The 109,084-nt window shown below is 35.1% G+C and overlaps 2 protein-coding genes and 1 long non-coding RNA gene across 4 annotated transcripts; 2 read left to right on the forward strand and 1 right to left on the reverse strand.

The window, feature by feature from the left end:
- The first annotated feature begins 7,497 nt into the window (after window positions 1–7,497).
- Window positions 7,498–28,114, forward strand: LOC126968948 (thiamin pyrophosphokinase 1). Of its 2 annotated transcripts, none has more exons than XM_050814197.1 (7): window positions 7,498–7,714; window positions 7,829–7,988; window positions 14,685–14,851; window positions 17,259–17,345; window positions 18,227–18,503; window positions 21,372–21,494; window positions 23,285–28,114. In XM_050814197.1, the coding sequence occupies exons 1-7, from the start codon at window positions 7,706–7,708 to the stop codon at window positions 23,287–23,289; spliced, it is 828 nt and encodes a 275-aa protein (XP_050670154.1). In that variant the 5' UTR covers window positions 7,498–7,705; the 3' UTR covers window positions 23,290–28,114. The 2 variants fall into 2 exon arrangements, with proteins under 2 accessions (XP_050670154.1, XP_050670146.1); XM_050814189.1 differs by having other exon boundaries at window positions 7,500–7,714; window positions 7,826–7,988.
- A 6,674-nt stretch (window positions 28,115–34,788) lies between these two features.
- LOC126969098 (uncharacterized) lies at window positions 34,789–42,320 on the reverse strand. Its single transcript, XR_007730344.1, has 4 exons — window positions 42,201–42,320; window positions 41,583–41,623; window positions 36,151–36,312; window positions 34,789–34,995 (listed from the first exon to the last, which is right to left on the reverse strand). It is a non-coding gene; the product is annotated as an uncharacterized LOC126969098 (long non-coding RNA).
- An 11,616-nt stretch (window positions 42,321–53,936) lies between these two features.
- LOC126968628 (V-type proton ATPase 116 kDa subunit a 1) lies at window positions 53,937–108,857 on the forward strand. Its single transcript, XM_050813648.1, has 15 exons — window positions 53,937–54,093; window positions 81,480–81,629; window positions 88,219–88,395; window positions 90,935–91,095; window positions 94,138–94,318; window positions 94,896–95,072; window positions 96,094–96,306; window positions 98,111–98,261; window positions 99,054–99,427; window positions 100,259–100,368; window positions 101,778–101,905; window positions 103,360–103,583; window positions 105,082–105,307; window positions 106,403–106,574; window positions 108,692–108,857. The coding sequence occupies exons 2-15, from the start codon at window positions 81,513–81,515 to the stop codon at window positions 108,783–108,785; spliced, it is 2,505 nt and encodes an 834-aa protein (XP_050669605.1). The 5' UTR covers window positions 53,937–54,093; window positions 81,480–81,512; the 3' UTR covers window positions 108,786–108,857.
- Window positions 108,858–109,084: the final 227 nt, after the last annotated feature.

The raw sequence follows: 109,084 nt of genomic DNA on the forward strand, positions 1-109,084 counted from the left end.
GACCTGTTATCTATATATATAAAAATTAATTGCTGTTCGTTAGTCTCGCTAAAACTCGAGAACGGCTGGACCTATTTGGCTAATTTTGGCCTTGAATTATTTGTGGAAGTCCAGAGAACGTTTAAAAGGTGAATAAATAGGAAAATGCTGCTAAATTAAATAAAAACAACAAATTTGTTTTTCTTTTGATGTGTCCATACATAATTTCTATGAGAGAATTTATTGACGCACGGTTTGACAGTTCTGCTGTGAAACAAATTCATTACGACAGCAGGGTGCATATTTTACAAAGTAATTACTGATGTTATGATATATTATTGATGAATTCATATAAAAACATTTTTTATTTATTATATACAGAACAACGTCTGTCGGGTCAGCTAGTAGTTAATAAATCATTGAACTTGTTGAATGCAATTACTAATTGTGACAGTAACCACGACCATTATATTCACTAAGCATCCTTACACAAACAATGAATTCAAGCTCTAAATGTTGATGGATTCAGTATACGATAATAATTTATATAATTTAAACATGATTCATATATTGGATGGAAGAAATAAAAAAGAAAACAATATATTTCCTTATCATTATTAGAGTTCTGTCTGTAGTTTTCACATAATATTCTAATAGGCAAGCATGATTCATATGATATTACATTTGTAATATTACTTACTTATCTTTTGTTATGCTACGGTTCTTTAATAATTAATAGGGGTTGAAGTATAAAATTGCCGTTTTTGTTGTAATAGGTAGATACTTCAAATTGGCAAAGAATCTTCATGGCCTAAGATTTTTGAGTGAAACTTTTTTCACATGGTACCTATGTACGTAGTTGATCTTTAAAAAAATTAGCAAAAACCGCGTAATTCATTTACATTCCTAATACCGTACTAATTTAATAGGGGTAATTTTAGTCTTAATAATAATATGACAACACATAAGACTACTGTCAAAACTATTGTTATCCAAAAGGGGAACGCGGGGACTACTTTCTATAGTGTCAATATTATAAGTCTCCTGGTGCCTATATAGTAATACGTCGTGCGCATGATGTCAGAATATATAAAGGTATACTAGCGTTATATATAAGATAACCTCTTCATCATCTTCGATCTTGGTACCAAAACACTGTATAATGCTTCCTATCTCATTTTCTCCCACGTTAAATCTTATGAATTTATGTGTTCTGTCTCATTCTTTCGCCGGCTGAATCTTATATACATTTACCTGTATGTGTCTCTATCGTCTTGCTTTTTCATTTCATCGAGTTTCATATCACAACGATTCTAAAGAAGTTTCACTTCAATAATTTAGTCAATGACGTTTCATTACATAGGTATTCATACAATGGGCGAGTGCGGGTACGGTAAGACAAGTGAGGAAAAATAGACTATATAGGCCAAAGACACAGATGTATTTTATATGTGTTGTGTTTATATTTTTACTCTAGTCAGTACCACAGATCAGTACTATAATACTCGTTAGAATAATAATGTTCTGTGGTAAAATTAATATTCTATGACTAGACTAGAAGAGGGCCTACTCTTTCACCACCTTCAAGAAAACTATCAAGTAAGCTAATCACTGAGTAAAGTCAATAGTAACATAACATGCGAATTTCACGACCCTAAAGTAACACTAATCTTAAGATTAACTGTCCCGTAAATAACTTGCCACATCTTCTGCCAATTAGCACGGTTACTTGACAGTTGCATGATATTATGTGCCTACTATTATTATCATTTGTTGTTTTGTGCATCTTTTCAGAGGTAGCATGAAAATAAATTATTAGATATGGATTTATTCGATTTGACTGATCATCAATTGGACGGGTTAAGATTATTCTTCCATGAAACAAATACCAAGTATGCGTATATTTAAATTCCAAGATACCATATTTCTATTTAATAATAACAAAATATCCCTTTCGTGTAATATGTATATGCACTTCTCTCTCTTTTAATTTTATCCATAAAAATAATATTCACACAAGTGGCTAAATGACAAAAACTGTATTATACTATTTCCAGATGCTTTCTGGTTTCAAAGGTAAACAAACAGCGGGCGCTAAACAGTGAAATGAACGCTCAACTATTTTATTCTATTCTATTCTTTCTAGTGGCTTCTGTGGAAGGGGCACCACAACTCGCCAATGTCACGTTTCAGTAGACCAACAAGCTTAGAGTGTGTCATTTGATCGGTATAAGCGAATTTATAAGTGATTATAGTAATGACCGGTGCCCAGAATCAAAACATATTTATTTTCTTATTATACCTGAAACAAATATACATGCTGTTAGATTATAATGGACAAACACTGATAATATTATTTATATAAAACATTTATTGTGTTAGTTATAACTTAATATTATTCTGTTTAATATATTTACATAAAGTATTTACAAAAGGAGTGAAAACAAAGGTGAGGAGGCATTTCATGGAGGTGGGGCGGGGGATTTCAGGAGGTAATAAGTTGTACAAGGAAGACTTCATTAAAGGGCAATTAAAGAATAAATGGTCTACATTTCCCTCATCAAGTCCACAGTCACAGAGAATGGTCTCTAATTCTTAATTTGGCTAGGAATACTGGAGTGTAAGAGTGGTTTAAGCGTAACCGGCAAACTGTTGATATTATTGATTTATTGGGGAATCTAAATTTCGAGAACCACGGTTTTAAAGGGATTACAGGTTGTATATCACCATAAAAGACGCCTTTAGCAGTTTTGGAAACCTGCCAGATGTTTGACCACCTCTCAAATATATTTATTTTCAAAGTGGAGCACAAGTCATGAGAGAAGATTTAAGAATGTTGTTGGGAACCTGTATGAGCAGCTGACCTGGCACAAGCATCAGCATTTTCATTACCGATTATACCTGCATGGCCTGGTATCCATGCTAGAACTATGTTGATGTTGAGATCATAGCACTCTTTCAAGTTTTCTCTTATCTTAAGTATAATTGGAAACCTACTTTTTGAGCGAAATGGATTTGAGAGGATGGATTGAAGGCAGCTTTTGGAGTCTGATAATATAATAGAATTGTTTAGGCCATGGGACTTAATAAATAAAATAGCTTCAAGTATAGCAATCGCTTCCCCTGTGAATACCGAAGTGACAGTTGGGCAGCTATAACTTAATACAATTCTTGTGGAGGGGATCCATACTGCAACACCGACTGGGCTCATGTGTATTTTAGAAGCATCAGTGAAAATCTTATGCCAATTTTGGAAATCTGAATGCATAACATGAGAAAATGTTTTGTTAGCTTCTATGGTGAACTTATTAATGCCCAGATCTAAAATTATTAAGGGTTGGAAGGTGAGTGCATTGAAAGGCATTGAGAATAGGGGTAATTTCGAAAGTTGAAAAAAGGGGTTAGGGAGTTGAGAGTACAATAGGTAACTATGGGCAAGATATGATCTCTTATCTTGAGAAATTTGGTTATTGTTGTATAGGCCAACTAATTGATCTAATTTATGCAGCAAAGGGTGATCCCGGAATTCCGCTAATTTAAAAAACAGTTTATTAGCGAGGAACTGTCGACGAAGCGAGAGGGGAGGTTCTACACACTCGACCTGCATAGCATTAATAGGACTAGATTTCATAGCTCCTAATATAATGCGCAAACATTTTGCCTGTAATTTGTCTAACTTATCTAAACCTGCCTTATTGCCTGGAATCAAAAGTAACGTGTCATAATCCATGTGGCTACGAATTATGGCATTGTAAAGCAATCTTTGGGTGAAGGGGTGAGCCCCCCACCAAACGCCAGATAATGAGCGAAGGATATTAATACTTTTTTCACACTTTTGGGAGATGTAGTTAAAGTGCTTTACACCTGTCAATTTTTGATCCAACCATACACCCAAGAACTTAACATTATCGACAAAAGGAACTTCAATATTGTAAATTTTGACTTTGATTACAGGGAGACGTCTTTTGTTGGTGAATAAAGTACCCTACTTTTGGAAGGTGATAGTGTTAGCCCATGTTGCAAGAGGTATGATGAGAGATATTCTAGAGCATGACTCAAACGATTAGAAGAAGCCTGTATAGACTTATCAGAAGTATATAGAACAATATCATCTGCATATTGCAAGATTTGGCAAAAGGGGGTAACTGTGCTAGAAATATCAGAGGTATACAGGTTGTATAGTAAAGGACTGAGAACAGAACCTTGAGGTAAACCTTTCCAAACTGTTTTAGGAGGTAGGTATGAGGATGGGCCTTTAATGGTAATTGTTCGCTCCATTAGCATATTGCATATGAATCGAGTTAACTTCGCTGGAATACTCAGCTGAATGAGTTTGCTCCTGAGCAGAGGAAGAGACACGTTATCACATGCGGATTCTATATCTAGAAAGACTGCCAAAAGAGGTTCTTTTTGGAAAAGGGCTAATCTTATATCAGTGGTAAGGCTACCCAAGCTATCTAATGAGCTCTTCCCCTTTCTGAATCCATACTGGGAATCGGAAATGAGGTTATTGTATTCAACAAACAAGTCTCAAGTCGATGTTTGATAATTTGTTCACATATTTTTGCAAGAGCAGATGATAGGGCAATAGGTCTATAACTGGTGGCTTTAGATGGACTCTGACCTGGTTTGAGTATAGGAATGATCACTTGATTTTTCCAAGATGGAGGTATGGCACCGACATCAAATAGGTTATTGATAATTTTGAGATAGTATTCTTGGGATCTGATTGAAGATTGTTTAAGGAAAGAATAGGGGATGCCATCGGCCCCGGGAGAAGTGTCAACTAAGCCATCCAATGCCAGAAGAAGTTCTGAAAAAAAGAAAGGGGAGTCTAAATTATGAGTTGATGAGAGAGGGATTGGAGGTGAAGGGAGATAGTCTTCATTAGGAACTGAAGGGGGTGACAACCTATCTGCAAAGGATTCAAGCCATACAGATGGATCTACACTTGAGTCATGCTCCGAAGGATTGTAAGAACTCCTAAATTTTTTAAGTTGTTTCCATACAATTGTAGATGGAGTACAGGGAGATAAGCTCTGGCAAAAATTGATCCAACCTTGTTTTTTCTTTTTGGCAAATAAATAAGTGGCCTTGGCAGCAGCTTTGTTATAATTAATGAAGTTGGTCAAAGTCATGCTCCTATTATATGTTTTTTCGGCTAATTTTCTATCCTTAGCAGCCTTGGTGCAATCTGAATCCCACCAAGGAGTTGAAATTTTACTATTGGATGGTTTTTTTATGGGAAAATTTTGGTCAGCACTAAATATCATGGCCTCTGCTAATTTATTATAATTTTCAACAGCATTTGAATGGTTAGGATTGGGAAAGCTTAAAATTTTTTCATCAAGGCAAGTGGAAAATTGCTGCCAATTAGCATTTGTTAATCTGTACTTGAGAGAAGGGGAAAAATTTTGAGCAGGGATTACTTTATCAGGTAATGAAATGATAATAGGATAGTGATCACTGCCATTGGAATTTTGTAGGATGTTCCAAGAAATAAGAGAAGCAAGACAAGGAGAACATAGGGTCAGGTCAACTGCACTTTTTGGATTTTGAGAAGGAGCAACCCTGCGGGTTGGAGAGCCATCATTTATTATGCAGAGATTACATTCATCAAAAATATCAAGAAGGGAAAGAGAAAAATAATCAGTAGTGCTAGAGCCCCAAGACATGTGACGTGCATTAAAATCTCCCATTAGAATCATAGGAGAGGGAATAGACGAAATTAAATGGAGGATCATAGTTGAATGAGGTTGAGGGATGTATATAGAGACCATGGAGATGTTCAAAACTTTTGCAGCAACAATATTTATACCAGAATGTTGGTTTGGAAGGATTATTGGGGAAAAGGGAAGGGTGCGTCTTATAAATAAGGCACAGCCTGCACCAACACCATCTGCTCGATCATCCCTGAGGCATGCATAGCCCGGGACCCTGAAGTGTGATCCAGGGGCCAGCCATGTCTCAGATATGGCGATGGCAGAGGGAAGGTATTTATTTATAAGATGAATAAGGCTTGGTTTCCTAGGACGTAGGCTTCTGGTGTTCCATTGAAGGATGGTCACTGGGGCCATGATTGTTACAAAGGGATAAGATGTGAGATAGTTTATGGGCAACGTTGGACCGGTATGTTAAGAGTGTTACTTGATATGAGACTTAGAATGAGTGAAAGGAGAACCTCCAGGAGGTTTTCATTCTGTACTGTAGAGGAGGGAATAGACTGATGCATTAATGCTGAGCCATTGGGGAACACTGAAGGTACCTCAGCAATAATGGCCTGATGAGCAGCTTTATCATAGGACTTGCTTAATGGGGCTCTAGAGTGTGGAAGAGAAGTAACAGTTTTCCTATATGAGGTAGTTGGAGCAGAAGGAATACTAGTCTGGCTCATGTGGGTTGTAGGGGCATTATGGGATGAGGAAGGATTACTGAGAATTTCTGTGAATGGTCTTGTAGATTTTGGGCAACGCTTTGCTGCCTCTACATAAGAGATGTTCTCTTGCGACATTATTATTTTAATTGTTCTTTGCCTACCATGTTCAGGACAACTTTTATTGGTGGAAAAATGTTGTCCAGAACAATTAATACAATTTGCATCTTTTTCTAGTATATTACATGAGTCACCAGAGTGGGATTGGGCACATTTATAACACCTTGAGTTGGATCTGCATGTAGTTTTAATGTGTCCAAATCTGCAGCAGTTCTGACATTGAATGGTGGGGAAAAGGTAAGTTTCTACTGGAAGGGAGTTATGAAATAGGAATATTCTGGTAGGGAGTGATTGTCCTTGGAAAGTAAAAACTATAGTTTGGGTTGGGATCCAAGAAACTTTATTATCCTCAATAACTTTTCTATTGAGTCTGCGAGCTTTTAAAATCTTTCCACAACCTGTGGGAAGATCAACTCATGACTCGACAAACTTATTCATGGATAAGTCCACCGGAACCTGGCGGACAATACCCATCTTTGTAATATTATAATTAGGTATATTTGCTTCATATTTGTTTGCAGTTAAAAGTGGGTTATCTAAAAATTTGTTGGCATCTGAAGCTGATTTGAAGATTACTGCTATTTTATTCCTACCAACTTTTTGAATACCATCCGGGCATATATTGGCAACTTTATGTCTGTGTAAAAGTTGACCAAATTTTATAGGTCTTATTGTTAAACCTGAAGAGGGATCTTCTTCAGTGCGGGAAACATGAATAATAAATGGACCTTTATCTAATGAGGTGTATTCTTTAATCCCCACAACTAAAGTTGGGTGATTATATATATTCTGTATGGATGCAGAAGCCATATCGGTATCAATAATTGTAGTTACTCAAGACATAATTTTCGTTTGTGAAATTGGCAAAAGATACTCATAACATGTAGCTTCCAATTAACGTTAATTGATAAGTTACTAATCACAGCTTTACTTGGACATGATGAACGAGCCCCTAATATGTGTATGTATGTAGTACCTGAACGTAGTGTTTAAATTCTCTTTGGTAGTACCGGCTTCCGTACTCGAGTAAAAATGTTCTGTGGCCTGTGCTACCGTACCTAACAGGTATCTACATAAATAATAGGTGTAGAACTTAGAAGAGAATTAAAGATGGGCGTTTACTTCGTGAATGAATAATAATTAATATTATAACAGTTAATCAACACGAAAATAGTACTGGGAAATTTATTACACCCAAATTATTGTGAAATAATATAGTAAAATTCCTCTAACATGAGACAGGTATCTATAATAAAATATTTACAATAAATATTATTATTATGCTCTGCTTTTATGTTTATTAAATTTAATTAACAGTTACTAAAATATATTGATGATATTGTGCAATACCAGCAGATTATTTACAAATTTAGCCGCCCTGTTATCAAGTGCTGGCAATGGGATATAACGACCATATGTGATAGTGAAAAAAGGTCTCGCTACAAGTTTGCTATTGTAATTTTGAACCGGCCAATTTCGCAGAAGAAAGATTTTGTGAAGAGCTTATGGAATGATGGTAAGTTCTCATATGATATTTGGTGTTTGGAAAAAAAATAGTGGCTATTGTGTTTGAAAAAATACCTATGAACATACTGTATTCATAACTTAGATTCAGGTAGCAGATATCACAATTCTAAAACCAAAGAAAAACTCATATGGCTTGACAGATATTTAGGGCTTGCAATTAAGTAAGTATACGTAGGAAATGTAAAAAAAATTGCACATTCTTACTAATATTGGGTGTTTCTACAAAAACTAAACTTTCAGAACCAATTTGTCTTTATTTTCAATAAGTATAAATTTAATATTACTGAATGAATAGGTCTGAAGTACAATTTACACTTTACAGTTTCACTACATCCTTATTTATAATAATTATATACAAATTTAATAACATAATATTATAATTCTCTCTTTATTAAAAACATAATTTTTTTTTAAATTTTCTTTTTGACCTTTGACATTCAAACTGAGTTTGGCAGTTTTAAATCCAACAAAATAACAAATGAACAAAATGCAGCATATTGGTATTCTTTTTCTTTGAACATAATATCATTACTAATATTTATAGTAAAATAAAAATCACTACATACATAGGTCATACTATATTTATCTCACATGGATCTAAATCCTTACTTGTGTCTGCTTGAGTTACTGTTTTGCTTTTAAGGCGCGGAGTGACTTGGATTGTAAACTCTACAACCAATGGTACAATATTTGTGTTGATCATGAGGCTAAGCTGCAAATGGGCATTTATTGTACTGGTTTTCTTTTGTTTATTCAAAATACAGTCAAAACCGTTTATGGCGACATCATTTAGAACCACATACCGGTTAAATTTACCAAAATCAAAGGTCCTGGCTGAATGTTATATGATAGCCTTATCTAAAACATTGGTTTTTACGACATTGTTTACTACGACATACCGCATTAAGTGACCACATTTGGTTAATTTTTTCGGAGAATTATATCTGTAGAACGACCGGCTCAGCTGTATTGTAAACAATTTGAATAGGTAACTGTATCCACATCTGGCACAGTATAATAGTCAATGGCTATTATCATAAAAGTAAACAAAGTTTAGGGTCTTTTTAGGTTTTATGGTTTAGGTAACAAAGCACATGCATGTCGTAGCCTCAAGGCCCGCTTCGTCATATCTCTTAAGTCAGTTTGTTACTTATCTTTACACAAGACGCACCAAAACATTATTGTTGAGTTAACTGTGAAAATTGTAACATGTCGCAAAAAAGAAAACAAATCAGTATCGAAGAAAAATCGCATATTATTTCAAAGCTAGAGAAAGGAATTCCAAACAAAGACCTGGCAAAAGAATATGGTGTATCTCACTCGACAATTTCAACCATTTGGAAAGAAAGGAGAAAATTCAAATCCTTTACGACAATAATTTTTTGAAAATGAAACGAGCCAGAACAACGCGGCATACGAAGATTGAGGAAGCTTTGTTAAAGTGGTTTAAATATCAAAGGACAAATAATGTGCCAATAAATGGACCAATTCTTCAACAAAAAGCAAACGATTTTGCTCAACGTTTTGGTGAAGATTTTGTTTGCTCTTCTAGTTGAATTCAACGTTTCCGGGCTCGACATGGCATTGTCGGCGGGAAAATGAGTGGTGAAGCTGCCAGTGTGGATAAAGATGCTGTAGACGAATGGATTACGCAAAAGTGGCCTACATTATGCGAAGGCTACAGTCCAGAAGACATTTATAACGCAGACGAAACCGGACTTTTTTACAATATGACACCAGACAGGACTTTAAAATTTAAAGGCAAAAAAAGAAAATACGTATCGCGCACTACGTCCATTTTATCGTCGACAAAATCGTCCATCAGAGCAGTTAATTCGATTAACCATGGAACGTTTTCGCACCACGTTTAACTTGCATTCCCAGAGACGCCGTACGGTGCGTACAGAAGAAGCTATTGCTACTGTAGAGCCTAGCATTGAGGAAGACCCGAATGAGTCCATCCGCCATCGAGCACAGTAATTGGATCTGTGTCCACTTTATGGAAGATTTTGCGGAAGGATCTTGGTTTGCGTGCTTACAAAATCTAACTCGTGCAAGAATTGAAGCCAAACGATCATCAAGCAAGGCGTAGATTCGTCGAATGGGCCCAAAACGAGATTGCTGTTGTTCCCGAATTTTATTACGCTACGTCAACAAACAAAACTGTCGCATTTGGAGTGAAGCTAATCCTCAAGTGTATGTCGAAACACCGTTACATCCAGAAAAACTAACTGTTTGGTGCGCTTTATGGGATGGTGGAATCATTGGTCCGTACTTCTTCAAAAACGATGATGGCCAGAACGTTACAGTCAATGGTGATCGGTATAAAGCCATGATTACTAACTTTTTCATTCCTGAATTGAACAACCATGATCTCCAGGAGCTGTGGTTCCAACAAGACGGCGCAACATGTCACACAGCTCGTGCCACAATCGATTTATTGAAAGACACGTTTGGTGACCGCCTAATTTCACGTTTTGGACCTGTGAATTGGCCTCTTGTGATTTAACACCGCTAGACTACTTTCTGTGGGGCTATGTAAAGTCATTGGTCTATGCGGATAAGCCACAAACGCTTGACCATTTGGAAGACAACATTCGCCGTGTTATTGCCGATATACGGCCACAAATGTTGGAAAACGTCATCGAAAATTGGACGTCCAGATTGGACTGCATCCGAGCCAGCCGTGGGGGTCATACGCCAGAAATCATATTTATAATGTAATGCCACAAGATTATCTTGCGGAAAAATAAAATTCATGTTAATCGAATAATCCATCGTTGTTTTATTGCAATTTTAAGTTCTATACCTACATCTAAAAAAAAACACCCTTTATATGTTTTAGTTTTAGTAGAAAAGTCTCATGGTGGATGCAGTCAAATGCTTTAAACAAATCACAAAAAAATCCCAATGCATCCTGTGACTTTTTGACGTGTCAAAGATGTGATCAATGAGTCTAGTACCCGCATTAATTGTTGACAAGCTCCTAGTGAAACCAAATTGATTATTGTTCAATAATTTACAAAAATGCATTTGTATATACTAGCTACAAAATCTGAAGCAAAATATTTTCAAAAAATTTACTAAAAACTGTCTGTCTGAATTCACGGAACAATGAATATATAGAGCGAGTAGATGGATTCAACACTGCGAAAACATAAAATATCATAGCGAGAATATTTTCTCCATTAAAATTCGTTGCATTGCCGCCACCCAATTTTTAAACGGATGCCTAAAATGTAACCTACTCCTAGTGTACTTAATTTTCAAATACCGTAATTGTTTTTCTTTATTGTACATATTATTATAATTTTTTGTTATCTGTTGCAAGGACATTAAATTATATATTTATAATATAGTATAAGTGATTCGTTAAACAGTTCGCACCGAAAAGAGAGCCGCCATGATCGTTACGTCATAATCTAATAATAACATAAACAAAGAAACTCAATGTCAATGAGTAGTGCAATCGTTATTGATTTTTCTAAAAATAAAATTACCTTCATATATATTCATATACCTACACATACAGGTGTCCCAAAGTTATGGGACATGAATGGAAAGTACCTTAAATATCGAAGATAGGCTATTTTACTGAAAGAAGACTTTATGTTATTTTTAAAAGTTAGTAATTCTGCATTCAAAGATTTTCTAAAAATTACTTGCCTCGTCTGGGAATCGAACCGACTTAAATGTAAAAAAAAACACCCCTACTGTTATGATGCCAATCGAAAGAATGGCCAAAATCTAATAACTCTTCTTAAGTAACATAGTATTTTAAAAGAAAGTAGTCAATTAAGTGGGTATTTTTTTATAAACTAATTAATTAAATGCTCAAGATGTGATCCCTCTAGTCTTACGCAAATCGCCAATCTTTTAATGAGTCCGCTGCCTGTTGATTTTCTTATCATTTTATGGTGAATACTCGATATGATATGGCACAATTCTGTTTGTAACTCGCCCACGTTCTCGTATCGTTTTTTGTATAGCATATCTTTCACGTATCCCCAAAAGAAGAAATCTAGTGGTGTAAGGTCCGGGGATCTGGCCGGCCATCTAATCGGGTCCATTCGTACCAATCCAAGTAGGAAAACATTCATTTTACGTTGTTCCTTTCTTTTAAAATACTATGTTACTTAAGAAGAGTTATTAGTTTTTGGCCTTTCTTTCGATTGGCATTATAAAAGTAGGGGTGTTTTTTTTTACATTTCAGTCGTTACGATTCTCAGACGAGGCAAGTAATTTTTAGAAAATCTTTGAATGCAGAAGTACTAACTTTTAAAAATAACATATAGTCTGCTTTCAGTAAAATAGCCTATCTTCGATATTTAAGGTACTTTCCCTTCATGTCCCATAACTTTGGGACATCCTGTATATTCATAGTCCGTATCGTTGGTGTGTTGCTACAAAGAAATTGTTTCTGCTATAGTGACTTCACTTAACGGTAGTTGGCGTTTTCGATCACATATATAGATACTAAAACTATGATAAAATCATAGTTTTACTTTTATAATGCCAATCGAAAGAAAGGCCAAAAACTAATAACTCTTAACTTAAAAATATAAATAATTGATGTTTTTTTATCAAATTAGTATTGAAATCGTATTTGTTATGGTAAAAACTCTATAAAAACATACTTTCATAATTTAATTTTGATAGTTTAAACTAAAAAAGAACTACGTTTATAAACACCGACTTCAAAAACTGAAAACATCAAATAACTAAAAATTTAATTTAATACACCTCTTATGCAAACCTTAACCTTTAATATTAATTAAATACTATTATTTATTTGTGCTACCTATTGATAGGTTTTAAGTGCGTGCCACTAACTACGAATTACGTAAATCGGATCACAATTCTCAGAGTAATTGGTGTACATACATAAAAAAATACCGATCGATATGAGAACCTCCTCCTTTTTGAAGTCGGTTAAAAATGGATTGTCTATTTTGGACAACCTCTTTTCAACAACGTTTAAGCCGGTTGCAGCCCGAAAACTGAGCTATGCCAAGGCTAAACTAAGCTATGCCAAGCAAGCTAGGCTAAGCTAAGCTAGAAATAAATAGCGTGCACACGAACAGCTAAGCCAAAGCTCAGTCAGTGTTGCAAAGAACACTGGACAGCACGGGTGAAGGATGTGCAAAGGGTGTGCGGGGTAGCGGGAGGGGCTTAGCTTAGCTCGCGTAGCTGCGCATCGGCATACACAACTAACTTAGCTTCGCATATTTTAGTTAGCTCACATAGCTTAGTTCGCATAGTTTGTGGTCTGCACACAAGTATGGAAAACTGTGTCAGCTATGCGAGCTAACCTAAACTAACTTAGCTTAGCTCGCATAGCAACCCGTATTAAAACTGCAGAAGAAACAGGTAGCTCGGTGCTTTGTCCGGGGATTAGCTGTAATTTGTATCTATTATTATAATATTGTTATTATTAATTAAACCTGTGAAAGCTAAAAACAGTAAAAATACTATGTCTGCATCTAGCGTAATAATAGAAGCCTGTACGTTGTCCAGGCCTCTTGTTAATCAAGTTGAATTAAATCAACTCACTACTAAGAAAATTTTAATGGTTCTGGACGGGACACACTCTTCGGGGTAAAGACAAATGGAGCAAATGTATCACAGACTGGTATCCCAGAAACTTAAAAAGGAAACCAGGGGGACAACACAGGAGATGGTCAGACGAACTTAGGACGATAGCAGGCAAGACATGGTATAGGTTAGCTATAGATAGAAAAGAGTGGAAGAAGTTGGAAGAGGCCTTTGTCAATTGACAACCAGATAGTGATAGATACTTAGTTAAGGATAGTTTGTAAGTATATATGTAAATAATACTATCTGAATAAAGGCTTATATTATTATTATTATAAGTCTACTCAGACGCTTTTGCGTTTCTCCCGCACACAGACAAAAACAGAAAAAAACTAATTCAAGTACTTTCTTTTTACGATTTTTTAATGTATAGAATATACATTGTGTTGAAATATTCCTGTACTATATTTGACATGGATATGCAGTAATATGAGTAAAAATGTGTGTGCGTGTAATCTTTACGCGCGATTGAAGTAAAACTTAATTTTTTTTCTTTATAATGAAATTATTTTAACAAGTGAGATTTTATTTTATATTTTACTTAAAAATGGTGAAAGAAAATTAGTTTAACAATAAAAATGTTCGAAACGTAACTCCATCGTTCGCCCCGCCCGATTACACTTTTCGTAACGCTCTCGTCACGCTTTCACCAGCTTACTCCCCAAGTCAAAAATGTGTAAAGAAATTTAATTTGAAAAAAATGCATACCCCTTAAATTGAATTGAAATTAACCCCCGTAAATTAAGTATTTTAACAATAAATGAACTAAATAACATAATACATCTTCAAAACATCTATTTAGTATCAGACCTTAATAAACAACGGTTTTATGTTTACAAATTGCTACTTCTATTTAAATCTGATATATTTGAAAGAAAGAAAGAAAAACATTTATTTCAACACACACAAATAACAAAATGAAGCCACTTAAAAATATAAAAACGTAAATATCAATATTTGCCAACTATTGACGGTGGGTGGCGATTTGCGCTCATATATACCTATATACGTATACACTCTCCGACGAGTATGAAGTATTTTCAAACCTAAAATCCAAAAAATAATAATATCAGTACACATATGATTTCAGCTTTGGTGAAGATGACGGTGAACGGAGGAACAGGGCATTTTGACAGGTTTCTAAATAGTCTTCCAGCTGAAGAGAGGAACGACATAAGTCCTCCGGACTTAATAACAGGAGATTTTGACTCCATCGCTAAAGAATTATTGGACGAGTACAAAAATAAAGGTTGCAAGGTGATTTTGGATTTGAACTAGTTTAACATATTGTGTGGGTAACTGAGTAGAATATCTTTGTTTTATATAATTTTTAATAGATAACCTATCAAAAAGGTCATAGGTTGTTCGGATTGATACCAGCGGCCGAATTCCATCACCGGATATTACGTCAAAATGCTAAATACCACCCGCATTACATTGACGTCTGGCATTCCACTACTGCGCGTTTTGCAAGAAATTTCTTGCCTCGCGCAGCCACTTTGTAGAATCAATTACCGGCTGCTGTTTTCACGAACCGATATGACTTAGACTAGGGTTACTATGGATGCAAGTTCTGACGAGTACGTCAGAACTTGCATCCATAGTAACCAAGAACAAGGCGTTTACACTGTGCGCGTTTTCTGTTATTCTGATAGTCAGTTCGTTTCTGCCGTCCAGCGAAGATGGACGAATTTGATTTGACATCGATAAAGAAGGTCTTACTTCCGTTGATATTCCCGAGGTGGACTTGAGTCCCTACACAATGTGCCAGTTTCACGGAGATATAATCACTACGGAAGAAGCGCGAATGAGACTAGAGAAACCTTGAAAAATTATTTTGTTAGTCCAGCAGGTGAAATTCCGTTTCAATACAACCTACTGTAATAATGCTCTACAAGTCATGTTCTTGATAGATAAAATGTAAACATTAATTCTAATTGCTCATGTACCTAATTAATGTAAACCCCATATCAAAAAAAAAATTGTACTTCTTGCTAGTGTTGAGTTCTGTAGCAACTTTCTCCCACTTTTGCCGAGAAATATCTCTTTGGTGATAATTTTTGTTTCTCATATCCCACAAACACCTGTTCTCGTACACGAGACTGAGAAATTCGCAGACGCAGGTCGTGCGAAAAAATCAAACTCGTTTGAACGCTCGATTGGTTCTGACGACGTCGTGCATGTTCTGACGCGTTCGTCATTGCCAGTGTAAACACTGTCATTGGATACCAGGCGTTTGTTTCTTCTGACGAATCCGTCAGAACTCCTCAGAACTCGCATCCATAGTAACCCTAGCCTAAGGGACCTTCAAGAAAAGAGCGTACTTCCACCATAAAAGCCGGCAACGCATCTTTTGACCCCTGGTGTTGCGGATGTGCGGTTGCCTCAAAACTCCCTATCATGTGAGCCTCTTTGCCCCCTCTTTTATACAAAAAGATCTCTGCCGCTTTGAACGACCTTGTGGATCCGGACGGTAATTCACATGACGATTGTAAGAGTCCTGGTGTTATCACGGCGAATACCTTGGTTCGTGGAATTTTGGTATTGGATGCATAGACACGTTAGCGCCCTTTCATCTTGACACATGATGTCGGCGGTACTTGAAGCTGAAATATTCAGAGGAATTTTTATTTACAATTTACATCCACCATTGATTGACATATTGCTTCCCTTTGGGATAGAGCATAATGGTTTCGAGCAATCCGTCAGCTCTCACGAACATTTAGGAGTTGTCCTTGTAAAGACAGATGAGGATGATGGCAATTCAAGGAGTTGCCAGTCGCCACTTTTTGTGCACCTCAATTATAATTATGTTATTTTGTATTATTAGGTAATTGGTTTATAATTTATTTTAGTTTAAATTTTTGTTCATTTTGTGTTATTTTATCCATTGTTTTAGTTCATCCTCGTAAATAAATATGTAAGAGTATCTGATGTTGTGATATAATTAGGTAATGTAGAGAAAATTTGTAATGAAAGTCACATAGATATTACCAGAAGACATTTGTTTCCAATGTTTGTGTACAGGTACGTATAAATTGCAGGTTATAGTAAGCATATACTAACCTGAATTTAACTCGTCTTGATAAAGTAATCTTAACCCTTAAGTTCTAAATTTGAATATTATCTATCTATTATCATCCCCACCATCTGGATGTGTGGCGGTCCTCCACAGTGCGGTTTTCGAGGAGCTTTCTTCCACGTACTACAAAGCTGTGGAATGAGCTTCCTTGTGCGGTGTTTCAGGGACGATACGAGATGGGTACCTTCAAAAAAAGCGCGTACACCTTCCTTAAAGGCCGGCAACGCTCTTGTGATTCCTCTGGTGTTGCAAGAGAATGTGGACGGTGGTGATCACTTAACACCAGGTGACCCGTACGCTGGTTTGTCCTCCTATTCCATAAAAAAAAATCTACAACAACTACTATGATAATTTGTACAAATTCCTGTATGCGCTTATCAATTACATCATAAAGATTATACTTTTATTAAAATTGATTATGAATCATCTGTTACTATCAAAGGAGTAAGTCTTGTATATTAAATGTATAGAAATTTATTTCGTATCGTCTCGTTAAAAGGTCCTATCACAGAATATATCCCGCAAGTGACTTTTCATTCTCTTTTCGTATAGGTACTCAAATTAATTATCATTTGTTTGCAGGTAATACACACACCTGACCAGGATGACACAGACTTTACAAAAGCCATGATTGAATTAGATAAACACTGTCAAGAACACGAAATAAAGGTAATAATAATAATTTGAGTCATTTGAGTCTTTAAACAATTTGATATTTTTTATATAGAGTTTTGTAACCAATATTTATGAACGATGCGGGACTTGAACCAGCAACCCCTCGGGTTCTGTGCGAGTGCTCATACAAACTGGACACTATCATGGAGCCACAACCTGAGAGTTGAACAAGAAATACGAAGATTTACAAACCATGCGTCGCTCGAACGGTCGGCTCAGTTTCTAAGAGCGCTCGGACGGAATCCGAGAGGTCGCAGGTGCGAGTCCCGCATCGTTCATAAATTTTTGTTACATATTTAATTTGTTTCATTTCTATAAATCAAACCCTTCAAGCTTTAATGTTTATAACCTCAAAGGTTAAACATTAAAGCTTCATTAAGGCGAGTTTAACTTTACGAGGGTAACGCCAATTTAAACCTCCGCAAGTGTAAATGTCTTCCTCAGTCGAAAACTTTATAACACATTTTTTTTTGTAACCTTATAGCTCCAGATTACAGAATAATTTAAATAACCCTTAATTCCACCTTCGCACGACACGCCACAAGTTAGGATATCATCCTCACCATCTGGATGTGTGGCGCTCCTCCACAGTGCGGTTTTCAAGGAGCTTTCTTCCACGTACTACGAAGCTGTGAAATGAGCTTCCTTGTGCGGTGTTTGAGGGACGATACGACATGGATACCTTCAAAAAAAGCGCGTACACCTTCCTTAAAGGCCGGCAACGCTCCTGTGATTCCTCTGGTGTTGCAAGAGATTGTGGGCGGCGGTGATCACTTAACAACAGGTGACCCGTACGCTCGTTTATCCTCCTATTCCATAAAAAAAAACCAAACACACACACAGATTTCCTCATAATTTATCTCATTATTTCACAGTTGGATTATGTAGTCGCACTGTGCCAGAACTCGGGTAGAGTAGACCAGATATTAGGCAACATTCAAACCCTGTTTCTAGTGCAGAAACGTAAAATGTTAACCAACACAAACTTATACTTGATGTCCGATAATGCCATCTCCTTCTTGCTGTCACCCGGGGATCACGTCATACAAATCCCCGAAGAAACACGGGCTCATCCGAAGGCCTGGTGCTGCTTGATTCCTGTGGGAGAACCATGCCACACTGTTTCTACTAGCGGACTGAAGTGGAATTTGTGTAAGTACATATAGATTTTTCATTCGAGGACAAATAATGGGTGCTTAATGGAAGAAAAACTATCCATGTTGAATCTGTCTAGAGATATAACTTCTAGAACAATATTTTTATTTTATTTATTTATACATAATCCACAGCTCTTAAAAATATTTAATTAATACACATAAATGTGATCTGACAGCCACAATGGATTAACATTTTAAAGGCCTTAATTTTAAGCAATCGACACAGTAAAACACCATGAATGTATTCGGATATTTGCTAGTCAGTATACAATCTATACTAATATTATAAAGCTGCAGTGTTTGTTTGTTTGAACGCGCTAATCTCTGGTACTACTGGTCCGATTTGAATGATTCTTTCAGTGTTGACATGAGGAAGGCTTTAGGCTATGTCTTTTTTTCGAAATTAGGGATCCGTAATAAAATTACTTTTTTGTAACACAAGGTGTAAAATCGAAAACCTATTTTTGCGTGCGCTGCAAAAACTATTGACAATAGAACAAAATGATGTACAGGCAATATTTTATTACTTATAAAACTATCGCGTGAATTATACTTTATATGGCAAAACAACGTTTGCCGGGTCAGCTAGTTATATATACATGTGCGCATGTGTGTGGGTGTATGTGTGTGTGTGTTATTTTGTGTTCTTAATATCTCATTTTTGAATTTGAGTTTACTGAGGTGGAAAATATCAACCGAACTAAACTTATTATTATAGATAATGTAGATGGCAAGTAAAACTTGTGGCGAAAACATGCAGCTGCTGTATTGATAAATACGGAAGAAGAGGTTAAACCCATCATAGAATGTAGTTTTCAGCAGTTCCAATTATTTTACCTTGAATCGTATTTTATCAAAATTTTAAGCTGATATTGGGGTTTATTTATATTTGGTAGACCTTCGGATCTTTTCAATCCTGTCCTGTAATCCTGTTTTCTTTTGTGTTAATTCCGCCAATATTTGTTTTTAAAACAATTCGACACGTGTTTCGCCTCTACACGAGGCATCCTCAGGACATGTTGTCTCGCCAAAATCTGGCACGAGACTCAAGAGTCTGAAGAGAAATATTGGCGGAATTAACACTAAAGAAAACTTAAATCATTTGTATAATTATGGGTTTCCGCAAAGTAACGCCTAATTCAATAATTTTTTTTTTACATATTATCTTTTTTCTACTCCTCTACTTTTTATCTGTCAATTATACAGCCAAGATAAGTAATGTAAGTACATACTTTATTGAGTCTTTAAAAAAGTCTATACTCTATGGCCTAAAAAGTTGATTACCGTACTATAACGTCGCCATAAAAGCACAGTTGTTTTGGTAACAGAGACAACTAAATCATTAGACTAAACATTTTAATGTCAACTTATCAATAAACTTGATAATATAATTTGCCATGGTGCTGCTAGGTATATTTTGTAATTTTCAATTTCCCCGCGTTGGCTGTATGGGTGTGCCTTTGCCATTCCTTGAAGGAAAAATGAAAACACTCCTCAGAGATAAGTATGTACAGAATATATTTCCCGCCCATTTAAGCGGCAACTCGAAAACTTGTGATAGATGTTTGTTTAATTTTTGCTTTATTTAAAATTACCTAGTTGTAGAAATAAATTGTATACGACACGATGTATAACTGGTCAAAAAACGTCGGCGTGCAATTTCAACCCACGCCACTCTTATTTTTTGACCCTCATTATAAAACTGTGGCATAAAATACTATTAAAGTTTATTTAGTTTGTCAACCATAATTTTAAAAGAGACAAGGGTGAACACTGCCACCTACTTGGAAACCCGTGTTGACTATTTAAATTAATAAAGTTAACAATATCTGCCGAAAGTATTAATAATTTTATAAATGTATTAGCCCACGGAAACTCTTGTAAAGCTTTGTGTGAGAATATTGTTATTTTTAACCGATTTCTTAAAAGGAGGACGTTCTCAATTCGACTGCATTTTTTTTATGTTACCTCAGAACTTTGGACTGGATTAACCGATTTTGTTGATTCTTTTTTTATTTGAAAGCTGGTGCTTCCCGTGTGGTCCAATTTTTTGGAGTCGGTGTCAACCAAGGTAGGGCTTGTTACATAAGTAGTTATGAGAAAATTTATTGAAGAAGGCGTTACTTTGCGGAAATCCATAATTATATAAATGATTTGAGTTTTCTTTAGTGTTATATTTGCGGAATTAACACTAAAGAAAACTCAAATCATTTATATACATAGTTATAGGTGAGATGTGCTTGTGGCGCACGCGCTATGTGACGAGGCGAGAGCGGAGCCACGGCGGGAGGATACCGATTCCAAATTTGTCAATAATAATATTTTTTTTATAATAAATAAATATTGACATACTCTTACACAAATTATCTTGCCCCAAACTAGGCATAGCCCGTACTATGGGTACAAGACAACGACATATTTAATACAATATACTTACTTAAACATACATGAGTACATATAAACATCGATGACTCGGAAACAAACATCCATATTCATCATAATATAAATGATTGCACATACCGGGATTCAAACCCGATATATTTAATACAGTATACTTACTTAAACATACATGAGTACATATAAACATCGATGACTCAGAAATAAACATCCATATTCATCATAATATAAATGATTGCACCTACCGGGATTCAAACCCGGGACCTCTAGCTTAGTAGTCAGGGTCACTAACCATTCGGCTATATCGGTCGTCAATATTTGTAATTAATCTACATTATGTTGATTATTAAGTTGTAGAAGAATATGCAATTATTTTTTTACTTCTTGATGCATATTATATTTTTTTGGAATAGTATTTTTCGAGGTCGGTATGTATGAAAATAACTGTCATATTATTTTGTTACAGCGCGCCGCCCTTTAAAATTCGGCGATTTGGTGAGCACTTCAAACAGCTTCGATGGCTCTAAGATTGTGAAAATAAAATGCAGTCACTCATTGCTGTGGTCTATGATGATTCCTAGCTTAACACGTAAGTGTTTTATTTGTCATTTTTAAACAGTTTGTTATTAAACGACTTAAAAAAAGGAGGAGGTTCTCAATTGTTATTTTTGAAGTCGGTGTCAGCCAAGGTAGGTTTGTCACCTACAACTATAAACTATATACATAGTTGTTGGTGAGATGCGCTTGTGTCGCACGCCCAACGTGACAAGGCGAGCCGAAGAGGGAGGGAGGGAGGATTCCAAAAATATCAATAATTGTAACTAGTATTAGGATAATTAATAAGTTTAATTCGATTGTATAAAAATACGCAATTTTGTTTTTTACTTTAGTGCATATTATTATTTTATTATTGCTTTGAAACAGTTTTTTTTGAAGTCGGTAGTTTTTTCGTCATTCGTCGTTAGTTTAGTTGTCGGTAATTTTTAACTTCACGCTAGAAAATTTAAAAAAATCGGGAAGTTATTGGTTTGGCTCTTGAAGAAAGAAAAATTTACTTATAGGTATCTTGTGCATTGTATCTAGGTTTCTATCGAAGCAGAAAATACAAATTTCAAGAAACAACTTCAGCATAACTTTCCAAATATCTGTTTTTTTTTTTTTCAATTTTACCTGAACTTTGGCCGTTCATAAAGTACCCAAAAATTGTAAAAAAAATGCGAATGGAACTTTGCTCATGTAATGGACATTCTATATGATAAATATGTATTTCAGAAATTTGTAAGGATTACTCAAAAACACGTATTTCCTGGTAGAAGTTTTATGTAATTTCTGCAGACTATTTTCGTTCAATGTTATCGCTTTCCCTTGCTTGTTAATTTTTGAAGAAGAAAATTTTCGAGAACCAGATTTTTAACTATTTAACGCACGATTTTTAATTCGGAGTTGCAGTTGTCTTCATCACAATGATGATCGTCTTACCCGAGGTATCGCGACTGTATGTTGTTTTAGGCTTCGGACATTGTTTTATTTAGGAAAAGGCGGACAATTGAGCTGATACTGGGGTGCGCCAGACTAGGGATGACGGCAATACTCCATGTGTGGCCGGACCTGCGCTTTGTAGAGCGCTAGAATGTGGGCCGGCTTGAAGTATTGCCGTGTTTTATTTATGTCGCCCACCTTCTTCGAGGCCAGTTTGGCTTTGCGCTCCAGATGACCACGGAATTGGCCATCGCTCGAGATTTCGAGACCCAGTTATGTTTCCTTTGAAGTTTTCCAGCTGAACTAATAAAACACGCCACTTAAAGCTCCAGACGTTATTTAAAATCACCCTGTTATAGTCCACAGCCATCCAGGAATTAGAATTTATAATAATTCTATCTTTGATAATTAATAGGTCTAGAATCTAGGAGAGCATTTTGCTGAGAATGAATGAAGGCAGACCAGGTTTATTACTTTAGTGTGCATGACTAGCTACGTGCTACACTCGCACGTATACGTATGTCACTTTGTTTAAGTGTGCGTGCGTGGCTGAAAATAGAGGCAAAACGCTGCCGCTATTTTTTCGACGTGTTCACAGCTATGACAGTCTATCTGGACTTCTAGAAGATTTCTGTTACCGTCTTATTTAAGATTTCTATGGTTATTATTATTATTATTATTTGGGGATTTCAACGCACTTAAATCTTAGGATCTATAGAGCCCCCTTCTTAAAAGTTAAGGGGGAGAATCGAGGCTACTAACTGGAATACGTGTTACTGTGCCGACATTTAAATTATATCCTCGAGACCTATCACTTTTCTATGGTTGTTTTGCCGCTAATAAAGATTTTGATATTCTGTGTAAATTTATAATCTATACTGTAATTACTCTTTGTTTCAGATTGAACATTTGAGATTGAGATATTTTCCTCAGTTGGAAGTGGACGAGTGTATCTAATCAATGTCTTTTCAATACATTTGCCCGTAATGTGGACCTTATTGCATCGCTTTCACCACAATACAGTAATAGAACAGTACCTTAACTTCATATCAGAGCGCCCGATCGACGCACGCACACATAAACACGATTTACACAGACGCTAAGCAATCTTGGGAAGAAAAAACTATTGAGTGACACGCCGTTCGTCGCTAAGAATGGTCGCTGTCCGAGTTAAATTAGCTGCGATGCGCCGTCCGCGTCATCAATCTTTTTGTAGTGTGACGTAGTTCCTGAACGTTCCAAGCCACAAAAATCACATTTTAAGGAACTCGTGTTTAAAGTTTAATAAATGTTAGTGTAATCCCATCATCTGGATGTGTGGCGGTCCTCCACAGTGCGGTTTTCAAGGAGCTTTCTTCTTCGTACTATGATGCTGTGGAATGAGCTTCCTTGTGCGGTGTTTCCGGGACGATACGACATGGGTACCTTCAAGAAAAGCGCGTACACCTTCCTTAAAGGCCGGCAACGCTCTTGTGATTCCTCTGGTGTTGCAAGAGAGTGTGGGCGGCGGTGATCACTTAACACCAGGTGACCCGTACGCTCGTTTGTCCTCCTATTCCATAAAAAAAAAATCCGTAGATGTGGGTTGGGCTACTAAGTCATGATGTCATTTAAAGAAAAAGAAAGGCTGCCATTTTCTGTCAGTTAATATGAATCACGTGGCCAGTTTTGTGTTCTTAACTCAATTTCGATATGATTGTGGCTTGGAACGTGTTTCTGGAATTACGTCCAATTCAAGATATTATGATGTGTGTGCCCCATTATCACACATGAAATCGTAAAATAAAATAATTCTTTATTCTATATATTTTATTCAATTATAAATTGTGTATCGCTTATAATAAATATTAATTTATTATATTTAATTTTATACCGAAGGCCGAAAGTTCTCGTTTCATTTCAAGATCTGCCTTTTAAAGTCCTCGAAGTTTTTTAAATTAAATTATGTTCTACCAGTCCGGCCAAGTGTGTAATAACCACTCTAGGGCAGTAGTAAGTGTTTTATAATTATCCCAGTTGAGTTTTTGTTTTACTGCAAGTTATATTATTCTTAATTTTAAAATTGACAATTATTATAAAGTCTTATTCTCCAAAATGTGTTAGTTATAAGTATATTTATGTCTTCAGATACTTTTAATTTATTAGACAAACCTTAATTTTGTCAAGTATAACCTAAATATTTGATATTTACAGTTTTTTGCTGACAAATTATTTTTTATGAATTAATTAAATTTCATAAGAAATGTTTGTGGCTAGCGTGCGTAATAACTTCTCGTGCGTTATGACTTAATACATTATAGTGCGCGCATTATTAACTGAGTCGTCTCAGGACCATAAATCATTTTAATCAGTCTATCCCGCTCGCACACGTGATCTGATCTCGCCTATGGAGCATCATAGTGTTGTGCGTAACAGCAGGTAGTCGATAGAAAATATTTTATAAATGGATTAAGGTTTTGTAATGAAAAAAGTCTGTTCAACATCAACGTGACACACAGTCCATTGTGCAGGGGCCATCTGAACGCGGGAAAAATGCAGCTCTCATAGTCCTAGAATGTGAGAGTAGCTAATGACCAATGCGCAAAAATCGTCGGTAGGCCAAAGTTGCTCCTGGAAGTTGCTGGGATGGCTGGTCTAGCCAACGACCCACCTCATGTATTAACAAGTCGCTTATAAGTTGCAGAAAAGGCAGCCCGCTGCCAGTTTTCGATAAGATTTGATATAATGAAATTGTAAAATAACGTAATAAAATAAATTAATTTAAATTTTTATAATATTTAATTATATTACAAATTTTTTATTCATCTGAATCATCTGTATCTTCTTTCTGTAATCGGCCGCCTCGATAACGCGGGCTTAGATAGCGAGTGGTAATTATCGATAAAATGAAAACCGTTGCACATACCTATTGTTATTGACATTTTATGGCTCGAAGACTCGGTTGATAGCGCGGGCACTATATTTTCATAATGTACTATTATATGTACTTAGAAAAGATAGTATTTGTAAACATAATACTTATCAATTAGTAGATGTAATGTTTAAGATTTATTCATAATAAGTACTTACCTACTTAATGTCTATACTATAAATGACTCTTAATCCACCATTGACTTACTATAAACAACTTGTCTCACAATAGCTTAATGTGTCCGAGTACGTATTAACTTATAACATTATCAGATATACCTACAGAGAACATTAAAACATTCATTTAAATTAACACCTTATAACGTGGGAGTAATGTTGAAAGTCCATTGTATACGCCCATAAGAAGTTCATTGCTGGTGGAAAGAGATGGACGTCTATTTCGCACTTCTCGCAAAAACGCAAGCTAGTTTGATTTTTGTTAATTTAAATGGACACCTAACTGAAATATGACACTCCATAATTTTTAATTTTCGAAAGGCTGTTATTTGGACGGTTTTTTACTGCATTGAAACACGTTAGCATTGCGTGGCGTTGTATTCAAAGCGCGGTCACAACTACTCTGCCTAATAGATGCGCAGGCCGAGTTTTGCTGCAGACAATTTGAGTATGATTGTGAGTGTAGTTCTTTATTGTACGTCTATGTAATCTACATAGTATATGTACATTCGGTACTTAATGACATAATATACTATTTATTTCTTGTACGTAGTTATTATCTTTCTATTAATTGCTACAAAAGGTCTGAAAAATGACAGTAAAATTAAACTAAGTAATTAAAACCAATGTATACCTTTAACAGTAATGTAACTATTATGGTACCCATTAGATTTATTATTGTTTAATTATTATCTGTATGGGATCATCGGCTACTTCTCCACCAAGTCAACTAGGTACTCGGGTGGAAATCAGCTTCCCGCCTGCACCTCGCTTCAGGTACCGCGTCCGTTCTTCGTAATTTCTATCAGCCTAGCGAAACTCAAATAAAAAAGCGATCTTGTAAAAAACGGAGATAGCCAAAATCCACTACGTTTTAAGCAACTGTTCGCTTTCAAACGTAGCCGGATACACTTAGCCTAACAATTTTTAGTACTAACGAACGTTGATAATACTTAATTTTTTTTTTGTTATTCGTACCGGAAGCGTGCGTGAATCTACTCATTTGACAGGTGCGTTGGTGGCTTGGTGGATTAGTAGTACATTCATCGAAATGGTGGCCTGATGGCAACATAACATTAAAAACGATATTTATTCATTATAATAATAATAATATGTCCTTGTCCCTGTGATACTAATGCCACAGTTACACAACTTTATCCGTCTACCGTCCTGTTACCGCAACCATTGTGGCATCCCTTTAAATGTCCTCTGGATGTGATGTGGTTACATTAAGGGTTCTTTGATACCCGCTGTCGGAGCTATTACTCGCCGCAACATGCCATGGTGATTGGCTTTGCTAAATGACTGCTACGGTACGTGGCTACTTCCTAATGAGTAATTAGGTAGAGAGAATAAGCGTCTTAAGAGCGGGCAAAAATTGTTACCTATTTTCTTAGAGTTGTCACAAAAGTTGAGATAAATAAAACAAAACATTTTTATCGGGTTTGAGAGAAGTTTAAATAATTTAAATAATCTTCCCATTAACAAAAGTATAATATAAATATATAATTATCAATTTTTTGCTTACCTAATGTCATATTTTAACTGTCCTTCGGACAGTTAAACTAAAATATACATTTTTATTTTTTCCCATTTTATTGATATATATAGTACAGTAAAGAACTATATTAATAATAAAACATCACTTGGTATGTAAAAATATTCAAGCTTGTAATTAATAAAACAATTCGTCTTTCCCGCTAACCTTGCTATTGTCAACTGGCTGTGCGATCGTCAATCTGTTATTTCCGGTTGACGCCGCGTACGCGACAAGCGGCCAGTGGACACTCACACATGCCCCGGATCATTGCAGTAGTACAACCATTTCGCGTGGCTGTATGAAGCTTACTCTCTGTAATTTACTCATGTGCCCTTATGTAAGCAGAACTCCCAACTCATGTCGACGAACAAATCTTCAATTGATCTTTTTTGTTCACTTTTCACTTACATCACTAGGTTCGTAAACTTCTGTGATTTTCTTATACTTTTCTATTATAAAGTCCAACTTATCTGTATAAGGGAAAATAATAAACAACTACTCTAGTTTATTAGTTCGATGGGCGTGCGCTTATCTTTATAATAAGTTTTTTATAAATGTAATAGATGTTTTCATCATCATAATATAATATATCTAATATGATCTTGATGTGTAGTAAAACTCAATTAGTGTGAGTTATTTATGTATGTATAACGTGCCAATTATATACCTATTAACCTAGTCTGTACTGTGATGTTTCATATAGTGCACATAATTTATAAAAAATAATAAAAATTGTGGATTTATACACATATTTTTTTTTTGTTACTAACAGTGGACTTTTTGTGAATTTTTCCAGATGGTGGGATATCATTTCGAAACAAGGCCATAAACGATTAAATGACTAATTAATGAAGATTGAATTTACGCACAAATAAATATCAGTGAATAATAAATAAAGTAGGATACAGCTTTTTGTGCCATGTTTTATTCTCAGAATTATAAAAAAAACTATCAAATGATGCCTGTTTTTCACTGAAATTGATGTGTGTACTTTATGAAAAATCACACTGATTATTCAATACTTTATGTCTATAAGTGGGTTCACACTCCAAACCAGTATGTAATAATTATAAAAATAAAAAATAAAATAATCCAATCATGTCTATCAATGTTTTATTTATACTTCAAGTTCACTACTACTTCATTCTAGTGCTCCACAAGGCGCTAGCACCCCAGTATCAGCTCAAACTAAGGCTCAGCAGCACTGTACAGTATAGATTTAGCAGTGCAGGGCAGAGGAGACAGAGATTGGCCACAAGAGTATGGTGGGACGCAGGAAGACACTTTTGGCGTTGTCGTTTAAAAAAATATTTGAACAGGTACTTAAGAGGCAGTTTATTGGCAAGCGAAGGCGGTTGCAAGAATTTGATTCTATGTTTTGTTCAACATACATAATATGAAATCTTTTAATTTCTCGGCAATAATTACCCATTATAACACTTAAAATGTATTTTTTGAATAGTCTGGATGATAAGTATCATACAAACAAGGTTTACAACGCACTAATTCAATTAAATGGTCTGTCATTGCAACAAAATTAAGAGTTAGCTGGAAAAACGTGTACAAAGTTGAATTAGCGCCGAAATCTGTGCCGGCGCTACAACGAGACGCAGAGCAGGAGACGTATGTAGTATTTAGGTACATAATATAAAATAATTTTCATATCTGTATTAGCTCTTTTAAAAATTAGGGAACTTTCGGTCTAGATTTAATATCCTGTTTATGTAATCAATTTATCAATGTGACTGTTTCTATTGAATAAATATTAAAAATTATAGGATTACAAAATCTGCGCTGCGTGGCCCTGCGTCTCAGCATACGCTTAGCTTAATTGTCGGAGATACAGTAGATACCTACTTCGTGAACAGCTTGCTCACTTGACGGAGAGACATCGCTTCATTGTGTGTCCCCTGAGGTGCAAAGCTGCCACAAAGCGCGTGGCGCTCATGCCCGTCTTAAACTCTTAAGCCGCCGCGCGTTACCGATGCCAATTTCAACGGGCTCGTGTTACAATAAAATTTATTGCTTTTGAAGTGTTTCGGCTTGTTTATAAAGACGAACGTAAATGCTTTTGTTATTAAACAAGCTAACGCTTTGTTAGATGGCATAAACAATAGATACTGCGTAATTTAAACAAATTTTGTTTAAAGTAGGGCTGTCATGCATTTTTTAGGATTTTTTTAGATTTACCTACAAATACATTTCGATTATAATAATTTTATAACTAAAACATACTTCAAAGTAACTAATTAGTCATAGAATAGTTACTAAAATATCATAGATAATACAAAAAAGAATTTTTAAATCGACTGCTACAGATATTTTTTACGGCTGACCGCATTTTGACGGCTTCTCGTATTTTACACAGATAAAGTTTTTTTTTTTATATATGAGAGGGGGCAAACGGGCAAGAGGCTCACGGGATGGGGAGAGGTGAGGCAACCGCCCATGGACATCCGCAACAACAGGTGTGTCAAGAAATGCGTTGCCGGCCTTTAAGGTGGGAGTATGCTTTTTTCTTGAAGGTCCTTAAGTCGTATCTGTTCGGGAAGACCGCTGCCGGTAGTTGATTCCACAAAGTGGCTGTGCGAGGCAAGAAATTTCGAAGAAAACGCGCGGTTGTGGAATGCCAGACGTCTACCGAGAACCCACATCTCTACGCAATGCTAGAGAATCAAGCCGATCGGAGATGACTTGATCATCGATGATTCGAGCCGCTCTTCGTTGTATGCGGTCAAATGGAAGAAGCTGGTACTGGGGAGCACCCGCCCAGAGGTGAGAACAGTACTCCATGTGAGGCCGAATTTGCGCCTTATAAAATTGCAGGCGGTGGCTTTTAGTGAAGTACTATCTCGCCTTACTGAGTACACCAAGCTTTTTAGAGGCCATTTTGGCCTTCTCTTCCAAGTGACCACGGAACTGAACGTCGCTCGATATATCGACGCCAAGTATGCCAATACAGACTGTGGCAGTTAGAGGAGTGATCTCGAATCGAGGGGATACGACAAAGGGAGACTTTTTAGTGGTGAACGCACAAACTTGGGGTTGAATTGGACTAAATTTTGTCGGCCCCATTCCGAGACTTTGCAAAGCATAGTCTCGATTTCAGACACAAGTTTGTTCCGGTTCTCGTCGACGCTATCCCGGGACATGTTGGCACGGCCGGTGTAGGAAGCCCCGTGCTGTCGTCTGCATAGCAATGAATATTGCTGATTTGCAGCATATCATTGATATGCAGAAGAAATAGCGTGGGGGATAGCACACAGCCTTGCGGGACACCAGAGTTTATGGGTTTTAAGTCGGAGCATGCACCGTTGATAACAACCTTGATGCTCCGATCAGCCAAAAAGCTAGTGACCCATTTGCACAACTTCTCGGGAAGCCCATAGGATGGCAGTTTCGCTATAAGCGCTTTATGCCACACCCGATCAAAGGCCTTCGCTATGTCCAAACTCACCGCCAACGCCTCTCCCTTCGACTCAACCGCTTGCGCCCATGAGGTGAGGTACGCAAGAAGATCACCAGCTGAGCGACCCTGACGGAAACCGTACTTGCAGTCGCTGATCAGCTGGTCCCCTCTAGGTATCCCAAGAGCTGGCGGTTGATGATCGACTCCATTACTTTGGAGAAAATGGAGGTAATGGCAATGGGGCGGTAGTTGGACGGATCTGAGCGTACACCTTTCTTAGGGATCGGGTGCACTAAAATTAAATATTTTTACTTTTAAGTCTGTTAAATTACCTTTCTTGTGGTATATCGTGTAGCTTGTTTTACTCTGTGTATTTAACAATAAAATATCTCTGCGCGCCCCCCGCGAGCAGACATAATATTATGTCTGCTAGGCACTCAACGGTAGGTTTTTTTAACAGACATAATTTGTCTGATTGGCACCTTGGGGGTACACCACTGACCTCCACTATATACCAAATACCACTGGACTGGGGGCTGTCAAAGTGCTTTTGTGCCTGTTTGATATTCGCCATTTTTGCGCTGTTGGCCATGTAGCGAGTAGTCTGCGTTACTAAAACTAGTGATGACAACCTCAGCAAACATCGATAGATGGTGGGAAGCTATGTACAAAAAGAAATTGTGTACTTTTATTACGTTGGTTCTTGAAGTATAAATAAAGCGGAAAACGAATGAAATTAATTCAAAATGCAAAAATACTTATTTATTAGAGTATTTTACGTTCCTGTTTTGTATTCTCTGGACGCCCGCGAGTGGCACTTCAAATAGGCACAAATTAGCTGTTATACATATGGAACAGCCTGTCCAGTGGTATTTATACAGGTCAGTGGTCTTATACCACACTTATCACGGGGAGGGTTCCGAAGAATGTTTTATCTTTTATTTTTAAATTGATAATAAGTATTTTATTTATTTAATGGCTAGCATGTAGGTACCTTTACTTATTTACAGTGTATGCGAATGGATACATCTATGTCACTCGTTATTTTGAGTTTTTTTTATTTTATGATTAATCACTTCTTTTTCTATTTTCAACTTACTTGAATAAGTAAAACGTTGAGTAATTTTGGTGTACTTTACATACATTGCATAAAATATAATGTGCCGTGTGTGATTTTCTAGGACGATTACGACCTTCAACAAAGGGGTTTAATGAAAGTGTGGCAATGTGGTATGTTTACTGTGGTGTTGCAGAAAACCGTGAGTGGCCCTTAACTTCAGGTGATACCCTATACTCGTATGTCAATCTCTCAAGTCAAGTCATCATCAAAGAAAATCAAAATAGGTCTTGGGTAATTAACGAAAAACGACGCGACCTATAGTTTTAAATCCTAATTTGTTAAGCTTAATACATCTAGCTCAAATGCAGTGAAAGCATTGAAAAATATATAATAGCGGCTAACTGTTACCCTCTATTAAAGACACACGTACACTGAAACAAATAGACGTATCACGAGTGTAAAGGAATTTACTTTCTCAAAATTGATTCCTTTAGAATTCTTTTTGATGTCATTTCTAATAACTACTAGATACTACTACCGCTTCGGAAACAAATGGCGCTCTGAGAGAGAAGAAGCGGCGCAAGAAACTCTCCCAGCATTCTTTTTTTGCATTCTTTTTCAATAAAAATATACAATATTGTACAGTCATTTCTATCGCTATAAAATAATCACAATGTACGACAGTCCCAGGCTGTCCGATCATTTCGATATTCAGCAGTGGAGTAATAGGATTTACAACAGAGCCATTTTTTTTATAAAACATTTAAATTTATTTATTGATAATGCCTGAACAGTGTCTCGGACTTTATTATAGAAGTGTATACATTTACCCTTAAAGCTATTATGTATCTTATGAAGCCTACTAGAATTAGTTACAAGCAATCCCTTACCTCTAGTGTTATAATAATGAAAGTCACTATTAAGAGCAAAAAGGTGACGATTTTTGTGAATGTATATTAAATTTTCATAAATGTACTGACAATGAACAGTCATAATATTTATTTCTTTAAATTTTCCTTTGAGAGACTGTCTATAACCAAGCTCGTATATAGCACGAACAGCTCTCTTTTGCAGAGCAAACACTATATAAATGTCAGCAGCATGACCCCATAGTAAAATACCGTACGTCATGATGCTGTGAAAATAACTGAAGTACACTAATCTAGCGGTCGCAACATTCGTGTACTCTCTAATCTTTCTAACTGCATATGCCGCAGAGCTGAGTCTATCTGCTAGATGGGCAATATGTGGACCCCACTGAAGCTTTTTATCTAACGTGATACCCAAGAAGACCGTAGTGTCCACAAGTTCCAATCTCTGGTCATTTATAAGTACGTTGGTTTGTACCTCCGCTGTGTTTGTTGTAATTAACCGTAAACACTTTGTTTTTTTTTTACTGTTTAAGTGCAGATTATTCGTCTCAAACCAACGTACTATCTTTGAGAGTGCATTGTTTCTCTCGTCATCAATATCAGCACGTCGCTTCACTTTAAAAATAAGTGAACATCAGCAAATAATACAATCTCATGGCTATCATCTACCGTTTGTGGTAGATGATAGCCATGAGATTGTATTGTTTGTATGTATGACGTTCCTGTTATGCACACGATAGTAATAAACATGGCCGTTTGTCATGCGTTGCCTAAGAGCTAAGGCATATATCTAGATGCACGAAATTAATTATCTAAGGTTCCATTCCAAATCGAATGAGCTATCACTCATGTTTTCAGGATCTTGATCAATTGATCAACTCGTTTTTGACCAGTCCGAATGTAATAAAGCTGCTTACTCATTCTGTAAGACTTTAGCTTTAATATAAATACCGCCGAACCGAAATTAAGACAGTAATTTGACCTAGTTCGGACTCGCCAAGCATATTATGGGAGTAATCCACTTTTTATTGTAGGCACAATATGATAGGCACAACTTCATAATATAACAAACCCTACATACATACCGCCTACATAATACCATCGTTGTGCTGCACAAGAGGGCAATTCGCGCTATTTATAACCTAGATCCTGTTGGCCTAAAGGTCTAGATACCAGGCCATAAACTCCAAAAAAAAAACCTAGATCCTAAAGAATCGTTGAGAGCATTATTTAAATAAATAAACATCTTAACTGTTGCCTGTCAATATATTCTTGATAATGTTATGTATGTACATAGGTACATAAGTGAATTTGCTAGAAATGCCTACGTCTTTTACTAAGTCTTTTTTGGGGTGATATGATATGCTATTACAAGATCCCAGAAAATGTTCAAAACAAATTTATTACGAAATTCAAAAGAATTGTTAAAATACGTTAGTGTGGTAAAGGTTACTATAACATAAATGGCTTTCATAATGATACAACAGAATAGGAATGGAGCGACCGCCATCAGACTGTTAAATAATAAATTTTGTTGTACGATATAATATAACCATATTTTTTATGAAAATTAAATCCGCTGAGTTTTTTGAGCCCGTTTTTCTCAGCTCTGAGGCATACTATTTCAAATGAGTGGTAGTTTATGACTTTCATTAAGAATTGAATAAAAATATTTGAATTTACATTAATAAAGTAACTATTGCTTATCATTATTTGTTCATCTGACTGTGGCGTTTGTGTGATACTCACACTGATAACAAAATCAGTCTTACACAAAACGGTAACAATACCAGTGCCATCAGTCTGATAGGTACCTTTATGTTAAAGTCAAGAGCTAGACTAATTATTATTATACTATGTCGCTATATATATAAAATTCTTGTGTTCAAATTCAAACATTTTTATTCAAAATAGGATGTGACATCACTTATTTATAGTCAAAAAACTACCACCCATTCCAAAATCCTCAATCCTACCACTCACTCCAATTTCCTCAGGCCTGAGAAGAATGGGCGCAACAAACTCAGCGGGCTCATTCATCAGAAATATGTTTTACAATAATTAAAGTAACATTTACAAACTTATTATTTAATAGCCTGAGGGCTCCATTCCCAATCAAGATGTTAATTTCTTTGAATTTTGCTCTCAATAATTCCTTAGGGCCTAGGTTATAAATAGCGCGAATAGCCCTCTTCTGCAGCACAAATATTGTATTAATAATAGTTACAATGTTAGATACCATACTCCACCGAAACCGGTTGATAGATTTTTATGAAATTTTATATGTATACCATATGTATTTGTATATATATATTTGGCAGGTTCTAATTAATTTTTTATACCCCAATTTTTTTTAATACAATTTATTCATGGCGATACAACGTTTGCCGGGTCAGCTAGTAGTTATACATAATATTTTGAAATGAAAGACAGAAGTCTAGACTAAACCGTTTATATTAAGTATATGCATGCAGAATCAACCTTAAAACTAATACATTATAATATAAGATATCCCCTTTTTGGAGGAGGTGACAGGTATTGGGCGTATTAAATCTTAAAGTATCTTATTCTATCCATTTATGAACTAAAAGCAGGGTCGCTTGGGCTTGGGAGTACACGTACGTAGTCATTGTCGAGTTATATCTGAAAAAAAATAAAGTAATTTATCTATGTACTTAATAATTGTAACATAATGTGTATTTTACGGATAAGTATCTATTATTATTTTTAATTTATTTAGTGGCATACGGATAAATATATTTTTTAATTTATTTTGTGGTACGAGATGCTAGTCCATACGGATAAGTAACACGCTCAGTGTTACCATCAGGTAACCTACAGTACCAATTACCATCGCCATTACTTGGGTTGCAAACATTTTCTGATAGTAGCAGAACGACAAATTATTTCAAAGAGATATTAAATATTAGATAAAAGATTACAGATTGATTAAAATTGAGTAAGTAAAGAGAAGATAGCACTTATTATTTGAAAGAATTCTCCAAAAACGTGTCACATTGAAACTTAGATGATTGCTGATTGTGGCAGTGTTCAAATTCAAATATTTTTTATTCAAAAGTGGATATAATATTTATTAAACATATTGAAAGTCAAAACCTACCACCCATTCCAGAAGGTATGCCTCAGACCTGAGACGAACGAGCGCAACAGATTCAGCGGGCTTCTTTTTTTTTTATAAAATATGGTTACAGTGTAATATCGTACAATACAATTTATTATTTAATAGCCTGTGGGCGGTCGCTGTCTGAATCTGTGGTATCATTAAGAACGTCATTTATGTTATAGTAGCGACCTTTACCATACAAACTTTTTTAAATTTCTTTTGAATTTCGTAATACATTTGTTCTGAACATTTTCTGGGATCTTGTTGTAAAAGCATATACAACGGCCCACAAAAGACTTACTAACGTACAACGTCTGTTTTGCCAACAACAATAATTCATCGATTGAATTTGAAGACGCCAAATAAGACAAATATTAATTAAATAGTAATCATCTGTGTTATTAATAAACGCGCAAACAAATATTCCAATATTAAAACATTAATTGATTATTTATATTTAAACTTTTTGTCTCTGCATCTTACTTATGTCACTACAGACTTACATGAAAGGTTGGACAGGAATAATTAATTTTAAACATACTCCATGTTTCCAACTTTACACTGCGCTTATTAATATGGCAGCATAGGTTTTTTAAGGACTCCTTTTTAATTCAAAAATACTAAAATTTGTAAATTGTAACAATATTATATAGTTATGACTTAGTTTGCCATACCTACATAATATGGTCCCACTTATTCTGTTTGCACTCTACCGGAGTGGAGGCAGAAGAAGAAGGAGTTCCAGTGCCGCGGTCGTGGAACGTGAATGATGCAGCAGACACGACGTCAGGACCGCAGGGCATGGGACGCCGAGGCCTGCCACCGGGTAGCTGCATCTGTAGATCATAGACATCTAAATAAGAAGTTGATAGAAGTAGAGCACTAATTCCTTGCGAGACAACTCCTGTAACCTTTAATAGTTATTTTTGCAACTGTTGTGAAATAAGGGGTATTTAAACAGGTATGTGTGATAATATTATCACATGAGTGTTTTAATACTTAATTATCAACAGTTGCATACAAGACTTTATCTACACCCATAATAGGAATCCCCTATAAAAGATTCTGAAACAAGCTTACGTCTAACATTAAAAAAGCCAGTCCTAGTAACTATAACATCATCCAAACGAGTGTTGTAATGTTGTACTGAATGTCATTACAACACTCGTTTAGATGATGTAATGGTTATTAGGACATCTGTTTTAAAATCTTTAATAGAAGATTTAAGGCGTGGGTGTAGATAAAAACATACAATGCACGGGTGGTTGACCATATTTTTATCTTAGATAATTTATTTCGTCTAGAAAAGAGACTTGCTGATAGACAACGTGTGACAGCAGGTCTATTACAGATAACGCGCGAGTTGAATGTAGAGTACAGGAATGCGATAGTGCTATGACCTTACTATACTTGATGACCATAATCTTGTGATGATAAATTTAAACAATGCTTCTATTTTGCCATTTTCACTTAATATTTTAATCACAAATTTTTGTTCTGCCTCTCGAATAAATACTTTTTTTTTGGAACCTGATGGACTCGGATCAGTCATTATTAAAATAAAAGAAAAACGGCATCGCAACTTTAGTATAAAATCGATAACACGGTAACCGACGACTACGGCACAGCACTACACTGTAGGCGCGCGAGGCGAGGCATGCGGACAGCGGGGGGAGATGCTCCTGCTCTTTGCCTCAGGCCCCGCGCGTTAAATGTACTTTAGTATACATGACAGCTACGTCTTAACACTCCGCGATACGTCGGTCACTTGTGTTGTTTTAGTGTGCGCGAGTTTGCTGAAAATAGAGGTTAACTATTCGCCGCTATTATTTTCGACGTGTTTATAGCTATCACAGTCTATCTTGACGTATAATTAATTATTTAAGGTATTTGATATATATATATGTACATATGTACCAGTCAGGGGCGTAGCTAACGCTGTATCTGCCGTATCGATTATACGGGGCCCCCGACGTGCGTAAGCAAAATTTAATAAAAACTTCCCAAATTTTTCATTATTTCAGAAATGACAAAAGTCAAAAAAAGTTAAAATAAAACTAAAGTCATCAGCAATAAGTGATTTAATAAATCAGTTTGCCGAAAAAAAAGTCAAGGAGAGTAAGAAGTAAGTAAGTAAGAGTCAATATTTAATTTGAATTGCTTGAAAAAAGTTTGTGACAGATAGATAATTAAGATGAATAAATATTTCTTTTAAATTTATGCAAATCCCTTCATAAGGGCCCCCAAACTAATTTATATACGGGGCCCCACCAAGGCACGCTACGCCACTGGTCCCAGTATCAATACAGTAGGAGGAATATGTATCTCCTTCAAAAAAAACCTCAATGGCAGCGTACAAGGTCACAGAGATGGCGCCAGAGTCTCACGTTAGAACTTCAAACCCCCTTCATATGGAAGGTGAATCCAAGGACGACGTTAGAGATTGCTTACGAAGTTGCTCCTTAACTAACAGACGGTGTCTCGTGATAACAGGGTCTTTATTTGCACGTATAGTGTATGTGCATACTATAACTTCATTTCTCGTGGTCACACCGGTGTGACTACGAGCAATTTTTTCCTCGTCGTCACGCCAAGGGTTTTACCTGTTGGTAATTGATATAAGACATAAGTGATGTGTCAATTTCTATTCTCATGATCTCGACATTCTCGATACTTAAGATAACGAATGATGATGGACGGAAAATTTCTTTTCCTAAGCTTCACACCACGGGTTTTACTACACCTTTTATATCTTAACGTTAGTGGTGTCATAAGTACAATCTGTCAGCAAGATAAATAACTTTTGTACATAGGTACCTATATTAATTAAGGTAGTATTTCCATAAAATGGCCTAAATATATATAATTATTAATAAGTTTTGTTTGCGAATTAATAACCAACTTATCTTTTTCAATTTGTCTCTTATTCCTTGGGCTCTTTTGAATGTCTATTTCCATGTCCTCTTTTAAGACAGTTAAAAGTTTATTAACTGTGACATAATTTTTGTTACTTATTTTGTTTAGTGAAGAGTGCCAACTTTCGCATACCATCTACTATCAATGTATAAACTAAGCATAAGACTCACCTATTAAAAGGTCATCAAAAAATGTCCTAGCGGCGTTGTACACAGTAGAGTACCGATTATCTGGATCAAATAAAACCAGGGGTATTCCGTTTAATCGAAAATCCGGATAACCAATTTCAAAGCAAAAAAATGTGTATTTTTCATTATTTAATGGGTTTTACTTAGATAATATGATATATTATAAAAACAGGCTATAACGATAGAATATAATGAATAACATAATAACTATGCAATTTAAAATAAGTTTTTATTGATCTTTGACGTAATGAATCACATCTTCTCATTGCAGCCAAGTTCCTGATGCGCTTCAGTTGTAACAACTGTATGGGATCCGATTCGTCCTGTCTTTCAAACCACTTAAAAGCAACATCTAGAGCTTCAACAGCTTCTGCATGAGATGGTACTTGACATACATCCCTAGTTACAGTCTCATCTTCGTCCTTTCTCTTATAACTGTTCAAATCCTCAATGATTTCTTCATCAGTTAATATTTGGAATCCAGGGTCTTCACTATCTCAGTTAAGCCACTCCTTAATATTCTCTTCGCGCACCCTTCACCAATGCTAAGAGTTTTCATTGCTTCTGACCATATATTATATTTATATATACTTATATCTTTACGAGTCGGGATTAAACTTCTCGGAACATGTCGCGCTGTGCCGTCAAAAATATTTTTAAATTGATAGTTAAAGCCGAGACGAATAAGTCCGGATAATCGATGGTCGGATAATCGGGATTCTACCATTAATTTATATGGATGACATTAAGACATTCAAATTAACACTTCGTAGCAGTAATGTCTTCATTCTCTTGTTCATTCATGTCTTCGCCTTCAGTCTATTGTATATGTCTATTTATAGAAGCTTGGACGCACGAACACGAGGCAAGAACATTTTGTTTTAGCAATTGAAATGTAATTATACAGCAAAATGATTAATAACGAAGTTAGTTACATCATTTTGTTAATTTAAAGGGGCACTTACTGACTGAACTGCGATACTCCATCCTTTTTAAGTTTGGATATGCTTTTATTTGGACAGATTTTCACTAAACACTGCTTTGCGTGGCGTTGTATTCAAAGCGCGGGCGAAACTCGAAACACAACTGAACGAAAACTCTGCTTAATAGACGCGCAGGCAAAGTTTTGATTCAGACAATTTTTGAGCGTCTTACAATCGAGTCTAGTTGGACGCACGTCAATGGTAGTCCTGTACAAGTTCCCCAAATAGTGTTGCAAACGTACACATGCAGGCGCGAATGTTGGACTGTATTGGCTGGTTAATTAAACGTAAAGTAAGTACATAATGCGAATTACATTGTGGAAGGAAGGCAACGTACCTTATTTCGTGAGCTCAATCTCGCTAGCTGACCTCCAATGAGACTTTTGACGCGCACACAGTTTAACTTAATAATTAATTATTAGAGATGGGCCGAATATTCGTTTTATATTCGGTATTCGGCAGCTTTACCGAATATTCATATTCGCCGAATATTCGGCAGAATCATCTAATATTCGGCAAAGTGATACTCAAAGTTTTTACTGTCATTGACCCGTGTATTATCATGATTTGAGTGTACAGTGTAATGAGGTAAGTATTTTAGAGTATAGCTTTCTGTTTTTGTCGTCACTGAAGCTTTATTTTCAATTAAAGTAGGTTGGTAAAAAGATAATAACTTAGTGCAAAATATAGGTATCTACTATCTAGCTGTTTTGGGATTAGGCTGCTGTGTAAACTCTTTAGAATAATATATTATAATCAGGTCTTAATTGAAGGAAAATAAATGTACCGAATATTCGGTTCGGTAAAAGTTTTACCGAATATTCGGCCGAATGTTCGTATTCGGTGAAACCCATGTTCGGCCCATCACTATTAATTACAAGTTCATGCGGTGATTGCGCGAACATCAATAACATACAAATATGCATTGGCGTTGTCGCTTAATCACAAGTCATAATATTTCTCAATTTCTCACCGACAACCTAAATTACATACTAACCCGGTTACATTTTCTCTGGACATGACGTCGATGACGTCAAATCGTCGCTTCGTTACGATGCAAAACAAGCTGCTTGAATATTATTATTAATAAACGAACTACCTACCTACGATTTATACGATTTTCAGTATTATAGGTTGATGCAATTGTATTGTGACGCAAATTATTATTATTATAATGATGAAAAATCAATAAAAGAATCTAGGTTAAGTAAAAACAGTATTTATTTTTCTGGCTGCACTATTATACCGACACAACAACAGAAATATTATCAACATAAGTCAAACCGTAACAATGAAAATTCCAAAAAACAAAACAGTGATAGCACGAAAATATTACCTAAATACCTAGTACCATAGTAATTATTTGCAAACCGTAGGTACTGAGTACTGACCCAACAGGACGAGCGCGAGGGGGTGGAAGCTGTAAAACACGAAGTCGAAAAATACCTACTAGGTATTTCTGCATCTAGCATGGTAATATTATGTCTATAGGTACCTATATTATTATGTTGTGCCGACCTCTCATTCATGTAAAATTAGAATAGAATCTAATCTTATAGGTTTGCGTTTTGCCGGGACATACAGACAAAAAATTTATAAAGTTTGTTTTGAATTCGTTATTGTTTGTTGAACACACAGAAAGTAGACAGGTACCTAGTACCTACCTAATTGCTCTTTTAAAATATTCAATGTAAGTAGGTATTTACAGTTTTTTGTTTGTTACGATTTTATTATTTTTCAAGATAGGTACCTACCTATCTTGTGTATGTACCTACATACCTACCTAGTCGTCTTTTAACATAAAAAAATATTTTGGAATATCTTTTTTCTAAACTTAAAATTTCTTCGTTTGCACACCTATAAATTCACATGAATTATATAAATTCATGTACTGCATACATATGCAGTACATGAATTTATAGGTGTGCAAATTAAGAGGAACCTTGGAAATTAAGAGAATTGAAAGATATGAGCAAAATAACAGAACTAATAAAAAGTAACCTAACATGAACAACTTACCACCCGACAGCAGGCCACATGCATACAGAGGACTTGGGTCACTGAAAAAAAAAAATCGCTTTAACAAAAACTCAAATCACAACAAGCCGTATTTCATAACAATATTCAGTAATCAAATATTACTAGTAGAAAGACGATTCGATAAAAAGAGACGGCAATTTGCATGTCTTATCTAGGCACCTATTACAAAAAGGAATAAATTATGGCCAAACAAAATGGCTATTTAAAACGTGGTGAGTATTTACATAAATAGCGGTGTTACGATTTTCCTTAAATAAATAACAATTATACGATCTGAACTGAAAACACAAGCAATAATAATTAATGTAGGTAGGTATTGTAGCTAACTTTTTCATTTACACGAGATTAAGCTCAAGTTTTATGTTTTTCACAAAATGTACTCTAAATATTACTAAAATGGATGCGAGTCGCCATTAATTTGTTCGAGAAACACATCATACCACACTCATAAATAATATCTGTTATTAAAGTTAACATTTTTAAGCAGAAACTAAATTAAAGTAGATGAAAAATAGTATTATAAAAGTAAAACCTTTCAAAATAGGTATAAGTATTTTACACAAAGACTATAATAATAACAAAATTACTTGTACTTACGTCCACTGACGGCTTCCAAATGCAACGTGAACATGATCAGCCCGATCAATAAGGGGCATGGACGGGTATATGCAAACGGTGAGACATGACGAAAATTACAGCATAATATTGCTTATTAAAATACTGAACACAATATTAACATAGTATATTAATATGATCACGTTAATATATTAGGTATTACGTTGTTACTTATGAATAGAAATATAATTCACATATTTTGAGTAGATTATATTCACAAGCTAAGTTACTTATTAAAAAAATATTCGTGAAACAAAACAATTCTAATTTCAAGTGAACATCATAATAGTCACAGTCTAACAAACTATTCATATTGTAATTGTGGTGTTTTGTAATGTTGTTTGTAATGCTTTGGATTATAGTAATGGTTATTCGAACACTGAGTGTTACTTACATTCTTCGGGACATTAAAATAACCTCTAATAGGTACTAGGTTATAAAAATGTGACTAATGCAGCTATTCTGGCAATATCGCAAAATTTGATGGACAATAACTTAAAGAGCTGCTGAATTTGCAACTATCTTCATTCTTATCAGCTCACTCATTCAAAATTATTAAGTTCAACTAGTAAATAAGTGTAAGAAACCTCAATAATCACGAAAAAAGAAAATAAATACTCTTTTCACTAACTTAAAGCTGCAAAGTGTCCTTGTTTAATCTTACTTTTACTTATTTAAATTGTTAAGCCATCGGTACTATATTTACGTAGTGTCATCTAGAGCCTACTCTAGACAAGACCTATCTTGTGTTAAAAATGACGATGACGAGTTTTCAGTTCTTATAAAGTCCGGAACGATGATTACCAGTCATGCTTGGGTAGTTGAAGAGTCAGACTGGAAATTCCAAGATATATTTGTAAAAAGCGTAATGCTTTTTTGTGTGGTTTAACAACACGATCTAAGACACTGTTTTGAAATAGTTTGACTTAAGTCTTCACTCCAATAAAGCTTTGTGACTGCTTAATAACATGACCCCTAGGATGATGACCACTTTGTTCTTTTCCGTCCACTTGTGAAGCTTCTATGGAGCTATGAGTCTAGGCTGTGTCATTTTGTTTGTTGTAGTGGAGACAGCAAGCATTTTGAACGAGCTAATCTCTTTAACTACTTTAGGGATTGGTTTAGGGAATGTCCGGTATATCGATGGTAAGCACAAAGCTTCGGCTCTTATTTGATAATACAAAAATAGTCCTAGTGGGAATCTTAATTATATGCGATATTTTTTGTGTCCTTATAGGATTTCTGCGAAGTCTAGCTTTAACAGCGTTAACCACATTTTAGTTCTAGCAGCATAGGGCCGTCCGGATCTTTTATGGTCTTCGACAAGAGATATGTTGGTATATCGAGAGTACATCATACGACTGATTCTGAGATTTAGAAGCGAAAATAATCAACGATTTCATACCCAATTTATGCAAGTCAATCACTGTATCTCTGTTATCTTTAACCTTGAAAACATTTCTTACGTTATAAACGCGTTGAAAATTTTAATTAAAAATGAAAATAAGATCCATTTTAGTTTTTAAGCTGTTATAATACTTATGGCCAGATAATACATATGTACATCACTTACAATCATTGTTATAAACAAAATGTAGGTAAATAGTTACATATACTAAACATACAAACAAGATAGAAATCAAACCAAAACATGATATTTGAAACCATTTTATAGCTTTACTTTTTTGTCATCACAAGTGATATACTTACCACTAAAAGGTTTGGGACATTGGCCATTTGGGTCTACCCTTCACTTCAGTTTGACAAAATAATACTTTCTGAATAAAAAACATTGTATACCTACCCTACCAACAAAAATTTTAAGAGTTCCTTAAATTGCATAGAGCTTACTAACAGATGTTTTTTTCTGGGGCTATAACCTTTCATCCCAAAAAAAATATTGGTTCCATAAACGGAATCGCCGGAGATATGAGGAAACAAATATAAAAAAAAACTCTCAATTGAATAATGTTAAACCTTCATTTTTTAACTTGGAAACATATTTTTCCATTACAGTACTTAAAAATGGTTAAGTGTTCCGCAATACTTAAATTAAAACAATTAATGTATCATTCAAATTCAATTAATGTTTTCAATACTAAAAAAGGTATAACCATTTTGTAATTGAACAAGTCGACTTTTTGTCGCTCAATATAATAATGTCTTTTGTCTCTATAATATATTTGCTATAAAGTCTGTCCTTTTTTATTTCTGTTAACTATACTGAAAGGAATCTTTTATCATAATTTTCTTGGGAATCTCTACATCTCTATAAGAAAAACAATAACCCGTTTCTAACTTCATTATTTATCTTCACTTTTTAACATATTTTTAGTGGCTGGTTATGTATGGGAATCTTTGAACGTAAAAAAATTCACTTTTTCAAAAAACGTCAAATGAAAAAATGCAATAATCTAAATAGTCTGTCGTTTATTAGCTTGGTATGTATGTCTGTAATGTAAATCTGTGATCGTAATTTTCGAACCCTTCACAATGTTGAAATAATTTTTAACTTTGCGCGCTATCAAGGACCGATCCCAATCAAACAATTTATATAATGTCTCCCGTTTTATACCAGGATCATCAGGATTAGATTTTTTTATGTCTTGTCTTTGTTCTTTTATCTATTATAGTAATGTCTTTGCGCCAAAAAGTTGATTATTCGTCACTACTATATTAACAGTTTTAAAAATAATAAATAATAACGGTAAAAAAATATCATGCTACCTATTTAGTTTTTGCAACTATGATTTTATGCATGATTCATCCCATACAGATTGCGCGCGCATATAGCCTAGACGGACGTATTGATTTTGTCTGGTACGTCCGCCGGGCGGGGCCCGGATCATCGGACGCTCCTGGGGCTGGCACCGATAGGTCCGACGTCGTACTCGGTACGGTCCGGACGGTTATTACCGTATAGCCTAAACATATAGTCGGATTTGGTACGGCCGGACCATCGGACGGTCCGGTTGGCGCCTCGCACCAATTGGTCCGCTGTCGTACTCGGTACGGTCCGGTTCCGATGGTTCGGCCGTACCAAATTCGATCATGTGTTTGGCTATTATACCTACCTACACGTCCACATTCCTGAAGGTACCTACTTAACTCTGTCTGTGCTTTTCTGTTCTGTAATTTGTACCTATATCCTATATTTACCTCTTACCTACCCGTCGACTTAAAATATCAAATCCATAACCCTATCTATAGAATTATATAATATACTCGAAATCAGTGAATTACCTCCACAGTTCATCTCTTTGTAAATGGAAATCAAGTTTATATAAATTCCTTAATTAGTTTAAATTTAAAAAAATCTTAATATTACTACCATAACAATTATTCACTTCTATTTGTCCAAATATATATTTTCTCTGTCTTTTTCTTTTATAATACTACATTACCTACAGCTAGTTTTAAGATCGCTATTATTGTTGTATTTTCATAGTAATTATTAATTTATGCTAAACATGCTGAGTACACACCCTCGTGGAGTTGCAGCCTATCTTGTATTTAGCTGATAGTTTTTTTTTGTTTATTATGTATTTGTTGTAATTCTGTTGTGTGTACTTTTTAAATAAATAAATGTAATAGTACAAGTTATACTATTATTGTGTTTGCTGCCTACTTACTTATAAGAAGACAAAGCTTGTTGTGAGTACCACAGTGTGTACCTACCTAACTGATAAAACCTAACCTACGGTCACGTTTGTAACGTTTTGTGGGCAAGTCAGAGGATAAAGCATATTCAAATTCAAATTCAAATATTCTTATTCAAAATAGGATGTGACATCACTTATTGAAAGGCAAATAAAACTACCACCCATTCCAAAATGAATGCCTCAGGACTGAGGAGAATGGGCGCAACAAACTCAGCGGCTTTTTTTTTCATCAAAATTATGTTTAACAATTAAAGTAACATTTACAAAGTAACATTGTAAAATTAAACTTATTATTTAATAGCCTGAGGGCGGTCGCTCCATTCCCAATCTGTGGTATCATTAACAAAGTCATTTATGTTATAGTAACCTTTGCCACACAAACGTTTTTTAACAATTCTTTTGAATAACGTAATACTTTTGTTATGAATATTTTCTGGGATCCTGTTGTAAAAGCATATACATCGCCCCACAAAAGACTTGCTAACTCGACTGTCTGTTCCTGGTGTTAACGTTATGGTCATGACAGTTTCTGGCAAATTCACTTATGTGCCTATGAACAAACATTACATTATCAAGAATATATTGAGAAGCAACAGTCAAGATGTTAATTTCTTTGAATGAAATACCACCTAGTTACATGTATTTAATTATGTCACTAGAATTGAGGCATGTAAAATGTACATATTATAATATTCTTGTGCTATAAGTCCAATATCTGTGACTTATGATGAACAGAAGGAAATAGAAACACCTAGAGATTATATTTTAGAAAATCACAATTATCGTTCTCCACAATTGGATTGAGAATTTTGCGACTGCGACGTAGTTACCTAGTACCTACCTAAACAGGGAAATATATGCCAAACATCGAAAACTTCGAGATGATGCATAACAATATTGTTGGGTCCAAATTGTATTACTATAAAGTATTAGGCGTCCGCGTCGGTTCAAACGTTGACTCTCACCGAACTTGAACACGACTCATACATTGGATGCAGCACCTTACAAACTAATTTGTTAATTAGATATATTACAGCCATTGTAAAATACTCTATTTGATTGAAAAGCGTGGCCGTTGTGTTTCTTGCATGTTCTTCTCACGAGCTCAACTTTTTACGAACATAATATTATGGTAAGTTCAGAGGCACATTAGCAAATTTTCCAGAAACTGTGATACTTAACCATTATGAGAAAAACAGAAGAAAACATGAAATTGTTATATCTAATAAGTACTCGATTAAAACGAGTAGTGTTGGACGATATAAGTATGTATTTTAATTAGGTATAGATATTTTAAAATAACGTATAGCTTAGTAACAAACTAAGAAATATAATTATCCCAACATACGTTAGTTGTTAATAAAACCTATAAATACGTAGGTCACACGTTTTGGGTAACTTAAAAAACAACATAATATTGTTATAACCAAAATATAATGTTTATTGCTTTTCAAAATAGTCCCCTTTACATTTTAAAAATTTAACAACGACAACTAAGTGTCCGGACTATCAATTCTTCGTGTAAAATTTTCCTAATTTGGCTTATATACCAATAGTCTTCGAATTGTCTCATAGGTAATCCGCGGGTTTTTTTTTTAATTAGCCGCTTAACAGTAGCCACATTATTTTCGTTGACGCCAGTTGAAGGTCGCCCTTCACGAAATTCGTCATGTAAAGAAACCCGACCTCTCTGAAATTCAGCAAACCATCGCCTCACGGTGCTAAAGCAAGGTGCTTCTCTCGCAAACGCATTTTAAAGACGAGCGGCACAGTCTTGCGGAGAGAGAGAAGTTTTAAAATCATAAAAAATCATCGCTCTATAATCTTTTCGACAATTCCATTTTCGTTGCGTACTTAAAATTTTGAAGTGTGATAAAAAACAATTGAAAAATGATTTCCCGCCAATTATTGTTATTTATTACTAAGAAGGTTGCAACGTTTTAAAAAAATATAACATTCGAAAATCAAATAGTTCCGATTAGCTAGAAATGCAAAACTTTTAGTGTGCCCTATGTATAGAAAGTAGATGGCGCTTATCACCTTAATAATATGTATTAAAAATAATTTTTATATTCGCGAGTCTAAGTGTCGCGAAACTAATTATGTCCCGAATCGTTCATATATTATGTTTATAAATTTAATTTGTTTAATCCTAGTGATTCTTGTTTTGCACATCGTAACAAAGCGACGATGTGATGTCATCGGCGTCAGGTCCAGAGATAATGTAACTGGGTAATAATAATAAAGCCATTTATTCCATATTTCTAAAATAAAGTGTACATTTGAAATATTATTAGTTTTTTTTGTTAGTAATATTTGCTTAATCTAGGTTTATTTTAGTATAATTGTTATTTAGTTACATTTTTAGATATGGATCCCAGATTGGGTAAAGGCCTCCTCCAACTTCATCCACAACTTTCTGTCAAGTGCTTTCTGCATCCATTCTTTTCCTGCTGATTGTGCTATGTCATCAGCCCATCGTTTTATTGGTCTTCCTACGTTTCGTTTTCCTGATATTGGACCCTCCCAACGTGTAATTTCTCTAGTCCACCTCCTGTCGGTATACCGTGCAATATGTCCAGCCCATTTCCATTTAAGTGCCAGTGCATGTGTGAGTGCATCGGTGATCTTGGTTTTCTGTCTTATCCTGGCGCTTCTTACTTTGTCTATCTTCCTTATTTTTAATAAGCTTCTTTCCATTGCTATTTGATTACTCGTAATCATCTGCTTGACTTTTTCTGTAAAGGTCCACGTTTGACAGCTGTACAATAAGCATGGTAGGACACTAGTACCCATTACTACTTTTTTCATGTGAAGATTGTAGTTGCCTTTTAAGATTTCTTTTAATGACCAGAATCTATTCCACGCTTTTGATACTCTTCTTGCTACTTCATCTTCGTTGTTAGAGTGATGGAAAGATACTCGTTTTCCTAAGTAAATATAGTTATCGACATAGTTTATAATATTGTCTCTTACATTTATTGGCTTCCTGTGACTGTTAGTCATTATCTTAGTCTTATTTGCATTTATTTCTAAACCGATTTTTATACTTTGTTGGTCAAGTGTCTGTATCATATCTTCTAAGTCTCTAGGTGTTTCAGCTATGATAGCGATATCATCGGCAAACCTTAGATGGCTTAGATAGCGATCGCCTATTTTGATCCCTTTTTGTGACCAGTCTACGTTTCGAAATATGCTCTCGAGCACGGCAATGAATAATCGGTGATAAGGAATCACCTTGTCTTGCACCTCTTTCTATCTTAATAGGTTTTCCCCTAGTTTCAAGTTTCACGCAACTTTGACTATTTTTGTAAATATATGTTAAAATATTGATATATGTTTGGTCGATTCCGGTAGCTTTCAATGCCTTCCAAATTGAATAGTGACTTATACTATCAAAAGCTTTACTATAGTCTATAAAAGCCACATATAATGGTCTTTTAAACTCACGTTATTTCTCTATAATTTGCTCTAAAGCCTGGATGTGGTCGGTAGTGTAGAAACCCTGGCGGAAGCCTGCTTATATAAGTAATATTATCAGTGTTTGTCCATTATAATCTAACAGCATGTATATTTGTTTCAGGTATAATAAGAAAATAAATCTGTTTTGATTCTGGGCACCGGTCATTACTATAATCACTTGTAAATTCGTTTACACCGATCAAATGACACACTCTAAGCTTGTTGGTCTACTGAAACGTGACATTGGCGAGTTGTGGTGCCCCTTCCACAGAAGCCACTAGAAAGAATAGAATAGAATAGAATATTCACTTTGTTTGCTACCAATGAAACCGAGCCATCTGAAGATGTAAAGTTACCTCGGCTTCGATGTTTTTTTTTTTGAGAAACGATGAATAAAGAAATAAATACATTACACTCCAATATAAATTAACGCCTGCTACAAAATTTTAGGCAAATACTTCTAAGTATACGCTGTTTATTTTCATATCATATCAAATCAAATCAAAATCAGTTTATTCACGTAGGTCACGGAAATGACACATAAATGTCAAAAAAAATTTTTTTTCTTATTGAATCTACCGCTACTTCACCTTACTTTTGATCACAAGAGTAGAGAAATAATTGCATAATTACTACTAACAGTACATTATGTACTGAAAGAAAAAAAATTAACTCAGATTTTGAATACTTACCTCATTGCCCGAAAAGTTCATAAAAATGAGTTCTTATGGATGATTTTGGAAGAGGAGGACAAATTGGCTAATATACGGGTCACCTAATCATCTGTGTTCGCCGCGGCGCACCGCGCGGTGAAATCAAAAAAGCATTGCCGACCTTAAAATGCTTCCAATAATATATGAATTCGAAAACACGTTGGTACGTGGCGAGTGAGGATCGAACCAGGGGATCCATGGTGAGGGTGAACGGTTCAACCTATTGCGCCAAAGTTAAAGTAACTTATTTCGGAGTTTAGCCAGAGCAAACTGACACCCATATTCTAAGACGTAAACTCGAAAGTCCCTCGACTCGAACTCAGTCGAGGAGGCCTCAAGGAATGACTTGAAAGGACCTCAAGTTTGGTATTCATATTTGTCAGTTTGAGGAATTCATTAGGATCCTCGAATGAGTGTGAGTCGAGGTTAAACTCAGGAATTACGTCATCGTTTTGGAGGAATGCTAACCTCATTATTGACGATTTTTTATCTGTGGCTTTCAACTTCTTGTGTCAAGTGATTAGTGAAGTGTCAAATGAAAGCGAACACACAAATAAACAAATTTTGACGCAGCGTAATTCGAATTCCTTAAAAGCACTTGAAAAGAAAACCCATGTTTTGCGCAAAAAATACTGTGATATTTGTGAAGTGGGTAGCTTGGAGAAGATTATGAGGCAGTAAGGAAAAAAAAATTTAAAACTCGTTGCTCTTTACAATGTCCGTGTTCTTCACAATATATTGATTCCATTCTCGCCTCGTGGTCACACCAGTGCGACTACAAGTATTTTTTTTCCTCGTCGTCACACCACGGGTTTTATTATAGTTTAGATAATGAATGATTGTGGAAGGTGTTGTGGCTCCCCCTACTAGGGCTAAGATCAGAGGGCTCAGGTCTTTTAGTGTGTTTGTCTCCTTACTAGTCTCCCACACAAGTGATAGTCTGTTGTTTTAACACAACAAACATTTATTTAAATTTTATGTTCTTATAAGTATAAATAACATTGTGTAATTATAAATAAGCATAGCATGAAACATTTCCCGGCACCGTAAAAAGCCAAAATAAACCCAAGAATGCTCCCCAATTTTTTTTTTAATGAAAATAAGGGATGAAACGAGCAGGACGTTCAGCTGATGGTAATTAATACGCCTTGCCCATTACAATGCAGTGCCGCTCAGGATTCTTAAAAAACCCCAAATATTCCGAGCGGCACTACAAATGCGCTCGTCTCCTTGAGAGTCTCATTTGTTTAACTTCACTAGCTACGGCGCCCATCAGACCGAAACACAGTAATGCTTACACACTGCTTCACGGCAGAAATAGGCGCCGTTGTGGTACCCATAATCTAGCCGGCATCCTGTGCAAAGGAGCCTCACACTGGTAAATAAAATTGTCGCCAATAAAAGTGAAACATCATGTCTCCGACGAATATGCATACATTCACCTATTTAACAAGCTTGTTTACCTTTAACGAGTTGCGGAGGGAAGCTGCGTAAGTATCAGTGCTGGCAACATGGCGACAGAATCACGAGATAGCACTCATCTAACACTATCAGCTGATAGTGAGCACATAGGCGAAGCACGATTGTTGCGACCTTAAACAATCCTTGAGTTATTTAAGTACATTTTAAAACGTTCAACAGTCTATGTTTTTTATAAATCAGAGTAATATTATTGATACTTTTCATAGTTATTTATGCAACTGTTGTGTAATAAGGGGTATTAAAACACGAATGTGGGTTTATCTCACGAGGCGAAGCCGAGTGTGATAATAGTATCACATGAGTGTTTTAATACCTGATTATCAACAGTTGCATACAAGACTTTATCTACACCCAGAATATGAATCCTCTAAAAGATTCTGAAACAGATAGCTTACTGCTAACATTAAAACAGCCAGTCCTAGTAGTTACCTAATATCATCCATTACTACAAATAAACTAAGTACTTATTAATGAAAGAATTATTTATCTTAGTAGTACTTAATTTACATTTTGTATATTGCAATAATTAAAATTCACTTGAATATTATGTTCTTTTGCAGCGTTTAAAATCGCTCATTTTTTGTGAACAAAACAATAAAAATATCGAAGAAAAATGGCGGGGATTCGAATAACCTACTTTTTTTTACAGCGCGCGACGTTCTGGTAGTGTGGAACGCGCGTAAACGAAAATGTTCTTTTTTTGAAAATCATACAGATACCACGCATCGAGCAATAAGAATGTGGCTGTATGTTAAAACTCTTTAAGCATGAAGGGATTGAAAAAAAAAGGAGTGTTGTTATGAAATTCAGTACAACATTACAACACTCGTTGATGTTGAAGATGTAATGGTTATTAGAACATAGGGTGTTTTAATGTTAGCAATAAGCTAACTGTTTCAGAATCTTTAATAGAGGATTTAAAGCATGGGTGTAGATAAAATTACTAACGGTTTATCGTCAGCTAGTTTGGTAGACTTGAAGGTACTGTATTACACTAAAAGTGTACAAGGAAATGGGTTTTTACTCAATTGAATTATATATTACCTATCACAAAAGTACAAAAAAATATTATACTCCGCACATACTATACCTTCTTCTTGATGAAATATGTGTGCCTCTAGAATATTTAATACTCTTTATATTTTTTAATGGAAGTTAAATTTATTTATTTCAATAAAAACAAACATAAACAATACTAGTTATGTCTCCTTTTAAGAATGAAATACCTGTAGAAGGAGGCCCCGCTTCGTTATTCCACTAATTTCATTAGCCACTGCGTCCTTCAAACCAAAATACAAATACTGCCAATAATTTTGTTGATCTCCTATGCAAAGGCCGAATAAGTATCTGTTTGTTTAATATTCTGTAGACATGTATACAATATCGTCACCTTTTAGTTCTTAATTTTCATTATTATAACACTAGAAATAAGGGATTACTTGTAACTAATTCTAGTAGGCTTCAAAAGATACATAATAGCTTTAAGGGTAAATGTATATACTTCTATAATAAAGTCCCAGCCACTGTTCAGGCATTATCTATAAATAAATTTAAATATTTTATAAAAAAAATGGCTCCGTCTTAAATCCTATTACTCCCCTGCTGAATATCTAAATGACCGCACAGCCTGGGACTAGATTGTGATTCTTTTATAGAGATAGAAATGACTGTACAATATTGTATATTTTTATTGAAAAGAGCACAAAAAAGGAATTCTGGGAGAGTTTCTTGCGCCGCTTCTTCTCTCTCAGAGCGCCATTTGTATTTAATAATTATTAGAAATGACATCAAAAAGAATTCTAAAGGAATCAATTTTGAGAAAATAAATGCCTTTTCATGATACAGATAGTCGTACGCATGCATGTTATACTATATAAAGAAGATTCTTTTATCGGAGTTACTATTCAAATATTGAAATCATGAAATATTTATCTAAACAATCGAAAGTCTTATCCATACTATCGTATGGCTTTCGCAATGGCTGACGAGCTATATTTCAGGATATTTTAGTCGGTATACCTGGCACTTGCGCAGCGCATCGCTCATTACTCTACTATGTATGATTACTCTAGTGTTGCAAGAGAGTGTAATTATTAAGTATGTGAGAGAGAATGAGAGACTATTTATTACTCTTGCCTTAGTTATATCTGTATCCCAAATTAAAAAAAAATTGTTGCAGGTTGAAATATAAAAGGAACGTGTTTCCGTTAAAAAGAAAAGAATAAAAAAAGAAAGGTACAAATTTAAAAAAATTGGGCTGTGATTAACTGAACAAGTCAATTGTATGTCAATTGAAGCCATAAGGTCCAAAAAGCAGCAATACACGTAATGTTACCGACTAAATAAATAAATTAAGAATATAATGATCACATCACGATTTATCAAGTACATGAGTGATGAGATAACTTGCGCGTCACTTCTCGCGAGTCTGTACTCTGTACTGGGTCACATGTCAAGAGCTACCAACATTGCCGTGTTGAAGCATTCAGTTCGCTTATGCGCGTGCGCCGCGCAAAACGTCGTGTTCGTTCATACAGAAACAAACAACGGTCACTGGTGCGTAATTATTCAATTTTACATTTATAAATTTATACCTATAATGTATAAAAAGTTTTTATTCATATTTTGTGTGTGTCTACAGCTTATGTACTTAATAATTAGGATTGGAATTAGTTTTGTACGCCCGTCGACCGGTATGCAATCGAAGCGACATTGTAATGTACAGAAAAATGCTATAGAATTAATAAATTATTTTACTTTACTACGTACTTTTGTAATTATGCGATGCATTAACTTATGCAGCTATAATTTGGATGCAAATTACAATCATTATAATAGAATAACTACGACTCCATATTTTAAGTTAAGTATTCGAAAATTTTATGTTGTACCTAGAAAGGAATGCACAATATTTTCTTTGAAGCCTGAGCTAAAACGAGCCCCTATCGTGATGTGTGTAACATAATATTGCTGCTATTTGAATTTACAATTATTCTCCTTTCTGTCTTTAATTAACAGTATTCATCCATTAATTTATCATCATAATTTAAATTACGGATTTTGCGCTGAGAATGAAGTGTATTTAACGTACGTACGTTACTCCATGTAACATTGGAATGAATTGTTTTTTTAAAAGGAAAAAAAAAACGCCTAATAGGGGACACGCTGTGCAACGAGCACACTGTAAGGCACGCAAAGCTTTGGGAAAAATATAAAATAGGTAGGTACCTAACGTAAATTTTTCAAAATAATCATAAAATGAAATAGGAAGTACAGATTACTTGAGTTCTAATTTTTTTTTAATTTTATGACCTGGTAACTACGACAAAGGAATAAAAGTATTTTATTTTGATTTTAGAAGTTAATATATTAAAACACAAAAGTTGAAAAATACTGGCGTTTTACTAATGTTTAAGTAGGAATATTTAAAATCTCATTTATTACTAGAGTTTTGTCTTTGATTTTAGATCTTGTGACTTCAAAAACAATTCATCTCATTATGTTGTACAATTTAAGTGATTTGACAACTAAATTAATTAATTATAGGCTGAAGAAACGATATACTAATGTTCAAGTCGTTATTAATTAATTAAAATAGTTTTTAATGATGACTACAGATAAAATATGTGGGTTAATTAATTATAAGCTTATAGCTATGTATGTACATATATTACGTGCAGAGGGTAACCAAGGTTTTTTTTAAATATACATACCTAATTATATTGGATCCAGTATTGAAATTATACAAATACCAGGAGGACTATCTGTTATTAGAAAAAACGGATAATAAAGAATTGCATACTTGAATTAGGCAGAAAGGGACAAAACTCGTATGTAGGAGATTAAGGCGAAGAGAAAGCGAAAACACGCAAACAAGGTGTTTTTCGACAAGTTTTGTGGTGAAAATATAGCATTTGGAGCTATGAACACTACTTTATCCTGTTACACATACCATTAAGTCTTACTTGTAGGTTGCTAATGCTTGCTGTTAGTTAAACTTAACACTCCAGAGCTATTATGAATTACCAGTTTTGTTTGCAGTTAAACAAGTTTTTTCTCGGCATGATGCATTTGTTTAGTATACTGCTCTCATAAAAGTCGTTCTTATAGCTTTTACTTTTTTGTGTTGGTACATTTATTAAGATTAGTAATCAATAATGAGGATTGCAAGCAATTAAACTGTTTGCGCCTGTTAAAATGTTAAATTTACGACGCAAGAATTTTGAAAATATTGGCTTTGTTACATAGGAGGCGTGAACTCATATCGCTCAAGGTCGCCGGCATTTAGTGTCGCCTTAAACTTATTAGACCCTGAAATGGGGCCTATTTATCGGCCCCCTACTAACTAAAAACCTCTATGCTGTCAGCTCTAAAGGACAGCATAGTGGACAGCGACATAGGACGTGGGCCGTGAGGCCGGAAATAATAAGCAACAACAGAACCTCGGATCTTCTGCGTGCTTGTGGGTTGTAGAGAAGATCACTTACGATCTAATATGATCTGATAGTCCGTTGGCTTTTGATAAAAGAGATAGCACACCCGCCGGCGATTACGGCGATTTATATTGTAATGTATATAAGTGTGTATGTTATTAAGTGTATATATTTATCTGTATGTATGTTTGAATAATTATATTTCCTTATAAACAGAAGATAAATCATACAGCAACAGCTTATAAGTAAATACCATTTATTTTTAACAAAAGACACAATGTTTGCTTACTGGTGTTATTCACCTGTGAATATATTATTATTAATTATCAATATTACATTTCAAAAACTATCAACGATACTATGGTGATATATATATATATAAATATTAAATTAACGAAATCGGAACGCACCCCTACTTATGAAATTATTTATTTATTTATTATTTTTAATCGTGTACTTACCGCTATTACAAACAGTATTACATAACACAAATAGGTTAAAAAAGTATACCTACATCTATTTACCATTGAAAGTTTTCGCATATAAGAAACTGTGTTACAAATAATGAACAAAAAACAAAAAAGAAGAAGAAGTAATACATTAAAAGTATGGAAAAGACAAAATGGATGCCAATTATAGTAGTATTTAGGTAAACGACGGGTTTCTCAAATGATTAGTGCAAACATTAACGCGTTAGTTAAAATATGATAATGTGATCGCGCATTCAGAGCATATCGAACCTTGCCTAATATCTGATATCCTGTACTCGGCTATAGCTCATACAATACTATCCATTTCATCTCTATAACATAGTTCGTCGAAAATGATGTTAGAAACTCAAAAAATGGTACAAAATATCCGACTTTTATTCGGATACAGTAATAATAATTTTGCAATGCACAAATTATTCTTTTTATTATATCGAAAGGTTATACGTATATTGTTCAAAAGGTTTTTTTAATGACAATAAGGGACGAGACGAGCAGGACGTTCAGATGATGGTAATTTATACGCCCTGCCTATTAAAATGTATTGCCGCTCAGGATTCTTGTAAAAACAAAAAATTCTGATCGACACTACAATTGCGCTCGTCACCTTGAGAGATAAGATGTTAAGTCTTATTTGCCCAGTAATTTCACTAGCTACGGCGTCCTTCAGACCGAAACACAGTAAAGCTTACACATTACTGCTTCACGGCTGAAATAGGCGCCGTTGTGGTACCTATAATCTAGCCGGCATCCTGTGCAAAGGAGCCTCCCATTGGTGAAATTGATACGCCCTGTCCATTACAATGTACCGCCGCTCAGGATTCTGGAAAAAACAAAAAATTCTGAGCGAAACTACAATTGCGCTCGTCACCTTGAGAGTGGTTTATTATATTAGATGTTAAGTCTCATTTGCCCAGAAATTTCACTAGCTACGACGCATCTTACGAAACCCGAAGACCCTATACTTTTTAAGTCCCGGAGGAGCACAGGAAAAAAAAAAGCTGCTGTATTGGAAATATTGTACATACATACTTTACTATACTAACATGCTTTCCTTGGTGAATACACCAACATACAGCGACGCTCAATACAACCAAGTAGTAGAAGTATAGGCGAGTAGGGTTGTCAACCGTAATCTAAAATAGATTATTGTACATGTATTTCATCTAGGTAACTCCATAATCTATAGCACTGAGAGTACGCTCGAACACACTTTTACATTTTTTAGCATATGCCTATTCACATAACAATAATACTTTCTATTTACTGAACTTTCACCTAGTACAGGTCAGTTAAGGATTTTACGAAATTCCACCCGCAAGAGTTTTTTTTTATGAACATAACGTAGTGCCGACAACAATTATTGTAGTGCCGCTTAGAATTGTTGGGTTATTCAAGAATCCTGAGCGGCACTGCATTGTAATGGCAAGGGCGTATCAATTACCATAAGCTGAACGTCCTGCTCGTCTTGTCGTGAAAAAAAAATCTGTTGGGGCAGCTAGTTCTAAAATATATAATGTTGTTAGCGGTCTAAGAGCTTTTAAATAGTCTACTGTATATTAAAATAATTGCTATAAATAAGGTGTTATTTTATATTGTTCGTTTAAGTATTTTGCTGGATAATTTAAGTATTCATTATTTCGGTAGTTAAAGCATAGACTAACCCCGTTATTCATAATGGTCCGCTAACTTAAAACAGCCGCTAAGGAGTGTTTTTTCTCATTCTGACTTAGGTCAATAGAAGAAGACAGATTGAGAATTAGCAATGCTTTAAGTTAGCAGACCATTATGAATAAGGGGGTTACAATAAACTAGTGTATGACCAACAAAGTGTACAAGCAAAGAACATCTATAATAACCTAAACACATGATCGGATTAGTTCGGCCAAACCATCGGACGCGGTCAAGTAGCGGATAGCATTGTCTATCGCACACAATTATTATTATTATCGTCCGGGCCGTACGAGTACGACGCCGGATCATTTGGTGCCCGCCAAAACGTCCGATGGTCCGCCGTACACAAATCCGACCATGTGTTTAGGTTATAACGGAGATACAGCAAGATAGAAAAGTAAAGCTCTAAAATCAATTGTTACTTTAACCGATTTTGAGTGACATGTTGTTTACAGTCAGAGAAATTACCCCTGTTTACCATTGTGGTCGGAACCCCTATCTTAGCCAAGTTGCCTGACCACTGGGCTAAAAGGTCGTCAGGTATGAACGGCTGTTGTTAAGGTTGTATAGTCTAATTTATAATGATATCAATCCTGTATCTGGGCTAAGGTCAACGACAGTTAATTAAGTCACTTGTTCGCGATTTAAATACAATATTTATTTCTAAGCGTAATATAATTCATGAACAATATAGCCCAGTGCTTATGATTATTATTGTTGGGGATATGAGCACTTGAATGTATTGTGCTCCCTATATGACCACACACGCCCTAGCGATGACTATGCTCACTGTGTTTTTTTTTATTAAAATATGGGATGAGACGAGCAGGATGATCTGGTGATGGTAATTGATATGCCCTGCCCATAATGATGCAGTGCCGCTCAGGACTCTTGAAAAACCCAAAAAAATCTGAGCGGCAATACAATTGCCATGACCTTGACACATAAGATGTTAAGTCTCATATAACACAGTAATTATGAGTCAGTATTAAAAATACATACAACTTCAAATTTTCACCCATCTACGATCAACAGTTACTTTTGTATCGCGATTTTAATATCGGCAATACAACGTTTGCTGGGTCAGCTAGTTTATTTATAATAATATGTATTTTTCCATTACAACATGGCTTGAAATTCATGTGCAATTTGGTATACAAATATTGTAGCTATTTAACAAATTTAATTTATGTGCCAAAGTTTATAAACGATTCGGGACTCAAACGGCGCTTCTCAGGGAATGATGCATGATTCTTTAATCTTGGTATGTCTGTTCTGGGACAATGGGTCCTTGGGGGTCGTGGAGGTCTTTGGCGTAGGCCTTAGTCCAGCAGTGGACGTCTTCCAGCTGATATAATGGTGATGATAATGAAAGAAGCGTATTTTGTCAAGTGATCCGAAAATCATATAAACATTAGTCTCAGTTTTTCCACCTTTTATCTGTGAAAAATGTGATGTGGCCTTCTGTTTATGTATCGCGAATAGATAACATTATTAGAATTCATTAGAGTCATGAGAAACATTTATATATATATATACATATTATATATTTATACTAGCGGACTCGACAGTCGTTGTTATGTATATAATAAATAAAAGAATGTTTTTATATGAATTTGTCAATAATATATCATAACATCAAAAATTACTTCGTATAATATGCACCCTGCTGTCGTAACGAAATTGTTTCACAGCAGAACTGTCAAACCGTGCGTCAATAAATTCTCTCATAGAAATTATGTATGGACACATCAAAGGAAAAACAAATTTGTTGTTTTTATTTAATTTAGCAGCATTTTCCTATTTATTCACCTTTTAAACCTTCTCTGGACTTCCACAAATAATTCAAGACCTAAATTTGTCAAATCGGTCCAGCCGTTCTCGAGTTTTAGCGAGACTAACGAACATCAATTCATTTTTATATGTATATAGATAGCCTATATGTTATTCTGGTGTGTAAGCTATATTATTGCAAAGTTTCATCAAAATCCATTCAGTAGTGTTTGCGTTAAAGAAGTTCAAACATACATCCAGACATACAAACTTTCACATTTATAATATTAATAGGACTAGCTGCCGGACAGACTTCGATCTGTCCAAACTTAATAGTAAAATTTAAATAAATATACGTTATATCTCAACAATAAAGGACGAAAGCATACAAAATAAGTTTTCTATTTCCTTTACTGAATTATACTTTATAAATCTGATGATACTCATTCCAATGCTTTCCCGGCCGGTACCGCCGCAACCGCTATGTCCCTGCATTTTAAAACTGTAATCTCATCGAAAATATTCATTAAATACATTTCTAGTAAAGAGTAAATGGTAAAAAATGGTACTTGTGGGCTATGCCTTAGTTCTAGATTATTAGATAGATAGATTTTTCTTACTTTTTAAGGTGTACAATACTGTCAGTAGGTACATTGTTTTGATCTATCTGGTAGAATTCAGCCAGCGTTTGCAATGTAAGCGCAAAAAAATTGTTTCATTACGACATCACATTAGAAACCATTAAAACTATCAGTATTTCTTTACTATGTTATGCATATAAACCTTCCTCTTGAATCGCTCTATGTTTTAAAAAAAACCGCATCAAAATCCATTGTTTGAAACAGAGAGTATGAATTAGATCTTTCATTTTCTAACTACTTTCTCATCTGGTAGTAATTAAAAATACTAGTCAACTGCGAGTCGAATCACACACGAAAAAGACCGATTTATTGTTGGTTGGCTGGTTATCATGAGGAATTGCCAATTTCGTTCACTTTACGCTTTTACGTAAATCGCTAGTGCGTCGCCCCGCCCTATTCACTCTCCGCCATTTGCATCGGTAGGATTCGTACATTGATACACTTACATTAGCAAGGTATGTCCATAATTCTAGCGGATTTTTGAAAAGTTTAATATTAATTGATTAATTCTGTTGTTTCCAGTACCACTCACTGTTTAATTAAGATCGCTATAGTATTCCACTAGTTTTTTTTGGAAAATTAAAACTAGTTATTTATAACAAAAGTTTATAGTATTTATTGTGAGTTAATGCAACATTTTCAAATCTTGGTCTCTGTATGTTGTAATAAATACAATAGTAATAGGCACTGTCAAATTACAGTTTTCTAGCTGTACAGATTGTTCGTATATGATTATATAGAAGACTAAAGTGACTAAAGGCCTTACAAATAAACTTGGTATAAAGTTATACCTCAGAATAAACCAAGCATATGCAAAATGTTTAAAAATAGACGTTTTGCTTGTGATTGGTTTATTCGGACGTATCACGTTTCCCGAATTTATTTGCGAGGCTGGTTGACATTCGGAAAACTTCAGACTTATCATTGTATTGACAGTATTATCAGCGATATAGTCAACATTCTACATATTCTTGGTTTATTGTAACGTATAAATCTATACCAAGTTTTATTTTAAGGCCGTAAAAATATAATTTAATCTATTGCCAATCGATGTCAGAATTTGAGATAGCTTGATGAATTACTTGTCGACGATAAGTATGTGTAGATAGTGCGTGATGTGTCGTTTATGTAAGATAGCAGAAAAGTGATATTTCCATGTTTTATCACAAACAGCAATGTCACTGATAAATGAGTTGACGGGGTGTTTGACGATAGCATTGAATTTGTTTATATACCTCGTCGAGGAAATCTTTTAATATCTGAACCCATAGAAATACGATTAATACTATTTTCTCCCTTTTTTAGTATTTTTCTCAAATATTTAGTATTTATCTGTTTGTTTTTTTACTATTTTTATCTCTCTCTTTTCCAACGTTTCTCTCGTGGCTATATCTGTTTTGTGTTTAGTAGCTTGGTTGTAAGATTTTTTTATTGTTTTGCCCATTAATATATATAATATAAAATTTAGAACGAATTTAAATAATGTGTTACGAAAGAATTGCTAAAAAACGTTTGTATGGTAAACACATACAACATAAATGACTTCCTTAATGATAGAACAGATTGGGAATTGAACATCGCCAGTCGTGGAAATGTTCAACTGGATATTTGAAGTTCGTTTACTTATTTTGTTATAATGAATATCGATTAATTTCCATTGCTTAGTTAGGGTTTTTCAAATTTGGTTAAATAAACACTTTAACTAATGATTGGTGATTTAATCATTTGCTAAGCTATTAATTAGTGTGATATATTATTAGACCTAACAAAAAATCCGTTAATAAATGGTGACGTATCTAGATGATATTATTATAGTTATGTGAGTTTTCATCCAACATTCTGCCACCGTCGCGGAAGGTATTTTCTTTATGACAATAAGGGACAAGACGAGCAGGTCGTTCAGCTGATGGTAGCTGTAACGCCATACCCATTACAATGCAGTGCTGCTCAGCATTCTTGAAAAACCCAAAAATTCTGAGGGCCTCTACAACTGCGCTGGTCGACAGTAATTATTATGTTGTGGTTTATTGATAGCGTTGATTTCGTCAAATTATATTATATTACCTTTTTTGACCAGTGAGAGGCTCCTTTGTACAGGATGCCGGCTAGATTATGGGCACCACAACGGCGCCTATTTCTGCCGTGAAGCAGTAATGTGTGAGTGTTACTGGGCTAATGAGATATATAACATCTTATATCTCAACGTAGTAGTAAAATAATACAAGCTGAATACTTGAATATTTAAATGTTATTCTACAATACAAAAATAATTTATCAGGACAATGTAAGCACCTCAAACAGTGATAAAAAAAACAATTATTAATGTGAGAAAACTAATAATGAGCAACGTATTCAATTTTGTTTACTTAAAAAGTGCTGAATTATTTTACTATGTGTGACTGGTGAGACGTATTTTATGTGTTGTCATGCGGCTGAGATGTTCTCAGCCGCACTATTTGTAATTCAAATTCAAATTCAAATATTTTTATTCAAAGCAGGATTTAATATCACTTATTGAACGTCAAAAACTACCACCCATTCAAAAGAGACTGCCTCAGACCTGAGAAGAATGGGCGCAAGAAACTCAGCGGGTTTTTTTTTTTATATAAAATATGGATTACAATGTAATATCGTACAATAAACATTTATAATTAAAGAATTTATTTATAATTAATTTAGTCCGTGGTGTCATTAAGAAAATCGTTTATGCTATAATAACCTTTCCCACACAAACGTTTTTTAACAATTCTTTTAAATTTCGTAACACATTTGTTTTGTACATTTTCTGGGATCATATTGTAGAAGCAAATACATCGCCCAACAAAAGACTTACTAAGTTAAGTTACTTTGTTTGTTCCTCGTGTTAACATTATGAAAGTCACAGTTTCTAGAAAATTCCTAATATTATTGAAGATATAGGTACTTCTTTTTTTAAATTTGACACCCTGACGTTAGCTAGTCACCCAGACCATTTGTATCATACTTCAGCTACTAAGCCTCTTGTAACTCATATGTCTACTGAACCACAACCAATGGACGAGAATTAATACCGTTTACCGTTTAATGCCGTTTTCAATAACCTATCTACCCTTAGTTTAACTTACTAGAGGTAGACAAATCTATCCTTTTACGCTTACTTACATTTCATAACCTATCGACATAACTATATAACATGACACAGATAAGATCATGACATTAAACGGTGATAGCATATATCCGCAACTAGAGATACGTTATGGCCGTAAATAAATTTCAACTAGCTGACCCGTCAAATTATTTTTAGAGTTAGACCGTTTCTGAGACATTGCAACAATAGTTTTTTTTTTAAATAAACGTAGCCTAAGTTACTCCTTATTACATCAGCTACCTGCCAATAAAAGTCCCGTCAAAATCGGTTCAGCCATTTCAGAGATTAGCCGGAACAAACAGACAGACAGACGGACAAAAATTGTAAAAAATGTTATTTTGGTGTATGTACCGTATATATATTCATATACATGTAGTAAAATACAGTTATTTCAATATTACAAACAGACACTCCAATTTTATTTATATGTATAGATATAAGTATAATTTCAATTTATATATACAAGTTTAAAAAAAAAACTAAGTTGTCTCCAATTGTATAAAAATCATTTCATGATATTTAATTACACGTTATTTAACTAAATTATGCGGTGTAATAATATTTTCGTTGGTTGCTTTCAATACCTTATTTCTTACAATATTTTTTTTTCTACAAACGTAAAATACCACGAGGAACAATTTTTTTTAAGGAGTTTTGCTTTACAATATTATAAAGAAGAATAACTGCTTGCGTGCGAACCTAAGTACCTACACACATACTTTTAATTTGTATACAGGGTGTCCCATAGATAAGAAAGCACCATAAATATCGTAGATAGGGTATTTTACTGTAAGAAGACTTTATGTTATTTTTAAAAGTTAGTAATTCTGCATTCAAAGAATTTCCAAAAAATTACTTGCCTCGTCTTTGAATCGAACCGACTTAATTGTAAAAAATAAAAACACCCCTACTTTTATGATGCCAATCGAAAGATGGGCCAAAAACTAATAACTCTTCTTAAGTAACATAGTATTTTAAAAGAAAGGAACGACGTAAAATGTTTGACTCTAATTTCAAGTTATTTAATTTTACTGCCGACGACGACGTTCGAAAAGTAGCGATATTATTATTCCATAGATAAGCGTTGATTATTTGAGGCAAGTAATTTTTAGAAAATCTTTGAATGCAGAATTACTAGCTAGTTTTTATAAATAGTGAAACAGTCACCGCATTAATTAATTAATTTATTAATAAATTAAATATTGTGGGTGCACAAAGAGTTGCACTAATTCCTACTCTTTCCTACCTGCACCCTATCCCTTCCACTGTCGGAGTAGCGCGAGCGCAGCTGATCGATGCGTTCCGCGAGGAGTAATTACTTAGTTAGTATTGAACTTGTATTGATCAAGTATTGAACTTGTCAACGCCGTGATAACTCATTAATTCGTCTCCTTACGTGTAATCTCGTGATCAAGTGTCTTGTGATCCCTTGTTTTATCATTATCGAATTCGGGAAGAAAGAGTGGCCACTCAAAGAAAACGCCTACAAAATAAAGAGGAATATTCGCGACCCGGCACGTGGTGGAAGAATCGCTGCTGCTCTGGTAAGTCCTCCTGTCTTCTTTCCTTACACCGGCTTCCTAATTAAAATTTTCACCTAGATCCAGCGCATACATAAAGTCTTCTTTCAGTAAAAACCCTATCTTCGATATTTAAGGTACTTTCCCTTCATGTCCCATAACTTTGGGACTCCCTGTATATTATATATTCATTCGTTAACCATTATCCAAAAAAGTGGTCTGTACCCTTTTTTATGTACTTATGCAGACAGGGGTAACAATACAGTTAATCATGGATTACATAATGCAGACGCCTTCTGAAATAATTATCATAGATGCTATCTGTGAAGCGAATCCCAAGCATTTTATATTCAAAATAGCAAATCAATAACAAATTGATAAATTCACAATCTTATTTATAAATCGCTAAATTAAATATTGCATCTCGGGTATGAAAATAGTAAAAAGTAGAAGAAACACTTTAATTTATACGTATGTTATGATTTTAGTAACACCAGAGGAATCACAAGGGTATAATTAGGGCTTCCAATCCCGCAATACCGATATCTGGGTATTGCGGGATCCCGCGCCATTTTCCAATCCCGCGAGGTGCGGGATTAAGGTCGCGGGATCCGCGGTAATTGCGGGACTGAAAAAATTATTATTAACTGTTTTCGTATTTTCGTGAAGTTTATTGATACATCCTTTTATTACCGCCCACAAGTGTGGAAGAAGAAAGCAGAAAAAAAGGTATAATTTGATCGATCTTAATTTAATAGTAATATGTACGTAAATAAATGTGGAGTTGATAAATTCATTGTTTTACAATGTGCATATTTTCAATATGCGGAATCCCGCAAATACCGAGATCCCGCGGGATTGAATATTCGTAGTCCCGCAAATGCCGAGATTGAATACAAGCCGCGGATTGGAAGGCCTGGGTATAATTGCTGCGTTTCATAAACGAAAATTCGAAAACTCCTATGTCCTACGTGGAGAACGAAAATCGAAACGGGACCTTTTTTACGACACGACATTTTTTTTTAAATTACTTAAATAAAGCAACACGCAGTCATTTACAGATGATATAATTATCATTTACAGAGATTTACAGAGGTTAATGTAGCATAGACCTATAGTGCATAGAGTATATATATTCAGAATATAATACCTATTCATTTCTTATATTGAGCGACTAGAAAAATTATTTTACAATTAAGAAACAGACTGCTCAAAAGTTGACAATCGATAAGTATCGTTTATAAAATATAACAGATTTTTTTCGTGCTATCAAACATGTGTTGGCGGTTCTGCTTATTGCGACAGTAACGCTTCAAATGTTAAAATATGACCATAATGAAGGAAACAGTTCCATATTATTACATCAAATAATTACTCAATTACCTTCCTTTTACGTGATTGATGTATTGTGCATCGCTATATGCATGTACTAATTCCTATCATTAGCTTAGTACACAACCGCTGACTAAGATGATTCGACTGTCGACATCATATTAGCTTAAGCGGGGCTTACACTGTCCGAATACACTGGGAAACCATTGCGCTTGCATGACTACACGTATAGTGTAAACAAGTGATTCGACCGGCGCGGTGGACGTGGCCGTCGGATCACTGCAAAAACAAAATGGCGTCATCTGAGGAAAAGTAGAATGAAAATAGGTTTGACTCTTGCTGGTATTGGTATAAAGGCATAAAAGGCATTTATTTTCCCAAAATTGATTCCTTTAGAATTCTTTTTGATGTCATTTCTTATACTACTACATACTACTACCGCTTCGGAAACAAATGGCGCTCTGAGAGAGAAGAAGCGGCGCAAGAAACTCTCCCAGCATTCTTTTTTTGCGCTCTTTTCAATAAAATATACAATATTGTACAGTCATTTCTATCGCTACAAAATAATCACAATGTAGTCCCAGGCTGTCCGATCATTTAGATATTCAGCAGTGGAGTAATAGAATTTACGACAGAGCCATTTCTTTATAAAACATTTAAATTTATTTATAGATAATGCCTGAACAGTGGCTGGGACTTTATTATAGAAGTGTATACATTTACCCTTAAAGCTATTATGTATCTTATTGTTTTCTTATGATTTTGTACTTCAACTAATAGTCTATTAATTACCGTTTCCATACCTGCCAGTACCAATCAGTTGCTTACACTATCAGAGTATACTCGGACAGTGTAAGCCCCGCTTAAAAGTGTTTAATTTCCTCTTAACTATTGGCAGTTTGTTGACGTATACTTTAAGCCTCAGTGCATATTATAAATTTGTATGGATATAACAGACGAAGCATATGACCTATTGCTTACAGAGACGGTCTGTATTTATTAAGTAAAGGCAATTCAAATAAACTTTATTCAATTAGGCTTAAACTAACCGCTTTTGAACAGTCACTATAAATATTTCTTTTAAATTACTCTATCTACCACATGTACGAAAAAAATGTGGAGCTCGTGAGAAGAACATACAAGAAACTCAACGGCCACTTTTTTCATTCAATATAATATACAAAACGAGTTAGTTTGTACGGTGCTGCATCCAATACATGAGTCGTGTTCAAAGTTAAAAGCATTTGAAATATCAAATATTTCATATAAAGTTATAAAGAATAAACCGGATAACAGGATCGCTTAAACGGATCCAACGCTATTATTGAATGTTATGTTCACACCCCACGCCGGGTACGATGAACGCTCCGCGCATCTACGATCTGATTAAAACGGATCAGTGTTTTAATTCTGTGATCTGTTGGAACTTGCTAATACAACTACATCCGCCATCGCCGTATAAATAACGTATATGTTAAAAGGGCCTGTAAAACGGACCGTAGACTGAACGTACACTTACGGCCGTTTTCAATAACCTATCTGTCTTTAGTTTAAGTTACGGATACATTGCTGTCACCGTTCAATGTCAAGATCCAATATAGTTATAGTCTAATGCTATCTCTCAATAAGTTATTGAAATGTAAGTAAGCGTAAAAGGATAGATTTGTCTACGTCTAGTAAGTTAAAGTAAGGATAGACAGGTTATTGTAAACGGTCGTAAAGCAGATATCTATAGACTTTTCTCAGACTTCACTTACGTAAAACTTAAACATATATGAGATTTCCACCTATGTATTGACTCATCACGATATCTCCGGAACCGTAAAGCCCAGAGACTGGAAATTTGGTAGAAATAATCTTTTCGTTGAGTAGAGGTCAGGGATTTAACGAATATTCACCCGCAAGAGTTTTTTTATTACTCAGAACAGAACAACGTCTGTCGGGTCAGTAAATAATAAATTTTACACAAGCCACAATAGTTCTAACGATGCTTATTACATAGCGAAGTCTTAAGGCGAGTTAATTAAAAATTAATTAGTAATAGTTACAAATTTAAACTTACAAAAGTTAAAAGAGTTTTAAAATCACCATTAGGTCCCATTAATTTTTAACATAAGATACACAATTGTACATATTACATCGAATAATGTCTATGTGATTATAATAGTCATTGTTAGTTCACCATTAGGTACCATTAATTTTTAACATAAGATACACAATTGTACATATTACATCGAATAATGTCTATGTGATTATAATAGTCATTGTTAGTTGTGCAAGCTCTGATTAGAAATCTACTCTAGAATAATTAGTTCTAAAAATGGCACACATCTTTTAAACTATAAAAAAAATAAACTAATACTAGTGGATCCGACAGACGTTGTCCTGTACACACGTCTTAAATTTGAAAAATCAGTCCAGCCGTTAGGAGGAGTTCACTAACATACACATGAGCAGGAGAATTATATGGACGGAATTGAGAATCTAAACCAACCTCAAATTCACTGGAACACACAAAAAATCATTAAAATCGGTCCAGCCATTTAGGAGGTAGTTCGATTGTGAATTTAAACCATTCTCAAATCTACCTGAAGACACACAGAAAGTTTCATCAAAATCGGTCCAGCCGTTTAGGAGGAGTTCAGTTACAACAGACGCACAAAAGAAATATATATATTAAGGTATGTTGCTATATAATATATCAACGGCACATACTAAAACTTGCCTTAAAAGTAAACACCAGAAATGGAGAATTATATCAATGTGGCGTAGTCATATCGCCCTATTTAAAAAAAGTTTATTGGCATAAAATGTCGTGTGAACCAAAGATAATCATATTAATAATTGCATTATTTATATTGCATATTTTGCAAATTCGTTAGTGCATTAAGTACGTAGCGAAACTAGATAGCTACATTACTATTATATCTTTCCGTGTAAGTTTGGACAGGACAATAGCTCGAGTTAAAAGGACACACGACGGAAGTAACCTTGAAATAACCTTGCCCAGTGCGGTTGGATTTATTACGAATGTCAATACTTAAGTGCATTATTTTATTTAACTTACTTAAGAGGTTTTATCAACTTTCTATGATTGAAATTTTTTGTAGGTTTTAAAGACCGAACGTTAACAGAGAAATTATGGTCTTTCATACTGCTAATTTAAGTTTTTAATGAATAATGGAGCTTTCTACCACGTACTACTACAGCTGTGGAATGAACTTCCTTGTGCGGTGTTTCCGGGACGATACGACATTGGTACCTTCAAAAAAAGCACATACACCTTCCTTAAAGGCCGGCAACGCGAACGCCCCTGTGATTCCTCTGGGTGACAATATGCTCGTTTGTCCTCCTTTGTTTGGTGTGGAACGCGATAACTTGAACGTACAAGTGAAAATGTAATCTTAACTAAACTTCACTCGATCGTTAGCTACCAACATTTATAGGCCATGTATATTTGGACGGTTGGCAATAGCTATTGCGTTAAGAGCGTTAGAGGCGTTATATATTCTAAAAGTCCGATCATTCATCGTCTATAATAAATGGTACAAATTAAGCTTTGCTTAGACATTATCCCCCTTATTCATAATAGTCTGCTAACTTAAAGCATTGCTAATTCTCACTCTGTCTTTTTCTATTGACCTAAATCAGAACGAGAAAAAACACTCCTTAGCGGCTGTTTTAAGTTAGCGGACCATTATGAATAAGGGGGTAAGAATATTAGTATTATTATTATAATTCCTCCTGCATTACGTCGACTACTGTCATTCTACAACCGCGCGTATTGAGAGAAATTTCTTGCCTTGCACAGCCCCTTTGTGGTTCAATTATCAGCTGCTGTTTTCCCTAACTGATACGACTTAGGGACCTTCAAAATACGCTGGCAATGTATCTCTTGACCACTTGTGTTACGGATGTCCATGTTTCCATCATTACTCCCTATCACGTGAGCCTCTTGCCCGTTTGCCCCCTCTTATATAAAAAAAAATTGCCTTCTATACATACTACATGGATTTGGAAATAGAGATGGGATATTGAAACCGGCCCAAGATGATCTAGACCCTAGCTTGTAGCAGGAAGTAGGCCAATAAACGATAATAGAGTTATGATGGACAGTAATAATAGTAGGGCTGTCAACTTTTGTTTAGTCCGAATATAGTATTTTTGGATTCAGTACCCATTATTAAAAAAATATTTATAAAGAGTTTGTGATTTTTTTTCTGCTTTTATTGATAAGTTTTTATATTTATGGAACTCTTTGCTACTCTCTACTATCTTATATTTAGTTACAGAACAACATTAAGTCTGCTTTTATCAGACCGATACTGGCTCACTTATATTTTGTTGATCACAAAAATATGCGTATGTTGAAAAAATATAGTAGTATCGCCTAAGCGTTTAATTTTTTTTTTATGGAACAGGGGGCGAGTCACCTGTACGAGTCGAGCGTACGGGTCACCTGGTGTTAAGTGATCACCTCCGCGCACATTCTCTTGCAACACCAGAGGAACCACAGGCCGGCAACACTACAAGTGTTGCCGGCCTTTAAGGAATGTGTACGCGTTTTTTGAAGGTACCCATGTCGTATCGTCCCTCAAACACCGCACAAGGAAGCTCATTCCACAGCTTTGTAGTACGTGGAAGAAAGCTCTTTGAAAACCGCACTGTTGAGGACCGCCACACATCCAGATGGTGGGGATGATATCCTAACTTGTGGCGTGTCGTACGAAGGTGGAATTCGGCGGCAGGAATCTGCTGAAACAGCTCTTCAGAACACTCCCTGAGATAGGTATAACATATTTGTAGGTAGACCTTAATAGTAGGATACTATATATGCTATATAGTAGGGTTGGCAACCCTAGATAAGATATCGAATGAGTCACGTTGTACTTCCGCTTGCCATGAAATTGTCATTAACGTTGTGGCAACTGCTGTCAATGTCAAACTGTGTTCATATGAACATTGGCGTCTATACTCTTTGGTTATTAGGTATAATCTTAGATAATTTAACGTCTAAATAGACTGTGACAGCTTTGAATACGTCGAAAAAAATAGCGGTGAACAACAGTTAACCTCTATTTTCAGCAACGCACGCACATCAAAACAAAGTGACATTCGTATCGCGAGTGTAAGACATAGCTAGTGATATTGAGGCTCCTTTAAACAGGACGCCGGCTAGATTATGGGTACCACAACGGCGCCTAGTTCTACATTGAAGCAATAATGTTTATCTTTATTGTGTTTCGGTCTGTAGGGCGCCGTAGCTAGTGAAATTACTGGGCAAATGAGACTTGCTGAACGTCCTGCTCGTCTCGTCCCTTATTTTCATAAAAAAGAAATAATAAACCTGACCTGTTGTCATGCGTTGCATTCGAGTTCCGCACCGTTCATAAAATTTTGTTTTCAAATTTTATTTGTATACATTACCAGGTGTTGACTGGTGTGCTTAACTTCACCTAAACAGATGCATTTAATATATAAAATTTTAAAATCTTTTTTGTTTATTTTGATATTTGTAGAAGTTTAATTTACAACATTTACATTGTTACTCATAATTCATATGATAGCACAGTGGTTAGTGATCCTGACTAAGTAGTCGGGACTCCTGCTACTAAGTCTCAGTCCCAAGTTTGAACCCTGGTAGATGAAAACATATTGATGTTTGTTTCTAAATCATGCAAGTATATATATTTCTATTATTATTATATAGTATTAAATATATCCTTGTGTATTCAGGTAATATGTGTGACGTACGTAAATTATTATTAATAATTAACAACCAATAGATAGTTAATGAAGTAAAAAATTTTATTGAAAAATAATAATGAATATAACCTAAGTATGTAGGAATTGATAAAGCCTGTATTGCAAACTACAAAAGTTACTTAAAACTTATCTAAAATTAATCTTATCTTTTTTTTCCGTTTGCTTTCTTTCGTCATAGGTCTGTTTCAATTGTCGTACCCAGGTTATAAAATACTAATACATTATAAAGAAATAATAACCTTTCATTGGCTTAAGAGATTTCATTAATAGTTAAAACTAGTTAATTAACCCCAGTGGGAGGCTCCTTTGCACAGGATGCCGGCTAGATTATGGATACCACAATGGCGCCTATTATTGTCGTGAAGCAGTAATGTGTAAACATTACTTAATGTTTCGGTCTGAAAGGCGCTATAGCTAGTGAAATTACTGGGCAAATGAGACTTAACATATTATCTCTCAAGGTGACGAGCGCAATTCTAGTGCCGCACTGATTTTTTGGGGTTTTCCAAGAATCCTGAGCGCCAATGCATTGTAATAATATAATAATAATAATAATAATATTGACACACTTTTTACACAAATTATCGTGCCCCAAGTTAAGCATATATAGCCTGTGTTATGGGCTACAAGACAATGATATATTTAATACAATATAGTTACTTAAACATACATAAATTCATATAAACATACATAAATACATTTAAACATCCATGACTCGGAAACAAACATCCATATTCATCATATAAATACTTGTACCTACCAGGATTCGAACCGTAATGGGCAGGGCGTTTCAATAACGATCAGCTGAACGTCCTGTTCGTCTCGTCCCTAATTCTCATAAAAAAAAATAAAAGAGCTATCAAAAATACATTACCATACCAGCGAAAATGTATATTACATTTTCGGTTTTAAAGGTTAATGTAGATAAGGAGATAATTGTGAATAGGTTTATAAGTATTTATTGTTCAATGCTAATTAAAATTCGTTTTGAGGAAGGTAGTGAATAACTCCAACGAAGCAAAACAGTCTTGTATCGCAAGGTTGGTTGTTTTTTATAGTATTTGTTCGGTGATGCGAAATGGATCCTTGGAGTATTTAACGAATGGGAGGCGGCGTCGATAAACCTTATGGAAACTACTTCTTTTTTTAAAGTTATACTTCTTTTGGCGCATTAGACAATGCGCGCTCACACCTACACCCAAATTCGACACCCTGACGTTAGTTGGCCCACTAGATCATATGTGCGGTCTAATAATATTTTCATAGGTTTTGTTTAATGGAAGAGGAGCGTTCGGGTCACCTGATGTTAATTGATCACCGCTGCACACATTCTCTTGCATCATCATAGGAATCACAGAAGCGTTGCCGGCCTTTAAGGAAGGTGTACGCGCTTTTTTTTTGGAAGGTACCCATGTCGTATCGTAACGGAAACACCGGAAGCTCATCACAGATTTAGCGTGGAAGAAGGTTCCTTTAAAACCGCACTGTGAAGGAATGCCTGCAGAAGTGAGGATGATGGTATCCTAATTTGTTGCGTGCCGTGCGAAGATATAATACGGCGGCAGGAATCCGTTCAAATAGTTCTCCGGGATACTCCCTTTGATAAATGCGGTAGAAGACATACACGGTATGGTATGGTATGGTATAGGGGCTCCTGTTTCCACAATTAAACCGCTTAGTTGGGTCCATACCAGCCCAGCTCCTTCCAGAAGTTAGGAACATTCCTGGGGTGTTCGCAGACTTCTTGGAGCGTGGCATTCACTAAAATTTTTGCCCGTTGGTTTTCCACTCCCGCACATTCCAGGATTACGTGAGTGACTGTTTCGTCCTCGGCTAGACATCACACACCATCTACGGCCGTTTTCAATAACCTATCTATCCTTAGTTTAACTTACTTGAGATAGACAAATCTATCCTTTTACGCTTACTCACAGTTCAATAGCCTATCGACATAAAGCATTGCACATAACTATAGATAGATAAGATCTTGTCAGTAAACGGTGACAGCAATGTATCCGTAACTAGAGATACGTTATTGAAAACGGCCGCTAGACTTAGATTGTGGAGAGGTGCTTGTTTAAGTGATGTGTGACCACAATGATTCGGATTGGATTGATGATTCGGAATTTGGGCGATCGTGCAGTTATCGCGCTTCCTTAGACTGTCTACAGCTTGAGACATTAATCCATCGCATGTTGTGTAGGTTGTTTTTGAGAGAGAGTATCCAGAGCGCATTTGGCTGAAGGGCAGTGCCACGAGTGGCAATGGACCAGCCACTTGGGTTGCCGATGCCCGCCTTGCAAGTTAATCCACTGCACCATTACCCGACGAACCGATGTGTCCCTTAATCTATTGTAGAGTTACCCGGTTGTGAGAGGCAACTTTGGTGACATTCGTATATTAGCACTGTGTTGTAGGTGATCAATCAGTTCCATTACTTAACAAATAATCATTTAGTTAGCTGTGAGTAAACTGTATAAATTCACAGAAATAGTCTTAAATTACAAAAAAATTGAATGTTTTCACATCAGTCTTATTTCTGGTTAATATCGACGAATAGCTCAACATGAACAAGGCTCCAAGGAACAATTTCGTATGTTTAATAAAATAATATAATCACTGGCTCAACGTGTACACAGTGCCTGCATTGTATCAACTCATAACTCTTGATATTGTAAAGCTGCGTGTTCATTAACGTGAAACGGTCGCGGTGGCGCGGAGAGGCGCGAGGGAGTATATTTCTTTAATGTTATAGTGAGTCCATACATTGGAGAACAACTATTGAATTAGCCCCTTTGTTGAACCATCTATCTGTAACAGTTTTCAAAAACCGATACGATTTAGAGACCTGCAAAGTTATTATACGACATAAGATGGATTTTGGGTTGAGTTCCTTTGATATACACAGCGAAGTTTCAGACAGAATTAGTAAATAAAAATTATTTTACGCCATAGAAAAGGCGACCAGACCCATGTCTTTCCTTTCTTTCCCACTTCAAAGGATGGCAACGCATCGCAAAGATCTTCAATTTTCCAAATGTCCATGGGCAATCGTTCTTACTTGCCGAACCAATTATCTGTTTGGACCAATCTAAGATAAAACCCTACAACGACGACTTATTTAAGAGAAAGAACACTATAACTGTACGTTCCATTTAATAAGTTAGCTAAAATTAAGGGCTCCTTCATAGGTCGCCGAGCACAAATTTCAGAAATATGTTAAAGCTTCTCTGATAAGAGGCTTACTTATGGTATAGTAGATTATATAGAGGCTAGTGATGCATGGTTCTCGTCTGGTTCTGCGCAAATTATATAATATTACCTATATTATATAGGCTGTTATTATATGGTTTAAAAGGTGGGCTGGGAGTTTCTTATAAGTACAACCCCATGTCAAAGCTCCTTTACGAATTGATGTAGCTTCATGTCTATACCAAGTGTAGTTGCAATATGTTATGTTACTGTCACTCCCTATGTTAAATAAATATATTTCTATTTCTGTAAGCTAAGCCGATTTGCTTCAGTGGACAGGTAGCCTTAGCGGCCGGTAATGGCCGATTAGCTGAACAACTACTAGCCAACAAGGCACTTTTGTTCTGGTGACGTAATGCAAATACGCCAAAGCCGAGTTGATCCGATATTCCACCATTATAAGAGAAACCATAAGTGTCCATTTTTTCATACCAACATTCGCGACTCTTTTCTCCTTTTCTTAAACCGTACATCAAAATTATCTTCAAAAAAGTTCAATTACATCATTATCTGTGTCTCCTGTTTTGCTTTTTTTTATAGTTTTGTTTATGAGATTACTTCAAATTTGCTTGCAAAGTTCGTAACCACAGATTTCTATTCACGTCAGCTGTTGAGGTGAATACTAAAGCAACAAGACAACCGCATAGACTGGTTTTGAAACATTGTCCTAAAACAACACGTTTCCTTCAAAACAGCCAGCATGTGTATAAAATTATATAACAAATTGCCTGAGGACTTGGACATACTGTCAAAGAAAATGTTTATACAAAGACTTTAAATGGCTGCTTGAAAATAATTTTAATAGTATTAATGAATATCTAAATTAGTGTTTAGCTTTTGCATGCTTTTGCAGCAAAGCAAAAGTTTTGCTTTCCTGGGTAAAGGACATATAAAATAATATTTAAGATCTGGACATACCCTATTTATTGTATAGCAAAATAGATAATTTCATTTCATTTTGAAAAGTGCTTAAAATGGCCTAATCATAAAGGCCGCAAACAGAGGCCTAGTATACAAATTGGACAACATTATGCGATACATTCAAAACAGTCGGACACATAAAATATTTCCTTCCCATTCAGTTACCAAAATTTCTTTAAGATTGGCTAATTTTTGTAGGAGGAAATTGCCGAGAACAAAACCCTGATTTTTGAGATTCTACTCACGATTTTTAGTCGGAGCTGCAGTTGTCCTTATCGCATCGATGATTGTCTTACTTTTGTATAATTAATCCCAGAAATGAGGGTTATCCTTAAAAATAAGAAATTGATTAGATTTGAATCAGTGACATCTCAAGTCAATTAACTAATATCTAATTATGGGGGTTAAGCAGGTTATCAACTGTAAAGTAGATCCTGTAGATGGAGCCACAACCTGATAGTTGAACGAGACATACCAAAATTTTCGACTTCGATTCACGTATGGTTCATAAATTGTTGTTACAAATTTATTTGTATAATGTTTCCTCTTAAATATAGTTCCTTGTTTGCCACACATACTTTTGAAGACACGCAAGAATCCATTTAAAACATTGATTGTTACCAAATCATCTGTTCCTAAACCAGCGAAAAATGGTACTATTTTAAATATTCTCATTGAAGTATACAGTTTTATTTTTATGGTATATTTTCCATGCTGTGTTATTTAAACCAATAGCCTATTAACATAAATATAACAAGACGCTCTCGGACTGCAAATTAGCTTCGTTAGCAACGCTCTTTAAATTGTTAAGGTTAACTAATTATACAAATATGTTAATGTCTGTTTTGTTTACTTGAGAGAGAAAGAGATAAAGTGCATATATACATATGAAAAACAGAGATAACAGAGCTATGTGGTCTTAAAGATATTGTACAAACAGTTATTGAAATAACCGGGTTATCGGAACCATGTGCTCGCGTTCCGTATCTACCTACCATTGTACAAGAGTTAACACATTGCACCTAATTTCTGAATACTTCTGTAAAATAACCATATTTTTATGGGCATTGCGGCCAAATATGTTTAAGGTACATCTATAGGTATACATCTATCTATATAAGTGTATTTTAAAGTAAGTACAAGTGTACTTAAAAGTTTAACATGACAGTTTATCTAGTAAATGTCTATTATCTTATACATACGCCACATTACATTTTTTACTATACTTTGACGACCCGTAATAGCGTGTTAGTAGTTAGCGATGAGATAAGGTAGAGGTCCTGAGTTCGAATCCCGGTAACTACCGGGAACTCTTTGGAACTCCAAACATTTTTATATGATGAATATGTATGTTTGTTTCCGAACTATGGATGTTTGTGTATACATTATGTATGTTTAAGTACGTAAATCATTCTCTTGCACCTATATGGTACAGGCTAGGCCTAGTTTTGTATAAGTGTGTCAATATTATTTTTATATTATATGTATCGAAGGTGTCAAAGGCTTTCTTATATTCTATTAAACACATTTAAGTATTATTACTACAAAAATACTAAAAACTACCGTGGTTCGGTAGTATCTAATACAGTTAGATCATTGAGCAATTTCTTCCGGATCTGAACAAAGCTCCGGAAGTGGTAATGAATGCGGCATCAGATAACCGTTCAGTATTGTTAATCCTCTTTACAGTTCTCTAAACAAAACAATTAACTCGTACAACCTTTAATAATAAAAAACTTGTGCCGTTTGGTATCGAGACACTTGGCCCGTGGGCTCCAGAGGCGCGGAGAATTCACAAAGTAATATCTACGCGCCTCAATAGGGAGGGCTACTGGAAACCCAAGCGCTGGCAGCTATTTCAGTCAACGGATCAGCCTAGCTATACAAGTTGGATATGCTGCCAGTATTCTTGCTACACCTCCCCGTAATGATAGTTTTAATTTAATATAATCAATCATAGTATTGTATATAATATAGTTATAAGATATTATGTAGATCCTAGAAGTGAGGGTAATTACTTTAAAAACATAACATATTGTATAAGATTCTTTTGTATAAAAAAAACAATGTATGTTTTATATCCAAAAAAATATTATCCTCATAATATATCCCACAACAATAATTCTTCTGATTGTTAATTCCTGTTTATTTCAGACAAGGCTAAGCTTATTGCGTTTTTAAGGATTGACCTAAATTATTTTATTTTAATCGAATCATATTATTGATAAAAAATTGTGAGCCGTCACGGGATGCCTGCCAGATGTGAAACATCTAAATTATTTTGTATAACTACTTAATAGGCACAAAATTACAGATTATGACAGGAACTAAATATGGCATGATAAAAAAATACAATATTACGAATTTTCTCCAGGAAATGATGTAATACTTATATAGTTGGTAAAATAATTAAGTATGTAAGTTCTGTTTTACCATAATAAACAGAACTTTTGAAATTCGGGTTATAAAAAGAACAAATATTAATAATGTAGGTAGTAGGTTAGAATCACTGTTTAGAGGTAAGCATTTACTCAACAAATGAAAGTATAATAATTATTAGTATTATATTGTTAAAATAATTATGTAAGTTGTGTTTTACCACAATAAACAGAAGTTTTGAAATTCGAAGTTACCACAAGAGAAAGTACTACGTAATACGTATAGAATATAGATGACGGTAACAATAATATTGCGTGGCGAAGCGTCGCCACGGCCTGTATCGCCACGCCAACAATCAGGTTTACCCTCCACCTATAGATGTTTCACATCAACAAAAGTAATAAGTCGAGGAAGTCATTGATAATCATCCAGAAGACCTCAAAAGCCAAGACAAAAGCCCCCCCAAAATATCTAGACGACAATAGGTCCTGCGCTGCCCTCATCCAACCTATTCCGGCGATCTTGACCAGATCGTCGGTCCATCTTGTGGGGGGCCTACTACTACGTGGTGGCCGTTCGAGGATTTTATTGCTCCAACGGCCATCTGTCGGTCGAACTATGTGCCCTGCCCACTGCCACACTGACTTACACTGCGTTGTAAAGATCTACGGCCATCATTGTACTAAAATCAGACCTGCCCTTTCCCTTAATCGTTCTTCGTACTTTTAGGTGAATATAATTAGGTTTATACCGCTGTGCGAGCAGAATTGCGCTTAAATGTATCGTGGCTAGAGTCCATATTACTTTAATTGATTGTGTGGAGTGAACCTTCTGTACCTATACTTATTTATTATCTTAGATAATTTAAAGTTCTAGATGGAGTCTCTTGCTTTGCATGTTTATTACTTTAGTGTGCGTGACAAGCTACGTCTAACACTCGCGATTTGTATGTCGCTTTGTGTTAGTGTGCATGAATTGCACAAAATGGAGGTTAACAGTCAACTTCATTTTTTTCGACGTTTTCTCAGCTGTTAGTCTATCTAGACGTACCAATGATCTAAGCTATTTATGTATTCTTTGCTGAAACTAAACAATGCTTTACATAACCGAGCATCAACCAACCGGAACGAAGCGACCGACACGCATTAATTAACTTTTTAGCTCAAACAGAACAAGGCTCACTTTACTGTGTTTTTTTTTTATTTATTTCATGACCATGGATGCTAGTCGTTCAGTCGGAATAATAAAATGGTCTTCATTGTGTAGGTATTCATGTTGCCATCACTCAAGTATCATGGCTCATGGGTATGGACCAGTCTTTGTCAAACATTATTTGAAAAAATAATAAAAAAGAATACGTTTAAAAAAACCGTCTTCAAAACTGAAAAGTATCAAATAAATAAAAATTTTATTTAATACACCTCTAATGCAAACCTTTACCTTTAATATTAATAAAATACTATTATTTATATGTGCTACATATTGATAGGTTTTAAATCGGTGCTAAGCCCTAAACAAAATAAAACTTAATGTTATAAACAGCTCACTTACCGTAATTATTAAGGTTCTCTGGCCACGCGTGTCTGTCCGGTTGGGTTGTTTTGTTCTAGACGAAGTAATCCCGCTCAAAGCCACGCGTGGCGAATATAGGTACCTACTATTACATTTGGCTTACCATCTGACGTATTATGTTATGCACTATAATATTTTTTTAGAACTTCAAGTTCTATTAATTTAAAGAAAAACGGTTATAACTAGATTCGGTATTCAAAGTAGATCAATCACACTTTTGGAATAGGAAGTTCGCCAATGTGTCGCGTGAAACGTTTTAATTATTGATTTTTTTTTCGGATTTAGATTGAAATGAAAGAGAAAGAGTACATGAAGCCAGGCGATTGAAAGAGATGCAAGATCATAATACCTTTATTTACAGTGTGTGTGGATTAATGCATCTACCCAATATATTTACTCAATAACTCTTGTGTTTTTTTTATTATCATATATTTTTTTGCGCAAGTCGATAAAGTTTGAGTAATTAGTTGCATCGCTTCATGTGTTATTATTATGATTTGTCATCATTTATGATGTAGTTATAAATGTTGATTTAAAAGATTCGCAATGAGTTTCTTGCCATTTTATTTTCATAAAAGAATTTCTTTTTTCGAAGTGGTGGCAAACGGTTAAATGTATGAACCATGCCATTTTTTACTTAGAACACCAGCTATTGAAATTAATTATCTTAAATTTTTGTTTTAAAATAATTGTAACCAACAAAAAAGTGTTTTTCGATGACATTATCGACCGTCTGGTTGTTCGAAACAGCGTTTGATCACGAATATATATTCTTCTCTCGCAATTTTTAAGTAACGTTTTACTTCAAATTTACTAAAATTATTAGTATTATACAATACAATGATTAATTCACTTAATATTAAAGATAAAAATAAAGCATAAGCAAATAATTTTTATAATACGCAATTTATGGAAATAATATCTATTAACTACTATATCTAAATAATCTTATTTAAGTTTTATTTTATAATTTTTATATAAAGAGTGTTATTAAACTAAATTTATGGAAAATAATTTAAATCGGACTCGAGTAAGTAAATTAACTTTACAATATTTGTTCGCAGAGTCAAAAGGAACAGCATACATAGACATTCAAGATGGGGGCAATGTTCCGGAGCGAGGAGATGGCGCTGTGCCAGCTCTTCATTCAGCCTGAAGCAGCCTACACCTCGGTATCAGAGCTTGGAGAGGCAGGATCCGTTCAGTTCAGAGATGTAAGTCAATCGTAAATATTATTTTCAACACACTTGCTCGTAAAGTGAGCCTTATTACATAGTTCTTAATGGGGCCATAAACCGAACATTAGTGCATAATAGAACTACCCTACCAATAATTAATGGATTTTCCCTAAATAACGCCGAATTTTGTAAATTTTCATCGGATTGATAAGATTCACCTTCAAGCCTCAGGGATCTTAAAGCTTAGAGCATACTAATAACTTAAAGGTCGGTAAAGAATTTTTGATCCCTTATGTTGCGGATGTCCATGGGCGGTTACTTCACCACTCCCCATCACGTGATCCTCTTGCCCGATTGCCCCGATTGTATATAAGAGATATATAAAAAAACGTGTACGTCTCGGGTAACTTAAAATTAGTTTAAGTTTAAACTTAGATTATGACTTAAATTTTATGTATATTAATATGATAAGGTAAGGAAAGGTTATTTATGAATAAAATCTTTTATTGATTATAAAAATATATGGTCCAAAAATTATATTATTCGTTACAATTCTTTAATATGTACAATAGAATAATTGTGTATGTACATTATTAGTATCATTATTTAAACTTATCAAAGTAACAATTGGTTAGAGTGAGAGAGGACGAGCCTGCATACCGCTGACGTACGCGTGAGAGAACGGAAAGACAGACATCCCCACGCCGTAACGCGTTACGTTACGAAGCGGTTTTCCCTCCCATAAGAATTTATCACATCAAAAATAGAGTTTGTACGCTATAGAAAGAAACAGTTCAATTTTGCATGACCCATACTTGATCGAATTGCTTTAATAAAATCAACACTGATTTGAGAACAATAGGTTGTTAGACACAACAATGTCATATGACTCAAGTATTTTTCTACGTTTGTTACTAGCAGCATTTAGGTCGAGTAGGTATAGATTGATTGCAGTAAATGTAATTACTTTAACATTATTCACCTTATCTCGAATACAAGGGATTACAGCATTGTTTGAGTGGAAATGGCTTTCATTGCGATAATTATATTAATGTAATGATTGTTATACAAATGATTTGAGTTTTCCTTAGTGTTAATTCCGCCAATATTCGTCTCTAAACAACTCGAGAAGAGACAGCTGTCTCGTGCCAGATTTTTGCGAGACGGCACGTCCTGGGGATGCCTCGTGTAGAGGCGAAGCACGTGTCGAATTGTTTAGGGACGAATATTGACGGAATTGACACGAAGGAAAACTCAAATCATTTGTATAATTATGGATTTCCGCAAGGTGACGCCTACATCAATAAATTTTCGTAACGATTGTTTTTGGAATTCTTTTTTGATGAGGAAAAATGCACAAAACTACCGCCCTTTCAAAAAGGACGCCTCAGACCTGAGAAGAACGGGTGCAGAAAACTCAGCGGGCTTCTATTTTTTTTATAAAATATGGTTGTAATTCAAATTCAAATTCAAATATTTTTATTCAAAATAGGATTTAAAATCACTTATTGAACGTCAAAAACCCACCCACCCATTCAAAAGAGACTGCCTCAGACCTGAGAAGAATGGGCGCAAGAAACTCAACGGGCTTTTTTTTTAATATAAAATATGTATTACAATGTAATATCGTACATTATAATGGCATTACAATTTCGCTTCTGACTTTGTGTAATTCCATAAAACTAATAATTCTTCTTTCATAAAGTTGATACTAATATAATGTTATACCTAATATAATGCTAATAATAATATTGACACACTTTTACACAAAATCATCTTGCCTAAACTAGGCATAGCCTGTGCTATGGGCAAAGAATATATAATAGTACAAAATGGGTGCAAGACAACGATAAATTTAGTAACGATATTAAAATTCAAATTCAAAAACACTTTATTCATGTAGGTCACGGAAATGAAACTTATGATAGTCAAAAAAAAATGTTTCTTATTGAATTTACCGCTACTTCGTAAAGGGTTGAGCTAATGAGAAGAAGTAGCAAGAAACTCATTGCCACTCTTTTAAGTCAAGATGTACATTTTAATTGTTTTACAAATCATTTCAATTACAATATATGCAAAGTGACGCAACAAAAATACTCAAACGTCAAAAACTGAAAGGCTTAAGAAACGATATACTTACTTAAACATACAAAAATATGTACTTATAAATATGTTTTACTCGGAAGCAAACATCCATATTCAAAATTGATGTTTAGTAACATAATAAACGTTAATAATCTTAATTAAGTAATTAAAACTAAAATCAAATCAAATATTGCATTTATTGTAAATTATCTAGTTATTTAAATGAATGTTATGAAAATTTGCTAACTATGTTATTGTATGTTTTTCTCCAAGTCATAGATGTTTATATGTAGGTACCTAGTGTACCATAAATACTGAAACAAAGAAAATATAAACTTTCTATTGCAAATAACATTTATTACTTTTACAGTGTGTTAGTTTAATACACAAATGTAAAACAATATAAAATATAAAAAGCTTATTCGAAGTGATCTCTATTGGCTGCAATACAGTCCTTTAAACGTTCAGACCAGTTATCAATAGAAGCACGCATCTTTCCATTGGAAAATTCTTCACTGCCAATCGTACGGTTTGTTTTACAGACTCCAAATTATCATGGTATTTAGGGCAAGCCGTACTCTCTAACTGACCTAATAAGAATAAATCATAATCCAGCGGATTAAGATCTTCATCTCCCGCGATAAAATCTTTTGCTTTGGGACAGGATTTCTTCGAATTCTTTTCCTTACTGCTTTGACAACCTTTTCCGTACAAACACTTCGTGGACGGCCAGATCTTTGTACCTATTAATAGCCCGGTACACAAACATTTTACTAATACCAAGCGTATGGAAGTATTAAAAATTGCATTTGGCTCTACTTTGTGTAATGCAATTACAGCGATTCGGTTCTCTTTATCACCTCACTCCAAATATTGTACAGTGTATTGGCGCCAAAATGAAAAAACACACTGAACAATCATATAAAAATGACAGACACCAAATTGAAATGTAATATTTTGTTTATTCTATTTGTAACAGTATTTATGGCCAGACTGAGCATTTTACTAAGTATATTGTATTAAATATATCGTTATCTTGTATAGTACAGGCTATTCCTAGTTTGGGACAAGATAATTCGTGTAAAAGTGTAAATATAATCTATCAAAATTTTATACTTATGTATATTTGGTAAGTCTGAGAGTCGGTCGTTAACTATTTTTATATCCCAAATCTATTTATTTTTGTTGCAATTTTTTTTTATTAGTTTATATGGCAATACAACGTTTGCAGGGCCAGCTAGTATTATATATTATTATTCTCTCAATAAATTTAGAAATCATTTAATGTTGCCAATTCAAAATAAGGCAATGCCTTGCTTTTTTTTAAATTTGCATATGAGGCTTATCAAGTAGATCACCTTGTTGCAACCAGTACATCCAACTTCGCATAACATTACTTACAACATGTCCATGAAAGGTAACTTAACTGCCTTGACAAGTAATTCATTTCACATCGACGCAACCTTATAGAAAGTATAAGTGCACATACTTATATGTTAAAGGTCATATTCAATTTGTATGTTTTAATTCAATGGATTGCTATTTGTGTTTCGTGATTAGTAAAATTGAAAATTCAAATTCAAATAGTTTATTTCTCAAAATCGGATAACCGCATCACTTTTTGAAGTCAAGAAAATATACAAATAATAGAATAATACAGTCCTACTGCTTATAAATTAAAATAGTATGCATACCTTAATATTATATACATTGCTTTAATCCCATGCACTTTTATCTGTTACATAATCTTTAATTGTATAATAAGCTTTTTTTTCAAGTTTCTGTTTAACAAATATTTTAAACTGTTTTAATTGTAGTTTGCAAATTTCTTCAGGGATTTTATTATAAAAACGGACACATTGTCCCCTGAATGATTTGTCTATTTTCTTTAGCCTTGTGTGAATCAGAGCAAGATTATGTTTATTTCTATGTTGCAGTCACTGTTTTTTTTAAACGATCTATATTTTCATGCACAAATATTAGGTTTTCAAATATGTATTGACATGGTACTGTTAATATGTTGATCTCCTTAAATTTATCTCTCAAAGAATGTCTACTGGGCAGATTGTAGATTGGTCGAACAGCTCTTTTCTGCAGTATTATACTTATTGTATTTATTTGGAAGACAAAAACAGACATATTTATTTATATTATAATAACGCATTTTTATTTCCTTAAATTATGCAACAGTTCTATAATGAGGGTAGAAAAACACTAGTGGCGTGGTTTGCAATTGTACAACATCGAAATGAATGACATAGTTATACAACGTTTAGGATACAATATTTTTTTACAACTAGGTAATTTTAAATATAGCAAAAATTTAACAAATATCACAGGTTTTGGAGTTGCCGCTTAAATGGGCGGGAAATATATTCTGTACTGGTGAGTGGTTTAATTTTTCCTTCAAAGAATGGCAAAGGTACACATACCTAGCAGCATCTTGGTAAATCATATTTACATGTTTTTTCCTTAAGTTGACATTAAAATGTTTAGTCTAATGATTTCAACATGAAAACATTATGTATGTAATATAGTACTATTTACAACGTATTACCCAATATTTCTATGAACCTACCATACCTAACCTAGATTTAGTTGTCTGTGGCAATAAAACAACTGTGCTTTTTGGCGACGTTATAGTATTTACCATTTACCATAGTAAACAATGCTGTTTTACACCATAGAACATAGACTTTTTCAAAGACTTCAAAAATTATGAAAATTTATTGAATTCAGTCTCGTGCCAGCGTTTGGCGAGTCGTACTGAGGATGCCTCGTGTAGAGGCGAAACACGTGTCGAATTGTTTGAAGACAAATAATAATAAAGAAAACTGAACACATTTGGATTCGAAAATTTTATTTATAATAGTATTGATTTATTAATTCGTCTGTTATTTTATTATTTAACTAGGAAAGTTATTAGAAAATATCCTTTGATAATAGTTTTTAGGCGCTTTAAGAAGTTTAGTGCAAACCGGCACTCGACTAATAGGGGTAGGTAAATTATTATAGAACAGGAGCTCATTGTGTTTTTACTAACAATACTTTTTAATTGTAGCAGTCGGGATCCATTCTACAATTTTTCTTGCATTTAAAAATAATTTTCACATTAAATACGAATCTAACGACACCTCTTAAACTAAAATCCATCGAACCGTTCAGGCCGCAGAGCGTGAAAAACAATTATACATTCATAAACACTCTTGATAAACATTACCCTCCTTCTGGGGCAGTCGGGTAAAAAGTAACAGGGTACATAAACATGTATTCATGGTAACATTTACAAGTAAAAACACCTTTATCTTCCCATTCTATTAATAGCTCATTTAGTATGTATTGTATGGTGAGTCATAAAGACATTTTCTTTGCGATCTAAGTTCTATTATAGATAACGTTTGCAGTTAACATTCGTATCTATATAATTACTTCCGATTGAATTTTTTCCAATTTCCTGTTAAAATGATATCTATGGACAATTTGTACATATTCATACCTTTTGTTACCTTTCCAAATTTTTGTTTAGATAGATCATATCCTACTCATAATAATGACGGTTATCCCCAAGGTACTGTTTTAGCCCCTGCACTGTTTCTTTTGCATATCAACGAATATATTTTGCGTATCCCTCAAATTTTTATGTACATGTTGTACTATAACCTTGAGAAAACATTGTTTATTATTATTACTATTTTTGGGGAAGTAAGCACTTATATCTGTAGATCCATTGTGCCCCCTACATGTAGGCCTAGACGCACGTCCTAGCGATGTAGTTATGCCAGTTGTGAAGCGGCAGTTGGGCAACGTTTAGAGATTTCTTTATTATTATTTTCCCTTGCATATTCGGAGTTCTAATTTGTATCTAAATCACATCCTCCAGGCCTATGACCTTTAAGAGGCGCAGTATCCTCAGCGGACACAAGTGGGATAAGCCCTCTGCCTGGATGTTGAGGGCCTTGAGGCAACCTGCCCTCTTTGCGGCGATGGCCTTTCATTCCAGAAGTATGTGTTTTGGATCGGATTCACTGAGGCATATTTTTGCCAAGTGACCTTTGAGTTTGCAGTGCCTATAATACAGGTTTTTCTAAAGAAGTTTTCGATTTGGGATTATTATATTCTCTGAAACGGTATGACTAATTAAGACGGGTCTCCATTCGTAAACATCTTACGTAAACGTATTCTAAGCTGGCGAATTTGCAAGTACCCAGTATTCTGATTTAACCACGAACAATGATTAAAAACCTGTTGTTAAAGTTCTTATTAAAAATATTAAATAGGCTAGTACCCATGTTGTATCGTCCCGGAAACACCGCACAAGGAAGCTCATTCCACAGCTTCGTAGTACGAGGAAGAAAGCTCCTTGAAAACCGCACTGTGGAGGACCGCCACACATCCAGATGGTGGGGATGATATCCTAACTTGTGGCGTGTCGTGCGAAGGTGGCATTCGGCGGCAGGAATCAGGTTAAAACTATCGTTACGGGGAAGTGTGTAAAATCAATAACTTGTACACATTATGATAAAACTTATTTTTCTTCCAGCTGAATCCAGACGTAAATGCCTTCCAACGCAAATTCGTCAATGAAGTCCGCCGATGCGATGAAATGGAACGCAAACTGCGATATATCGAAGTCGAGGTGCAGAAAGACAAAGTCCCCATTCCTGCCGTTAAGGACATGCCAAGAGCTCCTAACCCTAGAGAGATTATCGATCTGGAGGTAAGAAATAATTTTTGTTACATAATTATTAAGAGTAATGTCATACATACGCTGCCCGTGATGACTTTTTTATTAAGGCTGTGTTGCATCATATTAGATGTTATAGTTAAGGTTTAAGTCAAATTTAACGTTAACAGTAACGCTTACTTTAACAAAGACTGCGGAGTGTGTTGCACCATCGTATTCCGGGGCATAGTTAAAGTTAATAAAAAAATAGTTTAAAAAAATTAAAACGCATGCTTAAATTAATTCTCTTTGGTGTTTTTTGGTTGAAATTTAAAATTCACACCAATTCCTGCCTTACCGACGAATACGACAGATGAAAATTATATAAATGAACATAAATCATATTTTGCAAATTGAAAAATGAATTTATTTTATCAAATCAATGTATTGTCATCAATATCGATAAATCTACGAAGGTTCAACGAAATCTAGGCGTTTTAAATTGGGTCAAAATCCCGCCCAAATGAGTCGGTTACAAACAAACAAACATACATACAGGCTAATAAAAAGCGTATAAAACGTGAAATATCAAGTCAATATCGAATATATAATTGAAACCGTTGACAGGTCGATATTAAGCTAATTAACTTTAACTGTACCTTTAGCCGGCGAAGATTGGACTGTCACGGTTAACAATTAAAGTTATGACATCATCTAAATATTGTCAAATGGTGCACCACATTTTTGCTTACCATACCTTTTATTATTGCTAAAGTTAGTTGCTAACGAGCCTAAGTGTCAGAACAAGTCTACCGTATTTTTAAGAGATGTGAACTTGAGGCTAAAATATGAAGTCCGCACTTATGTTCACTATTTCGCTCGTGACAAATCTATAACTATAGATAATAATAGTTTAAAAAAAAAAACTTAAAAACATGCTAAAGAACAAAAATTCTCTTTGGTATTCAAAAATATCCTAATATTAGATAAATCAGTTGAAAATAATGGCTGAAATTTAAAATTAACATCAATTCCTGCCTTATCGACGATAGATAAAAATTATATAAATTTTGTAAATTGAAAAATGAGATTTTATCAAATCAATGTATTATCATCAATATCAATAAATCTACGAAGTTTGAAAGAAATCTGGCCGTTTAAAGTGGGTCAAAATCGCGCCCAAATGAGTCGGTTACATACAAACATTCATACAGGTGAAGCTAATAAGAAGCGTTTAAAAATGTTTAATCATAGGTATCGTATCGATATAAGACAAGTTTCTCTTCAATCCTTGTGATTATACCATGTTTTATGATGAACGTGACAGGACGATCACCTGATAGCAGTGCCGGATTAAGATTGCAAAACAAGGAGTGTAGGCCCCGGGCCCCACTCAAGTTTTTCAATAAATAATTTACTGTGACACCAAGTACTTATAGATTATTTTATTTAAAAAAATATATATAATCGAAAAGAAATTGAAGGAAAATTTTGTTTCCGAAGTCCCCATTGCGGGGCCTCTATTTTATGGAGAACCCGGGGTTACCGTCTGCCAAATCCGGCTCTGCCTGATGGTATGCGATTCGCCCTGCCCACTACAATGAAGTGCCGGTCAGTCATCTTACGACAAGATGTTTTCTCATGAGCCCAGTAATTACATATCTCGGCGCAATTCAAAATATAAATACTTAGGGCGGCAGAAAATGGCGCCGCTGTGGACAGATTCCTAATTACTTACATCTTTTGATCTATTCATATAAGTAGCTACATAAGAAAAATATTTATTTTAAATTTGAGCAAATTATATTATTATTTATACAAAACAATGCTTATCGGTATAGCTATTTATAATACTTCTGTTTTATTAATAAACGCAATATAAAGTTACTTCAAGTTTTAAATTAAATTTTATGATAGTAAGAGACGAGAACAGGAAAGCTGATGGTAATTGATACGCCCTGCCCATTACAATGCAGTGCCGCTAGGGATTCTTGAAAAAACAATAATTCTGAGCGGCACTAATTGCGCTCGTCACCATGAGACAAAAGACCTTAAGTCTCATTTGCCCAGTAATTTCACTAGCTACGGCGCCCTTCAGACCGAAACACAGTAATACTTACACATTACTGCTTCACAGCAGAAATAGGCGCCGTTGTGGTACCCATAATCTAGCTGGCATGTGCGAAGGAGCCTCCCACTGGTATTTCTCCCTGTCGTGTAATTCTATACTGATAAATATAAGATAAAGACATAAAGTTTTAAATTTGGAATAACTTTCTTTGCGTTTATAACACATGCCAAAAGCAGAAAAAAAAATAACACAGAATATGATTACATAGAGTAAAACTGTCATTAAGAAAAATAGTGATAGCATTAACCGAAATAGCTGCCAGCGCTTGGGTTTCCAGTAGCCCTATTGAGCCGCGTAGATAGTACTTAGTACATACTCCGCGCCTCTGGGGCCCATGGGCCAAGTGTCTCGACACCAAACGGCACAATGATGTATAAACTCACGGGGACCGACATGTTTGCGACGTTTGCTGTCTAAGGCCCTAAATTTATATCTTACAGTTATTTTAAATCTGTGTTTTAGGCACATTTGGAGAAAACAGAAAACGAAATATTAGAGCTGTCACACAATGCCGTCAATTTGAAACAAAATTTCCTGGAGCTGACTGAATTGAAACATGTCCTTGAGAAGACTGAAGCGTTCTTCCTCGCTCAAGAAGAGATTGGAATGGACTCATTGACTAAGTTAGTATTTATTAAGTTATATTTCTTTTGGCACGTTAGGGATAAATTATCAGTCACGCAAATTCGACACCCTGACGTTAGCTGGTAAACTAGAACATTTGTATTGTATTTTTTCAAATTAAAATTCAAATATTTTTATTCTAAATAGGATTTAAAATCACTTATTGAACGTCAAAAACTACCACCCATTCAAAAGAGACTGCCTCAGACCTGAGAAGAATGGGCGCAAGAAACTCAGCGGGCTTTTTTTTTTAAATATGGATTACAATGTGATATCATACAATAAACATTTATAATTAAAGAGCCTGAGGGTGTTCGCTTTATTCCCAGTCCGTGGTGCCATTAAGAAAATCGTTTATGCTATAGTAACCTTTCCCACACAAACGATTTTTAACAATTCTTTTTAATTTCGTAACACATTTGTTTTGTACATTTTCTGGGATCATATTGTAGAAGCATATACATCGCCCAACAAAAGACTTACTAACTCGACCCAACCGAGTAGTAGGCATAACAAGTTTATGTTTGTTCCTCGTGTTATCATTATGAATGTCACAGTTTCTAGAAAATTCCTCAATGTGCTTATGAACATACAGATCATTATCAAAAATGTATTGAGAAGCAACAGTCAAAATGTTTATTTCTTTACTTCAGCTACCAAGCCTCTTGTAACTCATAGATCTACTGAACCGCAAGCAATGGACGAGAGTTATATACGACTAGTTATGACGACCTGTATAGCCGAGTGGTTAGCGATCCTACCTACTAAGCTAGAGGTCCCGGGTTCGAATCCCGGTAGGTGCAAGCATTTATATGATGAATATGGATGTTTGTTTCCGTGTCATGGATGTTTAAATGTATTTATGTATGTTTATATGAATTTATGTATGTTTAAGTAAGTATATTGTATTAAATATATCGTTGCCTTGTAACCCATAACACAGGCTATATATGCTTAACTTGGGGCAAGATAATTTGTGTAAAAGTGTGTCAATATTATTATATTATATTATATATTATATAAATTTCAATATGACGTGTAAGTATAATATAAAAAAATTCTTAGTGTATAAAAATAATTAAATGATATTTAAACAAAACGTTATTTAACTAAATTATGCTGAATAATAATAATTTCATTGGTTGTATTTAGGTAATAATACCCTCTATAAAAGATTAGATTTAAAAAAAAATAAGAATTAATTTTTGTTTTGTTACGCCAAAGAAGCAAAACTTCTTGGGTACAAAAGTATACGCAATCTTTTTATTTTGTGATATAATATCAGATAATATGCCTTTTTGCTTTTACCTTTCGTTAGGACTTCTTCAAAGAAGAGTTTTTGTTTGATATAGATAACATTATCGTTGTTGTACGCGCTTTAAATATCTCATATAAATAAGGCTTTAGATAATTAACACGTCTAGATAGAGCCTCTTGCTGCTAGACAACCAATGAAAACAGGCAAGGTTTATTGCTTTTGTGTGCTATCACGCACACATACGATACGAGACGTCATTCGATAGGAGTCAATTTTGAGAAAATAAATGCCTTTTAAAATGATATACTTTTAAATTAATAAATTATATATTATATAGGTATAAATAGGTTAATGACTGGCAAATATTTATACAGTTGTTAGCGATGACATTAAATTTAATCGGTCTTTCAAATAAACTAGGTATAAAATTATAACTGATGATAAACAAAGAAACTGCAAAATGTTTACAATATCGTTGACAACACTGTCAATACAATGATATTTCTGAAGTTTTCTGAATGACAAGCTGCCTTGCAAATAAACGCGGGAAACGTTATACGTCCGATCAAACCATTCGTAAGCAAAATGTACTATTTGTAAACATTTTACATATTCTTGGTTTATGCTTAGTTATAACTTTATGCCAATTTTATTTGTAAGGCCGAATAAGTATTTACACATGTGTGTGTTTTGTTACGTAGCTCAGATTTGTCATGTGAGATACTTTTATAGTTTACATGATATGTGAATTAGCATTGAGGTTATAAAAAATCAAATATTTTTATACAAAATAAAATATGACGTTACTTATTGTACTTCAAAAACTACTACTAATGCGGAAATTAATGCCTCAGACCTGAGAAGGGCGCTAGAAACTCAGCGGTATTTTTTTACTTTCGTTACAATATATGTATTATCATACAATGAAATTCCCAGGTTGTGGTATCATTTAGAGTACAAGTGCGCGGCTCTGAGTAAGAAGAACATCTTCAAAGATAGCGCGAGTGTCGCGCGAGGGTCGTCTACAAAACATCTGCCATCTACACCTAACTAGTTCAGAATGGTTGAGAGAGTTGACTCTTACAATACGTGTTGGGCCATGATGTAGAACTATAAGTCACATTTTTTCTCAAAATGATTCCTTTAATATTCTTTTTTACGTCAGTGTCATCACTAGCTATCATCGCTTCAGAACCACCAGCGTTCTAAGAGGAAATACTGTGTAAGAATTTGTGTTGAAATACTACTAATGTAGGTAGTCTATTCTTTCTGATAATATCATCATCATCAGCCGCAAGATGTCCACTGCTGGACAAAGGCCTCCCCCAAAGATCTCCACGACGATCGGTCCTGCGTTGCCCTCATCCAACATATTCCGGCGATCTTGACCAGATCATTGGTCCATCTTGTTGGGGGCCAACAAACACTGAGTCTTCCGATACGTGATCGCAATTCGAAGACTTTTCTGCCCCATAGGCAATCTGTCCGTCAACTATGTGATTATTTGGGCTATGTCGGTAAGGTTCTCCTACAAATCTCCTTATTTCTGATTCAATCTCGCAGGGAAACTCCAAGCTTAGCCCTCTCCATTGCCCTCTAAGCGACCATGAGCTTTCTCATCAGGCCTATAGTTAACGACCACTTCTGCGTACCGTCCATGCTGATTATATAATATAAAATAACATAACATAGCAACACAACACAAAGCAACTTAACAACATAACATATCTCAACCCGGCTTTCATAAATTTTGTTTAATACCGCAAGTCCTTGTCTACTCCAGGTCCCTGATATCCGATGAGACAGGTCAACAAGCAGCCAATCGTGGCAGGCTAGGGTTTGTGGCTGGTGTAGTCCAGAGGGAGAGGGTACCAGCGTTCGAACGGATGTTGTGGCGTATTTCGCGCGGAAATGTTTTCCTAAGGCGGGCTGAACTCGATAAGCCATTGGAAGACCCAACTTCGGTGAGTCACCTTGTATAGCTACTAACTCTTCGTGTTTATAGATATATGAATAACAGACCGAATTATTCAGTGAAATTAAGCATGGACTTGTTAAGGATTTTTTTTTAAATGAGTAATTTTTAAGCTTATTAATAACAAACTATATAATTATAATATACAGGATTGTTGGTAATTCGATGTCTTCCCCATATAATTTATGCAAGAGTGAACCATTTCTGAGTTATAAGGGTTTTTAGCTTTTCAAAAAAAGTCAAAATTGCAACATCTATATTTCTTTAAATAAATATTTTGATGTTGCAATTTTACTTTTTTTTGGAATAAGCTAAAAACCTAATAACTGTAAAATGGTAAATTTTGCATGATACATATGAGATTGGATTGGACTGTGATTCCTCTGGTGTTGCAAGAGAATGTGGGCGGCGGTGATCACTTAACACCAGGATACGGGTCTCCCGGTGTTAAGTGATCACCGCCGCTCGTTTGTCCTTTTCCATTAAAAAAATAATCAAGTGTCCCGTAACCTGGACTACGATTTGTGCTATCAAAGGTATTATATGATATTTTTCAATGTCCCCAGGGTAATGAGATCTACAAAACCGTATTCGTAGCGTTCTTCCAAGGTGAGCAACTGAAGTCTCGAATCAAGAAGGTGTGCACGGGTTTCCACGCTTCGCTCTACCCCTGCCCACCTTCCAACACCGAACGACAGGATATGGTGAAGGGAGTGAGAACCAGACTTGAAGATCTTAATATGGTGAGAGAAGTTTTCATATTAGTACTTTTTATAGGTAATATTTTTTTATTGCCATGTCGAAATTTACTCAGTACAAATCACAAAACACAGCAAAATTTTATGAACAATGCGGTACTCGAACCCACGACCTCTGGCGTTCCGAGCAAGTGCTCTTCCAACTGAGCTAAGCGTTCGAGTGACGTATCGTCATAAAATCTTGTATAGGCTTCATCTACAGCATCTACTGTACAATTGATAACCATTTTCCTAATATTTGCACATTAGGAAATTGACTTGTGATGTCGCTCTTGCAAATCTAAACAATTTGTTATGTTTTTAAATGAAAACAAAATTTTATGTGATTTATTTCTAGAAGTGGGGGCTATCACTTTAAAAACATAACAAATTGTTCAGTACAAATGCTAAAAGCATAACACAAAACTATTAATTTATAATTACCAATAAGTAAGCAAAATAAATTACTTTTGTTGAGTGTATTATTATTATTATTATCTTATTATTCGTACACTATTAAGTTATTAATGAATCGCCAGAAAATAGACCTTGCAGCTCATTACTTCTCCCCCGTTCCCTCTAATAAAACAGCACTCACTAATTTTAGGGCGGATTTGTAAAAAGCTTAATATGTTATTCGGTTTAGTACAAGATAATACGGCTTATTTAAAATTCTAAGGCTGGGTTACATCATATTAGCTGTTATAGTTAAGGTTTAAGTCAAATTTAACGTTAACAGTAACGCTGACTTTAATATAGACTGCGGAATGAGTCGCTATCTAGCTGTTTAACAATAACAAAAGCTTTAACCGGCGAAGATTGGACGGTTACGGTTAACAGTTAAAGTTATGACGTCATCTAAAAATTGTCAAATGGTATAACTCATTTTTTGACAGGTACTTTAACATGTTTGTTATTGCTAAAGTTAGTTGATGCAACTCAGCCTTAAAGAAGGTAACCCTATGTTTTGCAAATAAATCTAGTGGTATAAAACTGAATATATTGAATTATTTTTATATATTTCCAGGTGCTGAACCAAACTCGTGACCACAGACAACGCGTGCTCGTAAGCGTTGCTAAAGAACTGCAGAGCTGGTCTATCATGGTGCGCAAGATGAAGGCAATCTACCACACCCTGAACCTGTTCAACATGGACGTGACCAAGAAGTGTCTGATCGGCGAGTGCTGGGTCCCAACTGCAGACCTTCCAAACGTGCAGAAGGCATTAGCTGATGGATCGGTGAGTTATCCCGCAATAGACTTTAAATATTAAGGATAGCATAAAGAAATATATGGGAAGAAGTGGTATTGACCTTTTCTTAGAAGAGTAAGCAGAAAACACGCAAACAAGGTGTTTTTCGACAAGTTTTGTGGTGAAAATATAGCATTTGCTATGAACACTACTTTATCCTGTTACACATACCCTTAAGTCTTACTTGTAGGTTGCTAATGCTTGCTGTTAGTTAAACTTAACACTCCAGAGATATTATGAATTACCAGTTTTGTTTGCAGTTAAACAAGTTTTTTCTCGGTATGATGCATTTGTTTAGTATACTCTCATAATAGTTGTTCTTATAGCTTTTACTTTTTTGTGTTGGTACATTTATTAAGATTAGTAATCAATAATGAGGATTGCAAGCAATTAAACTGTTTGCGCCTGTTTAAATGTTACATTTTCGACGCAAGAATTTTGAAAATATTGGCTTTGTTACATAGGAGGCGTGAACTCATATCGCTCAAGGTCGCCGGCATTTAGTGTCGCCTTAAGGAGTTGGAGGCAAAGTAGGAGCAGTAGGAGTTAAGAATATCACAAAAAGACGCTCAAAATATATACTTATTTTCATTACCTAGCTTTTTTTACTTGATTACTATTTTATGCCCTAGTCCGAAGTAAACTGGAAACAAGCACTTTTTTCTGGGATCCGTACGAGAAAAAGTACGGACTATTATTAGAAAAAGTGCAGAAGGCCTTCCTAAGATACATGTAGGTACAAACGTTGCTATGGATATTATCTCTTCATGTATCCAATTTCTCTTAGGTTGTTGAGTTTTCAATTCCTTGGAGGTTAGACGGACTTGCGACCGGCTAAAAATTGTGTCGAATTTTTCGAGTAGACGTTTATGCTCCAGATCTTCAGCAGCAATTGTGTCGTATATGTGTCACTTGTTGTAATTATCTTCGCCTACGAAAAAATTTACTTTTCGTGGTCCTGCTTCATCTCACCGTTGCTCGAGCCATTGCACCTATACCGCATTCATTGGCATCTTTAAAAGGCATTTATTTTCTCAAAATTGATTCCTTTAGAATTATTTTTGATGTCATTTCTTATAACTACAGGATACTACTACCGCTTCGAAAACAAATGGCCCTCTGAGAGAGAAGAAGCGGCGCAAGAAACTCTCCCAGCATTCTTTTTTTGCGCTCTTTTCAATAAAAATATACAATATTGTACAGTCATTTTTATCGCTATAAAAGAATCACAATGTAGTCCCAGGCTGTCCGATCATTTAGATATTCAGCAGTGGAGTAATAGGATTTACGACAGAGCCATTTGTTTATAAAACATTTAAATTTATTTATAGATAATGCCTGAACAGTGGCTGGGACTTTATTATAGAAGTGTATACATTTACCTTTAAAGCTATTATGTATCTTATGAAGCCTACTAGAATAAGTTACAAGCAATCCCTTATTTCTAGTGTTATAATAATGAAAATCACTATTAAGAGCAAAAATGTGACGATCTTTGTGAACGTATATTAAATTTTCATAAATGTACTGACAATGAACAGTCATAATATTAATATTATGACTGTGCACTTTGTGACTTTTAACGCGCTCTTGGACAAGAATGCTCAATAGGAACCATTCAAAGATGGGTGGACTTCCCTAGTTTTCTGAACTACTAAAGTACGCGGAGAGCATTGAAATTGTTTAATTCATTCAATTATCATTTTTTTCTTTACACTGTTGTGCTGATTTTACAAAAAATAAAATGTATAAATACTTACTATGTTTTAAAATATTAACTCGAAACTTACAGAACGCATGCGGCAGTTCCATTCCTTCATTCTTGAACTGTATCGAGACTGATGAAGTGCCTCCGACCTTCAACCGAACCAACCGCTTCACCAGGGGCTTCCAGAACCTCATCGACTCGTACGGAGTGGCCTCGTACAGGGAATGTAACCCAGGTATGTGGATCAGTATAATATATTGTTTAATAGTATTATAACTGATATTCTCATCTCTCATATCTCATTTTTGAAGTGATTTTTGAACTTCTTTTTTAGCCACGTTGTGCACTTTTTGGTAGTAGAAAAACTTATGAGTGCGCGTCACCAAAATGCTTATAGTAGTGTACCTGTAGCTATACAGCTGACGTATTGTGCAAAATTAGAACTGTGCATATCTTATATTAAGTGAAACTGAATGGATTATTTGTAAAGAAATGTGTAGGTATATATTGCGTATTGTTGAAATACCTAGTATTTTTGATTGGTTATTAATATATTATTGAAAATAAATTTTAAAAATAAATTGAAACTAATAATTTAATTTAAACATTATGAAATTACAAATTTTATTTAAATGTTCTAAGTTTTCACTTCTATCGGCAGTCTCTACAGCTATAATGTTTTTATTATTTATTTATTGGTCTATCAGTATTTAATAAATTTTTATACGCTTAATTATATTAATGTTGTCAAATGAGTTAATGTACAACAAATTGAGGTGCCATAGCACATACAATAACATAAAACAAAAAATACAATATCACGATAGCAGATAGGCACTGCAGTTTAATGGGCAGTGCGTATTAATTACCATCAGCTGAACGTCCTGCTCGTCTCGTCCCTTTCATAAAAAAAAGACCGTTTGTCGTGGAGATCTTTGGGGGAGGCCTTTGTCCAGCAGTGGGCATCTTCCTGCTGAAATGATGATCGTGAAAGTAATCAAATAGATTTCTGTTATTATTTTCGCAGCTTTGTACACCATAATAACATTCCCGTTCCTGTTCGCCGTGATGTTCGGAGACCTTGGCCACGGCATGATAATGGCAATGTTCGGCGCATGGATGGTCATCAAGGAAGTCTCACTCGCCGCCAAGAAGTCCAATAACGAGATATGGAACATCTTCTTCGCCGGTCGATACATCATCCTCCTCATGGGTCTCTTCTCGATGTATACTGGCTGCATCTACAACGATATCTTCTCGAAATCAATGAATGTGTTCGGTTCTTCATGGTTCACTCCGTACGATAACAAGACGCTCGAAGCTAATGCTGCGCTTACATTGGACCCGAAGGACTCCTATATTGATAAACCGTATTTCTTCGGTATTGATCCTGTCTGGCAGGTATGTCTTATTTTTAAACGAGCAATTTTAATTGTAAATATTTACATTTCTTGTGTCTCAGGAATTGCGATTTTGATGACTTAAAAAAACACGAGGGATCTTTGGAGGCGAAATTCAAATTCAAATATCTTTATTTAAAAAAGGATTTAAAATCACTTATACAACATCAAAAAAAACTTCCACCCATTCAAAATAGTATGCCTCAGACCTGAAAAGAACGGGCGCAAGAAACTCAATGGGCTTTTTTTTTAATTTAGTACACTAAAATAATGTTATAGCAAAGAATATGTAATAATGAAATTGAGTCTTATCAAACGGCAATTAAAGTCGTTATTTCTTCGAAAGGTGACAATTCTGTATTATTAATCATTATTCTGTGACCATGGACTAAAATAAGTAAAAAGAATACGACAAAAGGACAACTTAAATGATTTTGAACTTATCATTTTTTTTTTATGGAATAGGAGGACAAACGAGCGTACGAGTCACCTGGTGTTAAGTGATCACCGCCGCCCACATTCTCTCGCAACACCAGAGGAATCACAAGAGCGTTGCCGGCCTTTAAGGAAGGTGTGCCCTCTTTTTTTGAAGGTACCCATGTCGTATCGTCCCGGAAACACCGCACAAGGAAGCTTATTCTACAGCTTTGTAGTACGTGGAAGAAAGCTCCTTGAAAACCGCACTGTGGAGGACCGCCACACATCCAGATGGTGGGGATGATATCCTAACTTGTGGCGTGTCGTGCGAAGGTGGAATTCATGTGTATGTTATGTGTATGTCAGTTATGTTAGTAACACGTGAGGTTAATAAATCCAACTGTAATATTTCCAGACCGCTGACAACAAAATCATCTTCTTGAACTCCTACAAAATGAAACTGTCTATCATCTTCGGTGTGGTCCACATGATCTTCGGTGTGTGCATGAGCGTCGTCAACTACAAGTATGCGTCTACCCTTATTTATACGTTATGATAGAAATGACAGTATTAGATAAATATTTAGATCATTTTTTTTACGTCTAGATAGTAATAGCTGTGAAAACGTCGGAAAAATTGAGGTTGATGTTTAACCTCTATTTTGAGCAATGTACGCACACTAACACAAAGTGATATACATATCGCGAGTGTAAGACGTAGCTTGTCACGCACACTTAATAATAATACGCACACGTAATAAACCTGGCCTGTTTCCATCGGTTGTCTAGCAGCAAGAGGCTCTCTCTATCGAGATATATAAATAACCTTAGGGTTTAACAATACTACATGAATAAATCATTAAATTATTTCTAGCTAAAATGTTATTGTTACAATAAGGGGCGTTTTCGAAAAATTATTTTTTGTTTACTTACCTATATTATCTATATATATAAAAATGAATTGCTCTTCGTTGGTCTCGCGTAGACTCGAGAAAGGCTGGACCAATTTGGCTAATTTTGGTCTTGAATTATTTATGGAAGTACAGGGAAGGTTTAAAAGGTGAATAAATAGGAAAATGCTCGGAATTAAATAAAAACAACAAATTTGTTTTTCTTTCGATGCGTACCCCGCCGAATTTATTGACGCAACGCAACGGTTTGACAGTTATGCTGTGAAACAATTTTTTTACAATAACAGGGAACATTTTTACGAAGCAATTCGTGATTTTATGATATATTATTGACAAATTCATAAAAAAACATCCTTTTTTTATTATATACAGAACAACGTCTGTCGGGTCAGCTAGTATATATATATATATATATATATATATATATATATTAAAGTGTTTATCTGTTCGCTACTTTCGCTTAACTTTTGCACTCAATCACATCACACTTTAAATAAATAAAATGTAACAGTCTCAAATGTGTATGATATACCTGTATATGTCCGTATTTATATTATCGGGTGTATGTTGTCTCATTTTTGTACATTTATAAAGAAAATTACTGGATCGTTTATATTTTTTAGATATTTGATTAGATTTTTTTTATTTTATTAAGACATTTACAAAAGAAAGTAAGAAATTGACAACTATTGAAATATTTAACTAATTCAAATTTTTTTATTCAAAATAGGATATGAAATCACTTATTCAAAGTAAAAAACTACCCCCATTTGAAATGAATGCCTCAGATCTGAGAAGAACGGGCGCAAGAAACTCGGCGGGCTTTTTTTTAAATAACATTTTATTCTTTTTAATTTTATTATTCCTAATTAGTGGTATCATTAAGAAAGTCATGTATGTTACAGTAACCTTTACCACACAAACGTCTTTTAACAATTCTTTCATTTTTTTTATTAAGTTTCATTAGTAGATCAGACAGTAGATGTGGGCACATGTATTAAGTGTGATATTTTTTTAATTACAGTTTCTTCAAGCGTCGCTACTCAATCTTCCTGGAGTTTATCCCGCAGGTTGTGTTCCTGTGCCTCCTCTTCTTGTACATGGTGTTCATGATGTTCTATAAGTGGCTCGCTTACAGCACCTTCTCTGAAGGTACACGAATATTCAATACATCAACTATTGACGTACTAGAAAGTAGCCTTTAGTAGTAGTAGTAGTAACGACCTGTATAGCCGAGTGGTTAGCGATCCTACCTACTAAGCTAGAGGTCCCGGGTTCGAATCCCGGTAGGTGCAAGCATTTATATGATGAATGTTTCTTTCCGAGTCATGGATGTTTAAATGTATTTATGTATGTTTAAGAAAGTATATTGTATTAAATATATCATTGTCTTGTAAGCCATAAGACAGGCTATATATGCTTAACTTGGGGCAGGATAATTTGTGTAATAAGTGTGTCAATATTATTATTATGATAAACAACCAGACTCCCAATCGCCTATTAAAAGGTATCAAAAATGTCCGAGCAGCGTTGTATATAGTAGGTATACATTAACTAATACAGATAATTTTAAAACATTTATTCAAATTAACACCTTATTTCGTTGCAGTAATGTTCAAAGTATATGCATTTATGAAACTTATTGATTATGGTGGAGACGTCCGTCTCGTTCGCACATTTCGTGGGCCATATATTTTGTTTTGAGGAATTGAAATGTAATTATTTAGCAAAATGATTAAAAACGTCTAGTTAGTTATTCAAGATTGTTAATTTAATGGGGCACTTACCTGAAATTTTATGAAATGATATTTTATATAGTTTTGAACAGTTTTTCACTGAAAACTGTCATTGAGTGGCGTTGTATTCAAAGCGCGGTCGAAACCCAACTGAAGGAAAACTCGCTTACGTGGATTACTATTAGGCAGAGTTTGATTCCGCCAATTTTTAAGCGTGATTGTGAGTCTTGTTGTTTATTTTATATCAATATACACCAAATATCTTTAACTACATATCAAGTGTGTAACAAAAATATACAACAGTAGTTTTTATTTTATAAAAAAGCTAGGGTTAGGTATATCATTATAACCCAACCATCAGGATGTCTGGTGTTCCTATACAGAGTGGTTTTCAAGGAACTTTCCATTTAGGACCATACTATGTAATGAACGTCTTTAGTCGGTGTTTCCAGGACGATACAACATCCTTCAACAACCTTCAACAAAAGCTCGTATACTTCTTAATGGCTTCTAAAAGGCCGGCAAAGCTCCTGTGATTCCTTTGGTGATGAAGGAGGATGTGGGTTGCGGTGATCACTTCGTAGTAAGAGCGTTTTCTTTTAAATCCTGCCAACATTATGAACATAATGCTTACTAGCCAATAATTGGTACAAGTAGGCTAATAATGGGCGAAGAGTGAGAAACTGGTGATGTAGGAATAAAATTATATGTCTATATATATGGTCGAGGGAGGCGATGGCTGGTCCGTGCGTCATGCTCGTGAACGGGCGATACTTGATCATATTATCATATTTATATTCTCGACCACAATTAAATCACACTGCAATCGTCACCAGTACATTTAAAGATGGAGTGAATTTCTGTTTCCAGAGCAAGCGTACACCCAAGGTTGTGCTCCATCCGTGCTAATCCTGTTCATCAACATGATGCTGTTCTCCACCACCGTGCCAGAGGAGGGCTGCAAGGAGTTCATGTTCGAGGGTCAGGGAACCTTGCAGCGTGCGTTCGTACTCGTGGCGCTCTGCTGCATTCCTGTCATGCTGCTCGGGAAACCGCTGTACGTCCTCTGCGCTGCCAAGAAGGAGCCAACTAAGGTAATCTAAATATTTCTGCTCTCTAAGTGGAAAGTTTGTGGTATTCTGGAACTTCTTTTCGGGGGATAGGGGCATTTAGGTACATACGGTATAGGTAGAGTTCCCATAAAAGAAGAAAGTGTGGAGGTTGGGGAAAGAGAAGCCATCGGTTTGTGGTACCACGTACAAGAACTTTTAGATAATGTTGCAACACCTTCCATAATACTGTCTTGGTTGTGTATTGTTTTTATGTGTGACTGTACACATGTGGTAACAAACCCTCAACTCTCTTCCACACAATCAATGCATTTCTATAATCTAAAAGTCAAGCAGATAGATAAGCGACCTCTATTTGCCACCGTCTTTCGCCGCTATCTTCCACTCGTATCAATATTCGAAGCAAGTTTTCCTGTTCTTGGCACCTTTTCAATACAAACCTAGAATATGTAAATTGGTCGACCTCTCCCAATACTGACAAATGTCCACAGTGACCTTTTAATTTAATTCGGATGGATTCGAATCGAGGACATGTAAAAAATACGTGCTCTCCGCGTTTTCGTTAGTTCCAGTGCATGTAGGACATGACAATCGTCATGCTTAAAACGGTGCAGATATTCGAGAAGGCAACTGTGACCAGAAAGCATTTGGGTAAGTAATTACCCAGCCTCTCCGTATTTGCGGATCAACCATACTTCTATTTCTGGCATGAGCCGGTGAGTCCATCTCCCTCTACTTGAGGCGACTCAGCGTGTCTGCCAATAACTCAGGCTCCTTTTCCTCTCCTCACTCCTCAGTTCGGTTGGGGTAAGGAGGGTTAGCTTTTCTGAGGTAGTAAAACCTTCGTTCTTGCCCTACTATTTCTAGCAGTATCGTACCAGCAATGACACATCGTCCTCGGAGACAGTTCGGAACGCATTTGCTACCGTCTGTACACAGCTTTACGCCGAGATTCCTGATTGTAAACTGTATTTGACCAAATAGGAGCGACATACATTAGTACTGATCTAACTACGGAAGTGTTTTTATCTGAGGGGAAAAATACTATCTGCCACTTGCTGCTTGCCTTATTTGTGCTCTCTCTTGCGTAAGTTTGAACCGTCCTAAGCTTCCGGTGATTCCAGCAATATAGTCATAATTGACTGGCTCAATTCTGGTTGTACTTTTTATCGCCTTTTCCCATTATCTTGCCGGGCAGCTTCAAATCGAGGACATCTAAAGAATACGTGTTCCGCGTTTTCGTTGGTCGCAGTGCATGTAGGACATATCGGTGAATCGTTGTATGTATGTGTGTGTGTGTGTGATTTTGTACTGAAATTTTAATTTTTTCCATCTATGACCACGGGTTTAACATACCTGTGGTCATAGGTGGAAAAAATTAAAATTTCAGTCTTTTCATAATCTGAATCATCTATTTATTTACAAATTTTTACTTCAATTTTCTTTGTATTTAGCTTTAATATACCAACATGCTTTGTAATTGTAGCTTGCTAAAACGTCAGTGAATTGCTTGTTGTTTCAGCCTGAACAAACAAATGGTTCAGTGAACCAAGGCATTGAACTACAGGAACAAACAGACATCAGCGAAGCACCGAAGGCCGTAGCCAAGGAGAGCCACGACCACGAAGATGAACCATTCAGCGAGATAATGATCCACCAAGCCATTCATACGATTGAATATGTGCTCAGTACCATTTCACATACGGCTTCCTATCTGCGATTGTGGGCTTTGTCGTTGGCACACGCTGGTAAGTGTATTTTATTTATGGAAAAGGAGGACAAACGAGAGTACCTGGTGTTAGTGATCACCGCCGCCCACATTCTCTTGCAACTCCAGAAGAATCACAAGAGCGTGAAGGTGTATGCGCTTTTTTTGAACCCATGTCGTATCGTTCCGGAAAAACCTCACAAGGAAGTTCCTTCCGCAGCTTTGTAGTACGTGGAAGAAAGTTTCTTGAAAACCGCCTAAAAATGATATCCTAATTTGTGGCGTGTCTTGGAATTCGGCGGCAGAAATCAGGTGAAACAGCTCTTCGGAACACTCCCCGTGATAAATGCGGTAGAAGACACACAATAAAGCGACGACTATACTCTCTACGCTACGCTAGCCGTTCGAAGAGAAGTTACTGGTTCCCCGACCAATTGATGTTTTGGCTAGAAATTGTTTCGACATGAGCGAGGTATTTACGAAGCCAAATTTACTATCTAATACAAGTGCTGACCCGACAAACGTTGGTTTGCCTCATTATATGAAGTACTCCGCTTCCGCTTATGCATTGTCATATGTAATGAAATGACATTGACTGAATTATTTATATTGCGAATATATAGGTATGTATAAGTCAAAAAAATAAATGTTCCGGATATGTAATCATCAATAAACATATACTCACCTTCTTGGAAACACGCTGCATCTTATGGTATAAGTAATATTTTGATCGGTTCAGTAATTTTCGCAGAATAACCGAAGGAAAAACGCGTCTCCATTTGACTATGTCGTGATGTTTCAACGCATATCTTACTATCTGCAACTATAGTAGGTTTGACAACGAAAGAATATCGATTTAAAATTACGATACATACCTATTTATATTATAGAAAAGATTGAGCTATTTTTATAAGAGAGACAACTTCTAGGTGAATAAATGTAATAGCGTCGTGCGATCTGAATTACACCTTATTGTAAGGCTGCAAGAGTTCCTACTTGTTAAATTTATTTTGTGGAGTGAATCTTCTGTACTTTTACATATTCTTTGGATTAGGTAATAATATGCAGCGATAAATTTAAGTCAAGTAGTCGACACAGCTACTAAATAATATATAATGTATATTTTTTTTTGCAGAATTATCAGAGGTCTTGTGGAACATGGTGCTTGCTTTCGGTCTGAAGGACGCAGGTTACATAGGCGCTGTCAAGCTGTACATAGCCTTCTGGTTCTGGTCACTCTTCACTCTGGCCATCCTCGTCATGATGGAGGGCCTCTCCGCTTTCCTGCACACCCTGCGTTTGCATTGGTAAGCTCTTTTACATTGTAATAAATCACATTTATCACTTAGTGATAACCAGTGGGAGGCTCCATAGCACAGGATGCCGGCTAGATTATGGGTAGCACAACGGCGCCTATTTCTGTTGTGAAGCAGTTATGTAAACATTACTGTGTTTCGGTCTGAAGGGCGCCGTACCTAGTGAAATTACTGGACAAATGAGATTTAACACCTTATGTCACAAGGCGAGAAAGAGGTCTCAGAATTTTTAGGTTTTTCAAGGATCTTGAGCGGCACTGCATTGGAATGAGCAGGGCGTATCAATTACCATCAGCTGAACGTCCTGCTCGTCTCGTCCCTTATTTTCATAAAAAAAACCATGTAATGTTAAAAGAGACCAGTGTTGGCTCTTGAAAGTTTTTATTGACGTGATAACGTCTTATAAACCGATGAACACCGGATGCACGCACGGAAAAATGTCACGTTCCACCAGAGCTGACCGTGCAAGTGAGAGCGCGGAACAAGCGATAGACACGTTCGGCTTGTGACTCATATTTTTCGTTGATTATTAAAAAAGAAGCATTGTTCGGCACTGCAGTAATAATAGGAAATGTCAACTAAAAAATATTATGACTCATATAAACGATCGTATAAAAAGATGTTTTCTTATGACTTATTACGTAATATTATCGTCCTAAGCCTAAACCGACTTAACAGACATCTTATTACCGAAACATTAAATTAAATCAATCTTGATTCGAACAGGTAATGAGAAAAACACGTTTTGTTATTTTTTTATTCGTACGTAAAAAAGAGTCAATTTATTAGAGCCAATTGCGCTAGTTTGTGCTTTATTGAAGAAATATGTTTTTATATTATACTCAAATATCACAAACCCTCCATAATGCGTTCAAGAACTGCACATTATGACTACCATAAATATAGACTGTTTTGTTAGAACAAATTTCTTATATGTGAAAATGTTATTATTGATAATTCCACTGATTTTGATTATCTCTAATTCTGTCTCTGAAAAAAGAAAGAAATTTGATTTGACCTCTATTATAATATTAGTTGAGATGACGTTTAGTTCGAAATGAAATGTCAAAGTGCAAAAGACAAGTGTTGCACGTAAGTAAGATATCGAACGATAAGATAATTGACGCCGTCTCTAGTTAGTCTCTGAATTAAAAAAACTATGACAGCTACTAGAAAACTTTTCATTACCGCCATTATGCAAAGAGGATGTAAATACTTACTACATAATAAATGGCGGGACAGCCTGGGTAACAATTGAAATTAGTTTAGTATGAAACGTGCAGTGAGATTTGACATAAGTTTGAAATGGTAATTACAATATGGCGACAAAGTATAATCCAGCTAAGTTTAAAAGCGAACAGTTGCTTAAAACGTAGTGGATTTCCGCTATCTCCGTTCTTTACAAGATTATAGCTGTCACCTGTCAATCTATCATCAGCACATTTCATACAATCGCTTTTTTCTTAGTTTCGCTAGGCTGCCATATGATATGTGGGTTTATAAAGTAGTGTATGTAACTGTACATAATTAGGCATTAAAATCCTGTATAATGTAGACATGTATATGTAGGACACAAGCTACTTTTATTACAAGCTTTATATTAGCTTCACTTATATGTATGTTTGTAGCTGAATCCTTAAGACGCGATTTTGACCCACTTTAAACGGCCAGATTTCATTCTAACATTGTAGATTTATCGAGGACCGATGACAATACACTAATTTGATAAGATTATTCCGTTATTCTATTTGCAAAATTTAGATTTTTGTCAATTTATATCATTTTTATCTATAGTTGATAAGGCAGGAATTGATGTTACAGTACTTAATAGTTTTAAAAATACGCTTTTATAGTAAATTTAACTAAAAAATGAAAAATAAATAACAAAAAAAAAACGTGGGATGCATTTTAAGATATTATTAAAATAATAATTCTTCTACACCCCACGCTCTTTTTATAATGAATTATATTTTTTTACACTATTTTCAGTTTAAATTTATTTTTAAGTTAATTTTATACAAAGCGTGTTTTTTTTCAACAATTATTTATTAGACACTAGTCGCGAAAGAATCCCAAAAACTACAAGTAACACTGTATGTTTGTTTCAGGGTTGAATTCATGAGCAAATTTTATGCCGGTCTGGGTTACATCTTCCAGCCGTTCTGCTTCAAGACAATCCTCGAACAAGAAGAGAACGAATAAATAAATTCATCCGTAGTATTCTAGTGATATATGGTCACAATGTAGCACTTATGTAATATATAGTATTGTTTACGTGTTGTTTTATTTTCAACTTTAGATTTTTTTAGAGGAGGAAAATACATTTACAGGCCTTGAAACAGGGCCTATCTATATGTTGGACACGGGTGTCACCCCTTACAGGCTATAAAACCTTCTCTATGCTGGTAGGCTTTTCCAGCAACTACTACGCAAAAAGTAGCCGCGGGGATTCTCTAAAGGAGTCTCGACCCTCGGACCGGCTGTGTGCTTGGGGGTAGGAG

This window comes from Leptidea sinapis, chromosome 1 (genome assembly GCF_905404315.1).
Source record: "Leptidea sinapis chromosome 1, ilLepSina1.1, whole genome shotgun sequence".
Classification (NCBI taxonomy): domain Eukaryota; kingdom Metazoa; phylum Arthropoda; class Insecta; order Lepidoptera; family Pieridae; genus Leptidea; species Leptidea sinapis.

What these genes read in the sequence shown, in the direction of transcription:
- LOC126968628 (XM_050813648.1), top strand. Translation starts at nt 81,513, where the DNA reads ATGGGGGCAATGTTCCGGAGCGAGGAGATGGCGCTGTGCCAGCTCTTC. An exon ending in GACTTGAAGATCTTAATATG is followed by an intron (nt 95,073 to 96,093) that starts GTGAGAGAAGTT and finishes ATATATTTCCAG; the next exon opens with GTGCTGAACCAAACTCGTGA. An exon ending in ATGAGCGTCGTCAACTACAA is followed by an intron (nt 100,369 to 101,777) that starts GTATGCGTCTAC and finishes TTTTAATTACAG; the next exon opens with TTTCTTCAAGCGTCGCTACT.
- LOC126968948 (XM_050814189.1), top strand. An exon ending in GAAGAGCTTATGGAATGATG is followed by an intron (nt 7,989 to 14,684) that starts GTAAGTTCTCAT and finishes ATATGATTTCAG; the next exon opens with CTTTGGTGAAGATGACGGTG. An exon ending in GTCAAGAACACGAAATAAAG is followed by an intron (nt 17,346 to 18,226) that starts GTAATAATAATA and finishes ATTATTTCACAG; the next exon opens with TTGGATTATGTAGTCGCACT.